Source organism: Chiroxiphia lanceolata, chromosome 4, assembly GCF_009829145.1.
Source record: "Chiroxiphia lanceolata isolate bChiLan1 chromosome 4, bChiLan1.pri, whole genome shotgun sequence".
Lineage (NCBI taxonomy): Eukaryota > Metazoa > Chordata > Aves > Passeriformes > Pipridae > Chiroxiphia > Chiroxiphia lanceolata.
In genome coordinates, this window is record NC_045640.1 from 32,856,319 (window position 1) to 33,000,497 (window position 144,179).

Below are 144,179 nucleotides of genomic sequence, written 5' to 3' on the forward strand. Positions count from 1 at the left end.
GTTAACCAGGAGAGCTAAAAATAGCGGCGAGCGCTGCAAACCACCCAACCGCAGACAGCAACCCCCGTCGGTCCCTCTCGCGCCTCCGCCGCTGAATGGAGCGGCCGGCGCTGAATGGAGCGGCCGGGAGCATGAATGGGGAGCGGCGCGCGGCGGTGGCGGGGCGGGGCCGGGCGGGGGCGCTGCGGGGCCGCGGGCGCAGCCGGAGCCCCGGCGGCGCACGTGCCGGCGCGGGGGCGGTCGGTGTCACCTGGCGGCAGCGGTGGCGGCGGGCGGGGCGGGGCGGCGGGCGGGGGAGCCTATAAAAGTGTCCCGCCGCGGCACATGTACACTTTGGGGAAACTTCCCAGCTCGAGTGGCGGCGGTGGCCATGGGAGGCGCTCCCGCCAGCCCCGCTCCGCCTTAGGGCGGGCAGCCCCCGCGGCGGAGGGCGGCTGCGGCCGGGCCCCCCGCCTCGACTTGCCCTATCGGGAAGCAGCGCCAGCGAGCGACCCCGCTTCACCCGTACTCGGCTTTGCCCTGGGGGGCAGCGGCAGGATGAGACTGAACGGGAGCGAGCTGAACAGCTCCGTCCTCCCGCGGGACCCGCCGGCCGAGGGTGCCCCGCGCCGCCAGCCCTGGGTGACCTCCACTTTGGCCGCCATCCTCATCTTCACCATCGTGGTAGACCTGCTGGGCAACCTCCTGGTCGTTCTTTCCGTCTACCGCAACAAGAAGCTGCGAAACGCGGGTAAGGGGCGATGGGAATGCCCGGGGGCGCCGCCCGGGCTGGGGTGGGGGAGGTCCGCGGCCCCGGGTCGCGGAGGTGTGGCCGCTTCGTCTGTCCGTAAAACTTTCCCCGGGCGCGCAACTCCGGGGCTGGGCTCTGCTCGCATCCTCAGCTGGCGGTTATAGGCTGTGACAGATGCTAAGGGCTTCGTCTTCCTTGCCGAGTCGGTAATCGAGCGGGAAAGGGTATTTTTAGCTCCCGCCACCGAGTCGTGGTGCTATTTTTAGCTCTCGGCAGTTCCCACCTAGCAAAAGAGAACGGCAAGTAAGCCGTACTTAAGAATGAAATGTAGTCACCATACCGGGGATGCTGCTGTGGCATACAGTGTGTGTCTGTGCATGCTGGATGCTATTCTTCTGATTGATTTTCTTTGAGTTACAGAAATTTCTCCAGTAACAAATGCTATGGTTGGAGCTTCAAATCAAGCAAATACGAAATTATAAACATTGCAGGATTCAGGCAATTCCCTCACCCTGCTTTGTTCACCTCCTACTTGCTATCTAGGTCTTTGGGGAATGGGAAACATCTAACAGAAAACAGCTTTAGGCACGTTTTTTAAAAAAGTAAAACTCTAATTTTGACAGGATAGAATCCGTGCTGGCCTATTGAGTAAATCCCTCTTAGTTCATGGATTATTGGTCAGACAGGCAGGAACTTCTTCAGATTCATTCTGCTTTATCATGTCAGACCAGCTGCTGCGCACGTGTACCAAATCTGTGCACTCTAAATCCTGTGCATCTTTCATTGAAAAAATACAGGAGCATGGGAAGAGAGCCACACTGTTAATGAAAGCAGAATTTCACTCCCTGACAACTGGGAAGCTGCTTTTATTTTTTTCACAACTCAGCTCTCAGGGTCTTCATTATTACTCCACTAAGTTCATTACCTAGTGGTTTAAAATTCATCTGAGGTGGAACTTGAGCCCAGGTTTTGCTGTGAGCTAGCCTAAGATAGCTATAGCTATTGGACTCTGGCAGACAGTGGCATGCTAAACTTTCTAAGGTTAATTCAGGTAATTCAAATGTATTGTACATTTCAGTTTTATTCAGCCACAGTGGAATGCCACACACAAGATCAAAACGAAGAGTAACAAATTTTATTTTTTTTCTCTCTGTGGTTGCCACTGATGTAAATTCTAAAAGCTATATTTGCTTCCTGCTTTCATTGACAGAAATCTCATTCACTGGAGCTGGCAGGGTTACACACTGCAATAGTGTGTAATTGAGAGGAGACTCAAACTCCGGAAGTCCAAGTCAGCACTTGACTACTCTTGTTCCCTGGGATATTTTCAGATAGGGGGAAGAGAGGGTTGAGACAGGCATATTACTGGGGCTACACCAGGGGAAAGGGTGATATTCTTCTCCTCCTCAATTAGTAAATTGATTTACTATCTATTCAGCACTTCTGTGGGGAGTTGCAATACAAACGTGTCTGGTAGTAAGTCTGAAATAAACGTGATGCCTGTTTTATGGAAACAACTGAATCACTGGGCTCTATGTGTGTGCATACATGTAATGTGTGTACATCTCATGTAATCCCTCTTGAAATTCAAGACGTGCTCACTTGCTCACTCTTACTGCATTTCTTGTTCTTGCCTTTTCTGTCATAGTGGCTGTTAAGAACTGCAGCAAACTGGCAACAGTAATCTACAGCCAGGGGAATAGAGCATTCTTCTGAACATAAACTATTTGAGACTGGAACGTGAACTAGATAATGATTTACCCTCTGAAATTAAGGATTAATAAAAACAAGTAGATACTTTGTACTAGATGGTAAATAGTTTATAGTTCTTTTCTAGCAAAAAAATAGCAAGAATTTATTGTTAAATTTTTTGTGTTTTTTTTTTTCTTTAAAAAATGGGCATTTTAGTACATGGATAAAGGGAAACTTTTGAAATAACATAATTGATAAGACTCAAGAAGGTGTACTAAGTGTTTTTGATTAATCCTGCAAAGTCCCATGCCTGGACATAACTTTACTTATGTGAGCACCACTATTAAATTTGGCCTTCAGTTAAGAAGAGGTTACTCAGGCAAGTAAACTTAAGACAGGGCATAAGTATTTAGAAAACTCTGACCTAATATTTGTAAGTCTGAAGACTAAAGTCTCCTAAATCTTGTTTACACTAATTCAGATTATTCAGGAAGGGATTATGTTGAAAATAATCTGCTTTATACATACAACTAGCTTGTAACTTGGTGATGTCAAAGACAGTTACGACTTTCTAGAGAGATGTAATAAGAAAGGAAATTCTGGTTTTGCAACAACTTATATTAATAAGTATGGCTGGCATATTTATTGAGGAAAAAGAACACAGGATGAAAATTCCAGCGGAAAAAGGTCAGGGAGGAACAGAAGATGCCTCCTGAAGAAAATGTATCTCACTGAAGATTTTCTTCCCTCTTTGCAAGAGAGGACTAACAGAAAGAAAGAGTATTTTAACACTTTACCAAAAAGGTGGATTTGGTGGGGGAAAACATCTTGCATCTCTGTCCTACTCTCTATTATATAAATATTTTTTGGAAGATAACTGCAAATTGAACCTGTGGACTTATGATTTTAAAAGTGCATTGGGGAATAGTAGGAAGGCCTAGAAAAACCTTCTCAACAAGTGATGTAACCTTCCTGACAGTCAGAAGGTTAGTAAAAGACACTGATCAAAGCAGAGAAGTCAGTAACTCGAAGTTTGTCTCAGAAGCGAGGAGTGTCTGATACTACAGACTCCTTCATAGGCACAAGCATGGCTTCAGTAGATGCTCTTCTAGACACAGAAGCTGATGATGCAACTGGTAGGATCCTCTTTTATTTAATGTACTTGACTTGTAATAAGTTGCATAGTTCTGGTCTGTTTTTAATTTTATGGTGGCTTTGTAATCTAAGAGGTGCCTGACACCAATTCAGTCCTGATGGGAACAGCTGCAATTTAATGCTGACCTACACAAAGACTGAATTTGGTTTATGATGTCTGTGATCTTTTAACTTTGACACAAAGTTCAAGGGAAACATTCAAGGCATAAGGATTTTAATGACTATATCTTGATAGCACATTCATACATCTTGAACTTTAAACTGATGTGCTTTCTTTAATAATTAATTTTTTAAAAGAATGAGAATAGCTCACTTTAAAAAAGTTTTGTGTAAATCATCCTAAGTTGTCTTGTTTTCCATTTCATACATCAGAAATAAGGTCATTCAACATTTTCACCCTGAAATGATGCAATAACTAGCATTAGGGAAGGTGGATTGAAGAACTACTGGTACTTTTAGCAATAAGTGTAGTTTTTACTTGAAACTATCTACATTTAATTAGAGCACCTCAGAAAACTGAAGGGATCATATAAAGTGATTTATGTGATATTACACACAAATTTGGTGATTGCTGGTATCCTTATGCCTTTTTTGTTACCCACACCAAGAAAAACAATGCATCAAGAACAAGGTGAGGGAGCAGTTCTGTCTTTGACTACGGAGATTAGTTTATGAGTTGTGACATTAAAATGTCAGTTAGAATGCACCTGTCATTTTGGTGATGGTGGATTTGGGTAATGATTGCAGAACTGGACCATTCTTAAGGTCAATGAAAAAAGCTTTCTTGAGTGCTATCACACCTCTTGCTCTTCTTTCTCTTCCTTTTTAAACTGTTATCTTGGCCTGGTGGGTTGCTTTTTTCTGAGCACTTTATGTGTTGAGGTCTAGAGGTTCCCTGACTACCCCTCCAACAGAACCCTGTGTGAGAAGGGAGCCTCCACCAGGCAAGAAGAGTCCCAGCAGTCTCACCCTCACTCTTCTTTGCCTGTTCTATCTGCTAACATCTGACAGGGGTTGGGATAATACAGGGACTGGTGCCAAGCAGGTAACTAGCACCTACCACATCAGGGCAGAAAGCTGCATTCACCCTTCCTCACCTATCTCTGTTCTGTGCTAGGTGTATTTGGGGTTCTATACTTTTTTCCAGTTTTCCATGTCCTTGGCCCAAATGTTTTGTTGCTAAAGCTCTTTGTTTTGTTAATAGTAAGGAAAGCAGAGAGGAAGCTTGATATTTCTGAGGCCTCAGGCCCCTGGAGCAGCAAGATGCAGTTAATTTCACTAGGACTGCACACATGCTTAAACCTATGTATGTGTGGTAACTACTTTTCTGAATGAGATGGCAATGAAAAAGGGAAAAACCCCAATGTTTGTATGCTCAATCTGCCTCACCTCTTTTAGGTCCAAGAGTTCTTTGAAGACAACTCTGTGAGTGCAAACAAGAATAATTAACTCAAGAGTAATCTCCAAGATCAGTGAAGTTACTTTTGAAAGAACTAAGGAACACAGCTACTTTACGATTTTTTTTTTTTTAATTCAGTCTTTGCTAAATAAAACAGCCATTGCAGAATTGAGGATGGGAATCTATCAGTAAGAATTCCATTTTGGAGGCTTTTCAAACAGGTCCTGGGTTTCAGTTTGAGCAGTGTAAGAATCTAGTTGAAGAGTGTTCCTCTCTTAGTGCAGTTTCTAGAATGTAAATTGGAACTATCTTTTGATAGTCAGATTGGAGATATCGTAAACCTTTTCAGAAAAGTATTGTTCTTGATGACGTTTTGTTTTTTAATTTTAAAATTATAATGTTAAATACTATAGTAAAGATTGTTTTATCTAATAAATAAAACTCCTGTTGCGAATTCAGACTAATGGAGTCATTCTTTTTGTCACAGGTGATCCTTGGACTTCATTTTTGTGCCCTGAGAGACTGGGTAGCCCGACAAATACTTGACTCAAGGAGGAGAACTTGTAGAAGATCAAGCGGTAGCACAAATTCAGGGTTCTGATAAAAACTGAGATGTTGATGGCAATGAACATTATTTCAGAAATTAATAACTTCCAGTATTAAAAATGGTAAGCTGTTTGGGAGAAGGGAAAATGTCTAGTGGAGATGCTGAACTTTGCCCATTGTTGAAAAGAACTGAGCATAAAAGTACAGTTTCAATAAAGTCATTCCACAGATTGGTTTTGATTGAATACTTTACTGAATCAAAGGTTTACTTCAAAGACTTGTTTAAATGGTGCTGTGCTGGTGAGCAAACGTAGAGATGAGTATTTCAAATAATTAAAAATTTGTTCTTACTAATGTGTCTGTCAAAGTCAGATATTGATTCTTTCTGCATTTTGAAGTATTTAGAGGCATTGCTTTTTCTAGTTGTCTGCTGCCAGTGGGCAGTGGTACTGATATATTCTGCTATTTGCTGTCTCTTTTAGGTTACATTTTTGAGGGGTTCTCCCTTTTCTCATTAAGTTTTTTTTGCATCTTTAATCTTTTCATTAGCAATTTCTGATCTGCTTCCACTCTTACCTCCTTTTTCTATTTCTTTTTACACTATCCATTTTTCTGTCATGTTATAATATAGATACTTCATGTCTTTCTGGGGTAAGACATCATCAGCAAGTCTAGGTTAGTGCCAGAAAATACTACCAAGAATAGGCATCCAGTGCTGATGTGACAATGTCTGTTCTCTTTCTACAGTGAGGTTTGCTTTCCTAGGGCAATAAAAACATTGCAGTGTCAATTCAATGCTGTGCATCACAGTTTAGTTTTGCAACCTCAATAATAACTTGTCACCCTTGCTGTTGGCAGTTTTTCTTCTAGTCACATCTGTGTGCTGCCTGAAATCCCACATTTTCCACTCCTGAGAAACAATTACCAACCTCTGTTTCAGAAGGACAAGGATAACTCAAATTCTTCAGGACAAGAGAACACAATTTTTTAACAAAGCTTACTTAATGAACAAATAAACATGTATTTAACATGTGTAGTTAAGTAATTCTTGGGACTGTAATCCAAATGCTACTACTAAACAAGTGTTCTTTAAAATCTAGCCCTCCTGAAGTCACACAGATGGACAATATTACAGTTCAGTGGGATAATCAAGGTTCATACCTAAATGACAGAATAAAGGTCTGATTATCTTTTTAAGATTGGATCAAACATACAAAGAAAACCTTACCAGTGCCCTTAAATTCAGGTGGCAAACATGCTGCAACCTTCTTACTCTCTTCTTTTCTCAAGTAGAGCAGAAACTGAGGGTAATCAATAAATCTATTTACAACATTTAGATAGTGACTTTTGTAGCTTCTGAATAGCTTTGTGGTGATAACTGATGTCATGGTTTGAGATAGCCCCAAAATCTAATTCCCTAGTCTAAGCCCCCTTCCACATCTCAACTCAATGTGAGATGGATTTTTCCAGACAAAACACACCAGACTCCAAATGGGGAAAGGGAATATATTACAATGATTGTACAAATAAATATTATAACACATTATACACACGATCACAACTATCTCTGCCATGACATATAGTATTTACAATGGATCAGATCTCTTCTCCCCTCCAAATAAAAGTCCAGGAGGGAAAGAAGGACAGATCCCTTCCAGTCTCAAAGCAGGAGAATCTTCTACAGCAGCAGTCATCTGTCCTTTCCACATGCAGCAGCTGATAGCTGGATTTCTGCCAGCACTCACGAGGGAGGTATCCAAGCTCCCTTGGCCCTGTCGCCACCAAGGGAGGGGTCTTCCTCCATGGACTACATCACCCCAGCCAAAGGTCGTTCCACCACGTCATATCACGAGCACAGGGGGCTTTGTGACAGTCTGGTAACTCCAGGAGATTCAAGCTCCTTGCAGGGCCTCTGTGCCCTGCTTCAAGATGGTTGCCACCTTGGCAGCAGTGCAAGGGGGGGAAAAAGCCAAGGTCGGCCCTCTCTGCATTCCTCTCCGTCCCAGTCCAACTTCCCAGGATGCTCTGAGCTTCTCAGCTCCTCTCTGCAGTGCATGTTGCACTTCAAGGCTCTTTCAAGTAAGAGTCTATCATCTTCCTCCTTTCCAGGAGGTCTCAAAGGAGTTTGGGGGGGGGTCTGGTACAGTTCTTACCCCCCAAAACTCTGTCTCTCAGCTGCTGGCTCTCTTTTTCCCGGCTCTCCTTCCAGGAGTCCTCTCTGCGGTGCTGCACGTTGTTTCTGCTGCTTCTCCGGTTCAGGTCTTATCAGTTGGCTTTTAACCATAACCTCTGGATGCTGCCGCCGCTTCTGCTCTGTCTCTGCTCACTCACGATGGAAAACATCCCCCAGCTCACAGCTACAGACACATAGTCCAGCTTAACACTCTTCCAAGTCTCTGTAGCCCCCAACTGGGGCTGAGGGGGGGCAGAGGCCCCCCAGAGGGCTCCTACCCTCTCCTCGTGGCTCCTACAACATGGCTACCTCTCCTACTACCAAAACTACAACTCTTCTCTTCCGTTTGCTTGTGGTATGTTTACATCTCGCAGGAGCGCCCATTGGACAAAACTTCCAGGGGTTTCCATCCCTTGGGGGCTACCACTTTTTTAGCCTCTGGGGGAAAACCTGGTTCAAACCATTACAACTGACCACTATGTGTAAAAAGTTTCATATTCTGCAGTTCTTTTTTTAATGACATTTATCTGTAAAGAGGAGGCAAACTTATACCCCTTCCTTGCACTCATTCTTTTCATTTTACAAATGATCTAGTATAGTAGCAGGTCATATAGTTATATATGGTTTTTGGAGAAGAGATATTAGATTACTGATGATCATAAAACTGCAGCTCTAGATTATCTCAGAGTCTGTCCTTGAGTTTGGGACTTGAACTCAGTTGCCTGAGTTTTGGGCAGGGTGGTGGGTTGGGTTTTTTTGATTGTGGAGGACTCCCCATTTTTTCCAATGCTAGAGTTCCAAGAATGTCCTTCACTTCTCTACCTGAACTCTTAAGGATCCCTATTCTCTAAAATAAGAGAGAAAACAAGCAGCTGATTTCAAACCCTTCTGTGTGACCAGGCACTGAAATTCTCTAATCAAATATGTACTAAGCAACTGGAATCGTTTGTGGATGGTATCAGATTAATCATATTTTATGTGTCCACACCTTAAACTGCCTGTTTAGTACCTTTGTTGTGGAAGTTGAGCAGAATGTGTACTTTTTTTTTTTTTTTTTTTTTTTTTTTTTTTTTGGGATGCAGGTGCAAGGTTAGCAAAATGGAGACGTTACCAAGCAGAGGTACTTTGAGAGGTCAGCTCCATGCTTGGTATTGTTTGAGGTGAATCAGTAACACTACTTTTTTAGTCAGCCATTTCAGCTGCACTCAAGTATGAACCTACTGCGGTTATAGTACAACTGTCAGAACTATGCTATGTTATTTAGCCAGACAAGATTGCCAACTCCATAGCATTGGACCAAAGTGATGGAACGGGCACGAGTACAGGGATCAGCTTTGAAAATTGGTACCCAGTCACAGCATGCAGAACTTACAACCAGGTACCTATCTTTGTGTTCTGGAGAAAAATCATGAGTGTCCTTTTCCCTCAGTAGTGGCTGTAGGGCTTATTTTATGTTTCTGTTTTTCAGACTGTTTTCTACTCCTCAGTCTTACTTGATTTTTAAGGATGCACTCATCTCCTGCTCTGTGTTTGGGAGAAAAGAAGTGTTTTCATTTTTGTAGGCGAAAGAGTATTCTTAGACCGATACAGTTAGGGTGTGACATTTTTGTGTTAGGGTCACTGAAGGGAATTTTACAGGAATTTTCCTCGTTAACAGCCACTATTTGCCACTTCAATTAAACATCACAAAATCACTTATAAAATGAAGAATTGCAATACCTTTTTATTCTCCTTCAGCACTCTTCGGGTATTTTTTAGGTAACATCTTCCACGGGCTTATTTTGAGACTGGATGTTGTTGAAAATATGGGATTTGGATATCGCGAAGAATCAATTTCCATAAAGGCAAATGAATCATTTACTTCCAATTGCATTTTTGTTTCATTTTGGATGAAGAATTAATGGTCTCTAAATAAAAAAAAAAGTTTGTGGATTTTACATTAATATGCTCTGTCTTAATTATAGTAATTATTTACATTAAAGATATGTCTCCAGATTATCTCTTGACTGTGTAATGCTGAGGTCTACATTCTGTAATTTGAGTATTGCAATGTGCTGTAATGCCTGTGACTAACATGCAGGTTCACATAATTTTAACTTACTTTTCAAAACTTAGATTCTTCCCCAAATTCCCATTATTCCATATTACATCTCTGAACCTTCCCTAAATCTCTGTCACTGAATTAATTCTAACATAGAACACAGGATTGAAAGGGACATTTTCAGTCGTTAAATTGAATATCTAGGTGTTGTAGGTGTTGTAGAAATCCTTTCAGAATCGCCTTTCTCTTTATTCCAACTGAATAAGATTGTTGAGACACTGGGACAGGCTACTTAGCAAGGTTGTGGATGGCCCATCCCTGGAAGTGTTCAAGGTCGAGTTAGATGGGGCTTTGAACAACCTGGTGTAGTGGAAGGTGTCCCTGCCCATGGGAGGGGGTTGGAACTAGGTAAGCTTTAAGGTCCCTTCCAACTCAAACTATTCTGTGGTTCTCATTGCCTAAATGTATTTTCTCTCAGTTTTATGTGCTTTTGCTGTTGTACCAATATTACATAGCATTACTTAACAGCTCTCTGTTCTTGTAATGAGAATAAAAACATCACCTCTTGGTTGTCATTTTCCTAGTCAAAGAAAGGTTGATAGCAAAGGTTGTTAGTCTTTTTATGCAATAACCTTTCCCCTTTTGCAAAAGAACAACCACGTCCAGAAGTATGCTTGATCTCTGGAAACATCTTCCCTAAAAGCAAAATTGTGGTTTTACTGAAATCAATAGCAAATCTCTTACCAAGTCAGTACCTGTCTCCCTTCACTTTTTCTACCTTCAGTGCTTGCCACTGAGTAAGAAGGCTGCTCTACTGCTAACAGCCTTAAACCCAAAGTGCGGTAAGTAGAGAAATCTACCATAACTATGGAGACAGAACAGGATTTTTGTTGGATCACTGATATCCTTGCAATAAAGCTGATTACAGATCAGGATCATAAATGCCTGACCTGTATATCGTGAGGTGGATGCACCATGAGAAACCACTTAGAATTTCATGTGTAGGAGGTATGCAAGCTATTACTTCTGAAAATTGCTTCAAGGACACACCTGGGAATAAAGAAAACACAGGAGACCATCGATGATTGTTACTGCAATGCTGTCCTTTCCGGAGTTACAAATGAAAATTATGTTACTTAGGTCAAGGACAATTTGCTTGTACTAGAGTTGTTTGGTCAGATCACATAAATATATCTTTGATAATTTTGTCCTATTCTTCTTTCTAGGAACTCGCAGTTCTTTAATATGTCCATTAAGCAAAAAAAAAATATCAGAATTGGGGTTTTGCTGCTGTAGCCTCATTGTACAGATTGTCTGGTGGTTCTATTGCAAATTACATCATCATATGAATTTCCTTTGGAAATTTCTCTTATCAATCCAACTATCTGTTGGATTTTTCTAATTTTTTGACTCTCCTTTTGTTGTTTGTTTTTTCTTTTTTTCTTGTCTAAAGAACTGTACTGTTGAGAATCATTGCAGTGCTTATAAATCCATCTTATTCTCCATTCCTGATGATGTACCACATTCCAACACCTGTCGCTAAGGATTTTCTTAGCACTGGCTGTGTCTTGTTTTGGATATGTGCAGAAACAGTTTATATTAAAGCATGTGTTAATCCTACTGGTTTTTACCATGTTGCAGAAATTATTCAAGCCAAAGGTTGTTTCATTTTGTATATAGTTTGGGTTCATGGATTTACAGATACAGATACATCCAGAAACATTTCCTCTGTGTGTTTTTGCGGATTACACCTTTTCATTTAACTTTTTTTCTTCTAATACAGCATCCACTGGCACTTGTAACTCATACTTTTGTATATTGTTTGTGAATATACACATTCTCTTGACATTAGGATCTCTCATCTGGAGGAGAACAATATTCAGCATACCTGATGGGAAGGAAGTACAGTAGGCTTTCCCTACCTTTCCTCCACCTACGCAGAGGTGGTGGCTTTAGTTCTTAGGCTAAATTAGAACAGTTTCAGTGGTTTTGTAACCCGTACTTATGAGACAGCTTCCAGAGGGATCTTTGTATCGATGTCATGTAAACATAATTTTCATTGGCCAAACTCATTCTAACTATTTAGGATGCAGGTGTTCAGGACTACAGAGATAGTAATCTTCATCAAACTGGGTAAAAGAGCTTTTCATGTCCTCTATATATTGGTAAGTATGGAGAAGACAGCATTTGTGTCACAGCATATATTAAATACCTAATGTAGAGCTCAAAATGCAGCCAGATTTTCTTGCTCTTGCAGCAAAGGTTTTTGAGCAATTTTTTTGGCAAATAATTGGACATTTCTTTTGCATCTTCTCTTACGAATTTGTCTACATACTACTCCTGGTTTTTGCAGCTCTTCTGATTCATTTTTCTCTTGTCCATTTGGTGCATGCCACTACTGGGAATGTCTGCAGTGCCTGGTAATACTGTCAGCTATGAACATTTTGTTGATTGGTGGAAAACTGCCTTGATTTTCCTGTTTTTTATGGCATAATACTTGTCTTGTTCATAGACACTCTTATTTACATAACATACCCACTTTTCTTCAAATACTTTTTTGGATGTTTCTAGGAATTCGTTGGGCTTCTGCTCATCCTATAATTTTTCTTTTTCTTTGGACAATCCATACCCATTGGGCATGATGACATGAAGATGACCACTCCTGTATTGAACAGTAACTTTGCACTATCCTTGCTAAATTGTTTGTTGCTGAATTTTTTGTTTTGGTTTGTTTTGGTTTTTTCCTTAAATTTTTCCACTGAGGGTGGAAATGTAGATGTTCCATCTACATCTGTCAGGTTTTGTCTAGAAGGCTCTTGTTTAAGAGTTGTTATTAACTTGGGTCTCTCCCTTATGGGATCCATTGCACATTCTGTGAAGACTTTTTTTATTCGCTCGCTAATGCTGAGATGCTGCAGTGTTCTTAGGGCCATTATGAACACTAGCATTTTAAAAGGAGATTGATTGCTGCTTTTGTAATTATTCCTGGTAAGAATTTCTAATGTGTACTTGGTAACAATCTAGGTGAAATTATACAATTGTGCAAAGCTTGCACTTACACCTTGTTAATACTACTTGCAGCAAACATTATCTGCAACGTGACCTAAAGATGTGACTGAATGTGACAAGCATGTACATGCAGAAATACAAATGGAAAAAAAAAATGAAGCAAACAAGATAAGTTTAAGCAACCTAGTGAGCGTAGAATTTGCAATCTGCTTGTTATTGGTGCTTGTTTTGTACTGGGTTATCCCGTTTGTCACAATAGTGATGCATTCCTTCATTGCAAGCTTTTCAAATGGGTTTTCTCTTTTACTTTTCTCAAGCTATTGCAGTGATAGGGCTTTGCTGCCAGAATTCTTCCTGGAGTATACGTGCCTGAGCACATCTTTCTAGTGCAGATGTAGCTTCATAGACTAGCACCAAAGCAGTAAATTGATTTCTAAGATCTTTTGCTTATATTCAGGTATTCGTATTATCTCCTGTCCCCATATTTACTCACAAAACTTTCTTGATCAGATTCAATTTTCACAGAGATTTCATCTGTTTCTGTCTTTGGTATTGCCGACCATTCTTTGTGATGACTAGACAGAACGTTTGCTTATTTTACTCAAAAACATGAAACTTGCTTGCTATGGGCCAGCTCCAGTATATGTTTCATTTAAGCCAAAAACCATTCTGAAGACATATTTACTAACATTATTTTAAGACTTTATTTTGTAAGAACACTTCTGTGTATTCATGTGATAAGTAAAAATGTATGTGACTAAATGCTTTTTCTAGAAACACAAAAAATTGACATTTTTAGTACACTGGACATAAAGGATTGTGTAATGTTCATCTGTAAATTAAAATTATGTTGTGTCTTCTATATTAAGAAAATCTCAACCTCTACCAAAGTGAGAAAAGGGTCAGATGAGCTGACAAATTAGGAATGCAGCGTAACTGGAAAAATTAAGTTGATATTTCATGTACAGTAGGTCACTAATTGGTCTGTAATCCTAAAACCAACCTTCATCTCACAGGTGTAAGTATGGAGTTAGTTATTACAAGTAAGCTACTGCTTTCTTTGCATGTGTACTTGCATAACTATTTAGGATTAGAGTCTGTCCTACCAGAGACCACTCTCAGGATTAAAAGCTCCACCCTTCACCCAGTGATTACAGCTGCAGCAGTCACTGTACTCATGGTGGACAGAAAGAGCCTCGCTGCAAACTTTCATTCATTCAAGGTGATTTTAGTGTCATTCAGTTAGCAGCCTCAAAACAGTGCTGTTCTTTGTCACACTTTCTTGCTTCCTTTAATTTCTCTTGCTTCTGGAAAAGAAATTGGACCCTTCAGAGCCCAGAATATTTCAGGTAGAGTTTTCCTTTGGAGTTAGTGTCATTTGATAAGTATATGATTTTGCTAAGTACTCTGTCTTATTTGCCCTGAAATTAATTATTCAATTTAGTTTTTAGCTCCGACTTGGAAGGCTCCTCAGCTGCCATGCAGAATGGTACATCTGCTTCAAGAATACCTCTGCACCATCCATGAGATGGATATACATGGTACTAGACCACATCATAAGCCTTGTTACAAAGAGGCTTTCTGGAAGGGCCTTCTCTTTTGTTCAGGACATCTTGTTTCCACCAGGTTTCTGATCATTTTAGATTACTCTATTAAGGGAATGCATTTGCTTCAGTTCTTGTACCTGTTCATTATCTGACAAGGATAATGAAACATTTTGTTGCTCATAACTAAAAAGAGCGTGTTATCCAGCATGCTCTAAAGTACTGAATAATAAATGCAAGTGGGCATAGTTAATTTTGTCACTTTCTCTTGCCCTTTATTTCTCTGGAGTTTCAAGCAGCTTTAGGTTGTTTTTCCAGCTCTTCAAAAACAAATGGCAGCAATCTCTCCAATGCTGCTATTTTTGCTTCTTCAGAAGAGCAGACTTAAAAATCTTCTATTGAAGTTCTAATGAAAGGGCATCAGTTGCCCTTTTCCTTATTGTCTTCCAGAACCATCTTCCCAGCCCTCTGTAGACTTCATTGACTCCATATCCATACTCAGAGTTCCGATGTGACCTTTTTTGTCAATCTGTGTCTGTATACATAATACTGAATTTTTGAGCACTTGCATAAATGTGACCTCTGTTTCTTGTTCTCTCTGCGACTTTTGCTTTTAGGACTGTCCTTTTCTATTTTTGTCCTATCTGTCATGAATTTCCTTCCATATTTGTTCCCAGACAAAGCTTATAATTCATTACATTTCATTTGATCCTCTCACAGATCTTGCTTTATGTCATGACTTTAAAGCTATCAGTGTAGACAATAGCTAAATCCTTTGGCTTCTACCGCTTTTTGCAGTCCCTAGGCAATTTTTTCTACACATGTGTTCTAAGTGAAACCCTGCTTCATTTTAAACTGTGACTATGCTTAGGAAACAATGACTTGAAAAATTACTCTTCAGCACTTTATTCTGCCTCTACATCAGATCCCTTCAGTTTACAAATCATTGAGAAATACCAGGAATATTCAGCTATGAAGTCTTTTCTACATAAATAGGTAGTCTCGATAGCATTCTAGTTACTAACTACTTCTAGTAGTATGTGGAAGAAAGTGCAGCAAGAACGTAACTTCAGGTAAAGCAATTTCAAAAGATAAGAATTTTATAGTAAGTAGAGAAAAAAAATGTAGCATTACTCTGCAAATGTCTTAGAAAGCGTTACTAGCAAGTGTTTTTGGCTTCTTGCTGTTCAAGTCCTTGTTTGGATTATGGCCACTGGACAAAACAGTCTGCTTGGAGTTAAGCTGTTTAAAGCAGTACCCAATGCTTTATTAATTGTCCAGACAGATGGCGTATTTTAATGAATCATCAATGCCTTCAAAATTTCATAGTGTACTAGTTTCAGTGAAGTGGAGCAACTGGTAGAATAATTTTGAACCTCATATTCACAAGAACTTGAAATTCCCATTTGCTGGTTGCGTGGGGAAAAAAAAATCGCTGGATGATTTTTCTGTCAGTAATGACTAATGACTTTTAGTGATACAACTAACTATTGCTTGGGTCTTAACTGTTTTCTCTGATACGCTGTAAAGCCCTTTGAGCAGTAATAGCATATACGTTATGCAAACTGACACAAAAAATGCTGACAGAAGTACATAATGAAATAATAAGAGTAGGACCTTTCTAAGTATGGAACAAAAAATTCAACTATATGACATTTTTCAAAATTCCAGTATTAGAAAAATCTGAACTCAGATCGCTACAAATTGTAGTTGGGAGGGTGCCTTAGCACTGTCATTTTAAAGGATTTTAAAGGATTTACATGAATCATGACAAATGTACAATGCTCAGGAATGCCTGTAGCCCCTCAAAGAATTTCAGATGCTGCACAATTAGATTTATTTCAGTGATGGATGCATTTGTTCAGACGATACCTAGTTTGGCATATTTAGGCTTAGTAAAAAGTAAGCTTTTCAGCTTCAGTGGCACTGTAAAAGTTTCCAAGAGAAAGTATTAAGAAATACCCTTATTCTGAACTGTTGCTACCAGTATAGTCACTTCATCTTGGGCTTTTTGGATCCTTTTACATCTTAAAGCATGATGTTGGACTACCTTGTCTGAGTGAGACCTATTATCTCTATAGAGGGGGTATCTATGATAATGCAATATGTTGACTTCAATCCCTCTATTGAGAGATTCTCTAAATACAGTGCTTACTAAATTTCTCTGAATTCCAAGCTTTATATGTTATTTATTCTGTAGTATTTCAGAGCTGAGGCAGAAATTTTTGAATTTATATTTTGGGTAAGTATTTTGAATATGACAAACTTATATTAATTTTTGACTTTCACATGTTGTACTCTCCCTGGTCTTTTGTGAGTGGTCTATGAGTCTGTCAGTCTTGATCTTCCCAAACATTTTTAAAACCATTTCTATGCAGCATGTAAAATCTGAAAATGTACCCTGCATGATGCATGAATCACTTTAAAACACTTTTCTCCAAATATCCTATATTATAAATTCCTTTTGTTCACAAAAGTGTTTTACCCAAAGAATATGTACAATACACCTTCAACAAATTACCTTGAAATGAACTGTGTAATTAGATGTTCTTGTACTGACGCAATTTCCTACTCAAGTTGCACAGCTGTTTTATGTTGAGGTGACACAATGAAGATAAACATTAGAGGATCTTTGCATTATTTTTTTCTGGGAATATTGCAAAACTTACCATTTTGAAAGGCATCAGTTGGATGGCAAAGCTAGTGGATTTCATGAGACTGTGATTCAGCTGATCGGCTTGGTTCAACTACAGGATGGTATTTTCAGTACAACTGTTAACTAAACATTTGTTACTGGATTACAGGTATTGGATACTATGGGGTAGATTGAGTGGCCTCCCTTTAAAAAGTCTTTATTTCCTGCGTCTTCCTATAATGCTGTTTAAAACTCTTATCTAAATTTACCTCTCTTTTGATCTAGGTACATCATGAAGATAATTCCCTCGTGATACAAAGTTCAAAAACTTGTGTGAATTCTTTTAGCTTTCTATCAGCCCCTTTAGTCATGCTGTTTAATTGACTTTTCTGCTTCATATTGCCTAGCCTCAGTGAAAATAGAGCTTTTGGATACTTTCACTCAAATGACAGTTCAAATAAGATCTAATATGTCCTAGAATGCATTTTTTTCTCAGTTTTTGCATCAGTACCTAAATTCTGTGATGTTTTTCACAGAATCTTCATTTTACCAGGTGAAGTAAAATGGTGAAGTTAAGCGTTGTCATCTCTTCCACCACACTTTTATAACTTTCCATACTGTTGAAATCAGAAACTTCGCAGAAGATACTGGACTCTGCTGAAAGTAGGAGATGGCCTTGAGTTGCATTTTTCTCCTTATTAGATTGCTAACATTGTTTAGTAGTGTTTGTCCAAAACACACTCTACTGTACTTGCTGGGAAAGCTTATAGTGCTGGTTATTTACAGGCAGCTTTGCCTGTTTTCTCCTTAGACCAGCATGTCTAATGACCATGTTGAGAAGACTGCAGGTTATCTGTGAACAGATTTACTGTAAGTTTTACAGGTCTCCTTTAGCTTGTGAATTTTTAAACTTCTAATAAAATTGTATATGTCCTTGTAAACAAACTGAAATAACAGTCAACAGTACTATGCGTGTGTGAAAGCTCTACAGACAGACACAGAGTAGTCAGAAATACAGGCATGGCATAGCTTTAAAATCACTACAAGAACAGGTAATATTTGCTACTACAGCTATGGTCTTTGCTACTTAAACTGTCAGAACTTTCTAGAAAGTTTCTTTTTTGCTGACACTGATGTTTATCACATTAATGTTAATCTTAAGAGATAATGAGTCACTTTGCTTAGAAGTATTATCATAATAGAATTAACAAGCTTTTTCCATTAAAACATTAGTCTGGGATTAGCAGCCAAATACTCTCTCTCATAAAAGCTACAGTAAATCAGAAAGACTCCTGAAAAATTGCATCCCTGAAGAAAATAAGTAGCAAAGCTGAGGTCACAGAGTAAACCACAAATCAAGCTGCTAGCATAACTCAGAGATTTGTTAACACAGCTGTAAATTGTAAACAAAGATTTTCTGAAAAGCATTGGAGTGGTTCCTCTGTTGATAATGCAGTGATTAAATATTGACCAGTGAAAGGGGAAAGCACAAACTTGGAAACAGTCTTGTTTTCATTTCCACAAGCCTTATCTACAGTTTTGAAAAAGTATTTTTTAAACCATAGGAAAAAGTATGAAAGAGACTTATGTTTATGGAAACAGAAATTAAATTACATATCAATAGGAATAATATTACCAATTTCGGACTTTTCTATATTGCCTATCATGGATTGAACTTCTATGTAGTAAAAATTGCAAACGCACCAAAAAAGAGGTCCTTATTAAAGGGATGGCAATCAAGTAATTGGGAATTGGGTTTGTGTAATTGTTGTTTGAAGTCTGATTAAATCAGTATGCTGGAGTTCTCTGCTGATCATTCATTCCAGATGTGTGCCGGAGCTATAATTTTTATTACAGCTGGGCAAGACATGACAGACTGAAAGACTGTTTGGTGTTTATTTGCTATGCATATATATTATGGGAAATATAATCCCTTGTACGTGACATCTCTTTTATTGCCCAGGGCAGCACCCCTTACAGTAATAATTTAATTTTTAAATAACACCTGAATACCTTTGGCTGCAGATTTTCTGCCCTCTCAGTATGTGAGAATACATCTACCGATAGATTTGACTTCAAACCTGATTTCAAACGGACTATCTCAAACTGTTCTTTTCACTTCAGTGTCATATTTCATCTATTGAATGAAAATCAAGCCATCTGCCCCATTGAATTCAGTTATGTAGATTTTTTTACATTGAATCGAGATTTTCACAATGGATTTTAACAACAGCGATATTGTCCACATTTTGTTGTATGAAAGTGGGGTCTCTGTGCCACTAAGAGTCTGGTAGTTTTCCCCTTAATCTGCTTTAAATCCAGCAAACACATCCTTGACTGCTGTTAATGTTCTTAACTTCTACATCTGTGGCAGTCAGTGCAGCTGATATTACACACCTCCTGTAATGATTTTTGCCCAATTAAATTCAATTTCAAGTCAAGAATCATTTCATCAAAGAATAATTTGGGTTGAAAGGGATCTTAAAGATCCAACACTCCGGCTGTAGGCAGGGATATCTTCTACTAGACCAGGTTGCTCAAAGCCCCATCCAACCTGCCCTTGAACATGTCCAGGGATGGGGCATCCACAGCTTCCCTGGGTAGCTTGTTCCATTGTTTCACCACTCTCATAGTAAAGAATTGCTTCCTAATAGGTAATCTAAACCTACTCTCAGTTTAAAGCCATTCCGCCTTGTCCTATCACTACATACCCTTGTAAAAAGTCCCTCTCCAGCGTTCTTGTTGGCCCCCTTTGGGCACTGGAACGCTGCTATAAGGTCTCCCCAGAGCATTCTCCATGCTGAACAACCCCAACTCTCTCAGCCTGTCTGCATAGGAGAGGGACTCTAGACCCCTGACCAGCTTTGTGACCCTGCTCTGGCCCTGTTCCAACAGGTCCTCATTTTTCTTATGTTGGGGACCCCAGATCTGGATGCAGCACTGTAGGTGGGGTCTCACCAGAGCAGAGTAGAGGGGCAGAATCACCTCCCTAGACCTGCTGGCTGCGATTCATTTGATGCAGCCCAAGCTGCAATTGGCTTTCTGGGCTGTGAGCGCACATTGCTGACTCATGTTGAACTTGTTATCAGCCAACACCCCCAAGTGCTTCTCCCCAGGTCAAAGTTCTTGACAGACCAAGACTCTGCAGTTCAGAAGAGCTGAGAGGTGGAAAGTGAGTACCAGCTTCTCTACCTGTGGACTAGAGAGAGCAGGAGAAAAGTTGAGCACACAAGAACATTCTTTAGATAAGCTTCCCAGCTGAAGAGTGAACAGTGTACATATCTCCTGTACTGTTATGGGCATGCATAGAGTTCTGAAGATCTGTAATTATTAGTGTCTTCTTTTTCTCTCCTTGAGATGGAGGGGTTTGTTGTGTTTTGGGAATTACTGGCTGAGGAACAACCCGTTCTGTCCACTTTAGGAAAACCTGGATGGGTAGGCAAGGCTTTACATTTTGTTAAGGACCCTTTTTAGAAATTTACTTCCCACTGTCTTTCAAATACAGTCACCTCACAAAGGACTCAGATGAAGTTCCTTATTCTTTTTTACATGACTGTTTTTGTACAAGTGAAAAAGGGGGAAGGTGGTCACTGATGGTTTTTTTTGGTTGTTTGGTTTTTTTTTTTTCAGACTGTTCTTTTTCAGTGCAGTTCCATTTCAATGCAAACATTTTAAGGATATGAATGCCCCAGTCAAACACTGCTTATCCCTGAAGCTGACTAATGTTGAAATGCTTTGCAGATCTGGGGCCCACTATTGGAACGTCTGGAAGTGAAAGCCATTATAAACATGTTTTTGTCTTCCTTTTTATATTTCATGTCTAAACTGAATTTAAGATTGAAATGTAAATACACAGAGTGCTGCCACTAAATTTGTAACAAGTCCCAAGAATGGTTACGTGAGATAGTTCTTCATCTTATTGCAAAACGTCCACAAAAGCAGAGCATGATTGATGTACTAAACATCTTGGGGGGGGGAAAATAGGTTCAGTGCCAGTTATACTTGAGAGGAAGAGGCAAATGTATTTTATTTTCTATCCAGATACTCAAGGCATTTTCTACTCAAATGACTCGACTCTTCTTCTGGTAAACAAAGTATTCAAAATGAAGTTCCCAAGACATGTTTTTTAGCAATAGTGACTGGAAGATGTCTTATGTCACTGTGTCTACATGCCTAGTATGCCAGTGTTCCAGTCACTCAAATACATGGATTTATCTAAAATCAAAATCAGTTCCAACACACTGCATTCCCCTTTGGCTTATCTGTAGCTGCTTGAATTGTCACAAAACTCATATTAATAAAGGTAGCTGCTTTTCATCAAAATAAATTTTCTGGTCATGTTTTTTGAGTACTGACAGGCCAAAGCTCTGCACATGAATCGCAATCCAAAGTTCAGAAGGAACTTTCAGCTGTCGACTAAATTTTATGGGGTTTATTTGTCTGTTGTTTTAAAGTTGATTTCTAAGTGGTTTTATTCCACATCTTTAGTACCTGTTTTATTCCATCTTTCAATGTTTTTCATGAGAACTCTTACAAGTGTTGTTAAGCAGCCAGAGGTTTTTCTGGTTTCTGAAGGCAAATGGATGGTTTGCAAATGACAAATTTGACCATTTCCAGCAAGCAAATGACTTGACTGTTTTGTGTCAGTGATTCCTTTCCCTAATTACATCTTTTAAGCTAAACGACAGTTTTTGCAGACTTTTTTCTCCCAAAATTTCTAAGAGTGTGACTGTTATAAGGGAACATCATTTCTCTTCAGAAATGAGATGAGGTTATTACCTCATGGACTGTCAAGCCAAATCTGCCTGATGTATATGCTTTGTGAACAATATCATTAACACCTGCACAAAGCAGAAAGTCTCTTTAGACTCCATCTATATTGTAGTTATCCAGAATGGAAAAATGTCTCACAGCGGTATTTCCAACAGTTTGGAAACTATATAGCCACAGTGATTGCTGTCTGATTTCTGCCTGGCAGATAGCACTGGCTGAAAAATGATCCATGACATTATAATGGCTCTTGAATAGTGAATGGAATGCATAAACATGACCTTAAAAAGATAATTTAAGGTGGTTGGGAACTTACGATATATATCTCAACACTTCTTTTTGTAGTTGGAAATTTTGGTCTGTTCCACTCTATCTCACTTCAACCACTTAAATCTTTGGGGAACTCAGAATGAAGCATTAGTATCTCTGAAAATACTGGATATGTCAAATTCCATAGGGATGAGAGCAAATAGCTGTTGTAAAAATTTCAAGGAGTCATCCAGTGTGCCTCATCCTGCCTAGCACAGGATCAGCTCTGCCAACATGACCCTGAAAAAGCATCTCCTAGGCTAATTCATTACTGGATTTCAGAACCTACCATCTTATTTCTGTGCTTTAAGGTTATGGAGGGAAAACTGACTTTACACCTATGCATATAGTAACTACTTTCTCATTCTCTTTTTGTTCCTCTTCCTGCTTCTAATGACATGTGGAATTGATGAAGGAAGCTCAAAAGTATCAGCAGCCATCTCTGAGGAGCCCATCTTTGTCACATGTCTGTGTCATGTAGAAAAATTAAAAATACTTCATCATTTTTCCAATAACATAATATGAGAAATAATCATTTGCCCTTTATCATTTACCCAAGACTTTACAAAGAAAATTCTCAAAAGTGTTTGACCAATTAGAGAGCTACTGTGGGTTCTATGAATCATCTTATTGAGTTTTATGACAAAAAATACCTGCATATATTGGAATGTTTACAGATTTTAAACGTAAAATGTTTAATTTTATTTTATATTTTTGTGCTTCAAAATAGATTCACATTTTACAAAAAAAAAAAAGAAAAATACTTTAATATTATTACTTTTTTTTTTTTTTTAAAGTGGGTTTTCTTTTCTGCAGTCTGAGAGCAGCAAAATATGGCTTAACCTGGAGTTTCCATACTTGTCCATTGAAAAAAGTCTTGCTGAAGTTTTGGGGGGTTTGTCCCTTGAAAGTTGTTTCCAGCACCCTACTGATATTAATGATCCATTACTCTATCGGAATTTTCATAGCCTAATTATGAAAACTCAGTAAGTTTGATATCTTACCAAATTCACTTTCAGATTCAGATTCTGTTTCCTTTTTCCTGGTTTAGGTTTGTAGAATTTTTTTTAGTCTATGTAACGATGTCCAAGAAAAGTACCTTGGTCTGTTGATACTTGAGTAATGATAAGAGGATCCAGCCTTGGATGATTACACAAGTCACTGTTTGGAACAGCTCAGTGTACTTTTTGCAGACAACATCTGAAAAAATAACAGAAATAAAGGGAAAGAAAATACTTTAATTGTTTTTCATTCTGCTGATGATACAAAATGTTGTTTCTTCTGTTGCTGATTTCTCAGAGATTTAATTAATCTGTTTTATGCCCAAGTTAAACAAATTAATATCTCTAGAAGCAAAACTTTCTTTTTTACCAAACAAGTTCTACATATTTCTTTTCTGATTCTAGACTTGACAAAAGTCATCCAATTTTTCACATATGTCTTGTCACCTTTCTTATATAAAGTCCTCACTTCATCAGTCATGATTTTAAAGACAGTTCTTCTGGAAGAAAAACTGTCTAACACTTCTTTGGTAGCTATCTCTTACTATTATTTAATCTTGTTTTCATATTCTGAAATCTGATTGCAAGTATTCTGTTTTGAAAAAGTTTTCCGACAAATTATAAAATAATAACTCTTTATGTCTAATTGAATATGAATTTATTTCAAAGGCAATATTAAGATGATGGAGTAAATGTTGGTTGACCCTTCATATCTGGAAAAGAAAGTGAATGACATTATAAGAAAAATCATGAATTATGCAGCAAGTCATGATACCAGTGTAAAACTTCAGATGCTTGAATTGGACTAACACATCAATCATTATTAAAGAAACTCAACCTCTGCAGTTCAACCCCTAAATCAAATAAATTGCTCCTTTTGGTCCAGTTTTTTAGGGGTGTTTTCCTGAAGTCTTAACCTTAATCAGCTTCTGCTTTACAGTCAGTGGACAGCTCAGCCCATTATCTTTGCACCATTCAACCTGTCAGAATTCATTAGCTTGTCATCTACAGAGAACTCCCTCTGCAACAAATGGCTTGTTAATTCATCTACAGAAAACTCTGAAGAATTTTGTTAAAGAGCCATTTTAGGCAAAGTATTTGATTTATACTTCCTTTGGCACTATTTAGCCAAAGGTTCAACAAATGTTGGATTTTTACAGCTCACCCAAGCTTGGTAAGACCTTTTTCTTCTTGAGATTTTGCAAGTAAAGCAATTTGTTAGCAATGATTTTGGCACTGTGTAGATACTACAATAAAAATCTTGCGTGTTACTGCATCAAGTTTTTTAGATTTTTTTTTCCCTGATGGGAGATTATCTTCAATAAAGTATGCTAAAAGTAATAAGTTGCAGCATCTTTCTGTTTGCAAGTTCCATAAGGGACATTAATTACTTGATGCACATAAACAGTATTTTTCTGAGATTGCTACAGAGCATTGAAACTTTTTTCTCTTGGAATATAGTTTCTTCATTTTTGTTAAGCCTAATGTACTTTTGTAAGAATGTCTCCATGAAGATTACCAGCATCTTCCTTAACTGAAAATGAGCTATTTGATTTCATTCTTATACTTGAATGCTAACCACTTTAAAAGATAATGGACCTCAGTATTGTGTTTAAGCTTATGAATAAAATTCCTCTAAAATTTGTTCACCTTTTCTTGTTGCCTTCATAGTAGTGTCATAATAAAGCAATTTGTCATATGCGGGAGTTCTTTCTCCTGAGAGAACCTACCTCAACGAATATTTTCCAGGCCAAAAATACTTCAGAAATTGCCTGAACAGGGAAAATACAGTGTAGTATCAGGGAAAATACAGTGTTGTATCAAAGGACTAGACACCAAAAAGTCTACAGATTTGCATCAGCTGTAAACTTTTGAAATTTGAATAATAAGTTTGGGTGATTAAACAGCAGTGTAGAAATCTTATCTTAGACTCTATTTACTGGTTTTGTTTGTTTGTTTGCTTATTATGAATTTAAAACTCATGTCTCTGCTTCTTAAAAAAATGAGGTAGTATTAGGCATTCTTATATTCTCATATTTATGTTTTAAATCATAGTTTCTCTCTTTTTTTTAAGTGTCATTCAAGTCTTCTGCTGTAAAATACCAACCTAAGTACCTCAGTTAGGAGTACAGTATGAGAGGCATCTATAAAATCGCAGGAAACGCCTCAAGAAAGCTGGTCAGCTGAGACAGAATGCCCCATCATGTTTTTGCACTGTTTCAAAGGTTCATAAGAGTGCCATACAGATGGCTGATAAGAATGAGCACTATTATGAGTTTCTGAGAGCCATAATTTTCTCATTAAATGAACATCTGGCTGCTATTTGCTCCATTCCCCTAGTAACTATTTCTGATTTTCAGTTTTGTTACTGGGATTACTACTCATTACAAACATGCAGCGTGCCTAAGTCACCAAGAGGAGGACAAAGGCCTATTAATTGTAACAGAGAAGGAACAAGGTGAGAGGTTTCATTGAAAGGTATGAAGTTTCATTTTTCTCAATAAATATATGGCAATATGGAACATCATTATGAAGATACCAGAAGCCAAGACAACAAATGTATGTCTAACAATGAATGTACATCTGTACAAATTGAAGCAGACGTACAGAGGGACAATGGAGAGAGAGATACAACTTCTTTTTTCTCTTTACCTCTTTTTTTTTTCCTTTAATTGATTAGAAAATAAAATAATTGAAGCTGTCATTCTTATTTTTCATGCCTGGAATTTTGGGTGCAAACTTTAGAGTCCAGGATAAAGAATTTTCGAAGGCTTTTCATTATAAAGAAATGTTTCTGACGGCAGAATGTATATTTTTAAATAAAACTTTAGTTCTGGTAATGTTCCTCTCAAATAACATGAAATAAATATTACTTCTTCTGAAATGATATGGTTGCATTTTTTTTTTTTTTGCTCCTTACTGACGATCAGTTATATTTTATAGTGATTTTTTCCTCTACTTAAAAGCAGAAGAGTAAAATGAGAGAAGCAGTAAGAGAAAATCATGTTTCTTGATAATCTAGCTAGAGAAGCAGATTGGCAGAACCTCAGAAGTTCATCAAGAAAAAGTGTAAACTCCTGCACATCATTTTAGCTCACTACTGCATAGACAAAAAAGATGCTCTTTGCCAGCCTGAGAATGGGAAGAGGAAAGAAATGGGGTATATGTACTCAGGTTCTGCGAACAAATGAACATTAAAGTTTCTTCTTTTGCCTTTCTTGAGAAAGGTCAGTTGGAGAGTAGTCTGGGTATGCAAAAGTGAGCTTGCTCTCTCTGACAGTCAGCAAATCTTTAAGAAAAAAAATTGAAACCAACCAACAAACCGACAAACCCCAAACCAAACTCCAAAAAACTCAATAAAAGAAACAATATTCAAAATATGCCATCAAAAACAATTTGGAGAAGTTACAGAAATTTAGATATCTGAGTTCAAATTTGTGCAAAGAGATAATAAATTTGACTAAAATAATGTCTGGAGAAAACAGACTTCCAATTGTAGACTCCTCTAGTGAGAGCTGACACAAAGCAGCAAATTCCAGCTAAGGCACTTTTACACTCAAAGGCTTTCATTTTAATATAACTAAACAATAGATTGTAAACTCTAGGAATGTGTGCTCCATGCAGAAGATAAGAAACATTCCATCATTTAGTCTGATTTAATATTTACCACTTACTGGGTGTGTTCAGAGAACAGACTCAGGGCTATGAGAAAATCTGGTCACTATAGTGACATTCAAAGCAACAATTAATAGTTCTGAGTGTCTGTTCTCCAAAGCACCCCACACAGACAGGAAAAGGCCACATGCAAAACATCTACTATAAATTCCTAGACTACATGCCTGCTTTTCTCTATTGACTCTATAGGACTCACATATGATGGTACAGGTAGCAGTCACCTTGAATTGCTCTTCTGATCTCTTGAATTTAGCTGCTCTAGTAAGTGCCAGGATCATTCTTTGGTCCCACAATATTAAATATATAAAGCCTATAGAGGGAAACTTGGGTGGGTTAGATGAGGCTCTGATTGCAAGTTAACAGATGTTTGCTATTCCCAGAAACCTTTGCTTTGTAGCGAAGATTATATTGATACATCTGAAGATGTAGAGCTTTTCCAAAAGTTAAAGATCCACATTACCAGTAAAGTTCAATCTATGTTTGCTATAATTGCTTTTAACTGAGTACTATGATGTGACTTTAACTGATCTGAAATTTCTAAAGATATATCTTTTCCCCACTTTCTCATTTCAATAAGGAATTTAAAGCCCATTGACATCAACAGGAAAACTTCCTTTGATTTTGTTATGAGTTGGGTCTGATACTTATTCTTCATTAGAAAATAATTTCAAAATAACCCATTATGACTAACTTAGACTTTAACATGTTCATAATTAAAAAAAAAAAAGAAAAAATATATAAATTAAATAAAATATTGTAATTATTAAAAAAATTGCCTTCAACTTACTGTCATTTCGACTACCAGACACTAGAGGGGAAAAACGTTCCACATCTTTAGACCGTTAAGATGCAAACCAAACTGTACTGTATTCTATTTTATGCATCACTTCTCAGAATATGAACACACTATCTTATAATACATATGTTATAGATTTTCTAGTTGTAGCAAGAAGTGATTAATTATACTGTATTCATATTGCTATTGATTCATTGAATTAGCACTCAGATCTGAGAGAACATGGAATTCATAACAGTACTCTTTACTAAACAGCCAGCTGGTGTCAAGATATGATACAGTCTGATTATTTAATCCTTAGAGAATCTGAAAATCTATTAAAAACAGCTTTGTCCAGGTGATGGTACCTGGTTCATTTAATTCCTATCTACAGATAAGTTCTCACGGACATTTTATAGGTGCATGTTTGTTCACAGAAAATGCAGATTTCTTTGCTATGAAATATATCCTAATTTTCACAAGCACAAAGAATTCTTTTATATTTGTGGTCATCTTTCTCAAAGCAAATCCGACAGCTTTTTTCTTGAACTCCATACTCTCTATGGTCTACTTTTCCACACACCAAAAAAGAAAAAGAAATGGAAATTTGGCATACTTAGACCTTTTCAAAATCCAAATACTTTGAGAATAAATATCTAAATATATATGAAAATTCATTTTACTTAAAATTATCGGCAGATTTTAGAAAATTCAGTGGTGTTTTCTCCCAGAGAGGCACTCAAAGCAGAAGTGTGTAACAAGGGTGGGTAATAGGTAGCACAGCAGCTACATGCAAGTGCATTCCTCAATCTAAGCCAAAAAACATTCTAACCTAGATACTGGAATGTCTGTAATACTATAAGGCATATGGCATTATAGGACAGTGTTAAAAGCAGAGGGTTGTTTATCTGCTTTCTTTTTCTAAGGTTGTTTCTGTTACAACTCTTTAATACAGCCTGCTGTTTGTACTGCTGACAAATGTGATTGAGATTCTCAAAGAAGCCCAAAAAAACTAGATTTCTGGTTCCCACTGAATTTGAGTGACGTCTGGGCATCCAAGTCCCTGAGGCTCATTTTAGAACCTCAGCTGAGTGTTCTCCAATGAAGACATCTCTGACCTTATTTCTTTGCTTAGTTTGCTGAATCCCAGTGGGTTAGTTTCAGGAGAAACTGCAGGAATACTCTATCTAGGGCAGAGATGCATGTTGATCTGTTTTCATATTGATAGATGGAGGAAACAGAGTAAAAGGGAGGAAAGATAAATAGAAATGTCGGCCAGGAGAATTGCTCAACATAATTGCTTACCCCTTGTCTGAGTGCTACAGTACAGTGAGAAATGATGCTGTGCTAGTTCTACTAGGTGATAAAAGATGAATTGACAAGTAAAGAATAATATGAACTTCTATTTGATACTCATTTGGTAGGTGAGAAGACAAGGCTGCAAGTACATTTGGGGGCCAAGGAGGTAGAAGAAGATGATCATAATAAGTGAAAGACTGACACCTTTCTCCAAAAGTATTTGATTTGTTTATTGTTTTTTGGAAGTCCCCAAATTTTTTATGAGGTTATATTCTAAGGTTTAAATATATCCGAACATGATGGAAAAGAGCTTTACAAACAGATCAGTTGGTTTAGTCATCTGGAAGTAGATCTTTCTGTATAGAGACAACCAAATACAGAGCTTAGACAGGATTCTCTACAGGTAATTTAAATAATTGGGAAGATTTAATACTTTTATTTATCCTTTTACAAATATAACTTTATAGAGATTTTTATGAAAGTGCTCTTAGCAATAGAATTCCAGTGCCTCTTGCAAAGGGCTTGATTATTAATCAAAATGTGCAATTAATTTGATAAACCAAAGCAACACATATGTAAAAGTAATACATCTATAATGGACTGATGTACAGAAGGGAGCACTTCATATGTTTTGTACAGCTTCATATGTAATGTGTAGCAAATGTGACTGCTTAGCAAGGCTGAAACAATTTCCAGACAATGATTTCCAAAAATTAGTAGTTGGATTATCTGAACACATGTCCATGCAATTGGTGATGCAGTTATTAATGTCATCTTCAGTTTTAAAAAAGTTTAAATTACTCCTTCTAATATTAATGAGACTGGTGTATGTTCAACAAGGGGAAAATATATCCCTAATGAATGAGACTTGTTACTGAAATTTCTGATTATGTTAAATAGTTTAATTTTGTACTATTCTATCAAATTGTTTTCTAATATTATTATTCAACAGCTTTGGCTGTACTATGAGTTATGATCAAATAAATGCACCTAAAAAATTATCAGAGTTCAACCTGGTTTGTAATAGAGTCAGGCTTCTGCCATCAACTTGATATGAATTTAAACTTCTCTGATATTCCCAGACATATCTATCTCAGCTACCTGCATTTTATCTGTTGTTCTATATTTATACTAGAGACAATTTGGCATCATGTACCTGTATATAATACAATATATGTGTATATAAACATAATTTTGTATATGTATATAATTACAGACAAGATTTTTCTCCTGCAATTGCATAACTGTACATAGAAGTTGTAAAATCGTTAGCCTAGAAGGGAACAAAGAGAGGTCTCTATGGAAAAAGACTGTATATATTCAGAAAAAACCTTCATTTTGCTTTGTGATTTTTATTTTTTTGTCTCTACCTATTTCCTAGAGATTTTGTCAATTGAAAATGCAGTATTTTTCCAGTGTTGAAATCATAACCGATAAAGCTGTTGTTATTGAGCTCTGAACTGTGTCAGTTCCTAATCTCTACAGACAATTATGTGTAATCTAGAAGAAACGGGAAAATATATTTTGCTAATCTACTAATAAAGATTAAGTGCAATTCAGGCTGAATTAGCCTGCTATACTCAGTATTAAGCCTCCTGTTTCATAGTACTGCAGATAATCCTTAATGGCACAAAACGTTACAGAGTAAATTAGCAGTACAGTATCTGAGAATTAGTACAAAAGCAGAAATGAAAGATCTGGTATAGTCTTAGTTTCTTCAGGTCTCCTCTACAGAGTTCTTTTCTTTTCTGATGCAACAATATAACATATAGAAATGTCAATTTCTTCTCTCTCAATTTTTCAATTTCTTGATATTTTGGGAAAGTTTATTTTGAGCCTAGTCCATCTCATTTTTCCAAGAAAGTTTCAGCTTTGAGTAGACATGGCACAAATCTACTTGCTTGCCAAGATCCTAGAAGTTCTTGCTTATTTTTCAGTATTTTTTAGAAATAATTCTTTAAGCCATCTCAGACAAGGAATGACATTATTTTTTTGACAATTAAGAACATAACAAAGAAAGATTTCTTTCCCTTCCATATATTATTATTTTTTCTTCTCCTTATCTTTTTTTTGGATGTTCATCTTACTTAAGACACTTACAAATAAGGTACTTAAACCTGGGTGCTACCTGAAGTATACCAGCAGGCCCATGTTTTTTCTGGCCTTCCTTTTACTGTTTATATACTTCTAGGATACTTTGTAGTTGCCTTTCACATTCCTAGTTGCCATTCATATCCAGATTCAACTTCAGTTGGCTTTTCTAATCCTATCCCTGCATGACCAGACAGCAACTTTACAGTCATTTGGGATGACTTACCCCTGCTCCCACTTCTTGTTTACTTCTTTTTTATTTCTGGGTTGAGATAGTTGTTCATTGCTTATCTGTGCAGGTCTCTGTCACCATTGCTTGATTTCCTAATTCTCAGGACATAACTTTCTTGAGCTCGGAAGACATGGTCCTCAAATATCAGCCAACTCTCCTGGGCCACTCTGCTCTCAAGGGCCATATCCTCTTAAAAGGCTGAAATGTAGGGCTGTGATCCTGCTTTTTGCTTAACTACTTCTCTTAGGATCCTGAACTCCACCATGTCAGTTCCCTGCAGCCAAGGCTGCCTCCGACTTTCAAGTTCTTCCTTGTTCCTAAGTACCAGGTCCAGTATAGCATCTTTCTTGTTGGCTCCTCAACTACCTATACCAGGAAGTTGCTCTCAAGAAACCTAGGTTGTTCAAGCCTTTCCATATTGTCCATCTGGTGGATATCAGGGTGGTTGAAGATTTCCATGAGAACTAGGTCCTATGAATGTGAGGCTTCTTCCAATTCTCTGAAGACCTCACCTAATTTGAACAAAACCTCACCTACTGCTTCCTGACAAGTAGGTCTGTGGCATGCTGACTACAACAGCAGACCACGTTGGTCTGCCCACTAGTCTTAACCATAAGCTCTCAACTGACACATGACCCATCTCAAGGCAGAGCTCTGTGCATTCCAGCTGCTTGCTGTCACGTAAAGGTCAACTTTCTCACCTTGCCTTCCAAGCCTGCCTTTCCTAAAGAGTCTGTGTGCCTCCACTGCAGCACTCCAACCATGTGATCCTGTCATGTCACAATACCTCAACAAGGTCACTCCCCCTGTTTGTTCTTCATGATATGTGCATCAGCACAGAGGCATTTCAGAGAGGCACCCAAGTGTGCTAATTTCCCAGTACATGCTTGAGACCTTTCCTCACCAGGCTATAATAAAAATGTTTACCCTTAACTCTGTTGCTTTGTTGGTTGCTGTGTCCCTTCTGTTCCCATCACCTCGGACCCCATTCCTTTAACCAGCTACAATTTTTCACACAACTTGTAGAAAATTTGCAGCAGTGTCCTAGAGAACATCTTTCAAATTTGGTTGAAAAGTTTCAAACATTGGAAAAGGGTACATCCAGTCAGAAGTGACTTTAAAGCATTTTTCTTGAACTCAAGATTGATCCTTCTGCTGGGAAATGTATTTGTCAATGAATTTTACCTCGTTTTGTCATCAGAGTATGTGTGTCAAAAGATTATCAGTAGGTATAAAATACGAAAAAAAAATCCAGGAATGTTCTATCTCCCATTCTTCATGCAAATGGGAAAATATTTTGTCCTCTATTCTTTATTGTACTGTCATTTTAGTTCTAACCCGGCAAATACAGGATAGTGTCTAATATAACAACTGGGACATTTTGACACAAGCCACTGGCAGAGTAAAGTAGTAATTGGTGGGTAATATTTGTAAAGCCACTTCAAGCTGCTACATGACCAATGTACTAATTCCAGTTAAAATTGACAAACAATGTGAGTCAAAACGTTATATGCAGCTTTCACCTAAACTAAAGGTATTAAAAAAGGCTATGACTGAATCTACTGCAACTTCTTATCTCTGTTGTCTCTGCTGTGAAAGCATTATTAAACCCACTCTGCAAATGGCATGCACTGGCTGGGTAGCCAGCTTACACAACTGGTTCTGTATGAACAAAATTAAAGCCTATACATTATGCATATTCCTAGCACAGTTGGATGGTCCTTTCTGAAGTCTATGTTGTATGTTAGGGTCATTTCAAATGCAGCTAAATTGACTGCAGACTCTGGTCTGCTGGTTCCCCACGGAGCAGTAAGAATCATAGTGGTGTCTGTGTCCTGACTAGAAAATAGGTTGGGAAGTACTTCTTTTGTATGTGTACAGCCATCTTTCCACTGCAGCTCATAGGGTAGGAGGCATATTTGCTTTCTCCTTAGAACAGACCTCTATCAAATATTACAGGCAGTTTTCATAATACCTTAGTTTAAAAAAGTTACAATAAAGATTCAGTGCTACCATACACTGGGTTGCTGATTTGTATAACCTATTTGGTCAGTTTTGGAATATTACTAAAAAGTTTTCCATAGTAATTGATTTTTTTTCTTTTAAAAAGCGCTGTGTACATAAGTTTTTGGATTTTTTTGAAAGGGAAGACTAGTGTCTACTTGATCAACTGCTATCCAGGATATAATTCCTCTTCTAAGAAATCAAAACCATCCATTTACTTACTTCTGCATATTCACAAGTCATCTCAACTGCAATCTTTCCATAGAATAATAGTTACCAGGTTGGAAGGGACCTCAGGGATCATCTGGACCAACCTTTTTGGCAGGAGCATATAAAACTAGGCAAGATGTCTCAGTACTCTGTCCAGCTGAATCTTAAAAAGTGTCCAATGTTGGTGAATCCCAATTATTCCAGTGGCAGATTGTTCTCATTGTCAAAAGTTTTCCTCTTGTGCCCAATTGGAATCTCCTCAGGAATAGCTCGTACCCATCACCCCTTATCTTTTCCATGTGATTCCTTGTAAAAAGGGAGTTTCCATCTTTGTCTTAGCCATCCTTTAAATACTGGAACATGGTGATAAGGTCTCTCCTAAGCCGCCTTCTCTGAAGGCTAAACAAACCCAATCCTCAGCCTTTCCTCACATGGCAGGCTTTCCAGTGCTTTGGTCATCTTTGTGACACTTCCCTGGACCCTCTCCGACCTGTCCACATCTTTTTTTGCACAGTGGGGACAAAACTGAACTCACTATCCCAGGTGTGGCCTGACAAGCACTGAGTAGAGTGGGATAATGACTTCTGTATCCCTCGCTGATGCGACCCATCATCCTGTTGGCTTTCTCTACTGCAGCAGCAAACTGTTTGCTCATATTGAGCTTGTTGTCCACCAGACTTTAAAATAACAGAAGCTAAGCAACAATTATAATCATCCATCTAGTACTTAGTAACTTCTGAAGATGAAATGCATTTAAACTAAAGATGCAAGCATTACGAGAGAGCTGCACTGTTCAAGTCATTAAGTTATACTTTACTAAACTATTTTTTGTGGACTAATTCATGGATGCATATGAAATGCTAAATTTACAGATTATTGGCTGAGAAAGGATTCTTGACTTCAACTTGGACACCCATCTGTTTTTCGAAAGGAATTTTTTTTAGACATGTCATCACTACTTTATAATTGAATTTGCTTTGAACGTTGAATAATTAATAGTCTCATTTGAAATTAGTGGAGCTTGACAGACACGTAAATACTATGTGTAAGTTATTGCATGAAAAAAGAAGTGCCTAGAATAATGTTTTTCCATTATATTTTAATCCACACTTGAAAGCTATATAAAATATTTTTTAAAACATATTTCAAATGTAAATTTAAACTCCATGAAGCAAGAGAAATCTTCTCTATGGTAACATTATTCACTGGAATAATGGCATCCTTGAATTAAACAAATGTTTCTAATGATGTCTCTGGCTGGCTCTTTGCAGGGTTTCTCACAAGTAGGATGATTGTAGCTCTCAAAAAATCAGTGGGCAGAATTCTGCTGTCAAATATGCAAATTCAGATTGATTTGATAATTTTGTCTTAGAAAAACTAACTGAGGATCCTGAAGAGTTAGTCTCCCTTGGATATGACTAATTCCAGAGTCATATTTTACAGACAGATATAATCTGGACCTAAATCAAAGCTTTTATCTGTACACTTTCTATCTTAATGGAGAAGGAAAGCGTTTAGGAGCTTAAGTAAATTTCCTCCAGCCTTTATCCCTGTCTATATCAAATATTGGGCATGCTTTGAGGACTCTAAATGACTTACCTCTTCCTTCCATGCAGAACTCCTTACACTGAGTGCTTCTGATTTAACTGACTACAAGGACTGTTATTTTCAGTGTTTAACTCTGTTCGAGTTCACAGTCATATACCAAGAAAAGTATTGAGGATTAACAATAATAGCTAAGAAAAAAAAAATTTCCTACATTATAAGCTATCTCTGTCTTTTGAAAAATTATTTTAACTTAAATATACAGAGTAAGATCTGAGCCAAAATAAAATGTTGCTAATGAACATGTTTCCAAATGGTGACAATTACAATATCCTCTGGAATACTGTAGTATTTTTATATATGTAGGAAATAATTAAAAATTATTATTTCACAGACCTGTAGCTCAAACAACCAGCCAGAAATCTCATGTATGTTGAATGCTGTAGCTCCCAATAGCCTGGGATTTGTGAGTACCAGAAATAAATAGACCTCTAAAAACTCAATTTTTCATAAAATTAACATCTGTTCAGATTATAGAATAGAAAGTTGTTCCTGTGGTGAAACACTGTAACTTCTGAGGTTATACTTATTATGGTAGGTAGCCTTGTCATTATGACTTGAGAATTACACATACTTCATTTTTTAGTTCTTTTTTGTTTGTCCATATTGTTCCTTAATGGCCAAGATGCCAGAAATGTGGACATCTTGTATCATGATGCATGAAGTGATTTAAAGAACGTTTTCACCCAGTGTATGCACATACAAAGAACAAAACAGGACATAGAACCAGTGGATTATTTATATTCTCTTGGCTTTCTTAATATCTGACATGCACAGATCTAAAAATACTCCTGCTGTTTGATATTAAAACTCATTTTGTTCATTAAATAAAAAAACATAAACTTGTCAAGAATATGAACATCATTTTTAGTAAGAGTTTTTATTTTTACCAAGGCATTATGCTGAAATAATTGGATAGATTTCAATATAATAAAATGGTAGCACATCTATTCTCAATGCCTATAACCCCCTATGGTTTCCTCAAAGTTATGTTGATTAACTCAAGCAAACATATTTGGACCTGAAAGTTTTCCTCCAATACAATTGCAAGAAAATACACAGAAATGGCATGTAACATTCCCTTTGTCTTCCATGTACAGAAGGTGAATACATATCCAACAGCAGTACTTTTCCTCCAATGATCATCACAGTTACAATTCCTCTCTAACATGGAGCCCTTTTTAGAAATGGTAAGATGAATGCATATTAGTACAAGCACTGGCTATTTCACTTTTTATGTTGTTTTATAGCTACCCTGTGCCAAAGGAATACAGGGCTATAACTGGAAGATTCACTTAGGCTACTAAATCTCCTGTGTAACTTGTATTCATTCTTAAACACAACTGAGGGAAAATAAAACAATTATATTCCCAGAACAGTTAACTTTCCAAGTGAAAATGTCAGACTTGACAGATTTGTTAACTTCAGTGACTGCACCAACATTTAGTGACATAAAAAATATTTGCCAGTTAGAATAAAAGATTACCTGAAAGATTGAAAGTAGGTTTAATAGTAAAGTTTTGCTAGAGGGCACATGGATTTTTTTTCACTCTTTCAAATAGTTAATTATTATAATAAGTATAAAGAATTTTTATAGAAATTCTAGTATAACCTTGAGACATTGCCATGTGTTTATAATGTCAATGTCACCAGGATAGGGTATTTATATTATAGTTTCTGAAGATTTCCAGCAGCTATATGAGAAATACATTCAAATTCACTTCAGTTTGACACATACCATTGGCAAAGGCACCAATTTTTTATTAACTTCATGGCATGAAAACTTCAGGACAAAAAACTGTCCATTTCTTAGTGATGGACACTGGGATATCCTTTCATGTATCTACTAGACAATCCTGACATATATCTACTATTTTTCTTCAGATGCTGTCTTTCCTCATATGCCATCCAACATCAATTTATCTTTATTAATAAGAAAAGAAGCAAAAGGGTAGGTCCTAATGTGATTAAAGTATCTCCAAATGCCTCATTCCTTTTGGTTTTGGAGCATCCATGCTCTGGAAGCAGAGCTTATTATTTAGTGCTAGCATATCCTCCACTACTTGGACCTTAAACTGCCTGAGGAAGGGGAGGAAAAAAAATCAAAGAACAGAGAATGAAACAGAATAATAATAAAAAAAGCCAGTATCATTTTGGATGCAATCCATCAATTTATTGTCTGTAGAAGTGACGTATCTTCAATATCTTCTGCTGGCTCAGGTCAGGCTAGACATGACCACACTGAAGCTCTTAAAATTACTGTAAGCCCAGAAGTTGTTACAGCCTTTTCCTAATGAATGCAGCCATTCTTTTTAAAATAGAAGTTTTGCTTTTCTGATCTTTTAGCAAAATCCGTAATACACAGAGTTGACTGTGCTAAATGTTAAGGTTTTTTTAAATTAAACTTTTGATCCAGCCTCATAATAATGAGATTTTTTAAAAAAAAAAACCCTTTCCTCAGAAAATGAACTGTGACAACTAGGTGAAGTTCTACAGTACAGTATAGCAAGACAAAGCATCATCCATCAGCAAACAGTATATAGTGTCTAAAGGACACTTAAAATAAGCACTTAATTAGCAATTTTTTTTATGAAACATGTCTTCCAGAGTGAGGGACAGGTCTCCATCATTAATGTCTCTGGTGTTCTTTACAAGTGTTTTCTACACGGAATTTCAATGTATTTCTGCACACAAAGCTCAGCTCAAAAAGGGAAATATTTCTGCTTTCTGTAAAAAATGTTATTTTCTTTTCTTTTATCTTTGTCATGAAAAACAAAACTTTGAGGTACCTGGTTTCTACCCTTGAATTACTTTAAAAGTTTGTTCAGAAGGTTACATGGGTGAATCAATTTGGGCACTTTTATTTATTCTTAAACACACTTGAATGCAAATAAATTAATTCAATTTTCAGAATATTTAACTTTACAAGGAAATAGGATATGCCTGATGTTTTTGTTTTGGAAACTGCATCATAATGAATTAATATATTGAAATGTAAGAAAATACTATGTTGAAATAGAAAAAAAGGAGCTATTCAAGTCAATACTTTTTCTGAATTTGATTTAAAAAAAAAATTCTGAAGCTGTTGACTATAATGACATTTTAAATATCCAACAGCAGGTATTTTAATTCTATTGCTTCTCAGAATTTCCTTCTAGAAAAGTATTGCTTTGGAATCACTACACTCTAGTTATGTTTTCTTGGACTTAAGTGACTAAAATAATAAAATCACAGGATACGCTGAGGTGGAAGGGGCCCACAAGGATCATCAAGTCCAACTCTTAGCTCTTCACAGGACCATCCCCATGAGTCACACCATGTGCCTGAGAGTATCATCCAGATACCTCTTGAAATCTACCAGGCTTGGTGCTGTAACCACTTCCCTGCGGTGCCCAACCACCCTCTGGGTGAAGAATCTTTTTCTAATATCAAGCCTAAATCTTCCCAGACACAACTTCAGGCCATTCCCTTGGGTCCTGTCACTTCTCACCACAGAGAAGAGATCCTGTTTCTTCCCCTCACGAGGAAGTTGTAGACTGCAAGTCTCCTCCAGGCTGAACAGACCAAGTGACCTCAGCCACTCCTCACACAGCTTCCCCTCAAAGCCCTTCACCATCTTTGTTGCTCTCCTTTGGTCACTCTATAATAGCTTAATATCTTTCCTATATTGTGGTGCCCAAAACTGCACACAATATTCAAGGTGAGGCCGCCCCAGTGGAGAGCAGAGAGGGACAATCCCCTCCCTGGACCAGCTGGCGATGCTTTGCCTGATGCCCCCCAGGACATGGTTGGGCCTCCTGGCTGCCAAGACACTGCTGACTCCTATTCAGCTTGCCATCAACAAGGTCCCTTTCCATGGCACTTCTTTCCAGCATCTCATTCCCCAGTCTGTACATACATCCAGGGTTGCCCCATCACAGGGGCAGAATCCGGCACTTCCCCTTTTTGATCTTCATATGGTTGGTGATTGCCCAGTTCTCTAATTTGTCGAGGTCTCTCTGCAGGGCCTCCCTGCCCTTGAAGGAGTCAACAGCTTCTCCCAGTTTTGTATAATCTACATATTTGCTTATATAAAATGCAGTAATTACTGCTAATGGAAATTTCCAGATGTGTTCCTTGAAGGGCTTGGTTGTGTGCAATAATAATGAGTGTGAGAAATGTAAAATACAGGATGTATTCATGATGGTTTGAGAATTTCACTAGGCTTCTGTCATTGGCTCTTTTGGGGATTGGGACTCCTTGTTTCTGTGAAGATTAATAATCTTAATAAGCAAGGTTCTGTTGGGAACACTAAAAAATCACCATAATAATAACAACTTGTTTCACTGAATTGTTTTATCTATGAACAATAGGCTTATAAATTAAAAAATACTAATGCAGTCATTTAATGCTACAAACCATAGTCCCAATACTCTATATTTGTACAATAAACTGAAGTAGATGTGAGGTTGGTTTGTAATTTGAACTCATGTATAGCATGATTTTTAAATCTTAAATCTTGTATGGACTGTAATCAAATTTACATCAACATTTAAATTTTCATTATGAACTAGAGGCAGCAGGGATTTCCAATAATCTTCCCTATTTATAGGGACACAAATGCATATCAGTCCCTACTTTTTTCTCACCTATAGTTAACATTATTTCTAGCCTTATATGGCCCATATTTGTTCAGTAGTCATCATTACATGTCTACATATGAATATAACTGTTCAGCTATATCAATTATTGTTTGTCAATTCATTAGGAAGCCCACTGATACAAGCTAGACATATAGATCTAAATCTGTGTGTGCAGGTTCACAGAAAACAATCATACTAACATGTTAAACACTTTAAACCATGCTGAGCTTTATCTCCTGGATCCATTTGTAGTAGGAGGATGGGGAGCGACCTGCTCCACTTCCCTTCTGCCCCAGGAAACTTCATTTTCAAAGGTCCCTCCACAGGTGAAACATGAGAGCAGCCAGGTTCACTGTGAAATGCAGCTTCTAATGCTTGGATTGTAGCATTTCTCAACAGTGAACCAGTCGGTGAACAAATGTTCATTCAACTAAATAGTATTGCAATCCTGATTTTTACCATAAACAGAGAAATATAATTTTTTTGTCTGTTAAGGAGGACAGAATTTTATCATTCTTGGGTGATTAGCAAGTTCCTATTCTGAGCAGTGCTTGCTTGTCAGTGATATTGACTCTAGGTCGTCCTGATATTCAGGCAATTCATCATCAGAGAAAACCTTTTGTGACCAAACTGAGGTAGATATTTTCACAGAATCACAGATTGTGTAAAGTTGGAAGGGACCACTGTGCGGTCATCTGCTCCAACCTCCCTGCTCAATAAGGATCATCCTAGGGCACATGGCACAGATTGGGTCCAGATGGTTCTTGAATATCTCCAATGAGGGAGACTCCACGACTTCTCTGGACAACCTGTTCCAGTGCTCAATCACCTGCACAGTAAAGAAGTTCTTCCTCAAATTCAGATGGAACTTCCTGGGGCTTAGTTTCTGCCTGTTGCCTCTTGTCCTATTGCTTGGCACCACTGAGAAGAGCCTGGATCCATCCTCTTGAAACCCTGTCTTCAGATGCTTACAGACATTGATAAGGTCCCCTCTGAGTTGTCTCTTCTCAAGGCTGAACAAGCCCAGATCCCTCAGCCTTTCCTCATGAGATGTCCAGTCCCTTAATCAACTTTGTTGCCCTTTACTGGACCTGCTCCAGGAGCTCCATGTCTCGCTTGTATTTAAGAGCCCAGAACTGGACACAGCACTCCAGATGCAGCCTCATGAGGGCTGAGTAGAGGGGCAGGATCAACTCCCTTGACCTGCTTGCAAAGCTCTTCCTAGGGCACCCCAGGATACCATTGGACTTCTTGGCCACAAGGCCATATGGACAGCTTGTTGTTCACCAGGACCCTTAGGTCATTCTCCAAAGAGGTGACACATCAGGTCAGCCCCCAGCATGGGGTTATTCTTCCCCAGGTTCAGGACCCTGCATTTGGCTTTGTTAAACTTCAGACAGTTCTTCTCTGCTCATCCCTCCAGCCTGTTGATCTCCTTCTGAAGGGATGCACAGTACTCTGGGGTATTGGCCACTCATCTCAGCTATGTGTTCAGAAAACTTGCTGAGGAGGTACCCTTTGTCCAAATCACTGATGGAAAAGCTAAACAATACTTGTTTTGATCCTTTGATACTGCTTCTGCTTTGTGCCTCTTCTGACTTTATACCTCTACTGAGAATCTCTAAGTACTGTCTAAGTAAGTATAACTAAGTAATTTCTTATTCTAGAAGAAAAAGGCTGGATGTGTTTGTTCATTTGTTGTACTTAGTAGTTTGGCATAGGTTTTAATTCCTTGCAGACTTAAAAGAAAGATTTTCAGGAACTGTCTTGAAGATGAAAAGTTTAAGTACTATTCTTTTCTCCTTTAAGTCTGACTAAAGGTATTTGTTACCTTTCTCCTCACTCTGCATGCCACACTTTGTTAGTAAAGGCATATGTGGGTGAGATTAATCTCCCAGAAGAAAGGGGAAATGACTCTCTCCCAGGGTCAATAAAAGCAAGTACCAGCCAACTGGAAGACAAGGCAGAGGAAGGCATCAAGAAGAAGAAAGCTTGCAGCTACAGCAGGAGCTGAGATGGCCAAGAAGAGTGGAAAACAGATCAGGCCTAAGAAATGAGAAGAGGAGCACAGGAGACCATCATAGTCCTTGAACTGACTGAAATCAATCCTGGAAGAAAGGATATGCCTTGAAGTACAAGGCAGGGAGAAACTGGTTTATTTTTATTCTCTGTCTTACATGATTTTCTTCATTGATTGAGCTCACTGTAAGAAGGTTGACTGATCTATTTTAAAGCTCTGACCAGGTCAACATCTTCCACACAAAATTTACAGGAAGCAAGCTTGTTAATAAAATATACCTAGAAATCTTGTAAAGAACTGGCACTGTACTATTCCAGATATTGGAATTTATAAACAAAAAATCCCCGTGGACTTCCCTATAATATGAATTCAAGTCTATCAGGAAATTACTGTAATGCCAACAAATTCTGCCATTGCCCATCGATGATTGCAACTGACACACACAACTTCAATAAAAGAGTTAGAAGGAGGGTTTTTATCTATTACCAAAATAGTTAACTTCTGCATTGTGAACTGACCAGTTTTACTCCACACAAATGAAGGCTGTTAGTCTTGAGTGAAGAATTTTCAGATCTTAGGGGAAACTCTTCTGTTACTTTAAAAAATACATTAATGTGCTAAAGCGGACATTTTTGTGCTCATACATGGAAAGAACTAAAGGCTCTCTGAGGAACTGAAGCTGTCTTTCAAAAATGTTGAAGAAATCTTTTCACATACAAAGCTAAATACAGATCTTTATGAAACTAAAGTAAGAAAATCTAGGAGGTTTTAGCTGAGATGTGAAAGACACTTTTCCCGCACTCCCTACACTTTTTTTTCAGGAGTTACCTGTAGAATATTTTACAAGGATATTGTTTAAAAAATGAGAGGATTACTCCCTAATAGAACAAAGTAAAGAAATGCAAAATTACTGTTCAGTCTGAAGCTAAGGCTTCCTTACCGCTCATTCCTCTTCACAATAAGCTTCAAGTCAGGTTTTGTAACACAGTATAAATACACAACATCTTTGACATACACTGATTGTACAGAACCTCTTCTTTTTGGCATCCTTTCAACATAGAAATACATTTTTTTTAATATTCATTGAGATAATTATACCACCTTTCTTTGGGTGCCTTCTTTATTTTTAGTTTCATAAGTAGTAGTGTTGACTTCTGGTTTGTTAAGTTTTGTTAAATAATGAAATATGTTGGCACACTAAAAACCTGTTCCTAAAAAAAGATGAAGAACTGAGCAGGAAGGTTCAGAGGGAGAACTGGAAAAGTTTTTACTAAATATTTAAAAGGATACTATCTTTAGCTATCTATATATAACTTTTCAGCTTTCTTAAAAGCTTTTTTTTTTGTAAGATTTTCCCTAGCATTAAAACAAAGATAGAAAGGAGTATAAGAGAAAAAAATTGGCACTAAAAAAGCAAAGGAGCTCCAACAGCCAAGGTATTATATATATAACATTGTGAGACTCAGATTATAATGATATAGTTTTGCAAATCTGTTTTGTTTTCACACAGTTACAAGGTCCATATTTTTTACACTGGAGGTATTGAACTTAATTTTACAAATTATGTTTGGTTTCTCAAAGTAAGCAGTTACGATATTTCTGAGTCATAACAAAAATCAATGGGTACAAATCCTGCAGATGAGATATCATAACAAAGCTTTTAAATGTTACCACACTGAAATTACTGTAATACAAAATCCAATACTTTTGACAGCAAGTGTAGGTTTCAGCAATTTCTTTCATTGTACTGGACAGTCTAGTGCTACAGGTTAGGTAAGAACACTGAGTGATAAGATCTGAAGACCTATGTAGGTACTGAAATCAACATCATTTATATATATGTTTCTTTCCTATTAGCTAGTGCCATAGTCTCATGTCCTTTGACTACACTCAGTAATAAACAAACAGTTCAGTCTTAAGCAATAGAAAAATAAATGCTTTCTGAAAAATTCCACACCACTCTTTATGAAAGTAAAACCCCGAGAACAGGCAAGTAACTAAAACAAGATGGGGATGAGTAACAATTCAATAGTATAATCATGAGTTATATTCAATATGCAGAGCTACTTATTTGCTTACTTACACTGCTTCAACTTGTCAGTGGAGTTAGCTAAGTCATTATTTTAGCCAACTTTTTCTAGTCAAAAGCCCACTTCTAAGGATACAATTGCATGGCAAATTCATGTGTATGCTAAATTACATCTCCATGTAAGGTAACTCTTAGTAAAATCTTCATTTAGTACTGCTAAGATAAAAGGCACAAATCCAAACCCCATTTTATTTCTAATAAGCATTAAATTTAAAAGTAATGAATTTTCTAATTAACTAATCAAGAGGATATTGAAAATATTTGGAGCTGTATGTCAGTAGTTGCTAAAGAGAAGAAAAATCCTTCAAGAGGTTGACCCCACTTGTGTGAGGTACAGTGTGGAAATACCTGAAATCTTCTGTGATGTCAAAGGGCAGTCATACCTGACTGTTTCTTTTTCTAGTTCCTCTGAAATAATTACTGCTGGAAAATTTTATTCTGTGCTCTATGAAAAATCCCATTATGCAGGGTTAAAAAAAAGAAAGAAACAACAAGCAATAAATGAATTCTCCTTCTCATTATAACTTCTAGAGCCTGGTCAAACCAGAGCCAACATCTGTGCAAGTTTTATCATTCAGATAGCAAAAAAATTGATAATTCAGTTAAAATTTTAGAGGAGGTATGTTAATTATCTACAAGTATAGTAGTATAGCCTGTTGCAGATTAACTAGAGGATATACATGTGCATCAGTACTTCTCATATCATTGTATACTGTAAAGGTATTGGCAAAAATTTAGGATACCTTAATTTTTTGCCTACAGTGAAGTCACAGTGTTTATTTTAGGCTGTTCAGAAGAAATATTGGGAAAAAAAAAACCTCATGTCTTTATTTGTCTGAAGAATTAAAGGAATAATGACTTAAGAATATTTTTTAAAGTTCTATGAATTCTTTATAGTCTATTTGTCCTTGTTGTTTTATTTATATTGACAATTGCTTTTGTAATGAAGAAACTAAATTGTACAAAGATAAGAATCCTAGGAAGCCTTAAAATAAATGAAAATATTTTTGTGGTCATTCAAATGCCACAAATATTAAATTTTGTCTTAAGTTCTCCATAATAATATCCATATTGCTACTAGCAATGAGGATAACATTAGAAAACTGAGAATTTTATTTGTCAACATTCATTTCAGGATCTTTAGGGGAAAAAAAAAGAGTTTAGGTGCAAATAAAGTACATATTTCTTGCAACTTTTTTGATACAAATTAAAATACGGATTTTACTTAAGGTAGAGCAATGTCTTCATTCTTTCTTGTCTAATATAACATTTCAATTGTAGGTTTTATCAACAAGCTATTTTAAAATACACATCTATTATAAACAAACAAACATTGTTTCTGAGTCAATTATACTATACAGGTGCTAAAAAATCATAGTTTATTACCTGTATGAATCAGGGCAATAAAGAATAAACTACCTACTTCCTTAATTTCTTATAAAAGTATCCTATAACTAAATCAGTTTTGTTTTCAATAATACAAGGGGAGAAAATATACTAATGCCTCTAAGCTTTTGACACACTTAAATTTTCAGGGCTATATCATTTTAATTGCTTGCTGCAACAATCCAGATAATCTGCTCTAAGAAAATTGTCTGAAACCTCAACTGTTGTTTTGTCATATTTTGAATTTGCTTGACGCTCAGTGTAACCAGTTTAGGTTTAATTTGTATTTCTTACCGTATTTTTGCCACAGCGTGGAAGGTGTAGAACCCTGCAGATGATGTGGGTGCCCATCAAATTACAAAAGTATATGCTAAGAAAGGGATTCTCCTGGCAGGCTGTGGATATACACAGACACAGGCAGATAGTGTAGGTGTTCTGCTGTTGGACTGGAACAGTCTATTTTGGTCCAAAAGCAAATTTCACAAGGTTTTTAAACCTTTTTATGGAGGAAAGGATCTACACATCATGGGGTCTTTACTTTCTTTTAATCCAGATGTTTTTCCCATACCCTGTTTCCTGGATTTGATTATCTGTTCCTCATAACGAGGAAAAGACAGATAGTAGAGAAGATGAGTATTAAGATCCTTCACCCTGCTGCCATGCATATAGAAGTTCCACCTATTTGCCCTGCTTTTAGTTTCCAGTGCAAAATACATTTCTGATGCTATAGAAGAGCAAGAATTCTCCATACCATCAGTTACTTTTATGAACTAACCCCACTAATATTGGAATTAAAATAGCATGTATTCTAGTGAATTCCCCATGATACTTAATCCCATTTATTTTTTCTCCCCTCTGGTCTGGGAACATTCAACTTGATTTTTGCTGTAGCACAATAAAGAAAATGAAGGGGAGGGAGGAAGAACTGTAGGCACCTGGGTCTTTGATAATGACACAATGGAATACACTCCAAAAATCATCAAACTGATAAGGTGGGAGTGTAGTATGATATTCATCTGTGTCTTCTCACCTTTTTTAAGGAACTTGGGGCAACAAAGAAGAGAGGAAAGGAGGGGAAAGAAAAAAGGCTTCTGTCGGAAACGTAAAAGATTTTGTGTTGTAAAGCACTACAGAGAGAAAAGACGTGATGATGGAATAAACAAAAAAGGAAGAAAAGGAATAACAAAATAGAGAATGGATAGAGGAAGGGAGAGTAAACACATTTAACTATATATAAGTGATATTTTTTGTAGTGCTATTTTCCATTGTTTTGGCAGATATCCTACCATTGCTGATTTTAGGAGAAAGAACTGGGAAAACTGTTTTATGAACTCATGTCATTATCTTCACTGTCTACTGTGGACTCTGTAGTTAAATACATTGGCTGAATGACCACCTATACTGTTATTAGTCATAACAGAAAGAAAATGGATTATTTTGTCCTCTCGAGAATTTTTTTAACTTCTTTTTCATCCCATGAATAATTCTATGGACAAATCAGGCACAAAATCCTGTTACATAAAAGTGTGAATTTCAAAGACATTCAGGAATGCAATTTTGTGTTTGCAATGTTTTATACAGTATAGAAATCTCCTGTCAGTTATGTGGTTGTACCTCCACTCTCCTGTTTTCTCCTAGTTGTTTTCTCAAACTATATATTAGAACTTGAAAGGCAATATACTGTATCCTCACATTTTCTAGCACCAGTCCTGACAGATCTGTGAGATTTTGTACAGATACAAAACATAATTATATTTCACAAGCATCCCTCTCTGCCTTTTTATGCTTTTTCCCTTTCATTTGTTTTAGTCTCTGAACTGTATTATTAGTTTTATTTATCTGAGCTCTTATATTACTGCGATAGTATCATTTTTGTCTTTCCATTTATTTCCAGTCTCTAATGCAAGAGAAGGGGGAAAAGTACTCTTGCACTGATTCTGCTGTGATGCAGTTTAGTAGCATGATCCTCTGACATCAGCAGTATTGTTATTCTAATCGGTTTCATACAGCTTGCTGAACCTCAGTGTTCTGTAACATCTAGGCAATACCTTGTTAGAGAACAGGTTGTCCACAGACTTTTTTTTTTCCTCCCAAATGAATCATAGAAATTAGAGATAGAAAAGATCAAATCACAAGTGGTAATATAATTCCCTTCTGTAAAAATGGATAAGTTATTCAGGCAAATCTATTTGATCTCTGAAATATTGTCATTATGGCAGAAGAGGCTGATGTTCAAAGGGGATAGATGTCCTGACCTTGAAAACACACCCGCCCAGTGAACTGTAGAAAGAACAGTCCAGGCAGATACCAGAGCCAAAAACAGGGTCACAGAACTTGAGACATCCACCACTATGTCTGCCTGCCCTGGTTTCTAACTTTCACCTGCAAGATAGCAGGGTTTGTTGATTCACATCAATGTCATTATAAGCCTTCATGATATTTTATGTTATGTCTTAGTTCACTCTTGGCTGGCTGACAAGAGTCCCTTTCTTCTTTTATTTCTATGTTTTAAAGCTATAAAACTGTATGACAGTGCCAGTTTAATACAATCTTGCTTCCAAGGTAAGTGTGTATTAGCTAGATATTACTGTGATAAAATTTTAGACATTTCTGTTGAAGAACAGAAGTTTTGTTCAGTTTGCTGCTGATTCTAAAGCAAAATATCTTGGACATGAACCTACTATGTAGAATCTCCTAGCAAAATATTTCCTGCCACTGTATAATGTAACAGAAAGATGAGTGTATCCTGAGATGCACTGTAGCTCTGAGAGCTATTTAAAGTACTTTTTAAAATGACATTTTTTAGAAGTCATTAAAAAAGACCTAGACCTTGACTACCTCTAGATTTTTTAAGTTCAGGTTCACAAAAGATCTTCAGTCAACTCCAGTCTGCTCCTACATTGGGTACCTAAGTGGGCAATGGTACACCAGGCCTTTTCTTTAGTGCTGCTGTCCTTGGGTGCTTTGTATTTCATGCCATATAAATTCATCCAGCAGATAGGGCTATCCTTATTGGCATACCGAGGAACACCTCAGTCTTGCCAGTATTGAGATATTCAATATCCCATGCACCCACTAAATCCACTGCCTAGTACAAACTAAGTACTCCTATCAAGTGAGAGGTCCAATATAAGAGACATTTTCAAAGCAGCCCTGGCATGTCATACAAAACTGCCACAGGCAAGGTACATCCCCAAGTCTGTAGCACTCATCCAGCGTATGGATTCAGTTCCCTTCTCTGCCTGACAGTAAACTTGCATCACTTTCCTCTCATGACTGAACCACCAAGAATAGCACCGACAACTATTTTTAGACTGTAAGAAGGAGAGCAATAGCTGTCTCACTCACACGTGTGTCATGGGACTGCAGGAAAAAATGGTGGGTGATAAAGTCACCACATACAGAAAATTGTATGTTGTTTGGCATACCTGCAAAACTACTTAATCACATCTGCATACTGTTTGGTTACAGTCAACTCAGACCTGATACCCAACCATTCCTTTATTCTGAATACTATGTAATTTGTGACTGCCATTTTCTGCCAGTTACTCATTCATGCATCTGATTTTCTTGGCCAGAAGGTGGCATAGGCATTTCAAGTTTAATTGTTGCTGCAGCTTCACTGGAAGATTCTGTGTGATAATTATTCTAAATACAGTATAATATTTTGTTTTCTGAGTGCATCAGTAATCTTTCATTTATGCTGTGCTGATTATGTAAAATTTTCTTCAACTTTCAGCACAGTGAAATAAAGCATTACAATATGGATTATTCTGATATTATGCCCTTTAACAAATCTCTTCTTCACTATCTCTCAAATATACTGTTATGCAGTTCTCCAGCTGTCCAGCCTTATAAGATCCATCTCCCTGAATTTCTATTAACTGCAGTTAAAAGTTGAGGTTACTCAGGTTCATTTCAGTACCTTAACTTGTCTATGACATTAAGAATTTCTACCTTAGTAAGATTGTAAATGAGTTTAAACCACAAATATTTAATACTCTCCTCAGTGCTAACAAGTTGTCTGCCTGACATCATTAAAGCTGTAGGCAGTTGGCATGTCTGTAATTACACTGCTGGTTTCATTAGTGACCCAATGAGGTGATAGAAGGTCTGAAAATCCTTGTATAATATGACAGAAGTGTACACTTGAATGAGGTTGTATGAAAACAACAAAGTAATACAAGGTCTTTTATCATCTTAAAAGGAAAGAGAGAGGTTTTCCTACATATGCTTAAAGCTAAAAGGTTGAATGTGGGCATTAATCCCTTCCCATTTCTTTGCATCATCATCTGCAACATAAGGTTAAACTTGCTAATGAGAAGCAAAACCCACAGGCCCATCACGCTATTCAAATTTAATGCACACGTGGACTTCTTGATTCAGGACAGGTTTATAAATAGTGCCTTTAGTTTAAAAATAGACTTTTTCAGATCTAGGGGAGTTGATATTATTATCTGTAAAGTGAATGAAGCTCCCAGGAGTAACTGGAGCTTATGTAATATTTATTCCCATATTTTTGCTCAGCTGTTTTGTGCCATTTTGATGCTGAGCTGCAAGGACTGTTAGCTTCTTAGACATTTCAAATCTTTCTCCAGTGAAACTGGGACTGTCTACACACTTGCTTGTCTAAGTAACCTTACTTGACTTTGGAATTTTACCTAAGAAACAGTGGTTGATGACCCCACTTATAGGTGCTTTAATTTAACAGTTTTTGTTGAACATGATCTCTGTGGAATCCCAAACTGTACTGCCGGGTACAGCAACTTTCCAATATTAATTTAATGCTAGAAAAATTATGGAGTGGTCTTCTTTTTCTTGAAACATTATGTCTGGTTAATGTCCCAGGGAGAAGGAACACTGAGTAGTGTTAAACTCTGTCTCAGGTTATATGAACAAGGAGATTTTATTGAATTTGTATTAGATACTCACAAAAACACCCTTCACTCTTGATTTTGTAGTTGTTTATGGTGTTTTACAAGTGAAATATTGGTGCTAAGGGAAAAACATTCGGGATAAAAATGTTCATGGTATATGAAACAAATCTAGCTTTAGTATTTGTAATTAAGATATTATTTTATGCATGGAAACAATAATGAGACAAGCAGAGGCCCAACAAAATACCTTTCTAAGGAAGAAGTTCTTAGTGGGAAAATGAAATATATTGTATTGAATATTATGCTTAGGCTTCTCATTTTGCTGTCTTCATTAAATAGCCCATTGCCTTATTTCATGTGATGTCATATTCTAGAATCACTCATTTCACTCCTACCATTCAGTTGTGAAGGGAAGGTACTAGTTTACTAAACCAGGTATTTTGCCAGCTATGCTGCCACTTTTGCTGTATGGAAGTGTGTCAGTATGATGTTGTACTCAGTTATAATTGTGAGGTACCACATTTAAAGTTTCTAGTGTTAAAGGCTGTCAGTGGTGAGCATCTAATCATAGTCTTGTTTTCAGCTAGCAGCATAAACTCTCAAATTAACATTCTGAGCAAGGACTGGATTAGTGAGAAAGATTTCATAATGCCAATAAAATCTGTAAACTATCCTTGAAGCAAATCAATAGAAGTATTAGAGTGATCAGAAGCCAGTGCTTTAAAATGTAAATAAACATTTTTGTGCCATTAAATATATAAAAACTGTGGATATAACAACCTTGGCAAGTATGATATTTAAATATAGCACAGTGTCTGGAAAACATGATCTAAATTTATAAGGAAGTATCCTGTTAATTAAGGTTTGTTATGAAGCAATTGGAAGTGGCTGTTAGCATATCTGGAAATATCTTACAAATGATAAAAAGAGAGTAGGTAAGAATGACACGGACCTGGTAGTTAGAAATTAAGTTTGATCCTGTAATTGGTCCAACACTGCTACTTTTTACACTATCCTCTTTACTTAAAGATATACTACACAAGTAAGCATTACATGTCTTAGTCAATGGCCACTCAAACAAAATCCTTGTATGTGACTTCAATGACCGCTACATGTACTGTTTAGTCTTACCTAAAAGCTAAAGCAACTTCAGTTAGCATAAAGACTGTAAACCCATCTTACCTAAAATTGCTGCAACCTGAAGCACTCCTGCATAAACAGGAAACGTGAAGGTATGTTCTTCAAAATGTAGCAAAATGATAAAAACATGATGGTTCATGGAAAGCATTTGTTGTAAGAAGGCAACGCATTATTTATACAGGAAAGAATTTGAAATAGGTGAACAGAAGTAGTGACATAGCAATCAATATTAAAAGATGTGGAAATATCTGGGGGAAAAAAAGAGGAGAAATAGTAGCCTTACCAATATTTCCAGCAATATGAGTTCTTCTCTAAAATTCCCTCAGATTTCCTGAGTACAAAAAAATTCTAACTGGAATCTCTAGTGCTTTAAAACATTGCTATTTTATTCCATTGATAAGCTGTTTCCCTTTTTACAATATTTTTTTCCCCAGCCTAAAAGTTTTGGAAGAATTAAAGTACTTCACAGTCTCAACACTTGAAGAAAGAGTTCCATAGACCACATCTCCCTCAGTTTTCCTAAAATTGCCAAAAGAATTAGTCATTTTTGATCTGCTGGCAAACTGTTCAGCCCTTCAGTTTAAGCCTATGGGAGTCACTCAGTACCACCTAGACTATTTTTTCCATTACTATTCTGCACTTATTTAAGTTGCTAGAAATTTCTGGAAACTCTCTAATTCCCATTCAGGGCACACTTAGCACTAAATCTAGGGAGAAACAACCCACATATTAATTTGTATGTTCTGCAAATACAAGTTGCTACTGATACTACTACATCATGTAGTTCTTATTTGAGGCTCTTATATTTATTCTGACATCTTGACAATTCCATTAGCATTTTTTCTTATAATCTCTCAGGGCCACAGCTTTTACACTCAGTTTATGTTGTATTGTGCTCTTGGAAAAGTCAAATTATCTGGGAAAACGCTTTTTGTTTTCTGTTGCTTTAGTGCAACTTTATATTCACCAGGTAGGTCTGATGTTGCTATGTGTTTGCTGAGCAGAAGGGCATCTTTTTCAGTAAAATATTTAATGGAACATTGCTTTAGATAGCATCTAAAAGCATGACTTGCTAAACCTGGTTAGCGGTAGATTATCTTTCTTCCCACATACATCCACAGCACAACATTTGCTTAAATTTATTAAAGCTTATTTGGCCTATGTTGAAGTCAAGAAATTCAACCTCTGCCTTCTCAGTTCAGCTGACTAGCATTACTGCATAATAATATATTCTTTAGTTACACAAATCACATTTTTTCACAGTAATGTGATCTCTCTAAGGAGAATGAATACTTTTTCTTCAAGGAAGAGTTATTCAAGATTTTCGTTATGTAGCCTTTTAAAAGGGTTTAATATCGAGCTTCAGGCTTCATTTATAGCATTCTGTACAAACCTAAATCTGAAGACGAAAATTAATTTTTTCCTATATATATATTTTTGTGGTACTCACCTCTATATGTTAGAGAGTCTCTTGACTCTGTAGAACTTGAAGTCAGTAACAATGAAACAATTCTGTGGATCAGAATGAAGGAGAAGGCCAACAAGGCTGATATCCTGGTGGGAGTCTGTTACAGGCCACTCAACCAGGATGATGAGGGTGATGAATTATTCTATGAGCAGCTGGCAGATGTCTCAAAATCGCCAACCATTGTTCCTGTGGGCAACTTTAACCTGCCGGATGTCTGCTGGGAACTAAACACAGCAGAGAAGAGGATGCCTAGGAGATTCCTAGAGTGCATAGAGGATAATTTCCTGCTCCAGCTGGTAAATGAGCCTGCCAGGGATGGGGACCCACTAGACTTGCTGTTCACAAACAAAGAGGGGCTGGTGGGAGATATGGTGGTTGGAGGCCATCTGGGGCACAGCGACCATGAAATAACAGAGTTTTCAATACTCAGGGACACAAAGGGGGCCATCAATAAAACTTCTACCCTGGACTTCCACAGAGCAGATTTTGGCCTACTCAGAAGACTGGTTCAGAGTGTACCCTGGGAAACAACCCTTGAAAACAAAGGGGTCCAGGAGGGATGGACATGTTTAAAGAAGGAAGTCTTGAATGCACAGGAGCAGGCTGTCCCAGTCTGCCGAAAGGCAAGCCGGTGGGGAAGATGGCCAGCCTGGCTGAACAGGGAGATTTTAAAGGAAATTAAGGGAAAAAAGAGAGCTTACTGACTATGGAAAAAAGGGCTGGCTACTCATGCAGAGTTTAGGAATATAGTTAGGTCATGTAGAAAGAAAATTAGAGAGACAGAGGCACAATTTGAACTCCATCTAGCCACTTCTGTTAGGGATAACCAGAAGTGCTTCTACAAATACATCAATAGAAAAGTAGGAGCAAGGAAAACCTCCATTCCTTGTTGGAATTTGGGGGGAACATAGTTGCCAAAGATGAGGAAAAGGCTGAGATACTTAACACCTTCTTTGCCTCAGTTTTCAGCAGTAAGACAGGTTGTCCTCAAGATAACTGGCTTCCAGAACTGGTAGACAGAGACAGGAAGCTGAATATCCCCCCTGTAATCCAGGAGGAAACAGTTAGTGATCTGCTGAACCACTTGGATCCTCACAAGCCTATGGGACCAGATGGGATCCATCCTAGGGTGATGAGGGATCTGGCGGAAGAGCTCACCAAGCGGCTCTCCATCTTCTACCAACAGTCCTGGCTCACTGGGGAGGTCCCACATGATTGGAAGTTAGTGAATGTTACACGGATCCGCAAAAAGAGCTGCAAGGAGGACCCGGGAAACTACAGGCCTGTCAGCCTGACCTCAGTGCCTGGTAAGGTTATGGAGCAGATTATCCTAAGTGCAATCACACAGCACCTACAGGATGGACAAGGGATCAGACCCAGCCAGCACAGGTTTAGGAAAGGCAGGTCCTGTCTGACCAACCTGATCTCCTTTTATGATCAGGTGACCTGCCTGGTGAATGAGGAGAAGGCTATGAATATTGTCTATCCGGACGTAAGCAAGGCCTTTGACACCCAGCATACTCCTGAAAAAGCTGGCAGCCCACAGCTTGGACAGGGGCACTCTGTGCTGGGTTAGGAACTGGCTGGAGGGCCGGGCCCAGAGAGTGCTGGTGAACGGTGCTGCATCCAGTTGGCGGCCGGTCACTAGTGGTGTCCCCCAAGGATCAGTGCTGGGCCCAGTTCTGTTTAATATCTTTATTGATGATCTGGATGAGGGGATTGAGTGCACAATTAGCAAATTTGCATATGGCACCAAGCTGGGGGGAAGTGTTGATCTGCTGGAAGGCAGGAGGGCTCTGTAGAGGGACCTGGACAGGCTGGAAAGATGGTCTGATTCCAATGGGATGAGGTTCAACAAGGCCAAGTGCTGGGTCCTGCACTTTGGCCACAACAACCCCATGCGGTGCTACAGGCTGGGGACAGAGTGGCTGGAGAGCAGCCAGGCAGAAAGGGACCTGGGAATTTGGATTGACAGGAAGCTGAACATGAGCCAACAGTGTGCCCAGGTGGCCAAGAAGGCCAATGGCATCCTGGCCTGGATCAGAAATAGTGTGGCCAGCAGGACCAGGGAAGTGATTCTTCCCCTGCACTCAGCGCTGGTGAGGCCACATGTGGAGTACTGTGTCCAGTTCTGGGCCTCTCAGTTCAGGAATGATATTGAGGTGCTGGAGCAGGTCCAGAGAAGAGCAACGAGGCTGGTGAAGGGACTTGAGCACAAGTCCTACGAGGAGAGGCTGAGGGAGCTGGGGTTGTTCAGTCTGGAGAAGAGGACGCTCAGGGGAGACCTCATCACTCTCTACAACTCCCTGAAAGGAGGTTGTAGCCAATTGGGTATTGGTCTCTTCTCCCAGGCAGCCAGCAGTAGGACAAGAGGGCATGATCTCAAGCTGTGCCAGGGAAGGTTTAGGTTGGATATTAGGAAGAAATTTTTTACAGAGAGAATAATCAGACATTGGAATGGGCTACCCAGGGAGGTGGTGGATTCACCATCCCTGGAGGTTTTTAAAATGAGACTGGATGTGACACTTAGTGCAGTGGTCTAGTAACTATGGCGGTGTTGGATCAAGGGTTGGACTTGATGATCTCAGAGGTCCTTTCCAACCCAGCTGATTCTATGATTCTACAATACCAAGTATTCTCCAAACATAAGGGTTTAATTTCACAGTATGCCATTAAAATATAGGAATTGAATAAATTATCAATATTTTCCACTGATTTTGGGTACCTAACGCTAGGATCATATTTTTAAATAGCATATTATATAACATATGAAAGCTCAACATCATTTCAGATCCAGCCTCAGAGTCTGAAACAATGAACCTCAAAACAAACAAAAAACATACAACGAAAATGTATCTGAACTCAAGTTGAAGATAAAAGTCCAGTCTGCAAGCAGGTATCTGTTTTCCAAGCAGTTTCCAGGCCCATGCCTTGTTCATTCAGCTGACATGCTAACCATGAACTGGCAGCTTGGGACTTGGTTTCTAAACTCGTGATTTTTTTATTTTTTTTTCTTTTTAAAAGACAGACTCCCAAGATATCCTGCTAGCCTCCAATTTTCATGTGACACAGCTTGTGTTTCCAAGACTTTCAGTGTGTCACTCTACAGCAGCCAACTGAGAAAACCTGGAACAACTATGGTGCATGAGTTTATAGAACCTTGAGATTTGGCTGATTCAAAGACAGAGTGTCTACTCTTCCTGGACTCAGTTTCCAAAGTTAAACTATTCAGAGAAAAGTATACCATGTATTGCCTTTCAAAGAAGGGAAAAAATCTCCCACTTTTAACTTTTTCCTTATCATTTGGCTCCAGTGGGTAAAAAATGAGAATATTAACACTATTAATAGTGAGCACCAGCAGAAGTTTCAGTGGATGGCAGAGAAGGAAGCTTGGGATGGGCAGTCTCCAGCTAAGCAGAAATTTAACAGCAAATATATATATATGTATATATATATATAAAATTCTTTCAAGCAAAACCACAACTCTTGACATGAGGAGAGCAGACTTCAGGCTGCTCAGAGAATTAGTAAGTAAGGTCCCCTGTGAAAGTGTTTTTGCAGATGCTGGGGTCCATCAGTGATGGTAATTTTTCAAACGTCACCTCCTAAGGGCACAGGAATCATCAGTTCCCAAATGCTGGAAGTCAAGCAGGCAAGGCAGAAGGCCAGCTTGGCTGAACAGGGATCTTCTCTTGGAAATATGGCAAAAAAGGAAGGTGCATGCCCAGTGGAAACAAGGTCAAGTGACATGGGAAGAATTCAGAGATTCGGCTTTCTGCTGTAGGGAGAAAATTTGTGCGGCCAAAGCCCAGCTGGAGTTGAAGCTACCAGAACTGTGGGGAACAATAAAAAAGGTTTTTCAAGTACATTAATGGCAATAGGCAGTGTAGAAATATCATCAGCCTGTTACAGGATGAAGATGATCACCTCACAAACAGGGACAGAGGCAAGGTATAGGGGTTTAATGCTTTCTTTGCCTCTGTCTTCAACTCAGATGATGGACAAAGGGGGTCTCAGTACCCTGAGCTTGAGGACCATGACTGTGAGAATGATCAACTCCCAGTCAACCTTGAAATTGTGCAGGATCTGCTGCTCCAGCTGGATCCCTACAAATCTGTGGGACCTGATGGGATTCATCCCAGAATCCTCAAAGAGCTGACTGATGTCATCACACAACCTCTCGGTGGTTTTAGAGTGGTCTTGGGAATCTTGAGAGGTCCCAGCTGACTGGAAGCTGGTGAACATTGTCCCAGTTTTCAAGAAGGGCAGGATGGAGGACCCCAGCATCTACATACTCATCAGTCTCACTTCAGTGCCTTATAAAGTTATGGAGAAGATTATTGTGGGAGGTGTTGAAAAACATCTGAAAGACAACGCAGTCATTGATCACAGCCAGCACAACTTCATGAGACGAGAGTCCTGCTTATCCAACGTGATTTCCTTTTATGACAAGGTAACCCACCTAGTTGTTCAAGGGAAGCCAGTTGATGTAATCCTTTTGGATTTCAGGAAAGCTTTTGGTACTGTCTCTCACAGGATCCTTCTGGATAAAATGTCCAGAATGGACAATGGATAAACACATCATGCAGTGGGTGAGCAATTGGCTCATGGGTGGAGCACGGAGGGTCACAGTGAATGGGGCAACATCAGACTGGTGACCTGTCCCTAGTGGGGTTCCACAGGGCTCCATCTTGGGCCCTGTGCTCTTCCACATCTTCAGAAATCATTTGGATGCATGACTGGAAGGGATACTAAGCAAGTTTGTAGATTATACAAAACTGGGAGAAGTTGTTGACTCCTTGGAAGGCAGGGAGACCCTGCAGAGAGACCTTGACAAATCAGAGGACTGGGCAATCACCAACCATATGAAGTTCATAAAGGAGAAGTGCCCCCCTGATATGGGGCAACCCTGGATATATATACAGACTGGGGAATGAGATGCTGGAAAGCAGTGCCATGGAAAGGGACCTGGGAATCCTGTTTGACAGCAAGTTGAATAGGAGTCAGCAGTGCCCTGGCAGCCAGGAGGGCCAACCGTGTCCTGGGGGGCGTCAGGCAAAGCATCGCCAGCCGGTTCGGAGAGGGGATTGTCCTGCTCTGCTCTGCACTGGGGCGGCCTCACCTTGAATATTGTGTGCAGTTTTGGGCACCACAATATAGGAAAGATATTAGGCTTTCAGACAGCATCCAAAGGAGGAGAACAAAGATGGTGAAGGGCCTTGAGGGGAAGCTGTGTGAGGATTGGCTGAGGTCACTTAATCTGTTCAGTTTGGAGAACAGGAGACTGAGGAGAGACCTCATTGCAGTCTACAACTTCCTTGTGAGGGGAAGAGGAGGGGCAGGCACTGATCTCTTCTTTATGATGACCAGTGACAGGACCCAAGGCCTGAAGTTGTGTCCAGGGAGATTGAGGTTGGATATTAGAAAAAGATTCTTCACCCAGAGGGTAGTTGGGCACTGGAACAGGCTCTGCAGGGAAGTGGTCACAGCACCAAACCTGGCAGAATTGAAGAGGTGTCTGGATGGTACTCTCAGGCACATGGTGTGACTCATGGGGATGGTCCTGTGCAGGGCTAAGAGTTGGACTCGATGATCCTAATGAGTCCTTTCCAACTCAGCGTATTCTGTGATTTAAATAAGTATTGTGATTTTATATGTCACCGTTTTATCAATTTTGCAATATTCTTGTTAGTGGGAAAAAACCCACTAACAGCAAATTTTCATTTACTTTCCAATCCTTGATTCATAAGAAGAACCAGAGCTCTAAGTTCCATGTAGTGTCTTATTCTTGTATCACTTGCCACTACATCAAGGGTAAATTCTGAAAGCAATGTTTTTTTCCCCATATCATCTTCTGCTGAGAGGAACTCTGATGTTTTTGCTGAAGTGATCTGGAATTCTGTCAAAGGCTTCAGGAGAAGCATATTGCAGTCTGGCATTGAATTCCCAGACAAAGAAGAAACAACTATAGTCACTATCATTAGAAAGTTGTTTATAAATCCAGAAACAAAATTGATGACAGCTAGTGTAGCAGTCTTTAAATTAAGGCCATTAGTATATATATCAAATGTGGTACTTTTGCATGTATCAAAATTTAAACAGGACAGTGTAAGTAGCATCCTGTGACAGATATTTTCTGTTTTTCTCTGTCAGCGTTTGCAAACGTAATATTTCTAGCTGGCCATTTAAAGGCTAAGATTAGTGAGAGAAGATGCATTTTAAGTTGTTTGAGATAGAATGCCCTATTGTTCCATAGGTACTTTTATCTTTTCTTATAAACTCTTTTTATTTGTTTGTGTTTTGTCTACTCAAGCGCAAAACAGTTTACCAACACCACTTTGGACTAATAATGAAATCTACATCATCTAAAGCTAACAATGTATTTTATTACAGGTTGCAACAGAAGCTCATATTTCATCTTCCTTGAATAATCTCAGAATTGCAAAATAGAATCTCAAACACACAAATGCCTATTTAGAATATGCATTTATATACCTACATACATGCATGTATATACACATATTTATAACTTTCTGTAGAAATGGACATGAACAACTAGACCAATACATGTAATAGTTACTTTTAAAAAATGAATAAAAGTGACTTCAATGTATCTTGTGAGTTTCTTCTTAGAAACTAGAATGGTTGGGAGGTGTTCAGTTTAAGCAACTAAAAAAAGAAAATATAATCTATACTCAAAAGATTAATTCAAAACCTGATGGATTCCATTGTTTTTGAAGAACAGAGAGTGGTTCTATCGTCTGTCTTTGTTAAAAAATGAACCAAGAGAATATTTCATTGCTTAATTTTTCTGTTTGGAGGCAGAGAAGAGTGGGACATCAGTAGTATCTAGGAACTGTCTAGGTCACTGCCCAGCATCACTTTTTTACTGAAGAGCATGTCTCTCAGTTTAGAAAAGACAACTAAGTCTATGTTCAGCTAGACTCTTAGAAGTTAAGTCCTAGCCAGCAGATTCAAAGACAGTTACTATAAAAGTCATGTAAAAGTCGTGGAAGCTTGAAATATAAATGGGGGAAAAGAGATTTTCATTTCAGGACTGGAAAAGTTAAGGGGTAATGTACTGAAAGGGAATTAAATTAAATAAGGAAGGTAAATGTGAGTTTTGAAATTTATTAGTAATATTATTTCTGCTGATTTTTCAAGAGATACTATTTAAAACCAAGGCAAGGCTTAAAGTTATGGATATCTACATTTGATATTAGTTCTAAGTCTGTGTGATTGGAAGAATCCAAATAAATGACATGATAAATATACTAGGTCATGGTAATTAAGCTTAAAGACAGTTTTCTTGTAAAAGGTGCATCTTTAATTTAAGCTACCTTTTTAGACTCAGAATGAGTGTCTTATTTCTGATATAATGAATTTTGATCTAGAAAGTAGAAACTAATTACATTTAAAGTGTTCCACTTAAGGCTTCTCATAAATATAATGAGAGTAGAAATGACAGAAAAAGATCAAAAGAAAAACTAATACTTGCCTTTTTATATTTATTTTACAGGAAATGTGTTTGTTGTAAGCCTGGCAGTTGCAGACTTGATTGTAGCTATCTACCCATATCCACTGGTCCTCACATCTGTGTTTCACAACGGATGGAAACTGGGATACCTACACTGCCAGATTAGTGGCTTCTTGATGGGCCTAAGTGTCATTGGATCAATCTTCAATATTACAGGCATCGCTATCAATCGCTACTGCTATATCTGCCACAGTCTCAAATATGACAAGCTATACAGCAACAAGAATTCATTGTGCTATGTTGTTCTTATATGGGTCCTAACATTTGTTGCTATTGTGCCCAACCTGTTTGTGGGATCGCTACAGTATGACCCCAGGATTTACTCGTGTACATTTGCACAATCTGTGAGCTCAGCATATACAATAGCAGTTGTGTTTTTCCATTTCCTACTTCCCATAGCCGTAGTTACTTTCTGTTACTTGAGAATATGGATCCTCGTTATTCAGGTAAGGCGAAGGGTTAAACCAGATAACAACCCTAGGCTGAAGCCACACGACTTCAGAAACTTTGTAACCATGTTTGTAGTATTTGTACTGTTTGCAGTCTGCTGGGCCCCTTTGAACTTTATAGGCCTTGCTGTGGCTGTCAACCCAAAAACTGTAATCCCTAGGATTCCAGAGTGGTTGTTTGTATCTAGTTATTATATGGCATATTTCAACAGCTGCCTTAATGCTATAGTATATGGACTCCTGAACCAGAACTTCAGAAGAGAATACAAGAGAATTATTGTCACTTTTTGTACAGCAAATGTTTTTTTCCAGGATAGTTCTAATGATGCAGGAGACAGAATGAGAAGTAAACCTTCTCCGTTGATTACAAACAACAATCAAGTAAAGGTGGACTCTGTCTGAAAATGGGAACCTTACTGTCATTCAACAGCATCCAAATAAAGTCTCTGTTTTATTAGTTCTACTGTTAGATATTATAGTGAAATATATCTTCTACACTGAGAGCACTTTGATCAAATTCCTTTCATAGTATTTGGGAGCTTGATATAGAGCCATGGTATACAGGTCCTATTATACAATGGTATATCTCTTGTATAATGACATAATGATATCCTTGAGTGAATAACAAGTTATGCATGGGTACTTGTTTTTTCCCTTAGATGAAGACAAACACCTAGAAAGAGATTGAAACAGAAGTATTCACACTGCCTAGTGCAGTAAAACAAATCATAAAACTCTTCCTGCCACTTTCCACCTGCTTTTTCTGGCCAGGTTGTGGTCCTGATTCTAAAATCTCTGAAAACTTCTTTTAAAAGAAGGAATCAGGCCTTTATGAAATATATTAGGAGATGTGAAGTGAAAAATCAAGGTAATTGAAAATTCATCAGGATTTTTGATAAGTACCTCTATCTATATTGCTTTGCTACTAACATGGACACAGTTATAATTTTCTTTGGATATTAAACCTCAGCAGCCCTCCTAAGAATGACATTCTCAATTGACTTCTCAACTTTAAAATAGCTTTTAAGGGGAGAAACATGCCTGACTGATTATCTTCAAAGCTCCAAGGGCAGGAGGATAAACAGCAAGGAAAGAAAAGAGCTGTGATTCATCAGGTCAAGCCATTCCAGCATGAAAAAAATGTGTAGGAGGGTTGGGAAGAGAAATTTAAATTACCATTATTTCTGAAGAGATGGTAACTCATGAAATGGGGAACTGCCCCAGAGGAGCTTCTGAGGAAACACCTTCTAGAAACATAGGTGAGGAAGACTGTTATATCTCACCTGTGTAAAGGATAGAAGTTCTAAACCTCTGTGAAAGAAGATTAATGTATTTAATACGAGTGGCAAGTTTTGCCTAGTTAGTGGAATCTTAACCCCATGCAACCCTGGGAAATAAGATACAGAATGAGCATTTAACATCTTTTGGAAATTGTTCTCCTGAGAATAGCCTGAGACCAGAGGTTATTTTGTAATCTGACACAGATGAGCTTTTCAAATTAATAATTAGGTGTTTAACACAATTATGAACATAGTAGAATAACCTAGAACAATTAGACACCTTTAAATAATAGAACAGAGAAAATATTACTTATGACAGTGGCACAAAGAGGAACATGTGACTCTCAGGACAGGATGTGTTATGTGGACTTTCCACAGATAGCAGGCACCTCTTCAGTGAGGGGAAGTACACTGTGAAGTGAGGAAGAATAGCTAGGCTGTCTCCTGCAACAAAGAATGTCTGTTTATAATGAAGTCCTCTGGCAGAGAAAAGCAATTCACAATAGGATTCACCTTCAAATTGACCTTAAAAAGAAGGAGCATTTAGTTCTGGAAAGAAGATCCGTCATAGCTTTTAATGCTCAAACATTTATACCTACAGCGATGTTCGAGTACACTTGAGCTTTTCCAAGCCGATTCCAACAATGTCAATGGCACTAAGAGTTTCTAAATAGCCATCAGACCTCTGTTAATCTATCTTTAAATGTGAATTTTACCTAAAGAATTTTTTTAAAATATTATTTACTGTAATGGAGATTTTCTTGAGCTTATATGTCTTAGAAAACAACAGTTACTCTATGTCATAAAACTCCTTAAACTGCATATGAATCTAACAACATTTCATCTTTCTTGGATCATAGATTAGCACACCCTTGACTTAATAATGAACTAAAAGGAAACATACTCATATTTACTTGAAAGCACTACTGACATTTCATCATCTGACCAGTTTCTTACCTTAAAAACAGGTGCCTCATGTCATGTTAACAACAGAACTAATGAACAACATTGTAAAACCCTGGTTATGAACTAGGAAGTCAATGCATTGCCAAGGTGCTTGACTCATCTTTGTTTACATTTTTCAGTCAGAACCACTGTGTAAATAACCAGCTCTCTTCTATTGTGGTATCATCATGTGATGCGATATGATACAACATGATTAACAGCATAAAGTATATCACAGCTTTCTTCACTGTGATTTCATCCTTGGAGGATGCTTAGCTCTGTAATTTTATTGCTTTGTGCGTAGTGATTTTAGAATAGCAAGGGAGGCATGACTACCTTACAAGAAAATGAGTTTTTCATGCAAGAAAAAACAATATTTGAATTCTTACAAAAGTTGCCTTATTTAAAGCATATTTTCAATGAAAATGATGTCTTATGATATATTTATGAAAGTAGCATAAAGACAGCTTAAGTAGCTTAATCATTAGTAAATTTAGGATTCTCAAATATCTGTCACTTGCCATTTCCAATAGAAAATGTACATGTGTATCATGTCTACATACTTATGAGCAGGTTGAAGACACTGTATCCAATATTGTGGGTTATCTGAGGAATTAAAGTCCCCTGTAATTCGCAAGTGCTAAAATATATTTTTGGTGACAATGAAAATGCTTTGCTATATACAACAGAACAAATTATACCAAAGGTATATATTTTATTGAATAGGTCTGTAATAAAAATGGAGAACATTTTTCAGATCTGTATTTTGAAATATTTGTATTAAAACTAAATCACAGAATTTGCATGTTGGTGCAAATTTTTAAGCTGCTAAATATAGCAATAATTTTAATAAACTAATCCCTGGTTCTTCTTTGGGGGGCAAGTCTTTAGAATTTAGTTTAAAATTACTGTGGATGAAAAATTTGAGCAACATCTGCTGCTCTCATGAGATTACTTTTGCATTTACTGCCATTCTGAAGTACTTTGCAGTAATGGTTACTTTTAATCCAAGTCTATTGCTTCAAAGGAGTTGAAGTGATTTATCTAAGACAATCAGCAGCCTTGTCAGCTACTCATTGACAATGGGCATGACAATGTAAGTCAGCACCTCACAACATCTGACTCTTTATGGTCAACATATAGACTGATGAAAATGATAATGATTTCTGTCCATTCTAAGGAAATGGAGTTAGAAACTTATCCAAAATTAGTTGCTTCTGTGAAAGTAGATGAGCCCTGATGTGTTTTTTTACATTCCAAAACATTAAATTTTCCCCTATACTAAAGGCTAGAGTAGAGCAACTGCATTATTTAGAGTTCTGTCTGGACGGTTTAGATAGTGTACTTGTCCTACAGCAGTCATCAGCCCTGGACAGATTAATTTCTAAATTGCAAGTCTTAGGTGTCTGCCACATCTGCAGGGGCCCGTCCCTTTTATATTTCCTATCCATTTCTGGTCTGAGCTCCCATGAAGCCAAAGAACCTCTGTGAAGGAGCAGTGCATGCCTCTGTAGGCAATGCACCGAAGACTTATAGCATAATTGACCCCTACCTTATCCTACAAGAATTTCTTTCTTATATTCCAGTCTTGATTACATTGACAATCTGAATATGATCTTATATCAACACATCTTGTACTCTTACAGACAGGTGGTCATCTGCATTGCAAACTTCATATAAAGAAGCTTGGCAGTATTACATATTTACCAGCAAAGAGAATCTTAATGAATATATTAATATCAAACAGGGTATTTATTGTAGTTGAACTGTAACTGTATGCAACAATGTAGTTTCATTTGGAATAGCTTGCTTAAGAGTGCTTTGCACATTTTCTTCTACCACTGGGCTAGTGCAAGTGCATAGATATGAAGCAAACATATGTTATTTCAATAGGCATAATATATAGCAATGATTTTACTGTTTTTCTTTTGCTTATTATTTGTTTTAGAAGGTAGGTATAGGAATCATCCATAATAAACATACTATCAATCTGTATTAGTGTATAGTGCATCCTTCTATAATGATCACATCTTTTTCTTCTTTTTGACCACTTTTGAAATGGTATTGTGTGAGATCTGATTAATTATGACATACTGAAGGGAACTGCTATTTCCCTTAAACTGCACTGAAAAAAACAGTCATAAAAAAGTCTCCTTAAAATATAATACACAAGTACATAAGTATATGTGGTCATCCAGTTTAAAATACAATTTCAAAATCTTCTTCTATTTTAAAAACTTCTTCACAAACTGTAGTAATATAGATGGACTGTTATTCTTTAATTCTTTTCTAATAACTGCACTTTCTAAGTATTATTAACAAGGTTTATGAATAATTAAGAACTACAAATGTCTGTCATCTTGTCACTGAGGTTTGGGAAATCACACATGCTAAAGCTGAATTTTTTAGAAGAAAAAATATTCAAGTAGTGGCCTGGCTTATAGCCCCTGTACTGTATCTCAAATTTTTGCCTGTGTTAAGAATTCCATTATGTGGTTTTATGAATTTACTTATTAAAAATTTTATTCCTACCTCAAAGATGTGTCTGAGAGATTGTAATATGAATAGGGTGGAAAAAGACTTACAGTACAAGTCAATAGCTTTTATAATTTTAAATAGAAACAGAATTAAATTCATCAAAGAAGTACATATATTAATAATGGTCACAGAAAATATTTTCCCAATTTAATATTATACTCATCACTCAAACCATCCCTACTACCACACACTGACCAAAGTATGCACATTTTGAAAAGCATGTTATTCATAAATGTATATACAGATTATTCCAAAAGTTATAACCAAACAGCATTTGAGACATAGTGTCTCATTTTCATCTCACATAAACCAGCACAGCTTCAGTGTGTCATGTCAGCTGAGGATTTTGACATATTAGATTTCATAAATCTAAAAATTAGCTATTTTACGCTATTTACACAAGAAATATATATATTATTTTTAAGGAAGTCCACAATTGTCAGCTGTCCAGGTTGTGGGATAATGCGAATTTGCCTGTTAACTATCTGCAAATTTAACTTCATCCAGTGGAACTCTCTCTGTGATTTGTCATTTTTATAGGTAAATATGTAAAGTCAGCAGTCTTTTATGTGGCTTCATTTTTAATTGTATAAGTAGTATCTATTTAGCAGAAAATTTTGCCAACATAAGAGATTTAGAGACAGGAAGTCTACTTCCTGTTATTCTTTCTGCTTATATTGCATGTACGCTCAGGGCTTTGATTTAATCACAAGAATTTTACTTTGCATGTTTGTTTCCAAATTCTAAAAGTGCTTATACTCAAATAAGTACCCTTCACTCTTCTTAAATATGTATAGATATTCAGCTTTTCATAATGTATATAAAATTCAGGGCAATACAAGTGTATGTCTCAGACCAAAATACTTTTACATACAACTTAAGCTGTGAAATTTTCTGCCACAGAGCACTGTCTACAGAAACCCTAAACAGATACACAAAAAACAATTGCAATGATTCACAGAAAGAAGATTCTGTTTATTCTGTTTCCTTTTTAACAGTACAATATTAGATGCTTAAAAAATAACATGGAAAAACTTCATTGAGCCTTTTTTGATAATTTTTTAAGTTACATAAAAATGTTATGTATTATGTAGATCTATGGATTATATATGCATGCTTTACAAACCTCAAGTCATGTAAAAAGATGTGTTCACCAAATGCTATATTCAAGAGATTGTTTACATCCAGTATAAAGAAACATAGCTATTACAGGTGCATTAAACCAACTATAAAGCCCTTAGATAGCCAAACTTCTGTTTCAGACTAGCTGAAAGGCTAATATGCCAATAACTTGTTCACTATGTTCTAGTCTTTCCTTATAGTTTATTATCATTCAGTCTCTCTCACCATAAATTTTACCTAGCTTGAAAGCAGAAATATTAACTGTTTCATTAATATTTATGTTCACAGTGGTCATCTCTCCAAACCAATTTTGATGCGAATGCAATTTTCCAAGACAACTCCTAGAAATGTATCTCCTTCCAAAAATAATACTTTTTCCTTCCCAATCCCATGTGATGTTTTCCTTCATGAGTTCTGACCATGCTATCAGCTCGCCTGTTCCTTTTCCATCTGTTCATACCAGTGAACATTATGCCATAATGTTCCTGACTCTGAAATGTCTCTGTCCTATTGTGATCTATTATGACCACTTGTACTTTTTAATATCAATATTTTGATATCAATTAAATACCATCTTACAGACAAATTAAATACCATAATTTCAGTACTAGTCACCCTCAAGAATCTCTGATTTAATATAAGCATAAAAATGTATAACATGAACAAACCCACAAGGGTTTATATTCTTCAAATATAAATTCTGATTTATAATTTTAAAAGTAACTATTTTTCTTTTAAATGCTCATCAATCTCTTTTAACCTCCTTCTTTTTTTCTACATGTCAAGACCCCAGCTTCTGTACCGAGGGAGGAATTAAAAAGTCACTAAAAAAGGGTTGCAATTTAAACCTCTTATGAGATGTATCAGGGTAGGAAAACAAATTCAGAGTAGGTAAGACCAAGAATTGAAGCATTTGACAAAAAAGAAAATGACTGTTAACCAAGGTTTTAAAGAAAGAAAATAGACATAGTTTCAGGAAGAGCTCAGCAATAAGGAATAGTTAGTAAGAAATCATCCCTGATGTTACCATCGAAAGGCTGGTAGAGGAAACAGGGAACCCATCTAACAAATGAAACAAGATTTTACTACTAGTCTAAATAATGTTTTAATGATCTATTAAAAAAGTGCATGTTATTCTTAGTTCAGTTACAATTAAATAAATACTTGAAGTCCAAACCATCTAATTATAATAGAAAATATTTGTTGATTACATGATCAACTAACAGGTCTGGAAACTACAGACCTGTTAGTCTCGCTTCAGTGCCTGGTGAAGTTATGGAAAAGATTATTCGGGGAAGTATTGAAAAACGTCTGAAAGACAACGCAGTCATTGATCACAGCCAGCACAACTTCATGAGACGAGAGTCCTGCTTATCCAACGTGATTTCCTCTTATGACAAGGTAACCCACCTAGTTATTCAAGCCAGTTGATGTAATCCTTTTGGATTTCAGGAAAGCTTTTGATACTGTCTCTCACAGGATCCTTCTGGATAAAATGTCCAGAATGGACAATGGATAAACACATAATGCAGTGGGTGAGCAATTGGCTCATGGGTGGAGCACGGAGGGTCACAGTGAATGGGGCAACATCAGATTGGTGACCTGTCCCTAGTGGGGTTCCACAGGGCTCCATCTTGGGCCCTGTGCTCTTCCACATCTTCAGAAATCATTTGGATGCATGACTGGAAGGGATACTAAGCAAGTTTGTAGATTATACAAAACTGGGAGAAGTTGTTGACTCCTTGGAAGGCAGGGAGACCCTGCAGAGAGACCTTGACAAATCAGAGGACTGGGCAATCACCAACCATATGAAGTTCATAAAGGAGAAGTGCCCCCCTGATATGGGGCAACCCTGGATATATATACAGACTGGGGAATGAGATGCTGGAAAGCAGTGCCATGGAAAGGGACCTGGGAATCCTGTTTGACAGCAAGTTGAATAGGAGTCAGCAGTGCCCTTTCAACCAGGAGGGCCAACCGTGTCCTGGGGGGCGTCAGGCAAAGCATCGCCAGCCGGTCCGGAGAGGGGATTGTCCCGCTCTTCTCTGCACTGGGGCGGCCTCACCTTGAATATTGTGTGCAGTTTTGGGCACCACAATATAGGAAAGATATTAGGCTTTCAGACAGCATCCAAAGGAGGAGAACAAAGATGGTGAAGGGCCTTGAGGGGAAGCTGTGTGAGGATTGGTTGAGGTCACTTAATCTGTTCAGCTTGGAGAACAGGAGACTGAGGAGAGACCTCATTGCAGTCTACAACTTCCTTGTGAGGGGAAGAGGAGGGGCAGGCACTCTTCTTTATGATGACCAGTGACAGGACCCAAGGCCTGAAGTTGTGTCCAGGGAGATTGAGGTTGGATATTAGAAAAAGATTCTTCACCCAGAGGGTAGTTGGGCACTGGAACAGGCTCTGCAGGGAAGTGGTCACAGCACCAAACCTGGCAGTGTTGAAGAGGTGTCTGGATGATACTCTCAGGCACATGGTGTGACTCATGGGGATATTCCTGTGCAGGGCTAAGAGTTGGACCTGATGATCCCTGTGGGTCCCTTCCAATTCAGCTTATTCTATGATTCAGGTCATATATATGAGTACATGCGATGTATGGTTTTATACATAAAACCTCCTAGTATCTACCCTTTCTTTAATGTTTTAACACTTGCCCTTTCTCAGTACCTCTGAATTATTGTTGTGCTCATATCTGTTAAGATGGAGAAGCTATAAAGAAGCTGTAAATCTATAAAACCACTGAAACCTCTAAATCTGAAGGAAGGGACCAACATGAGTGCAGTTTCTATTTGTGTAAATTTATAACACTCTTCTCTTTTGATTTTTAACAGCATATCTGATAAAAATAGTCAAATAGTCATTCCCTCATCATACAGGAAACATTATGTTAAACACAACAGTGACAACTCATAGTGAAAAGTCCTATGTTCATTGGGATATTATTTTGTCATGGGAGGTCCACAAAACATGAAGAGAGAGGGTAGGTGTTTTGTCATCCCAAACAGATTTAAAGGTCTATTACACAGATGTCTGCTGCCAGCTGGGCCAGGCAGTCAGTCTGGTCCTAAATAGGACTCTCCTTTTCTGAAATAGTTTCTGGTTTAGTCCTTCAAGATAGACCTTCCATTTGATTCACATATTACTAGAAAACTGCTGTCTAGCAAAGCAGCAATCAAAGTAGAGAATCCATCTTACATAATTACTTCACTGATATTAGGGAATAAATATTTTCAAAACAATTAGAACAGTATCCCAAAAGAATTATCTAATCAGTACATTTCCTTATTAATACGAAAAAGCAACAATTCTTTCTATTTTTTTCAGTTAATTCATCTTCTCAGAATACTTCCTTGATGTTTAAGATGTGTTTTCATAATACAGATAACACTACCTAATGAATAACTGCAAGCAGAAGAATTCAAAATAAGAATCCAACTGGTTGTTAAAGAAACAATTGAGTAACATTTTTTTGAAATTTGAAAAAAATATGATCAAATCTCCAGTATAACTTTCAAAAAATAATTTTTCATACTCTTATGTAGGACATGGCTTACATCTAAACACCAATACCCTGATAAAAAAGCAAACGCTGTTGTTTTCCACCCTCATCTGTTTTTCACAGATGACGATGTATATTCAGGAAGCCAAGAGACTCTTGAACATTCTCATAAATAACTCAGCAGTGTGTCATTGGGTCACATCTAAAGGTGAATATTAAGTATTACAAACTAACCATCTAATCATAGTTAAAAGCAGGATGATGACAGCATGGGCAGATGGAATGAAAAATGTTCCCTTAAAATACACGAATAAGGAAATTCAGAGTAGTATCTGTAGCCACAGGAAAGCATTCAGTTCTTCCTTCTATTTTGGAAGAAAAAAATGTTCAAGGAGAATCCTGATAAATGCATTCCAAGTATGTTTGGATGCAGCTGCATATACATTATTGTAGGCAGCTATGAAAATTAGATTTGCATTCAGTAAAGAGTAAGTAGCAGTCATGGAGAATGACTAAAGTTTTGAAAATCATATGTATTACATTTGTTTTGTCAACACCAAATAGCAAACTGAGCTATACTGAACCACTGCATTTGCATTTCCTTTTTTACCCTACCTTTCATTTCATTCAACTGTCATGCTTTCTCTAGGTGGGGGAGATGCCAACAAAAAATTTTGGAGTACACTTTGTACATGTGTCTATGTGTTTCAATGGCTGCTATCTCATAAATCACCCTGTTGTGGGTATTCTTTTTCTCTTAGCCTGATTTTCTGCATGCTTGTCTCTGCCAGCTTGAGACGAGACAGTGACCACCACAGTAGCTACTCTGCAGGCACATCAGACTTCCCACTCCAGGGTATACCTCCTGATCTGATGTGTTGGTACTGGGAGAAGCTTAGTGCAAGGGGTAAATATCTCTGAAAGGTTTCTCTGATGTTTATGAAGTTCTGATGGGCATGGGCCACACTAGTAAAAGGCATTCCTGTTTCATTTTACTGCCTAGTAGTCCTTAATTTTAACTTCTTAGGCAAGAGAGAACATAACAGTTAATACTAGGGATCAAAGTATTAACGGATTTCAACTGAATGGTGATGGTAGATTCTGTGAAGATTTTCTTATTTTCAAGATTTGCAGCAATAGAGAATGAATATAATTGCTAGACTTTAAAATTTTTTTTTTAGTTTTTGGACAGGGAAATTTAGAATTTTCTGAGTTTGCTGCTTCTAAAAAGCAAGTATTTTAACTGTGGTGATAAGTTGAAATAGAATGTATGTAATTCATACTAAAACAACACCATTCCTTTTGCTGAAATTTTCTCTCTGTCATTTATGTCAGCATATCTTGCAGATAAAGACAGTTTCAATTGGTTGGTGTTTGAACAGGACATTTGAACTTTTCAAGTGTTACCAATGAATTTTATGCAGTCATGATAGTCAATACTAGTTCAGTTTTATTATGGAAGATTGGAGGACATCATGATCTCATTTAGATGAAATGTATCACCAGGACACCACTATTTGTCTATTTTTAAAGGACACACTTTGAAAGAATAGGTAAATTGTGTCCAAATTCAAGACTGACTTATTATATTCTCCTTGCCTATAGGTCCCTACTCTGTTTTAGAGCTGACCTAGTATACTTTTCATACACTGAAATTTGTCTGAAATTGATATGCATTGCTACTCCATGGCAACAGGATTTACACTATACTTCAGTAATAAATGACAGAGGTAGCACAAACTGTTCCTTTAACCAGCCGTCAAATACATACATATATGCTTTTATTTGCAAATAACGTAGGATAAATTCTTGCTACTCAAGTCCACACCATGAATTTGATTTTTTTCTGGAATAAGGGTGAGACTTATTCAGAATTAGAATAGACTACAGTTGGTTCCCTAGATCACTTTGAAAGTTGGGCTTGCTAGCCCTAATCCTGCACAAACCATGAACCAAGCACACAAAAAGCCGAGAATGGCATTAAACAAAGATATGATTTCAAATAGTAATAAAGTAATTTGCCTTCCATTTTGGGGTCTTAAAGATGCAACCATATTCATATTTCCAATCCTTCTTTAAAAACACTTTTCCAGTGAAGAGTGAGATTCTCCTGTAACTGTAGGTGAAAACCACCAAATATCATAATTATTATGAAATTAGGAGACGTATACTAAGATACATATTTGAAAACCAGGAAAAGCAGTCTCTGCTACTTCTCCCACGCTCAATGGCACAAGAAGCCTCAATAAGCTCCAGCATTCCTTTATCATTCCTTTATCATCCAAATGCAAAATAACTTGTGAATAGTGGGGTGGATAAATCATCCCAGTATTATTTAACACCTCCACTCTGTCAGTCTTTTTGTCTATTCTTTGCAAATAATACTAGGTAGGATCAGGTAGTGTGAAGAAACCAGAGTAAATGAACTGCATGTATAACATCCTTACTAAGAATTTTATTGCTATTCAGTACTGAGGAAAATTTAATGTTAAAATACACTAAAATAAAATAAAATTACTACTACTGAAATGGTCACCTAGGAAGCGAGTACATTACACATATTACAAAAATATTTTCTCATAAAAAACCAAACACAGGTGCTAATTATTCCAAATATTTAGGGCTTCTTTTCATTAGATAATTTTCGAATCCTATTTTTTCCATTCTAAATGTTTTTAATACTAAAATAGAGACAACTGTACAACAAAATTCAGTCATTTTGATTACAGATCCTATAGATCATATAAGGCCTGCAGGGCATACTCAGTACATGGCAATTAGAAGACCTGGAGGAAAGGCTTCAGTTAAGCTAGGTTATGCATCACTTCCCATACATATGCACATCCTCATGACCAAAGTACTGATAAAACTCTCCTTTTGTACTGGTGTGTGCAACCTTTTGTACAAATCTAGAGCAGAAGCTAGTATCAAGTAGTTAAATTCTCTTTCAGGAAGTATTTATTGTAAGTCAAACCTAGAGATCTGACTGTGGAAGTGTGAGGGTACTTCAGGACTCCATATGGGGACAGCCCTTAGTGGCAACCACCAGAGAAGACATATGTGCCAGTACAATAAGAGAATCTTGTGACTTTAGTTAAATAACATCATTTAGGATTTTACAGCAGCATACAGCTCTTGACAAATTTTATCTGTACTCTCTTTACATAAACATTCCAGGATTAGGATTTCTAAAAGTTTCAGTACTTTGATTTGGATCAACTTATCACTGCCTTTAAATTGTCTCCAAATTATTGCTTTGAAAACTAAAACCAAACTAACCTAATCATGTATAGTAGTTTCAAATATTAATAAAAATCATCCTAAAAATACGCACTTTAAGGAAATAACTTAAAAAATATAGGAGCGTATTAGAATTGAAGCAAGAATTCAAAACAAAATAAAACAAAGTCCGGATGTCTTCATGAATTAAAAAAAAAAAATTTTACTCAGTCTGTTCTTGGCAAAGCTTAATTCTGCTATGGGGGCAGTCTAATGTTTAAGATATGCAATTTTTGGTTAATTCTTGAGAACTAAGATGCAGCTACTTGTATTCATGAAGCAGTAAGATTTTTTTCTAACCTTAAGCAAACTATCAGATAATTTCCTTAGCCATTCTTTTTTTCGTCTATGGGAAGCACTACCCACTACTTTTATCCCCTCAAATTCCCATGGATAATTGTGTCCTGTTCATCTTGTAGATGAGAAGCCTCCAAGCTCTTGCATAGGACTTTTTCAGAAATAACAAGAGAGTAAGCCATGCACTCAGTAAATTGTTCTGGCATATGGTCTACATTTGCAGCCTCTCCAATATGAAACTGCACATGAAATTCTTATGTGACTCATGTGCAGTCATTCTTTCACCTGGGAAATGCGTATCTACTCACAAAATGCACTGAACTCAGTAAGATTCTTGCACTGAAAATTAACTTAATCAAGGCAAGAGACAACTAGGTTACAAAGAATAATTAATCCAGTGCTTATTTTGCAGTCTAAATTTTTCTAAATCAGCCCAACAACTAGAAATGGTTTTTAGACCTATTAGTATTAAACTATAGGTTTATTCTTTTGTTTTCCTTTTTTGCTACCATTCCCATGAATTCAGCAACATACTTAAACAAAGATGCTTACACATCATTCTACTAATTTTTACTAAAACATCAATCTGAAAATGTCCATTTAACTGTAGTTATCCAAAAGATGTTATCATATTAGCTATCCAACATTAGCTCAAAACTTTATAAAAGTAACAAAAATTTAAAACTTCTTTATTATTACCCTAAAATTCTAATGTTTGCAACCTCAGGTTTTCCTTGCATATTATTAACAATCTCTCTTCATGTCACAGTGTAACAGGTCATAAGATCAGCTATAATTTTTATTTATTTTCTGAATTCTTTAGAAACTTCAATAGTATTCAGGATTTTAAGCTAATTTATATGAAGACTGAGGTATAGCTCTGTCAAGTGTTTGAGTAGTGTTATTGAAAATTTTGGCTTACTGAAACACCACTGTGGTACATGAAAGCACATGATTTTTTAAAAACATCTTTGCTTTTATAGAGCCTGTGTAAGTATTCCAAATGTAGAAAAGGGTCGAGAAATCTCGCTGAGAAAAATTTTACTTACTGGAGCTGAGAAAATTTTTGTAAATATACATTTGAGACTCAACTTTAATAAAATTGTCGTGTAAATTTCGTTATCTTCCTAGTTTTAATTCAAGTGATTTTTGTTAATTTTCAATTATGTTCAAATTCAAATTTCAATGTGTTTGGCCAGCATGCAATTATAAAACTTGTAGCCCATATTTCCAGCACAGAATGACATACAGACTAGAATGCAGTGGATAATACCCTGTGTATGCAGTTTGCATTGGTGTTTAATTATTTTTTTTTTAATGTAACAAACGAAATGATGTCATGTAAGATTATTTAAGTTGCAGTAAAAAAGCTTTGAGATAAATTTCTTGATAAATTTTAAGCACAACATTAAAAATTTGCTGGCTTATGGTCCCTAAGAAAACTAGCTGCATTCAAATAATGAACATATAAATGACTTTTTTTCTTAAATATATATTGAACAAAAAATAAAATTCTTCAAAAAGTGTCAGTATGTCAGTTTTTGTTTTCTACAAATTATAGAATCATAGAATATTCTGAGTTGGAAGAAACCCACATATAGGTAGTGTAAAAATGAAAAGTGCTCCTCAGAATTAATGACACACCTCTATATTACAGTCCATGCAGAATGAGTTATTTTGATTCCAGAATGCAGTTTTTTCTAATGGATAACAATTATATCATTATTTTTTAATTCCAGCCAGCAGATTTCAAAAGAGCACTGAAAAGATCCCAACCATCTAAATCGTTAAAGAGGCCACAGAAAATGTTGCCGCTTTCAGTCTGCCTGTAACCACATGCATTTGCTTCTAGATTTGAGATATGCATTACAACAGTAAGATTTGATGAACTTGCCCCTCAGAGGGAACCAAACATGGATAAGATCTCGTGGAACCTTATTTATAGTTGTACTTTAGGCATAATGTGAAACACATGTAGAAACTTCAGGAAGCACCGTAATAAAACACAGTAGGAAGGAATGCTCTGCAGTTGTCATATCTTGTAATGTCCCCTGCTTTTACATCAAAGTGATGCTGAGGTAGCAGAATGACTAATCAGACCCAAGGGCCAAACACACTCTCTGTGTAGGTGATAACAGCACTTTCTACCCCAGCAGAGAATAAATTTTGGTGATTATCTAATTAAGCTTTCCTACCGCTGGCTGAGACTCTCTTTCACAGTGAATGAAGAGATAAATATAATTACATACACTGCTATATATAGACCCTGCCAATATAAGCAAGTATACAATGCAATTGAAGTGCATGGGAGTTCACAAGTGTATTTAGGATTTGAAAGGCTGTGCTGGAGCTCCTGCAAATGCCCGGGCAGTGGCTGGCCCAGAAGATCTGCTAATCCTAGGCACCCCTAGACTGCAGACCTCCCCTGCTAGAAGCCTGTCATCATGTGTCCAGACAGCAGTTGGTGCCTTGGCTGCGTAGCTCCAATTCCCACACAGCCCAAACCAAGAGCATCTGGTTAGTGCTGGCCCTGTGAGCAGCTGCACTCACCTCTGTTTGCACTCTCTCGGATCAGCCCTTGAAAGCTTGAGAGTATTGAGGACCAACAGATCAACCTGAGCTGGATGTGGAGGCTCACAACTGCTGCCAGGTGAGACCTCACACCCATCAGGATCCCCTGTCACTGTGGTAATCAGGAGAACAAAATGTCTCTCCTCAGGGGACTTGGGCCCAAGGCTTCCTTGGCACCCAGATGCCAGGTAGATCTCCTTAAACAGCACCTCACCGCTGCATATCCAGGTTCCTGGTTTCCCAATCCACCCAAACACTTTGGCTTCAGCTACTAATGTGATACTGTACCAGGACCTTGCCTTTTTCCTTGATCAAGATGGCTGCAAAATATTCCTGTGTGATGCCTGGTACATCTGCTGCCTTCATGCAGCAGAAGACTATCAGGATGTTAAAATCAAAGCCCAAGGTTGTTTTGCAGGGTGCTGAGACAGGTGCATACTACCAAAAAGCAAAGTATAGTGTCCATCAACATGCACTTGCTGAAGGCCAGGCAACTAATTATAGATATTTTCTGTGGGGTGCTGGGTGTATGACAGTGCTTAACAAGAATGTAGATCACAGAAAAATGAGTAAGGTCAGTCTGTTATGGGAAAACATACAAGAAGGCAATTTTCGATTAAAATTCAGCATATCCTTTCAGGCAAAACATGGCAGACCGAGCAGAGCACCGGCTACTGCAGCGCAGAGGCACTCTGATGAGCCAACTGTGACTGATGTCACCTCAGCTAAAGCAGGAGTTGAGGCTGATTAGAAACAGAAATGTTACCACTGGGAACCAAGCACAGATCTCTCAGTACTGGGAAGTGATACCACAGAGCATATCCTTCGTGTATGTCTGCTAATGTCAGGACCAAGACGGGGTGTCAGTATTTTGTGTAGCTAGGACAGCTTCCTTACCAGATCAGAAGCTCTGCTTCCAGATTAACAGCTGAAATTTAGCCAGAAAGTGATGACATGCAAAAGGTAACTGAACATGGACTGGAGAATTGTGTTGGCACGGTCCTCAACCTGTGTGAGACAGATAGTTTAGATGGCAAGGGATCTTTAAGCCTTTAAATTTGTTCCCTTTAATGTAGCCATTGGTTAGCATGAAGGAAAAATGGGTGAATTTATAGGAACTTCAGTGTGGGAAATATTTGCTCAAACGAAAAGGAGATGGTCAGTTTACCTGTCATTAACCTGCATTATTTCTACAGAAAAAGTATGCACTCAGCATATTTATATTATTAGCCTTATTCCAACACTCAGAAATCTGTGGTGAAGAAATTTTGATGAAAACAACCCCCAAATTTATAAACAGACTGCATATTTTAAATATAATTTATAAACTGGGAAGAGAGATTGAGATGCTAGCTAACACCTAGGAGAGCGTACCATGTCACAGAATTTGAACTAATGCTTTGCAGTGGGAATGCAAGAGAATATCCTTAGTTGATTCCACAAAACTTAGTCCTTACTTCCTTGTGTATCTTATCACCATTACTATTTACATAAAGCTGCTGTATTTTTCGCAACCTCAGAACTATCATGATAAAATGGAGCATCAATAAAAAACACATACAGATGTATCTCTGCACTTTAGATGATGACTAGGAAGTTCATGTTCACAGGTGTTTGCAAAAATTCATGCATTCTATTTTCCTTTAAAAAAAGTAATTCCCATTATATCAGGAAAGACTATTACTATTCAAAATGCATTATTGTGACAAGTGTGTTTATAATATGCTGTGTAATGCAATATATCTGGGGGACAAATGATTCAAAACAAATATCACAATTAATTTAAAGCAAGTAGGTTTATTCTACAACAGGTATCTCCAGTTTTGAGGCTACCTGTCAACTAAAATATAGTTTTAGATTTTTTAGTTTTTCTACCTGGCACACTTATCAAGGGGACATCTGGAAATAAGTACCACAGTGCAATTACTGATACTCTAATCTACAAAAATACTTTTTGGAGGCCATAGAGTCCCTTACTGCATTTGATAAAATTACATTGTCATGCATTCTGATTTGAACGAGTTGAATGAGAGGATGTCTTCAATACCTCACAGATATATCTGTAATTTCTGTAACACTTTCCATATCATGTTGCTCTTGATATTTATTTTATTTGGATTTCTGAAATAGCCTGAGTATTACTACAATGAAGCCACAGCTGCATTTAAATAAGGCATGACTGATGTATCGGCAAATAAGCTTAACGGAGAATTTCATTTTTCTTTTGGAACTCTCACAGAGAGAACGTGATTTCCTTTTGTTTTGTTTTGTTTTGTTCGTTTAATATTCTACTGATTTTTCTACTGCTTAAGGAAATATAGTCTTGCATCCTAAATCAAATAATTGAAATAGAAGGTGTTGTCAAACAGTCACTTCTGGTTGACGCATGAAATTAATCTGATTAGTCACAGCCTGGATTGTGAATGCAGGCAATCCTAACAAAAATATTCCCTGTGTATAATAAAAAAAAATAAATGTTATTTTCAGAAGCTTAAGCTGTGCATTTTTGTATGAGCTTCTTGTAAACATTCCCACTAATAGAGACTGGTCAGAAGGTAGGTACTTGAAGAAAATAAACACAAATAGAATATGACCACAGCTGAACAGAATTCACTTAAATATTCAGGAAACCGTTGATAGAAAATGCTGGTAAAATCTGTCCACTCTAACATCTGGATGGCTTGGATAAAAAAAATAAAATTAAATCCTGCTTTGAAATAAATTTATTAAAGTTACCATAGTATTCTGGAATCTTGTGTCAGTTATTCCAGAAATCCAATTTGTTGCAGATATATTTGAGGTTCACAGAAGAGGTAAACAGTTGCTGTGGTAAAAAATGCTACAGGAGTAAGTAGGTAAAGGATAGAAAAGCTATTTGTTCATGTTATTTGCTTTAGGATATTAATTTCATGCCCAAATTAAAACTGAGTAATGGTATTTGCATTAGCTATGCTTTAGTGCAAAACCAAATCACTTTGTTATTATGAGTTAGCAGTTTTTCTTCTTAGAGGAAATAATGAAAAGCCCTATTTCTTGGACATATAAGCAGATGAGTGATCACCATAGCAACCGAGGGACGTATCCATCGCGTCATTCTGTCAAACGGCCCCTGCATGTGACTGGAAGCTCACATTCCTTACTTCCATCTGAAAGTAGGTTTTAGTCCTGCCATCCAATAAAATCAATACCCAGTAGGATCTTTTCTGTCTGCCATAGCTGAGAAATAAGAAGCTACTTATAGTAGCCTTTTTTGTCTTAAAGGAAAAGCAAAGGTTGTTTATGTATCCATATGCTGAGAGTTAATAAAAAAAAGAATTAATAGAAAACAGATCATTTGTTTCCAGGAATGCTAAGTTTTCTCTTGCTCTTTATTATGTTTAGTGATTCAGTCATGTCTTTGTTACAGAGTATTATGACAGGTTCTTTGGACAGCTTCCAGCGGTGAGTCTAGCTTAAGAGAAACACTGTGTTTCTCTCTTAGAGTTATAAAAGAGGCTTTGGTTTCTCCACCAAAAGGAGGAGAATCACACTGCAAACATGATTTATAAGTCAGACAGCAGAAACCAAATATAAATTGGATAATGTTAAGTGATAGTCCATTTCCCTTGCAAACTCTAAAGCAGGATTTTATTTTCGTGTTCTTGCCCTCTTCAAAAGTGTTATCTAGCTTCCCTCTCAGACGCTTACAAGGTTGTTTTCACCTTGCCTCATCTTTCCTCTTCATCACCCTTAGATCTGAATCTTCTCTACAACTGCAGTATAATAAGAACCGACACTTCTGGCTGCTGTTTTCCTGGTCTAATTCCCGAAAGCCTTCCCAAATGTTACAAAATAATGGCAACTTATGCTTGTGTGGGTTCTGCATTTTACCTTGACAAAGTCAGCTAAGGTTCAGTTTCCATAATTCAAATGACTACTTCAACAACACCCTCTGGGAGAAAGAAAAAACTGTTCCCTCATCAGGTAGGTCTGGAGGCAGCCACGTTGCTTCCATTTTGAGCAAATACGCTTTGTTTGCTGAGCGGTTTTTGATGTGTACCAGTGGTACTTAAGAACAACAGGTTCGCTGGAATTCAAAGTCTCAGTTTAACCACAAAGTGATCATACTTCAGGATCCATGCACCAGCATGACATTTATGAAAGATATGGAGAATAAGAGATGGAAAAATTATGATGGAGAGAAGGCACCATCTCTGTGTATCACTACATTAAAGTCGTAGAATGGTATAACCTCCACTAGAACATATGATTCCAGAACCAGAACTTTTTTTCCCTAATAATACTTTCTTCGGTCTTTCCTAAGTAAGACTGAAAAAGGTATAAAAAAACTGTGCTCTCTCTGTCTATATATCTTTCTCTGAAATATACAGTACATTTTAGATGCATAAAAATGTAAAATGTATGAAAATATACATGAGGCAAGATTCTATATTCAAGTGAATTAACAGATATATGGAAAAGTGATTTGCAAAATGTCAGTTTTCCATATCAGAATAATGATCTCGAAACCCTATCTAAACAACTTCTGTCAGTTTCAATTAAGCTAGAGGGACTGACACTTTCCAAAACAGATTGTCAGAATCGCACCAGTGAAGCTGTTTCCTAGAGACGTGGGAAGTGAGTTTGGCAGCCTCCTTGTGGTGGTTTTGTCCAGGATTAATTTTCTTCATAGTAGCTGGTATGAGCAATGTTTTGAATTTATGCTGGAAACAGTGTAGATAACACAGGGATGTTTTTGTTGTCAATGAGCAGTGCTTACACAAAGTCAAGACTTTTTCTGTTCTTCACCTCACCCTATCAGTGAGGAGGCTAGGGGTACACAGGGAGCTGGGAGGGGACACAGAAGGATCAGCTGACCCCAACTGACCATATGACATCACTCTCAGCATACAAAGCTGGAAGAAGAAGTAGGAAAGGGGGAACATTCACAGTGATGACATTTGACTTCCCAAGTCACTATTACATGTGATGAAGTCCTGCTCTCCTGGGGATGGCCGAACACTTGCCAGTTCACGGGAGGTGGTGAATGAATTCCTTGTTTTGCTTTGCTTGTGTGTGCAGGTTTTGCTTTTCCTATTAAACTGTGTTTATCTCAACCCATGAGTATTTTCACTTTTACCCTTTAGGTTCTCTCCTCAATCCCAATTTGGGCGAATGAGCGAATGGTTATGTGGCACTTAGTTGCCGACTTGGCTTAAATCACAACACTCCTGTCAAAAGAAATCAAGCAAACCATAATGTATACCCTTTCTTTGTTATGTATCATTTACAAAACCAAGAACCAGTTCAAATACTGTGTCTAGCAGTTCTTTTTTTTTTTTTTTTTATCAAACTAAACAAAATATTTGAGGTTTAATCCTGACACAGAAACACTCAGGTACTTGGAATTTCAACTATAAATCCAAAGATCAAATGTTTTCCTCTCACTTTCAATCTGGTTAGTAGTTCCTGGGAAGATGAACACCACATTGAAGAGTGGGAGGTAAATAACTGTTCTCATAAAAAGAAATCAACAAGGATAAAAAAAGTAGATGACAGCCTGAGCAGTTTGTTCTGGCTCTGTTACTTCACATATCGTGTTCACTCACACAGGTTTCTCTTATGAATTTAGTTAGACTGCTTCTGCCACCAAATCTGCTTCTCTTTAGCTGCCATCAGGACAGGTCTGCCCAGTTCAAGGTTTGTGCCAACAGATATGCTGTATTTCTTCCCAGTCTTGAAAAGTTGTTACCTGACACCAAGGGGACTTCTTCATCTGAGATATTAGTTTTGTCAGTTCTCCCATTTTACAAATGCTGCCATTATGTGCTGACCTAAAGTTTGTTCCACCTGACTTCTCTGCTGACAAGTCTGATTCAACAGAGCCATCTTGCCTCATGAGTTCCTGGTTTGTTTGCACTGACTAAATGTCCAAATAAAAGTGGGAGTCAGGGCTATAACTAGGTCTTGATTGTGACAGTTCGAATGACTAGGCCCTTCTCATTTTGAGTTTATGCACATGAACAGATTACCAGTTTTCCAAGGCTCCTGTTAATCACCTTATCTATAATTTCAAAAGTGTAACCTTTACTAAAATAAAAAAATAAGTTGTATATAACCACCATCCCTGGAAGAAAGGACTGCTAAGTCATCTTTTTAATCCAAACACTTTATGTTTAGGGAAAAAAACCCAACAAAGATCACTGAAAAATATTATGATTTTGAAGACCACACAGTATTTTTTTCTGAAATGTTTTCTGTAAGATGTGTTCTATTAACTTTAAATACAAGTGCAGTGTCTTTAGCTGATGTAATACCAAGAAAATAGATCTGTGTCTGTGTTCAGAAAAATCAATATTACAATTTGATTCAGATATGCCATTGTTTCCTTTTTTTTTGTCATAGATTTGTGGATATTAAATCATGTCAGTTTCCATTTGTGAGAAGCTTGCTGATATGTATACCTAGATTTAGTCTGTAATCTATTATTGTTTTGTATTTAAAATCTGGTAGCTTTCAATACCCCTGCTTAAAGCTGTGGCTTTGCAGTAGCAAGTGCAAAATCTCCACAGTTTTGCGGTCCATGTGCCAATCATTTCCAAAGGGTGTGCTTGTGGTGTAGGGTGTGCTGTAAGAACAGTAGAAATTTGGCAGGACCCTGTGTACTCTGCCATTTGCTTTTAGCACCAAATCTTAAGAACGTGTTAAAAGTGAGCAATGTTAGGGATGCCATGTGAGCACCCCGTGCTGGCCAGGATTTGGGAAGTTTTGGAAGATCTCCTCTGTACTACTGATTTTAGCCTCAGTTAAAGTACACTCCAAGTTTGTAATATATCACCATGTGCCAACAAATCTGCGTAGGAATTGACAATCCCATTTTCAGAGACAAGTTAATTCTTTTAGTAATATTTCACCTCCCTGCAATTTTCAGGCAGCAAACAATGGATTTCTGACCTCCCAGCAACCAAGGTAAGGAGAGACTTGGAAAAAGCGAACAAATGGCTTGTATACTTATGTACATAAATAGCTTATACATAAAAATTTGGCTTTACTCGAAATGCTGATATGAGTAGATCTGATCCCTAAAGACAGTGCACGTGTGTAAATAGATCCTGTTTGCATTTCACCAAGGGTTTTTTCTTTTCACTTTTCTTGTGTTTTTTTCTTTTCTTATGCTGAAAACATCTACCATGAAGAAGAATTAAAACAATGAATGAATTAGCTGTCCAATAGAAACAATATGAGTTAGTGTTCAGTCTGTTAAGATGTCACTGATTTTTTAGACACATGATTTATAAAGAAGAAGAATGATTCAAAAAATAATTTAAAAATCCTAACTCATATGGCTGGATCTTTAAAGACTTACCAGAAATTAAAAATTCAGTGTTTGTTATGACTATCTGGCCAGTTCCACTGGGTTAACGTGCCTTGATGAGCCTGCCCGCATATCACTCTATTGGCTTCATTCCAAATGTTACCAGCTAGAAAACACCTGGAAAATAGTTCATGTATATTTAAACTAAAAGTAAATATACCCAGGAATTGTTATTGTATAAGATGATTTGTGTTTAGAATTTGACTGCTGGATTCACTTGAAACAGCTAGCATGCTTCCCAGACATCACCACTGTGAGAAATGCTTTTCCTTATAACCTGTTTTCTAGATTTGCTTTCTAGAGTTAACACCCTTTCATTCTAGACTCTGTTTTCAAGAGTGTGTAAAGTTGGCCATTAATTTTATTTATTTATATCCATACATTCAGAATGAAAATGTTTTCCTCAAACTTGCCTATCTATTGTTGAGATGGAGGTTGAACTAGAATCCTGAAGATGGGCTTGTGCAGGAATTCCACAATGAGATTATCTTAGATGTGTTTAAGTATTTGAGTGTAAACTAATAAAAAGTAGTTGATAGCGTAAAGTTCATGTATATCAGTGGTATATATAATGAAATTTTTTAAAGGAAAACTCCAACATTTACTACTTCCAGAGAAGTTGAATTTTGCATTAAACCTTCTTATACTGTTGACCATTGAGAAGAAATCAAAAGGTCCCCAGGGTTCATACCTTACAGTATGACTCTGGAATAAAGCAACAGGTAGATTGTCTGAGTTAAGATGTTTATCTGTCATGAGCAGTTAAAAAACTTGCCTTTATGGCTGAGGATCTCAGAGCTGCCAATACAGTCCCTCTGTTCTCCTAAGCTTTGGCTCTGTTGACACTGACAGGGGGACTGAGTGTGTGTATCCATCTGATGGAGAATTATCAGGTATGCTGTCTGTGTGACTTAATTAAATTGCACACTCAAAGAGAGTACAAGATGTTCTGAAACCTTACAGATGTTGTGCTGGAATCACGATACTTAAAGTGACTTACTGCTGTCCAGTATTGCCTTGCCACATCATCCCAAGTCTCCATCCTATCCTTCAAAGCCAGTAAGAGCAACAGCCTGCAAACTGACATGATTTAATTTTGTTTGTCAGCTTTCATCTTTACCTGTCATTATTCATACTGGGAGATGGAAAAGCTTGCAATGTAGTGCAGATGGAAACAGTTTAAGTGCAGTGAATAAACCCTACAGAAGTATTTTGTAGTAATACAATATTTTCTCTTTTACTTTAAAAATGTAAAATGCAGCTCAAATGAACAAGTACTAGTTAGTCATAGTGCCAGATTTCAGAAAGCAAGGAGTCCCCAAAGCTGCCACTAATAGCAAAATATTATATAGCCTTTATATTACAAAAAATGTCATCCAGAACAGTTCATCGTAACAAATACTCAGATGCATAACCAGACATGGAACATAGGTAAACTAATTCCTCACATTCAATTCCTCCAACTAAATTACTCTTTCTAAATACAGTTCCTTCATATATTTAGAGGAAGAGGAAAATTAAACAGCTCCATAAGAAACCAGAAAAGCCAAGTAGATCTGGAAATTTTAGCGTTAAATCTTTAATTATAATCAAATAATGTTTTTTCAGCATTTGAAAAAAAAAAAGAACTCAAACACCAGAACTAAACAGCAAAAACTAGGTATATTGCTGGTACTACATGAGTAGCATCTGGTTTCATTAGGATGGTATTTTTTCGTTCTTCATAGTATTCACTTTAATGGACCCAACAGGGAAATAGTAACAAAAACTAAGCAACTAGAATGACATTGTCATCTCTGTGGAAACATCAGCACTTATTCGTCATCATCTTCAGTGCAATAAAAGGTCACCTAGAGAATTTATTCTGAGATTTTTCTTTTTCTGCCAAAGGTTTAGCCTAATTAATAATCCTTACATGTAAAATGGAGCTTTATTGTTTTAAATTACATGACTTCTGTATCTCTCTGCATAAAAGCCCTTTTTAGGAGAAACAAAGCATTCTTTTGCCTTGATCATAGGTCTTTGTCCTAAAAGAAAATAAAAAAATAAAGATTTCTTTGTAGTTTCTTCAACTTGTCTCACATGTCAGAAAATAATTGTATTATTAGTGCTTTTTTTTCATTCCCCTGGGTTCCTGTAGTTCCTCTCTTTATACGGAAAGCTTCAATACTTCATTTAAGCAGATTTTGCATTAAATGCTCTATAAACTCATAGAGCACATTGGCATTGCCAGTGCCTTCATGTGATATATTTCATGTAGTTTTCACCTATCTTTGAGGGGGTTTTTTTAACTGATCTGATAACTTTTTTCAGATTCTTATGCAGTCTGATTAACAAAAGAAATCATTGCCTAATAACAGCAGACCATGGACTGGTAGTAATGCCCACAGGATGAGGACGGCTCAAAGACCACCATCTAAAATTTACAGGATTTCAGGAGTTTTGGCAGCGACTACCAAAACTAAATTGCTGCTTCACTGGATCATAGAAAAGCAAAGATTTGCTGTGGTATAAAGACAGTTATGCCATTTTGTTTCTTTATAATTAGCCATCATATTATATTAATGAAGAGCAAAACTTCTCAACCTTCTGCATATACAGTGCCGAATATGGTATCAGTCATACTTTCAGTTTCTTCCTTTCCTGTAGCATCATAAGTTGTGAATGCTGGCAGCTGCATTATAGGCAGACTCAAAAAACCAGTGATAAATGAGTTGGCACAGTGAATAGAAATGTCTTGCAAAAAAGTCTTCTGTTTTAAACTGTGTATGTGTATTTAGCACTGCTATAAAGTGCTAAATATTAGGCATACATTCAACCAAAAATTTACCTGCTAAAATAATATAAATAGTTTTAGAAAAGCTTATCTCTCTATACAACTATATGAAATGATGTGGTCTTCCTCTTGGGCTTTTATAGCTATAGCAGCAGGTGCCAGTAAAATGATCTTAGCAACAATTTGTGGGATACAAGTTTCATATGCCCACTAGAAATGCGGTGTGTTAGATGGTCATGGAGAAATGAGTGAAATAATTTATTTTTATTTCACATCTTTAAGTTGAATAAGGAACAATTTTTAATTTTTTTTTTTTAAATTAAGTTTCTTTCTTTCTTTCATTTAAATATGTTGTGTGATTCATTGAAAGAAATGGGTATTTTACCAGGCAGGGAACTCAATGGCATTTCTGGTTCAATTGCTTTGTCTATGGACTCCTTAAATCCTGATGGTCTTGATTTTCCCCACTCTGATATTACGTCACCTGCCTTCCACCCCCACCTCCAACCTCATCAAGTTGCACCACATGTACTTTAGAAATGTGCAATATACTACAGCAAAAGTAGGCAGAAACTCAATGGAAGAGAGAATAGAGCCAATTAAAGCACAAGATTAAGAAAGAATGTTGTTCTTCCAGTCTGTATATTATTTACAAGGTAAGGCATGTAGGTTGCAATGCCTTTGTTATGACTCAAGGTAGTTTCCTATATTGAATCATTTTTGTATATGATACAACAAAATGGGTGGCTACAATAAGTTCTGCACTGGAAGGAGTGCTGTAGGGGTTTCCCAGAGGCAGGAAAGCCTGAGCAACAGTTGAGAAGGAACCTTCCAGTACCTGGCAACCCTTGCCAGCAGGACTGATCCAGCGATAGGCATTGCGAGGGGCAAGCACGGCAGATTTAAATGTACTGAGACTGAAAGCCTCTGTCAGCCAGTGAGACAAACTGACAGCAGAGACAGCAGTGGCAGCTATGGTAAACTCTGGGGTGATGAGCACTAGAACAATCACGGCAGTTTGCACAGTAGTTTGCAAGGAAGGTGCACAAGGAGAGTGGAGAAAGGGCTCCTCTCCATCAGAGGACCAACAGCGTAGCAGAAGCAGAGAGCACCAGAGAGGAACAGAAGTTAACACCGAGGAAAAAGAGCAGACCTCTCCAGTTTTAGTCTGAGCTTCCAATCTTATGGTTATTATGCACCGTAGAGATCATTATCCAGTGTGTTTTGAAGTTTCTGCACCAATGATGTCAGAGGCTTCCACCTTCTGGCAGTAGATGTATCTGTGCAGGCCTCTGATTGTAAAGAGTGCCTGGTGCCTGTCCAGGAAGCTGAGGTGGTTATGTCCTCTGTAGAAGGTGTGTCTATGTCAAGGAGTTATGTCACCAGGTCAAGGAGTTACACAAGGGAGTAAGTGGGTTGCATAGCATTTGTGAGTAGGAGAAAGAAATAGATCAGATATTCACAGAGACCTTACAGACACAGGAGTCTTGACCCTCTACACAGGAGATGCAGGTAACCTCTGCACTTCAACTCAAAAAAAGTCAGGTGTTAATAAAAGAGGAAGGCTGGAAATTGGTCTCTTTCCATGCAAGAAGGAATACTCCTGTTCCTCCTGAAGAATTGACATTAGCAAACAGATTTATTACCCTCCAAGCCAAGGATGAGGTGGTTAAGTCTTCAAGTGAAGTGACTGAGTCACCAGACCCTGAGCCACACAGGATCACCTGGAAGAAGTAGCAAGCGATTGTAGTGGGTAACTACCTACTGTAGGGGATAGAGGCACCCATCTGCCGATCTCAGAAATTACGCAGAGAAGTTTGTTGCCTGCCAGGGGCTTGAATCAGAGACGTCATGGAAACACTGCTAAGGCTCACCAGCACATCTGACTATTACCCATTGCTGGTCTTTCTCATGAGCACTAATGATATCAAAGGTAAATTGGAAACAATCAAACTGATTTCAGAGCTCTGGGGACCTTGATCAAGGGTCTGGGTGCCCAGGGAATTTTCTCCTTGATACTGCCAGTTAGGGTAAATGACGAGAGAAGAATTGAATGTACTTATCAAGTAAGTGACTGGGTACATCGTTGGTGTTGGCAACAGGGGTTTGATTTCTATAACCACAGGACCCTGTTTGCTGATATTGACAGTTGCTTGGGAAAGACGGCATCCAACTCATGAAGTGGAGCACACATGTTTTTACCAATAGAATGGCCAACCTGGTAAAGCAAGCTCTAAACTAGGAAAGGTGAGCGAGACCTATAGTGACCACTCAAGTAGCAAAAGGAGGCTTAAGACAAGATACCTCTAGCAAATACAAGCAGCCGAAGATATAGCTACAAGACAGGACTATGGGGCATCCCTTTGCACACTTACTGGGATATTGACACAACCAAATGCATCTATTAAGTGCCTGTATGTCAATACATCCAATATGGGAAACAAACAGGAGGAACTAGAGATTTGTGTGCAGTCACAGGGCTTTGACCTCATTTTGATTACAAAAATGCAGTGAGATGGCTCACATGAGCAGAATGCTGTCATGAAGGGCCACACACTGTTTAGGAAAGACAGACAAGGAAGGCAAGGTGGTGGAGTTGCTCTCTGTGTGAGGCAACACTTGGACTGTATTGAGCTCTGTTTTGGAGTGAATGATGAGTGTGCTGAGAGCTTATGGGTTAGGATAAAAGAGCAGAGTAGTGTGTGACACTGTTGTGGGTGTTTGCTACAGACCACCTGATCAGAAGGAGGAAGTGGAGGAGAATTTTCACAGGCAGTTAGAAGCAGCCACACAGTCACAAACCCTGGTTCTTGTGGAGGATTTTAACTACCCTGAAATCCATTGGAGAAGCAAACAGCAAACTGCAAACAGTCCAGAGGTTCCTGGAAAATGCTGAGGACAACTTCCTGACACAGGTAGGGGAGGATCCCACAAGGAATTGTGTGCTCTTCATACTAACACACAAGGAAGGCCTTGTTGGAGGTCACAGAATCACAGAATCAACCAGACTGGAAAACATGTCTGAGATCATCGAGTCCAACCTATGACCGAACACCACCTTGTCAACTAGACCATGGCACTAAGTGCCACACCAGTCTTTTCTTAAACACTTCCAGGGACGGTGATGCCACCACCTCCTTGGGGAGCCCATTCCAATGCCCAATCACTCTTTCTGTACAGAACTTCTTCCTAAAATGTGATAAGATGTGAAGGTTGATGGCAGCCTTGACTGTAGTGACCATGAGATTATGGAGTTAAGTATTGAATGAGGAGGAAGCAGGTCAGCAAGTAAGATTGCAACCATGGACTTCAGGAGAGCTAACTTTAGCCTCTTCACGAATCTTCTTGGAAGAATCGTGTTGGAATGGGCCCTGTAGGGAAGAGTGATCCAAGAGAGCTTGTTGTTATTCAAAGATCACTTCCCTCAGGCTCAAGAACAATGCATACCAATAAGCAAATAATCACACAAAGGGGACAAGATGGATGCACAGATGAACAAGGAACTCCTGTCATTACTCAAGTGTAAGCAGAAAATACGCAGGGGGTGGAAGCAGGGTCAGGCCACTTGGAAAGAATATAGACAGGTTGACAGAGTAAGTAGAAACGAGATGAGGAAGGCCAACATCCATCTGGAAATAAATCTGGCCAAGGATGTCAAGAACGACAAGAAGGATTTCTTTGAATATGTCAGTAACAAAAGGAAAACTAAGGGTAATATGGGCTTATTATTAAATCAAGAGAGGACCCTGGAAACAGAGATGCAGAGTCACTGAATGCTTTTTTTACAACACCCATTTTGTTTCAGAAATTTTAATGTTTATTTGTTGTAATTTAAGATTCAGGTTAAATTTCAGATTCCCACTTTTTTAAAAGAATCAAAGACTTTGCAGTGCTACCTACACTTCTGCCTAACTTTAGGACTTCCTCTCATAGGACTGAGTATGCAACTTTACAAACATTGTAATTTCAAATATATTTTTCCATTATACATGTTTTATATTGCAGCTGTAAAGGTTTTATGTCATTTGCTTATGTCATTGTAACGATACCTAATTTTTGTTTGATTTATATCAGTATTTTCAACATTAGTGCTTAGGGGATTTACTAATGTGCTTTTGAACCTTCTAGTGACAAGCATTTCAGACATGATTTCCCCATGATTATGGTGCAAGACCATGAACTGCAGTTCCTTCCTCACTCTTTTTTTTTCTCATCACAACTCGAAATTATATTTTGAGATTCCATTCCAGTTTCTGAAGAGATCTGGAGATGTAAAATAGAGGGAAATGTCAAATTACATTTGACAGTAATAAAAAAATTAAGAATTACAGTCTTGTGGACTTTGGAAGAAGACCATCTGGTGCAAATACCTCTGCCTTGAAGATCAAAACAGTAGACACCTAAATGCATATATATCTCCATACATATCCTCTAAAATGAGCTTGTCCTGCAGCAAGGCATGGTATTTGAATGGAATTATACAATGCCCAGAGTTTGTCAAAGGACTTGCTTCAGTATATCCTGCAATCACATTTTCATAGCTCCACACTTTCTGAGAAAGAATTAATTTTATTTACAACACAAAACATCCCTTTCTGCTAGCAATGGTACCAGCTTCCAGAGGTTTTCTGTTTCCAGGCATCATGCTCCATTGATATTTCAGAACACATCTACATTACAAGGCTAATGCTAGCACAGCCACGCTGGCACAGCTCCTGCTAGAGACGCAGCATAGGCTGACAGGAGAACCTTTTCAGCTGTCATAGCAACACTACCTACCCTGCATAACATAACCCAAAATGGTAAAAGCACTTTTGTATCAGCATGGCTTTGACGGACACCAGGGGGAAATTAATACACTGTGTTTGCTAAATACCCTAATATAATGCAAAATATCTTATTTCTCTGCGTTGTCATGCTTTAAAATTTTCATTCGGAATATTCTTAATTAGCACTGCAAAATCTAGTCCATATCAGAGAATCACTGAATGAATGAGACTGAAAGGGACCTCTGGAATTTATCTGATCACTTATGACAGGGATCAGCCTCAATCAGAAAGGGACAGGTTCCTATCTGAGTAACAGGCCTGCAATTAGACCTTTGAAGCTAAGAGAATGAATAGTACTAAGATGGAAATGTCAGCTAAAGGAGTGAATTAAGCAGATTTTGACCATATGTAAGATCCCCTGTACAGAAAGCAGATATAAACAGAGCTTGTCATGATGCTCTTCACACACAGATTCTTTGACCATGCCCATATGTCTGATGAGTGTGTCATGCTTAGTCACCTTCCATGCTTTGAGCCCAGCCAGTTTCCCCAAGTCACATCTCCTCTCTAACTGTCCCCAAAGAATATGACTGACACACAGGCACTCAGGTCATCTGTGGGGCCTGCCTCTGAACAGTTATCTATCCATTCCAAGCAAACAATGTTTAAAAGGGCAGAAACTATAATGATCAAAATCAGGTGGTCAGCCCTTCTTTGGGAAGTAACTGTGATCAAAGCAACTTTCTTTTCTTCTTCTTTCTTTTCTTTTTCTTCCCACTTTTTGTGAATGGAGAAGAAGGGAAGGAAGAAAGTAGAAAAGGAACTGTGAATGTTTGAAAGATGTGAAACTTATTAGGGTCATAAAACTGAATTTTTGAAACCAGTAAAATATTAAATTTCTTTATAGAAAGGAAACACAAGATATATTTTAGTTCGAACTTCTGAAAATTTAGATAAATAGAACAGTCATGGCTTAACGTGCAAAGCAAACTCATGCACAATATGTTCCAGTCTCATATTGCAAGATTTATCTGGAGTTAATATGTCCAGTAAACAGATAAAAATTTGGTGTGGAAGGTTGGGAAAGGTTTCAGAAGTAGGATAGTATACGGACAGAAATAAGATATAATGTTAAATAAAATATTATTTACATTCCTCTTTTTAAAAGTCTCATATTTGAGGGCCTGTTCTGAGACATATAGGTCTTGAGCAGAAACTGCTAAAAGGCATGATCTTTATGAAAAATATTTTGAGTGGATATTTTTCATCTCTTTTTATTGTTGTTGCAGATGTTATGAAATGCACATGGACTGGAGACAGATATAACTGTTTATTATTATTCTCTGAATTAACAATTAAAGTGTTTTGATGAATGTTTTTCATTGTTGGGTGATCATAACTGTATTTTTACCACGAAACACTGATGTTAAATATTACGCTAAAATGACTGCAGAAGCTGTAATGTTTATTCAGTATTATGTGTGTTATGTTACAATGGTTTTTTATGGAAACAGGTAGTTGTTCTCATAGGATGGTTTTTTAATGAGAAGAGGTAATTTGGGTGTAACGCGTGGTAGTAGAATGTAAATTATCTGAATACTGAGCACAAAACATAATTTGTGGCTGCAAGTAAGTCTGGTAAAAGTATATTAATAGATTGTAATTGGACTATTACAATACATTGCAAATGGAAGGTGATAAAATATCTAACTAAGGGCCAGGGAATTCCAACTCTCCATCAGTTCTAGCTAACTGCACTTTGGCTAGGATTACTGCTTTCTCCTAAACAATATAAAAATTCTAGACCTCATCTCACATATACTGGAAATTATGAAAATCTATAAATAAATGGGGTAACCCATTTATTTTAGTAAAGTACATTGATTGCTAGCAGTAAAGAGGAAGGCTTTGTGTTTTTCTTTTTAACATAAGTGAGCGGTAACATTTTCTAGCAAGAGGATCTGTATTTATTACAGACATCTTTTCTCTGAAGGGTTTTTCTTGCAGTTCATTACTGAAGGTCTAGCAATCTATCTGAGATCAATGCAGCTGAAAATCAAACAGTAGAATACTGCAATAAATTATCATGTGTCTGACAGCTGCTAATTTGTGTGTTTCTTTCTCATGGTTTGTATTTAAATTCAGCTGCAACCATTACTCAAATGTGTCACAAAATGCTAGGATCCATTGCGCAACAATATCTTGCTTCACTTGAAAAAACAAGATGGAAGGTCTACTCTGAGTGTTCAGCAGTCTGGTATTCTTTTTCTTGTATTAACAGAAGATTTTGCACTTTAATTTTATTAGTGTGTAATATTGCTTTTTGTGGGTCAGATTATCTCCTAAGAATTCAGGGGCAAATGACAGGCCTATTAATATGACTTTTGAAGCATAACTGATTATAACATTATTGCACTGCTAATAAATTAGTAAATAATATATTGGCTTTCTGACTTGGTAACAGTGATTGTGATATGAAAGAAACCTACCCATTTCCCTCCTTCAGGCTCCATATTCTGATGCTATTGCCTTAAGTCTTACTCCATACTAATTTTTTCGGTAGCAATAGGAATGAATCCTTAAAGATCAATTACATTAGTAGAGTCACTGTTTCAAAATAAATCATAAGATCTTAAGTTTCTAAAGTCTCACAGATTTGTTCCTGTACTTTGCACTTTAAACAACTAAGGAACTATTTTTTGAAAAAATCTGGAGATTTTTTCCTCTTTTTTTGTGTGTGTCATTTTTGCAGTCTCAGTTTGGAATTTTGCAGTTAACTGTGAGCTTTCCTTTTGTGAGCTTTCCAGTGTCGCCACTGCAGGTCCAACAGGTCAGTATCTGTCTTCAAGATTCATAATCCAGAGCACCTGAACTGTTGTTAAATTCTCTCTTCAGTTACTGCTTTCATAATTTAATTGACTCTAAATTTCAGTAGGAGTAAAAAAACAAGAAAAACTTATTTTAGTTAGCAAGTTCAGAAGATATTACTACAAAAACATCTGAAGAAGTGATATTTTTCATTTTTTCGTCTAGAGTTTATCTGATCTCCTAAGTTTTCTTGAGATATTGGAAAGCAGATTGCTCATGCAAATCTCTTGACTTAACTCTGACATCAAGATTCATTAGAGGGATACATATTATTTAAGTTCTTTACAGAAATAGTTGGTGCAGATATTAAGAAGCTATATGCAACAGATTAAAGCTAAACTTCCTCAGCAGTTCATTACACAATTTCCATTAAAAAAAAATTGCATTAAGAAAATGTATACTGGATTTATATAATATATTTTTATCTAGTGTTATATTTAAAACTTTGCCTAAAGATCTGAGTTCTTTCACAGAAACATAACAGGGATATTTGCCTTTGGCGTATTAAAGAAAGAACCATAAAAAGCACAAAAATGAAAGCAATTGTCTTATGTTTTTACATTCTTATTATAAAAATAACACTTTAAGTCATGCATTTTTCTGATTAATGCAGATATAATAATAACAAAAGTACTTGTCAAAAAAGCTGTAATTCCAAGGGTGGAGCTCATGTGTTTTGAAATGACAGAACTAATGCTTCCCTTGCTTATTGCAAAAAGTTTTATGAATGCCTGTTTTAAGCACTTTTCTTATTTTGACCATAATCTGTGCATAAGTGTTTCACTATTTCCTGTGAAGAGCCATGCCCAGGCTACCTAAATGCTTGCTCTCTTTCACGTACTGTTTTTGTGAGTTTAGTGAACAAGTATTGATACGAATTTCTGTGGTATTTACTTTGTACCTTTTTGTGGCTTGTATGAACTTTCTTTAATACAAGATATTAAAAGTTCCCATAGACTACAGCAGAGTAATATAATCCCCAAAGTTTTTAGTTGGCTGAGCATCTGTACAGGTATCATCTACTCTTGCTGGGGGACAACTAGGAACAGAATTTAAATTAATTTATTTCTTCCCCTTTTTCTTGAAGTTCAAGTGTAAGTAGAGCACCTACTTATTTGTAACAAGCTCTATATGGGTATGCAACTTTGTGCAAGACTACTCATTCAAACAAGTAATTTAGGATGTGCAGTGGTATGAAAAAATTCTCAGGAATCAGAAAATCAGAAAGTCTATTAATAATAAAATAATTGTCTTTGCCATTGCTTAAAAGCAATTTCTAGTGTTAAGAGAGATGCAGAAAGATACATTTTTGTCTACGTGCTTACAAGCACTTCAAAATTTACTGCCTAAAGTTAGGAATTAGACACAGATAACAGCCTGAAATGAAATGCAAATTAAATTTATGAGAGTTCTAGTATAACTTACACATTAATTATTCAAAAAGTGGGCAAGGGCAGAAGAAATTGTTTAATAAAATACAAAGCCCTTCAGTTCAGTACCTGAAAACTATATCTATCTCATTTTAGGTGTCTGTCACAAGGTTAATTTTTTATTTGATAAAAATAATAGGACCTATTATTTTCTTTTGTTTCTAAGAGCCATTTATACAAAAGTCAATTCAAAGTTTACATAAAACTAAATTGGACATTTAAAATGCATTTGAAAGCAGGAATGTCTTGTCTCTGCAAAAATCTGGTTTTTTTCTTGAGTGTTTTTACTTCATTAATTGAGGTACCATTTTATTATCTTATTTGGTTTTTTGTTTATTCTGTTTTCTGTTATTGTTAATAACTATTTTGGGGAAAAATATTCACCAAAAGTATGTTCTCCTACTAGAAATTCCAGTTGAAAATCATGAATTCGTATGGGAGGTGCTTATAAATCTATTTCAAATTTATTAATATATTACATTTGCACTTAATACATCAAATCCTTATACCTTTCCAGAATTTAAATTAATTTGTTTCTTTCCCTCTATCTTGAAGTTCAAGTGTAAGTAAAGCACCTACTCTGAAATAAACACACCTCTTGGACACAGTGTGTATCTCTCTCTCTCTCTCTCTCTCTCTCTCTCTAATATATATATATGGATGGATAGATAGATAGATGATAGATAGATAGATAATCTCACAGTGAGCACAGATCAGTATGAACACAGTGCTCTCCTAAAGAATTTACAGTCTGAACAGAGGAGACAGGATGGGAGAATAAAAGAACACTTATTATCTCATATTTGTAGTTACCAAAGTGACACAGAGAAAATTGCAGCAAGAAACTGCCATTAGGAATCCTGGAGGAAAACTTGATCTCCTGGATACCGTTGTGCTTACCTACTTTCTTTTCAACTGGTACATTAATTCAGTCAGTGAACCAATGCAGCATAGAACTGTTTCAAAATATGCACTAATATCTGCTGATCTGCATGAGTATGTAAATTCATCCCTATTACCAGATTATTATGCTTGAAAGGCAGTGCCCAATTAGGAGTGATTTCTTACAAATGAAAGTGTCACGTATGGATTTTTGTTATTTTAAATGAATAAACAAAAATACCATTTTTATTGCTGAATTGTACCCAAGAAGTCTACATTTGTTGGACAAAAATAGCACTTCTCCACAAGAGTTAGGAAGTCTTCTAACAGGAACATGGGAGTGGTAATCTAATGTATCATAAAGTTGATCATGTACATGGGGAAAACACCCAGTAAATTCACAAATCAGCCTCGCGTGATTTTTTGTGTATTCATCATCATGTACTGCAGTACTGCTCTTCTATTAACAGATTAGATGTGAACACTTTGACCTAATAAATTGCATCAAATCTTTGATTTGATACAGCTTGTTTTGAAAGACAGTGTTTTTGGCACTGAGGGAAAAAAATGAAATAGGTCGCAGCTCATCTAAATTCCAAAATGTAGTTAACTACTATTTCAAAGCCTGTAGCAACAACTTCAGAGATGAAACATTAAAAAGACAGCAAGTTTAATATTATGTAAGTTTAAAAAGACAGGCATAAACAATTATATTGAAAATGTATTTAATGCTGGTAGTAGTTAAAAATTATTCCCTCAATTAAATTTCACTTTTCCTTTAAAATTTTACTGCAGACAAATATGAAAAAAGACAGTCAAGAACTCAATTGGAAGAGAGAAAAATTCAATTTTTTTTCCAGTTTGAAATGGGAAATACTAATTTAAAATTCTGTCGGATGCACCACCATGGATTCAGCTGAAACATCTTCCTTGCCCTTTTGCCAGAGATCACCACCATCTCAGTAGCTAAGCAGAATTGGTTGCTTGTCAGCTGCTGCACTTTGAGATATTAATGATAGTTCCTTTTATTAGGAGTTTGAGTCTCACAGTCAGACTGTGAACCAAAGCAACTGTAAGAACATTCAGTCTGTTCTCTGCTGTCTCTACAGGGCAACCTTTGGCAGAGAGATAGGTTCAGATAGGTTAGGACAGTACTGTATTAAAACATTTTCAAAAGATAAACCTATCACAGATTGTCAAGTTATCAATTTTCCTTTCTCTCTTATGCATTCAACTGTAGTTTTCCCAGACTTAGATTTATCTAAATTGCTGTCTTATCCTTGCTTGTATCAAAAATATTCATGCTTTGTTGTATAAAAAAAGTCACTTGATCTTTCCAAATCCTATGATGTGATTCAGTAACTTGTGATCAAACTTAATTTGATCACAGTACATAGCACCTTTTTTCCCCATTATAATTTCAAAATATGTAACCAACACAATTAACTTGGAGTTACAGACATTAGTCTTTGATTACGCTGATCCAACTTTGGTTCTACCTGCACTGTCAGCTCCCCAAATGTTCTTCATATGATGAAAATTAGTCTTAGTCCAAATTTTAACAATGCTTTGTGACATTTAGAGTAAAGATTTGAGGGGCACATTTGAAGATTATATAAATTTATTGGATATATAAAAAATTTCATCTGCCTTTCACATCCTTGCCATTTTTATGTCCAGTGCTGCAAATGGAGGTGAAGCTTCTGCATTTCACATTGGTAGCCTGTCCCCTTTTCTACCTTCCATATAGGATATTTTTATTTTTTAGTTCAGTCAGCAATTCCTTATTTAACCAGTTTGGCCACCTGCCATGCCTATTCAGCTTCTTGGCCATTGCAATAGACTGTTAAAGAGTGCTTTGTGAAGGTTGTCCTAGAAATCAACTGGCTGTTTCTGGACCCCTTCCTCCTGCCCATTAGCATCCCATGGCTTCCTGCCTATCAGTTCCCTGATAATGCCAAAGTCTGCTGTCCTTTAGTCTCTTGTTTCACTTTCCCAAGGATATTAAATCTCTGCTGTCTCATGGTCCCTTCAGCAAAGGCTTTCATCAACTATTATGCATCTGGCAAGTTCATCCTTGATTCTAAGTAGCAAAGAACCGTCCAGATTGTTTTGTCCAACCTGCATAAAAAATTGTCCCTAGCAATTTGCTGGATATGACACACTCATTAGGTGATATGTAAAAGAGATATTAGACTAGTTAAACTCAGCAGGCAAATTCTTGCACTTCCTGGTTCCTAGATGCAGTTGTCTCACACTGTTTACTCTCAGCACCAGGTCCACTGCCCTTTCTCTCTTCCTGTCCTGTCCCCTCCACATACTCTAACTTTGCTGATGATTCTTCTAAAAACATGCAGATAGTTCCTTGAAAGTTACTTAGCACCTATCTGCTTCATCTTTGATCCAATAGTAGAGAAGCATTAATCTGAGAGTCAAGACAAAAGAATTATTACTAGCAAAAATCCAAGGAGTTATTTTTTATGGATAACAATTTTAAAAATCCCTTCTTAATGTATTGAGTTACAGTTTCACTTACAGAGAACAACTTGTTGATAGCCTCAGTTTCTGTTACTCTCTTTGGATGTGCATTCCACTGTCTTGGTTAATTTTTTAGTTACTCGAACCCACCAAACATGAGTCTCACTTCAAAGAAAGAGTGTGATGGTCTATAAGAAGGGATTTTCCTTAATTCATCACTGGTTTATAGTCTACTGGAAAAAACCTGTATTTTTTCCAGGGTTCACAAGTATAAGTCTTTCTCTGCAAAAACTTTTAAACATTCAGGTTTTATTTTTTGGAAGATGTTTACTAAGCTCTTATTAGAAATACCTGGGCATTTTTATATAGATTTTTAAGTGGTATACAGATAAACCCATTATGATAAACATTGTTTATGTTACAGATAGGAAATCTGAGGCACCGAAAGGGGTTCTGCTTTTGAGTATAGATCGTGCTATTTTAGCTTTTCAAAGCATAGTGCTTATTCTCATTTTGAAATTTTTCTAGGTGTGATTTAATTTTTTTAGAAGCCAGTTCTGAAACATTTTGTGCTTTATAAGCACCGAGTTGCAGAATCTATAGTTTAAATTCCAACCTAATAACTCTTTTCTACTCACCAGGACAGTATATCTGTAAACAGAACTTTCTGTCCTCTCTTAACCTTTTCTGATTCATCACCAACAAGGCTGTTTTCATTTTCTTGCATTTTTTCACCTCTTTATTCCCTTTATTTATTCTTATTCAATGTATGTTTTAGATTTCTTTTCAATTCTAGTTCAGTAGTTAAAAAATCTCCGAGGTTACACTTTGTTTATTGTGTGGGGACTGTTTATGTTGGTTAGGCTTGTCTTGAAGCTGCTTTTCACTTCATCTTCTCAACACACAAATTAAATGATTGAAGAGAGATTGAAAACTGTAGGGATCTTTGAGACATTTGTTCATTGTATCTTAAGCATGTTCATTAATTAGAACCCTTTTTATATAAAAAAATCTCAAACTGGAGAACACAAGAAAAATATTCTGTAGTCAGAATCTCCTAACGACCTGTTTAAATCTTGATATTTTGATGAGCCTAGATCTAGAATATTTTAAATATCTTTAATTGACTTTGCAGTATCTAAAAGTTAAAACTTTTGCAATCTTCAGTTTCTCATACTTAACCTCAATACTGAACATGGACAACGGAAGTCATTATTCAGTATATTAAGGTCAGCAAAACCATGTAAACAAAAGCAAATTTTCTTTTTTGAGAATGCAAGTGATCTCTGACTTGTAAAATTGCAGACTGTTATAAAATTTAATGGTGGTAAATATTGAATGCTATATTACAAATTATTCTGTATTACCATTGATTATACTGTTTATTAAGATTCACCAATCCACTGTGTTATAGTCTCTTTTGACCCATATAGTATAGTTGCATGTGGCTTAAAGCAGCTGACAATGAAATAATGTTAGTGATTTAAGGAAAGTAACTAACAGAGATAGCATATGCTTACCTGATATAAATAGAGTTTCTGGCAAGAGTTTAAGGTATTTGGTTTATGTTAAAAAGACCTAAAACATCTATGATATTATGTCTAGTTGCAATCATTAAAATCAGATGCTAAGGGATTACTAGTAAGATAATTTCTAGGGTAAAGGACTTTCTGTGGTTCTGTGAATCAAAAAGAGCCTGGAGGTTTTATTGTCCTCCTAAATAGAATATAAAGATTTTTGGATTTGTTTTCTTTAAGCTTTGAAAGAGACTAGGGGCTTTCTACGTTGTATAAACTAGGGACTGAAGAACAGTTTACATAACTCTTCTTTGACAGAACAAATTCATTTAGATTTGCTTTTACCTCTTTTGCACTTCAAAAAATATTTAATTAAGGTATTCTACTGAAAAATCAAGAGATGTTTTGTTATTTCTAAATTTCTAAGACACCTAAGAACCTGGAGAGAGGCCAGAGACTGCAGCATACACTGTATAAAAAAAACCAAAACGACAACTTACAAAAAATTAGTTCACAGAGACTTTGCTATATTTGCTTCTTTTTTAAGGGATTTTCAGATAAAAGCTGTTCTGGAAAAATGAATAAAACCAGTGACTTAAATTGGTTCATGTATCAATTAGTTGCCTTCACCTCAACCTACTAATGAAGGAGAGAGTACCATGATTTTTTGGTAACTGACTTTGCTAATGTGATTATTTCATCAGCTTTAAGCACTGGTACATTACGAAACACTTGAATAATAAGTGATACTTTGTGTTTATAATTTCATTGCTGAAAAGTGACTAGACAATGTGAGGTCTGCCAAGCTTGCATTTGTCACAAAGCTCCATACATAATGCAATTAGATGGAGAATCAGGGAAATCTATAAATTGCTACTTGGTTGGTTTTTTGAGTTTGCAGAATAATTCTACCTTAGTCTCTCAAGTTTAGGGCTTTTATTGAAACACCTCTAAGAAAGGGTTTTCAAAGAAAAATTATGAAAGACTGAACCAGAGGTAAATCAAAAAGTGGTATATTCCCTTTTGTGAAAGCCACAGTGAAAAAAGATATTAACTGTATGAATTTGCTCTTTAGTTGTTGTCATAGGATTTCTCTGAAATCACCTTAATTGCTATCAGGTCAGTTGGTCAAGGCATGGTCCTAATAACACCAAGGTTGTGGGTTTGATCCCCATATGAGCCATTCACTTAAGAGTTGGACTTGATATTCCTTATCAGTCCCTTCCAACTCAGAATATTCTGTGGCTCTCTGACTCACTACTAACATCTAACATCTCCATGTCCGGTAAACACCATTACCAGGGAAGGTATCAGGCTTTACACTGACCTGGCAGTGCAAAATCTCAGTACTTGCCTTTGGTTGCCTTGGCCTGAGCTGATTGTCAGTTGGTTTTCATTGTGCAGTGGTCAGCAACTGCTGCTTGGCCTGTTGTAGTTTGAGCCCTGGGAATATCTAGATTATGACATGTGTCTCATTCTAAAGATGAGAAAGGGGAATTCCCTCTCTCTACTAAGAGATTAGCTGTCTTCTGGCAGCTTCTGACATAAACATTTCCATACATTTTGATTTATCCTGGTTAGTTATTTTAAGTACATTAAGTGTTATTTCTAAATCTGTCTCTGGAAGGATTGCATAAAAGGGCATCAGTATTTACATTCATGTAGGTCTAATCTATATTCTAATTTGCTAATGCTTAATCAAATACTTATCTCTGAATTCTGAATAAGTTGCAATTCTTCTAAAAATGAAAAAGTAATATTTAAAATCTAGAGATAAAAACTGAGAAGATTTAGAGGTTTTTAACAAATTAATGTTGGTCTTATTTGAATATCTACTGCAGTTTTTATAGCATTCCAGTTGGGAAGATAATTATGTTCACTGACTGTGTCTAGATTATTTTTGCATTTACAACAAGCAAGTGCTTAGATGGGCTATGGATTCAGATCTTTTTACATCAAGTTTTATATGACTTTACTCTCGAACCATATGAGTCATCCTACCTCTACAGATTACAGGGTTTAGATTATGATGTATGCATATGCCTTACTTTGTTTGTAATGTAATGATATATGTTTCATGATACTAATACATCATCATTGTGTAGGAATGCCTGAGAATTTCAAATGGAATAAGTGCTTCATCCTGTTACCGAGACCATATCCTAGTACTGCATCACATATTGTCCTTTGTGATTGCATATTTCAATTGCTTCCCTGAAAATTTGGCCGGAGATCTACCATGAAAGAACAATGTTTTTGGGAAATGTAGTCTTATGTCACCAGAACTTCTGCAATATCTCTTGGATAAAATGATTGAACAATGAGATTTTGTCACAATTGTTTTATTAAAGCAGTTGACTGGAAAGATTGGTGCGATCTTGTTATCTGAGAATCAATGGAAGAGAAAGACACTTCTGAAAAACAATCCAAAGCTCTACCATAGGATCTCGTTGGTGAGAAATAGAGATTACAAAGCTCTTCGGACTTCTCTGTTGGGAGTATTTGGTGTTCAAACATACACAATCACTCCCTCAGTGAAGAAAATATACAAGTACCAATAGCCCAGCCTCTCGTTTCAAATCATTGCAATTTGTTCAGTATGATTCTTGCTGAGTGAGGTCCCAAAATATCAACTGATATTTTGAATAATTATTCTGACTTTCATATGAGGTTTTGTAACTAATTTATGTCTTTATTTCTCTTTTTACTCTTGTCTGAGGTGCTTCTTTGAACAAAAAGAGAGAGTTTATGGCTTTGATGATTGTTATTTGGTGTAATTCACAAGAGAGAGCCACAGGAAGTCTGTGACACAAAATAAGGAAATTAGCAAAGCACAGTAGTGGAGAGTAACAGACCAGTGAGGTTAAGTAGGTTTAGAATGGGGGGACAAGTACAGGTAGGGAAAAAAAATCAATTCATCTAAAGTAAAAAAAAAAAAAGTTAAAAAAAGAAAAAAATCAAAACTTAAATTAACCTCTAGATCAATGGATCTAAACAAGCTCTGAAGTATGAGGGTGGATGAGGGGACAAAGTATGAGCCCTGGTGGATGAGGGGAAGGCTATGGATATTGTCTATCTGGACTTCAACAAAGCCTTTGACACCGTCTCCCACAGTATACTCCTGAAAAAGCTGGCAGCCCATGGCTTGCAAAGGGACACTTTGCTGGGTTAGGAACTGGCTGGAGAGCGGGGCCAAAAAATGATGGTGAACGGTGCTGGATCCAGTTGGCGGCCGGTCACTAGTGGTGTCCCCCAGGGATCAGTGTTGGGCCCAGTTCTGTTTAATATCTTTACTGATAATCTGGATGAGAGGATTGAGTCTTACATTAGCGAATTTGCAGATGACACCAAGTTGAGGGGGAGTGTTGATCTGCTGGAAGGCAGGAGAGCTCTTCAGAGGGACCTGGACAAGCTGGAGAGATGGTCTGATTCCAACGGGATGAGGTTCAACAAGGCCAAGTGCTGGGTCCTGCACTTTCGCCACAACAACCCCATGCGGTGCTACAGGTTGGGGACAGAGTGGCTGGAGAGTAGCCAGGCAGAAAGGGACCTAGGAATTTGGATTGACAGGAAGCTGAACATGAGCCAACAGTGTGCCCAGGTGACCAAGAGGGCCAAAGGCATCCTGGCCTGGATCAGGAACAGTGTGGCCAGCAGGACCAAGGAAGAGATTCTTCCCCTGGACTCAGCACTGGTGAGGCCACACTTTGAGTACTGTGTCCAGTTCTGGGCCCCTCAGTTCAGGAAGGATATTGAGGTGCTGGAGCAGGTCCAGAGAAGAGCAATGAGTCTGGTGAAGGAACTCAAGCACAAGTCCTATGAGGAGCAGCTGAGGGAGCTGGGGTTGTTCAGCCTGGAGAAGGGGAGGCTCAGGGGAGACCTCATCACTCTCTACAACTACCTGAAAGAAGGCTGTAGCCAGGTGGATATTGGTCTCTTCTCCCAGGTAACCAGCTGTAGGACAAGGGGGCATGATCTCAAGATGTGCCAGGGGAGGTTTAGGTTGGATACTAGCAAGAAATTTTTTACAGAGAGAATAATCAGCCATTGGAATGGGCTGCCCGGGGATTTGGTGAATTCACCATCCCTGGAAGTTTTTAAGATGAGACTGGATGTGGCACTTAGTGCCACGGTCTAGTAACTATGGTGGTGTTGGATCAAGGGTTGGACTTGATGATCTCAGATGTCTTTTCCAGCTCAGTTGATTTTATGATTCCATGATTCTATTCTGTAATAAGTGACAGGAAACCTGTGTATTAAGAGAAAAATTTAACAAAAGTCATAGAGTAAGTTTTTCAAATGCAGGTACACACACAACAGATTAACAGAAAAATGCCTCTTCTTTCAAAGTCTGTGTGTGTTTTTATGTTAGACTTGGTTTTCTGCTAGTCAGCTTTTGTGGCATGCTCAATTCATATACATCCCTATTCTTATCACCATGCAGTATACTTTTTGAATTAGATTTATACCTTGTAATTTAATAATGTTCTAGACAGTCTGGCCACCAACATCTATCCATTGTTCTGCCTTAAATGAGGATGTCTTTTAATCAGCAATAGATGTCTTTTAATTTTTACAAATATTCTTATGAAGCAGTCTTTGTGCTACTGCCCTGTGAAAGGCCACTTTACATCCTATTCCTTGTATCTTTTGAAATAATTCTACTAACAAAAACTACTATCAAATAGCACTCTGGAATATTTAAGCGACTGGCTTTTCTTGACACTCCTCAGTTTCTTATGTGTTTTATGTTTTTTGAGTGATTGTTTGAAAAACAACTTTTTTATAGTACTGTATAATTTATTAACATGCTCATAAAAACACCATTTCTCTTGGTCCTGCTGTCCCATACATACTATCTTAGTTCTGTATTTTGCTCTGTCTTTGAAAGAAAAATATGAGATTTTTCTTCTATTTTCATTTCATGGATTCAACCAAATTCTTTTTTCATAAAATCTTTATTTCATTTCTATTCCATTTACTTTAACACAATTTCTTCTAGATTACTATACACATTGAAAAATACAACTCATATTCTACCAACCCTATCTTTACTTATCACTGTGTCCAGAACTGTAGAGTTTATTTTCCCGCTTCATTTTATCACTTCACCATTTGATGCTATAACGCCTCTGGCTGCTTGCTTTATCTGACTTAAGATTTCTCTTCCACCACTTATTCTATGTCTCAGTTAATCAGTATTTAAAGACCTACTTTCAGAAGTGATAGATCTTTTAAAAAAATACCATATTTTTTGCAGGAATGATGAATACGTGATTGGTTTTGTATCTTCAGGTTTTGGCATTGAAATCTCTTTAGACTTACTGAATTTCCTTGGATAACTTTAAACTAACCTATGTACTTCCTTGAGTGACCAGTCAGGAAATGTTGTCTTAACTCAGACATACCTTTATGACCTCCAAATCTTTACTTCAATTGTAATTTATCTAACTATGCAACCTGCTGACACAAAATGCCACGATCTGTTTTCTTAATAAAAAAACAAGTTGTCAAAAAGTTGCCAGAATGCTTTTTTTCTTTCTGTTGATCAATCTCCTGATCATTTCCTGATCAATCCACATCCTAATATTTATAGCCATCTGAGGAACTAGTTCAGGCTTTCTGTCCTGAGATAATTAGATTTTCTATGACTTTTTTTCCGTCTTAATACCTAAGATGTTAGTAAGAGAAACATCTTCATAAGAGTTGAAAGATGTGTGAGAGAGTTGTTATTTTTCAACTCTGATATGCACACTTATCAATAGACTACATAGCAACATAAGAATAGGAACCCATCAGCCTTTGAAAATAATTATTTGGTCCTTAGAAGAAAGAAGAAAAAAAGCTTGCAACCTTCTTAGTATTATTTTCCAAAGAGGTATTCATAAGACAAGTTCTTAAAAACTACTTATGTTTATGGATGATTACATCAACAGTGTAGCAAACCAAATGATAATCAGTTAGTTCATCTACTCCAAGATCATGAAGTAAACTTCCTTTGCCCCGTGATTTTTGGGAAAATGGTGATTTAGATTTTTAAGGGGTTTCTATATGTGTTTATGTATTTTTTGTATGTGTTTTCACTGACTAGAAACAGTGAAAATGAGTAGAGCTATCCTACATAAAGGACATAACTTTAGTAGATAATTCTGTGGAATAACATTAAGTTCTTAACAAATACAGGAAAATTACTTTAGATTTTAAAAGAAATAATTCAGAAAAGGATTAAACATTATTGGTTGACAATAATCTGTGGCACTGTGTAGACTATTCTCAATATGCTTGGCAGCATTTTAGTTTTTAACACTGGTGGCATTGGAAAGGGGTTAAACTATTAAAAGTAGAAGTGTACACTTTTCCTGGATACTGGGTTTGAAACTTGCCTATTAAGAACAGGATCTATGTAGCGACAGAAAGAGATTCTTTGAACTCCCTCGTGTGAGTCCTGTTTCCAAGTTCCCTTTGAAACAACCCTGGAAGCTGTTGGTCTGAATGTCGAGGGGACTTTATAGAGATTTTTGTTGTTAATGCTCTTGCTGTTTACCAGCTCCTCTAGTGTAAGTTTGCACAGTGTAATCATGTAACATCTTCTATCATCAGATTAGAGCAGTTGCTTTCTGTTGTTCTTGTTTCTACCCCATAGCATGAGATTATAAAAATTTGCCACACATCTTCATATTGATAACTAATGACTTAAAGTGGTTTTCATACTTGTCAGCACCTGTTTCCAAAAGCTTTTCAATCTTATAATCAGGATTCATTGCTAAAGATTTTAAAAATTGTGATAAGGTAATCTCAGATGTAAAAACATATAGGAATGTGTACTAAAAAGTGCCTAAGAAAAAATGAATCTTTCAGAGATGAATAGCATTAGTCATTAATAAGCTTAAGTCAAACTTTTTTATATGTGCATGATAAATTAGCATTCTAGATATTATATATTGTCACTGTATATTGCAGTTATATATATATTTAAGCTCTATATGTGACTAAGCTATACAGTCTCAAATTTTATTAGAATCACTAAGGCAACTATTGTGAGAAATGACACCTTTTTATTCAGCAGACACCTTTTTATTCTGAGTAAGTGAATTCTGTGATGGACAAATTCGCTCAGTTTGAGGCGAAGTATCTCTCTCAGGCTCTTAATAAGAAAAGAACACCACAGAAGTTGTTTCCGTATGTCAGCGACATGACCCCTGCTGTCCTTATCCATACTGAATAACTGGTAAGGAAAATCTATAGAGAGCAGAAAGATTGACACCTAATTTTTTTTCCTCCTCCTATGATAATGTCATGACAGCCCTATCTACTTGAAAGGGTAGAAACCAAAAGGTATGCATGTCCTCTCTCCCGGTCTGCCAAGCTTGTGAACCATTGTACGTAATAAATTAACAAATTGCTTCAACAGAAACTAGTATATTTCTAAATCACAAGAAATGGTTGGCAGAGTTTTTAACACATTATCTTCTCTGGTCCAGTTTGGTTTGGTTTTGTTTTTTTTTTTTAACACACAAAACTAGATCCACCTTTTTCATAGTCTGTCAAAGATCAATGGACTTATATGTTTGTTTTGAAATCAGTTTAAATCAGTGATCAGTTTGCTCTCATAGGATCAAAGTTTGGCCCATAATATCATGTATTTTCTGTCTGAAAAGATAAACATTCTGAGCATGTATTTGACACATCTTTTTTCTTAATTTTAATAAGGTACTTCTTCTATAAAAATAACTAAGGATTCTGGGCAATAATTTTAAACATTGCCATGATTAGTCCAACTGAAACAGAAACTGTTTACTGAGTGGGAAAAGGTACTATGTTCTTAAAAAATTTTGCACCCATGTTTTCCCATAGCACTTCAGACAAAAAAATAGTCCAGCTTTTCAAGTGCATAACTATTACAGAGAAAATGCTGACTTTGTCTTCAGTCAATTCTTTTTTCCATATTCTTACACCACTACATGCAAAAAGGGGCTATTATAAATTATTAAAATTTTCACTAATATTATTATCAGAGGAATAATAAAGATGCTAATTTTTTCAGATGCTAAAGGGGACTAAGTATCCGAACTAGATGAACTATAAGAGCTTCCTGTAACATTATTCCAACAACGTGAGTGTGATTCCACTGCTGTGTCATCTTCAAAAAAATCAGTTCTAAGTGAAGCTTCTGGAGTCAGTTTATCCTCGGGATCTCATCAGTGATGAGGGCACTGCATTGCTGTGGTGGTGAGTGTATAAAACATCACTGTGTGGGTGGTATGTTGGTATGCTACTTTTTACAACTCTTACAAGACCTTTTGATTAAACAAAACATAAAGAAAATGTAAATCAGAAGTAATTTTCTGTTTACAAGTTCAGATTTCACTTTTTAAAAAATCATATATTTAAAATCAATATAAACTGTATTAACCTACTCTCATATATTTTTTAATGCATTTTCTTTGATAATTAATCCGCAATTGATTTAAAGATTGTTTGTTGACCAGAACAAAGTCAGGATCTGAGATGCTGCAGCAAAACTGAGCAGTTCAATTCTCATTTTATATCTTTGAGTGAATAGACTCCAAGTACTGCTGAGGGAAAAGCTCCTAACAGGTTGTAAAATGACTATAAGGCTCTTGAAAAGCATGTTTGAAATGCTTATATCTATATCTCTCTGTGTGCCTGTGTTTGTTTAAGTACAAACCTATTTCAAGCACAGTATTGCTCCCTCTCCCCTCCAAATGGAATGATCTGTTGCTATGACCACTGTTGCGATGAGTCAACATCTATTTAAATCTAGTAGGGTAGCAACATGTAGTCAATCACTGGATTTCATTGGCTGAATGTTCCCAAGGGCTTTCTAATTAGTAGAGTATTCCTATCCATATAATTTTTTTAAGGCACATACTTAGAGCATTCTGTCTGTATCATTCTTTCTCTCTCTAAAAAGGATAATTTCCTCCACTAATGTCAGGGATGTTGTTAAATAAAGAACCCACATGAATATATGAGTACATAGAATACAGGTACAACATTATATTTTAAAGACAAACACACCACCAATTAAACAAAGTGCAGATCAGCTTTGAAATCTGTATTCCACGCTCAGAGAAATGAGTTTGGAAGAGACATGATGAAGTTAAAACAACCAAACTCACTTCCAAGCAGCTTCATCAATTAGCATTTAAGGACACTTAAGATTCTTTAACTGACACTCTATCAGTATATTAGAGGAAATTTCATGTTCTTTTCATTAAATAAGTAATATAGACAAGGAAGCAGTGTTCTTAAAGAGGTCAATGGATCTTTTTTCTCAGTCACCATGGATCTCTTATCAACTTGTTGCACACTTAAACTCTAGCCTTGCATAGATAGATGAAGAAAGTAATGCCTGCCAACATTTTATCAGACTCAATGGGGAGAGAGAAAGTCCTCAGAAAATTTCTTCTGAATTAAAATGTAGAATGAGGCACCATCAAACAGATGGAAGTGTAGATTGGTGAAGTTGGTCCTTTTAGGACAGATGAGCTATATTTAGAGTACACAATCCATAAGAACATCTAAGTACCTATGCCCATGTAAGTGATCCAGGCATATTTTAATTCCATATCGGAAAGAGATCAGATGCATACATTCTTTTCCCTGGCAAGAAAAGAACTCAATGCTGACTCCAAGAGACCCACAGCATGTTGCAGTCAAATCTTAAAGACTAAAACCTGTGTAGTGCTATGCATCTCTTGCATGGCCAGACAATATTTTGAAGATTTCTAACGTCTTTGTTTTCAGTACAGAAGCCTTAATTTACAGAAGCAATTATAGATTTTACATTGATCAATTATGTGCAACATTGAAAATGCACTAATCTACTTCCCAAAAAAGCAAAATCTTTTAATGTGTCCTAAATTGCTACTGAGACATGACTAAAATGAGAGTATGGTCTCATTTAAAAATACCGACCACAGCCCTTGCCTCTCTATGTTTTAAATAATTCTTGAATCTTTCATTGTACTTATGTTTTCTATTTTGCTAATTTATGTTTTATGTTTAAGTGTTCCAAAATAATTGCAAAAGAATTAAACAAGACAGAGTACTGAAATTTTTGTAATATCGTAATTTGTACATCATAAGCCTGAGCTGTCACTTGCAGACCAAGCAGAAAGACATCTGCCCAAAGACATTACTTTTTACAACCAAATCACCAAATTCCAGTTAGTTTTTATGAAATGTGATCTGTGAAAATCATGTTATGAATCTCTCTTGTAAGGAACCATAATCAACTCAGGAAATATGTGTTTCACATTCATGTGTTATTAATAGGACCTCCACATAATGATCCAAATTTATACATCCAAAAGGCAAGAATTCAACCAAACTACATTCCATGAGACATAAAATAATTCTGATGACACTAACAGCATGAACAATTAAAAGTAAAAGGGCAATAACCATAGAATCATAGAATCAGTCAGGGAATCATAGAACGTTTTGGTTTGGAAGGGACCTTAAAGATCACATAGTTCCATCCCCCCTACAATGGACAGGGACACCTTCCACCAGACCAGGTTGCTCAAAGCCTCATCCAACCTAGCCTTGAACACTTCCAGAAATGGAACATCTACCACCTCTCTGGGCAACATGTTCCAGATTTTTACAGCACTTACTGTAAAAAAATTCTTACTTGAATCTAAATCAACCCTCTTTCAGTTTAAAACCATTACCCTTTGTCCTATTGCAACAGGCCCTTCTGAAAAGTCTGTCCCCACCTTTCTTATAAACTCCCTTTAAGTACTGAAAAGTTGCTATAAGGTCTCCCCTAAGCCTTCTCTTTTCCAGGCTGAACAACCCCAACTCTCTGTTTTGTCCTGTAGTAGGTTTGTATAGTTAAATAATACTTCCCTTTCCCAGGAGGAACAGACATATTCTATGCCATGTTATGTCAGCCCAGATATATAAACAGAGGGAAGGAAGAGAGCTCTTTCTTCTCTTCTCGGCACTGAGCGAGGTAGTTTCGGGTCAGTTCCTTTGAGGGGAAGAAGAAACGTCGGTTGTGTGGGAAGTATCTTTATTTTAAGTTCTTCTTTGTGTGCATATTGGTTATAGTGTTTATCTATCTTTGTGTAAATATAGATAATTTTCCTTAGCAGCCACAGAGTAGTTCTTTTTTCCTTTCCGTTTTCCCCTCCGCCCCCTCTCTGGCTGCACTGACCTTGGTGACTGCTCGTTCTCCCAGACTGGAATTTCTTCTACGAAACAACCTTCTCTTCCCCTGTTCTTAAATATGTTATCACAGAAGCTCATGTCATTGACTCAGCCTTGGCCAGCAGCAGGAAATCTCTCCTGGAGCTTTTTATTATTGGCTTTTCATAGGATAGTGAAAGCTTCTAGCAGATTCTAACAGAAGTAACCCTATAGCCCCCCATCCCCCTACTAAAACCTAGCCACAGGTTAAACCCATGACAGTCCTAATAGGAAAGGTGTTTCATTCCTCTGATCATCCCTGGACAAGCTCGAGAAGTAGGCCCATGGGAACCTCATGAGTTTTAACAAAGCCAAGTGTCAGGTGCTACCCTGGTATCAACACAGGCTGAGGGATGAAGAGATGGAGACGAGGCTGGGGAGAAGGACTTGAAGGTACTGATGGATGAGAGGCTGGTCATGAGCCAGCAGTGTGTGCTCAAAGCCCAGAAAGCCAACTGTGTCCTGGGCTGCATCAAAAGCAGTGTGGTCAGGAGGTTGAGGGAGGTGATTCTGTCCCTCTACTCCGTGCTGGCAACATTCCACTTGAAGTACTGCATCCAGCACTGAAAGGACATAGACCTGTTGGAGCAAGTCCAGAGGAGGGTCACCAAGACGGAGCACCTCTCCTATGAGGAAAAGCTGAGAGCTAGGATTGTTCAACCTGGAGAAGAGAAGGCTCTAAGATGACACAAAATAATTTTGATGACACTAACAGCATGAACATTACCTTTCATTACCTGAAGGGAGACTACAAGAAGGATGGAGAGGGACTTTTTACAATGGTATGTAGTGATAAGACAAGGGGTAATGGTTTTAAGTTGAGAGTAGATTTAGATTGGATAATAGGAGGAAATTCATGACTGTAAGGTTTGTGAGGCCCTGGAACAGATTGCCCAGGGAAGTTGTGGATGCCCCATCCCTGGAAATGTTTAAGGGCACATTGGGTGGAGCTCTGAGCAATTTGGTTTAGTGGAAGATGTCCCTGCCCATGTCAGGGGGATTGGCAATAGATGATCTTTAAGGTCCCTTCCAACTCAAACAATTCTGTGATAATCTTCATGGTCCTCCTCTGGACACTCTCCAACAGGTCCACACCTATGCTGAGGTCACCAGAGCTGGATGCAGTACTTCAGGTAGGGTTTCACCTCTATTACCCTGCTGCTCATGTTTATATTGATGTAGCCCAGTACACAGAAAATTTGTGATACTGCTTTTAACTTCTTGTAAGGCACTGGCCGACCTGGACAAAAAATGAGGACTTCAAGGGAGTGACAAAGCATCTCAGCTTCCATCTGAGAAAAAGGTAGTCTTTGGAGTAGGAGAAAGTAAATGAGAAAACACTTCAGTGGAAGGGTGATTCCCCAGGTCGAGCAAAGTGATCGAGTCATTTAAATGTGGCTGCTACATTGAGGGTGGAAAAGAGCAAACTGCCCAAATACTGTATCCTACAGTAATAATATATAAGCTCATGTCTTTTTCTGTCTAAAGTGAAGCTGACTGATGCTTCACTATTTTTTTTGTTTCATCTACTTGATTGCTCAGGTGCACTGACATATCAAGTCTCCACACTCCCTCTTTTTCTGTTTCCCCTTTGCATTTCTCCTGAATTCCACACTGGGTGCATGGTTCTTCTGTTCTAAGGTTTCACAATTATCTAACTGCTTTGATAGTATGTATTTTAACATCTGGGTTAGAGAAAAGCTTTATAGTCTTCTAGAACTGTGAAACATTATAGAACTTAAACATTTTTGGTTTTAGTATCAATTGCATACTTTAACTTAGGGTTTTTAAAAGTATTTGAAAGAATTATGTATTATTCGCTTTCTTTAGCAAGTAAGCTTTGAGAATATAAACTGGAAAACCTCTAAACTTTATCACAATCTGAATTTCCAAAAGTATTTGCAGATTTATGTGGTTTTATTTGTCTTATGGACAGGATTATGTATGCCACAATTTGAAACAAGGTAACTCCTTAACCAAGAAAGATGAAAATTAAAGGCTTTTCCAAAAGCATCTTATGTTCAAGAATGTGTGAGCACTCAAATAACACAGTATGTAACTGCTAATCAGAAACTTTCTCTCAGGTCTGCTTATTTCTTCTGTAGATGAGATATCCCTGGGCTAACTATTTACACATAAAAAATGGATAAATGGTGATTGGGCTAGTAATTTACATCTGACTGCAAACCGGACCCTAGGCTATCATACCTACTTAATTACTATAACAAAAACTGAATTAACATTAAAAGAATCAAAAAAATCACAACTTCCTAAAGAGATAACAAATATTGAAGATAACATTTTCTTCTGAAACTAGCAGTTGAAAAATGCTGGTTTGTTTCTCAACTCTGCTGTAAGCTAAGCAGGACATTTACCCACATAGTGCCCGAGATTCTCTGACTGTAAAAATCTAAATAATCTTATTTATACACTCTCATAAATTAATTTCAGATCTCAAACAGAAAACAAACATCAGATAAATGCAAAGAATATTTTTAGGAGAAAATAATAATTGCCCAAACAAACAGAATCTTAATTTTCAGTCCATTATGATGGTTCCTAAATGCTAAAGTCATCACCCCCATCAACTGTTAATACCCACCCTAGTATGCTGTTTCTAAAAATTAATTAGTACCAAATGTTTCCAAAAATAGATTTGAAGACCCCTAGGTATTACCAGGGGAAAAAAGACTATGAGTAAATTTTCTTGCTAATTATTAGCCTGTCTTGTTCTTTTTTTAGAGATTTTTTTTTTCCTGAAAAAAGGGAGTCTGAGTTCTGTTCTGTTCAAATCTGTTTATATAATCTCGTGGTCATTTTCATGTTAATACATGTGCATTTCACAGAAGAGAAATAGAAACAAAGCGTTTTATCTATGTCTTTGTCTGTTTCCCTTCAAGTTATGCTTCCTATATTAGATTTAAAAAAACCCATATTTGAAACACCTTCCTCAATATTTTGTGAGACTTTAAGTCTTAAAAAAATCAGTCACCAATAGCCCTCTAAGAAACACAGAGGTTTCCCATGGTGCAATAATTTTCAGATTGCATCTGGAAATCTGAGGTGCAAACCATCCCTTTCTAGTCTTCTTGACTTTATATCCACATAATTACCAATGACAGAACTTGACGCTCTCTTAACCACACATGTGATTCTGTATTGAGGTATTCGACCATATTTGATGATGATAGTCTTTTGTCAAGGCTTGATAACAGTAAAGGGGGTAAAACGTGGATCATCTTTCTTTCACAGCTGTTTTTAATTACTCACAGTGTGAAGAGTTAATGGAAAATCCTTGCAGTCGAATAAGCATAAGCTGAAATGAAAAATTAATTAGATTCTCTTAGATTTTCAGAGATCTTTTATTTTGTATTTTTCGTTTGAAAACAACCAAGTGTTTTAAATTCTTTCAGTTGATACACTGAATCTCACAGGTCTTTAGCATTTCCACTTCAAAGTGCTCAGAAATCATGAAGCAACTTTTCAAAATGAAGGAAATTTGCTGCAATGTCATGAACTATTGATGAAATAATAAATTGCCGCTGTTTTTCTTTTATTTATTTTTTTTTATTTTGGAGCACTTAGAATGCTTCAGATAATGTTTCCTACCTACTTTTCCCAATAATGGATTAATTTTCCATTTTTTCCCTCATTCATGAGGCTAGAAGTACTTTTAACATGAAAATATTTTTCCATATACAATTCTAGAAAGAAAGTAAAAAGGAGTACAAACCCACAAAGTACAGTAAGATCTTCATTACACATTATTTTTCCAGAACTCCAACACTCTATGATATGACAGGAGAAGAGCATAGATTGTTCTATGACAAAAAAAGAGTCAGTAAGAATTATTTGTGTAAGTCATCACAACTCAGAAGTATATTATGTCCTCAAGGTCACTCAGAATCCTTGTTGCTATTCTTTAAGTGATTACAATGTCCTTTCAGAGTATTTTCAAAAGAATTATTATGGAAGGTGTCAGTAGCTTCTAAGATCTATATTTTTGTTTTACCTTGAAGTGACAGCCATCTGAAAAAGTGTTGTGGGCACCTGCCCTAGTGTCAGTGATTAGTATAAACATTAAAATACGTGTGAGAAGGGTGTGAGGGATTAACTTTCCTATCCTGAAGGGTTTATGTATGAAATATTTTATCTAATCTTAAACCAGGATAATATTAAATCTTAAAGATTTCAAATTTGTAATTATGTTTTCATTGGAAATACCAAAATATAAAAAATAGACAATATTCACTGTAAAAATCTTCTCTTCCAGAGCACATCACCCCTAAACCTGCTTGTGTATGAAAGAAGAGCTCCTTTTAAAAAAAAAAGCAAACTGAAAACGAAACCAAACCGCCCCCAACTCCCCCCCAACCAAACTAATACAAAATTGACTCTCTGTGCCTCTTCAGCACATGATATGCTGCAATGTATAAATTGTTACATGAAGCTTTCATATTCCCCTATTAATTTTCCTGGGTTACAAGACATTTAGAATAAGTTCCTAATATGTATGTCTTTATGCATGGCATCAGGATTTTCAGTTATTTGTAGAAACTTAGACTAACATATAACTTATGCACTAAATTGTCTTGTCATAGCTAATTAAGAACCTTCACTATACATATGGCTTTAATAACCCTTGGAAAAGTGTTGGGAGCTTTTTTCTCACTGTCTTGCTATAGTGCTAGATGTTTTAGCTAATACTGCAATTACAACTTCTTAAACCTGCAGCTGGAATTTGAGAAATTCCAAACTATGACATATAATTTACATTTTTCTTTGTACAGTCCTCTTTATAAAAAAATGAATTGACTAATACCTCAGGCTAGAACATTCTCTACATAATAAAATATCGAAGGGCTCTAGTCTGAAAAAAAGTATGTGTACCACCATGCTGAGACTTTAAACACATAATTTTGAAGTTCCTGCTTCTTCAGGTAGAATCCAGACTAGCATGTTGAGGCCAGAGACCCTTAGCATGACGTCTGAAGACAGTTAAATACTGGACAAGCCAGGTATTGAGTGCCTACAGACAGAAAAGCTGAAATAAGTTCATATGCCTCTTCTCTTTAGAACTCGGGTGCATTCACCTTTGTGAATACTTGCAGGAATATCTGCAGAAACTTCTCTGTAAGACAAAGATCTACAAGTTTTCTTTGAAAAATACAATGTGCTGTTTTTTGCTTTTAGGACATGAGTGAGAGAAAGAAAAGAACCACAGAAAAACTTGTAACTCATGCTAGAGCTGGTGTGGTTTGAGCTCCCTAGTTCGGTTTATCACAGTCCTGGAGACTGCCATAGGTATTAAAAAAAGCATAACAGTTCTCCCTCTGGTCCAACTGACTTTTCTTCACAATTGCATGGCCTCAACAGGAGGAGCTTACTTTCAAATCATGGAGACAGGTGATTTGAATTCACAATGCCAGGGAAAGAGGAAAACTCAACCTTGATTTTGTGGTCCTGAGTGAGAGCTGTAGTCATTGAGATGCCAGTAGCTTAAAATAAATTCTTTAAATTTCATGGGAACTTTCCATCCTACAGCTACTACAACTACTAGTTCTACTCTCCTTTGGTAGATAAGCATTAGCCCATTCAGTTTGTGGCTGTGTATTAGATTTAGGCACCATGTAGGCGATGAGCTGCCCCCTGAAATATTAGGGTCACTGACACCAATGGAACACAGATGCCGAGGGAAACTGAGGCATTATTTGAGTTTATGGACCTCAAGGATTAGTCAGGAGGTAAGCAGAGAATCAAGAATCACAGTGCAGACTTTAAATATCAGCCTAAGTCCAAGGCTGTCTTTGATGATATAGCAGGCCTTGTATTTTCACTACCTGTCCTAAAATCTGTGAGGCATTGAGACAGAATATCCAGTTGAGCAAATATCCAGTTTTCTCTCCTCTGGTCTGTGTGGCAAGCTGTTTTAGCAGTTTGTGTATGCTATCAGGAATACATGTTCAGCCTTGCCACTGGCTGGACCTGGAGCCATCACAACCTCGCATGAGGCTGGAACTGGAAGAGTCCTGAAGTCCAACAGATGTTATCATCTGACCACATAAGTCACAGAAAAACAGAAGAAACCAGAAAAAATAAAAATGTTTTCATTTTTACATGAAAACATACATTCGTACACTGTTAATGCTAGTACAGAGTTTTCTAAGAAAGAGAAAACAGAGTGCACTCGTGGTTGCAGGGAACTATCCACATTTCTCAGTGTTTCAGGGAAACCAACTTGTTTCGCAGATTACAGACTACAGATATTTCAGCTGAAATCTAAAGGCACTTCATCTTGTCCTGGCCATGCTTTGCATTCTTTCCTAGAGCAAAAGCCCTGTGAAATTGTCTTAGATGTTTAGTGGAGAATTCACTATGTGCATGGTTTTACCACCTGTGTTGTACCCTGGAAAAATGCATAAATCAAGCTGAAACCTGTATTACTTAAAACAAAACTTGGTAGGATAGATTATCAGAACTATATTTTGGTGATATTAAATGGCTGTAGCCAGGAAAGGAGAATGGTTTCCTTGAAGTCTCTCCCATTAAAGAAAATGTCTGCCCACAGACACATCATCTTGCATATGCAACAATATCCTCCCTGAGGAAACAATTAGTATAATTTATAGAACAAGCCATTCTTAATTCATAGATGCATCTTGGAAAGTACATTTACGTGTGACTGGAGTTTTACTTAGGATCTTCGGATTATGCCCAAGGCATGGACCCAACATATTTAATTTGATTTTGTTTCCTCCGTGTTATTATCTCCTAGTTTGTTGCTATTACTCTTGGCCTTCTCTGCCTTCAGTTTCTCAAGCACCAAATAATCTAGAAGCAGTAACCCCAAGTTTCTGAAAGCTTCTCTAAATTAAGCAGACTAATAGGATTTCACAAATTTACAGATTAATACGAATTTTTTTAAAAAAAACAGGTTATGAATAAGAGTACTTCAGAAATAGAAAAAAAAAGACAATTTGAAAAATTGTGCTAGAGGCCAGAGAGTCTCCAAGACCCTTCTAAAAACATGGAAAAGCAAGATAGCTAATGCACACACATAATATAGTGGTAATGGCAGGGAAACATTAAACCAAAGTACATAACATACAACTGATATCCCCCAGAGCAATCTGGAAATGTTGCCTTAAATGATTTCCTAATAGGAAATATTTTTTCTGTACAAAAAAATTCCAGTACTTTTTCTCTAAACCACTTCCTTGTGTCTGAAATAGATGGGTACGACGTATTTCCATTTATTGAACTGATTATAAATTTTCAGTTTTAAACCATTTAGTAATAAATAGTACTCTCTTTTATGGCAAAAAGTCTCTTGAAAATTGTAACTTGAACCAATTTTCTCATGAGCTTTTTGGGATGACATTTTCTTCTAAATTACCGTGTATGTGTTGGGTTTTTTTCTTATAAAGCAGCATAGTGAGTCTTGAAAAGTATAATTCAGCCAAGGACTGAAGACATCAGAGAATAGAAGACCCATTCTCTAAATGATGATTCTTAGGGCAGTATAGAAAACTGTAGTTTAATCCTGAATTGACCCAAAGTGAAAGATTTTGACCTTTTTTTTGGCATATATTCATTTATTGTTGTTCATTTCTGAATTTCTCGGTTCATTTCAGTCATGCAATTATTTCTATATTTAATTTTGGACCATTTAGAACAACAAGTGATAGTAAAATGTTTACCAACAGGATGGACATTTGAGTATTTGTTAAATTTATAAGTAACTTTTGTAGGGTTAAAAATAATGTGTTTTAATTATAGTCTTGAAGGTACAAGCATCGACATATTTGAAAAAAACACCCAGGTTTAAGATGAAGGACCAGCAACTAGTGGTGCCACTACCATTTAGTGGGGATTTTTTTTTGCCACACTGTGGCTGCAATGGTGCTCTGGAATAACAAAGGTAGGTAAGTGCCTTCTGGTAGATACCTGAATGACTTCAAGCCTATTTGGCTGCAGAGGAGCAAATACATGAACATTCATATTAGTTTCTCTTTTAGAAAGTTTTGCAACATCTTTCTTTTATTTTATTGTCTATCATATCATGTGTTTTTTGTTGCCTGAAAGATTATTGATACATTAGTGAATGTCTCCCTCTCCGTAATTTCCTTTTTTCTCTTCTATATTCATTCTGATTCAACTTGTTGAAGTCAATAGATACTTTGGGTTTGTTTTCTTTCAGAGACTTGTTTTGCACGCTCTTTCTGAACGTGAGAAAAAGAAAAATCTGTAAAAGGTATGGCCTATGGTCATACAGCCTAAATGCAACTTGGTGGCATTAAAAATATCCCAAACAGTGTCTTTTAAAAAGAGTTCAAAATTTTTTCTTGATATATGGAATAAAAGATATAGCAAAAGTACTTCGACAATCCTTTTGAACACAGCGTATAACCTTCCTTATACTTTTCAATAGGACTTTGGTGTAGCACAGAAAAGCAACCTTTACCAGTCAACTGTCCCAAAGTATGAATAAAAATGTGCGTATCTTTCAGCTCCACTACTGAACTAGCTGGCTTTGTTTGCTCCTGACATAAAAAATCCATCAAAAATAGCCTCAGATGAGAATCAGACTCAGCATAGGAATAGCATGACCTCATGAAGTTCAGTTACTGTACAGCACAGTCAATTTTCACCTTTAGAAAAGTAATGCACCCACAGATTGCAGCAGATCTTTTAAAAGGACCCCGGAGGGATCAGCTACTCTTTACTGATATCCTGTATAATTCCTCTGAATTTATTTTACGGGTAGTCAACCACTAAACTCAGTGTAAAAGCAGTTATTGAACCTCTGGGCTTCAATAAAGTAGAATAAATTGGAACAAAATAAGGAAAAAGTCAATGTTTTCATCCTAATTTGGTGTTCAGGAAAATATATATATAACTGACATCTTCAAGGACAAAAAGTAAACCTTCTAAACATGGAATACCTGTATATAATCTGGACAGAATTTAGAAAAATTAAAAATGTTTGAATATATTTCAGTAGTTTTCCTTTTAAAATGGAAAATTTTCCCATAATTTACCATAAACTACACTTTCACCTTTCACTGGTATTTATTTCTGCCTTCTAAATATATTCCTTTCTGTCTTCCTTTCTTAAAGAATAAATGGATAGCAAATCATTAACTTAACTGAGTAAATACAAAATTTTACTGTGAAGTAACAATCTTGTTTATGTAGTTGATATCATTCCTGGCATAAGAATTTAATTCATCTAAAAAGTCCCATATCACTTATATTATACATGTACTTTTTGGATTGCATTTTTTGCTTGCAAATCTTTCCAGTTATCGGTATGATGTGAGTAGATGCAGATCAGGATAAAATTCAAGATCCTATTCTATAGGCTGAAAATTCCCCATTTATTTTAAATGTTGAGATTAAGAGTTCTATTCAAATTTCCGTCACAGTAATGTCTTGGATTCCTACACTGGACTTCTAGCAGTGACAGTAAGGATGTTAACACTAGTGAGACTGCCATTTCTAACAATTGTCAGGTAGGATGATGAACATCCATGAAAAAATGACAAAACCTTCCACATGAAATAAAGTACTTCTCTTCAGAGGCTTCAGAGACTAGAAAGGGAAAATATCTGAGACAAAGGAGAAACAGACTACTGAAAACCTCTAAAAGCAGAAGTTAATTCAAGGAAGGAATAAAGCATTTTTTTTCCTAGCTGAGAGGAAATCTTTAGTTGCCACATCAGCTGATACTGAAAGGAACTTGCTGTATAGGTCAGAGAGGAGACTCTATTATCTGTGAGAGTTACCTAAAAAAGGAAATAAAATAAACTTCAGGAGAGAAGACTGTAAAAGGATGGTGTTCCATTTCTAGAATACACAAGAGCACTGAGGACATCAAGGCAAGCAGTTGTGCAGTTAGGTTTTCAGAAATTCAGTAGTGTCCCCTGTTATGGGCGTCTCAAGAGAATGGACCTTATGTAGTTAAAGGATGCCACATCTGATGGACTTCAGGTGGCCCTCTATGGGTCCCAGCCCCATAGACATGACACTGCTGCGGCTCCATGTCCCCAGGTCCAGCCAGTGTCAAGGCTGAGCATGTGTTCCTGATAGTGCACACACACTGCTAACACAGCTCGCTGCATGGATCAACACAGAGAGAAAACAGTGCCTTTGAGGGCACCCACACTGCCAGACACCACACTCACACAAACTTGAGCATCAAGGACAATTTGACCCAGTTCCTCTGGCTGCTTAGTATTGAAGGTTGCTGGTAGATAAGAAAAAGAGAAAACCTTAAAACTGTGCAAGCACTGCTCAGCAGTAGCCAAAACTTCAGTGTGTTAGCGATACTCTTTTAGACACAAATCCAAAACATAGCATCATATGGGTTGCTATGGAGGAAACTAACCACAGACCAGCCAGCCCCAGTTCAGCATCCCATGATGAATCTTGCTTATTTCCATAACCCCTTTAAGCCATATCAGAAGCTTTACACAATCCCAAAATACTCTTCCTCCTGCATCAATAGCAAGTCTCATACCCACTCAGGCAATCACTCCAATAGGCTAGACAGCATTATGAAGAGAGGGAGACTGACTGGCTAATCCTGGTGGGGTTTCCATTGGGGTCAATTGTCTAGTTAGTTTTCTCTGATGGCCTTTTGAGAAGCTGGTTCTACAATGTCATTTTACCTATCAGGTCATTTGTGCTCCTCTACCTGTGCTATTCCCATGACCATTGCTGGGCAGCTGTGTTTCCTGTGATTAGCTTTTAGTGACATAACCTATCACACTTAAAATCAAATATTCTAAATACAGTTAAAACATATAATTTCAATTAATAATCATGATGATTTCTGGTTGGATTAGTTAAATAATTTTCATTTTGTTATAACTAGCATTTTGACAAGTTGATGATATATAATAGGATATATCAATTATTTGAAAGTAACATCATGAAATTATATAAAATTAAATGTTTCAAGACCTCTGAATCAAAATGTGTTTATATTTTTTACTGGGAAAATTTGAAAATTTATTTTTCTTTTTCCAATTCAAAACATCAGAATGGTCTTAGTAGCTTTCAGAGGGCTTTTATTTAAGTTAATTCAGAGTTTATTTAAGTTTTTCAAAGGCTAGGAAACATTAGCAATTAAAAAGTTCTGTCTCATTGTAGAATATATACTGCTATTTGAAGGAAAATAAAAATTGCAAATCCCACGTTTCAGCTTTTAAAAAATATTTTCAAAGGTTAATTTCACTGCAAATTATGAACATCAGGAATTTTGCAAAACTGGTTCAGATAAAAAATTAAAATTAAATCTGATTAAGAATTATACTGTATTTTGTGACATAATTGCAAAGTAACCTGGATGAATTTCTTCCTTGAATCTTTGAAGTCAGAAAACCATAATATCATTTGCACATGATTACTGAGGTCCTTTACTTTCATACACAAGTCTCCTAAAATTATGGTTCATGTTTTTCTACATGACTTGTGTCATTGCCTTGTCCTCCTACAATATCACACTGCTTTCGGAAGAGTTTGAGTATTTGTCATACACAAAATTAATATGGCACAAAGTCAAATTTTATTAAAGCTTTAGATTTGGCTCTTTTTCTACCACCAAAGAAGCTTTAAAAGCATTTCTGAATTGACGATGCAGCTTTTCTGTTTCTCCTTAGACTTCCCCGACCTACCTCATACTGCAATGTACAATGTTCAGGGCCAATTTTAGCACTTTGCTAAACTTTGTTTTTACTTGCTACTTTCAGATCAATTAAATAAGGTTAACGCTTATCTATGTTTATGTTAGCATAGGTGCTGTGTCTACAAGTCTAGGGACACATTTCGTTGTAGTGATGTAGTATTTTATCACTCAATTTATTTGTTTGGTTTTTTAGTCATCAAACAGGTCAATGAAATTAAGCTATGCATAGGGTCTGATATTTAGTATTTAACTCTCTGTTAGTGGACAGATCGCATCTTTTTCAATCACTGTCTCCAAAATCTAATTAATAGCAAAATAAGTGTAAATATAAGGTAATTAGTAGATCATAATATAACTGTTTTTCTTGAAGACTTTTCTCATTATGTGTTTTCTATTTACTATATCAAATATATCATCTAACATTGCATTGTTTCCACTCCCTAAATAAATGAAGAGATGGTAAATACATAATTTAAAATTATGCAATATGATCTCTATCTTAACCACATGCAAAATTTCTACATGAGCTGAACTTTACTAATTCATCAGGAAGATGTAGAGAACACCAAAGGAATGGAACCTCCAATACCTTCCAGTTGCCAGTCTCTTCTCTCAGGTAAAAAGTGACAGGATGACAGAAAACAGCCTCAGGTTATACCAGAGGAGGTTTAGATTAGATATTAGGGAAAAAATCTTCACTGAAAGAGTGATCAGACATCGCAATAGGCTGTCCAGGGAAATGGCGGAATCACCATCTCTGGAAGTGTTCAAAAGGCATGTGGATGTGACACTTGGAGAGATGCTTTAGTGGTAAACGTGATGGTGCTGGGTTAACAGTTGGACTTGATGATCTTAAAGGTCTTTTCCAACCTTAACAATACTATGATCTAATATCTATTTTAACATCTTTCAGTTGCTTTCAAAGCTGTTATTAGGTTTTTTAATTTTTTCAGAAGTTTTATCGATCTATGGTCATTTCTCTGGAAGCAGTTTTACTTCTTCTACCCTATCTATATTCAATATCTTTTCTTTACCAGACTTGTTTTCCAGTCTTCCCCCCCTCCATCATAGTTTGGCCCTCCAGGCTAAACATAAACTGTTCTGTCTGATGTACATTTTTACTTCTTGCCTAATAATTTCCCCTGTCTACTCTTTCTTTGTTATGCAAGTGTTCATTCCTTGATCTATTAGTGTCTTTGTAGATTTGCCTGTTTGACAGGGCATCAGCCATGTCTCTTCAATTATATTATTATTTTCTACAAGCATACACAGACAGATAGATAGATTCATCTAAAGATATTGGATATATCAGTACAGATTCATTAAGTTGTGTATCTTGTATCAAGTAGTGCCTGAAATTTGAGTTTCTTTATGTAAAAAATAGACATGATTTGTGTGTGCTTTCACAAAATTGATTTTAATTTTGATTAAAATATCCCATATTAATTTGCTTTAACTTTGACAGTAGTTATGCCTGCAGGTACCTAATCAGTTAAACTGCTCATTTTTTACTTCTGGTGGATTTATAGTGCTTGAGGGAATCAGACATTTATCCTTGATTAAAGCATTTGTACATGACCATAATAGAGATAATAGAAACAGGCATACTGCTGATTTAGTAATAGGAGAATATTTTCCAGATCTCATTTATGCTTAACATTATATATATTTGCATAAAAATTATGCAAATAGCTTTTTCTGTTCTTTATTCCCTGGGTAGTTATATACATTAATGCTGAAAGTACTGCTTCACTGGTGTGACTAGCAGCAGGAAACACCTAAAAAGCTTCTGTTGTATTAACTTTTGCCTTTTTTCTGTTCCTTTCAGGCAGAATATGTCTTTCAAGTTTCTCAGAAAGTCACAGAAATACTAGTTTGGTACATATTCTTTGTGTTAATTTTCAATTATTTAAAATGCTGAAATCCATGTCACTCTTTCAATATTCTGGGCTTGCTTCAAAAGACCAGCTTCATGACATACTGTGCATGAATTCTGTGGTTTTTCCTTGGAAAATCTAGTCTGTGGTACAGACACTATGTATTCAAATGACATGCTGTTTGACCCACCATCACAGAACTCCACTCTGTGTTGCTGAACTAGAGATGTTTTACTCCTTCCTCTGCTATTTTTATTTATGTGTGCTTTTTCACAGATCATGGCAGTCCTACTTTCAATGATATGTAGGTTCCACTGACATAAAACTTAGGTATCTGGATATTAATAGGTCATATGTTAGCAATAGATTTTGGGCAATGTACAGAAGACTGTCAACTATCATTCCCTACATTTCTAACTATATTTTGAGAAGATTTTCTTCAATAAAAACTTTTACTTTGTTTTAATTTGGAGAAGACCTAGTTTGAGTGGAAGACACAGGAGTAATCCTGTGACAGGCTAAGTCCAAGAAATGGTTAGACCATTTGGTAGTAGAAGGAGACATGTCATTAAGAACAAAGAATGAGCACGTAAGGGTCCTGAGTTTAACTGGAAATGGGAATGGGGAATTTTATTACTACAGGAGGGAATGAAGAAATAATAATGGTGAAAGGGTAAAGGACGAAAGAGTGGGGTCATAATATATTCCCAGCAAAATTTGATAGGATGAGACATCTCTGGGAAGGTTAGTATCATTCAATGGAAGAAACATAAGACAGAAATATAGGAGAAAGAAGACTGTCATTCTCAAGAAAAGCAAGTTGGTATCAACAAATAGACTCAGAAGTGGTAGTCACTAATTGTTGTGCTATTAAAATGGATACAGTTTTGCCTCTGGGAACATGGTCTCTTTGTCATATAGTCAAGGTGATGACATCTATCCCTTTCCCTTATCACTGTTTCTTACATACTGCATAGACTGTAGGCAGCCACCTCACACGTAATAAGTGATTAAGTTCCTTCGGATACAGATCCCATCTCAGTTACAAATTTAGATAAGTTATAGCTCTGAAACTCCTTCACTGACTAAGGAAGGATTCTTCACATACTGCTTTCCTTATTTAGGAGTCTAAGTGGAAATTGGAAACACACACACTAGTCCGTAGTCTTTCCTCAGGGTTTTTCAAGTGACGGTTATGACAAAACGACCAAACTGATGCTGTGACTTACTTGTGGATAAAAAGCAAACAGTTCATATTTTTATTGTTAAGTATTCTCATGTGTTACAGACTGTGATATTTATTTTGAGGAGAACTCTAGGATTCCATAGCTGATATCAAGTTGCTCTATTCAATTTTTTGTTTTACTGCATACAGTCTTAGAGTTAGTGTCTTATCTACTATCGCTTTACTAGTTTTATGCTACATGGAAAAAATATAGTGCCATTCTGGAATTATGCTTGTGAGAGGAAGCAAGTTAAGATCATCTTTGATCAGGGTAAGAAATAAGTTCTTATACTTTTTTAAATTGAAACATACAGATTCAGTCTGTTGAAAAGATCTGTGGAGTTAGAGGCAGAAATGTAATTTGATTGTTGGCAAATTTATGTCTAAAAAGATGACCATATATAGGAGAAAATTGCACCTTGCATGTACCATTGGTATTTCCCTTTCAAGTTTTATTCTAATGACAGACTGTGCCTAAAATAGAATTAATTTAAACTCAGTCCTTAATAAGTAGTCAGATGCAACAGTAGAAATTATGGAATGTGGCTTGACACTATCATCATTGTTTATTCAGAGTACAATCAGCAAATAGACTCAGTGTGGAGTGAGACATACAAGCCATTATCTAGTCTGTAAATAATTTCTCACCCATAATTGAGATACTGTGGGGGTGGAAATAGTATAACTGTAAGGAAAACATATTTCATATGCTAATGCAGTAAGAAGGTGCCAGTTTTTAAAAGTTAATCCTTCTGCAAGACATTAAAGATGATTCCCCTTTGTACTACTGCTGTAAAAATCAAATGACATGTTGTGACAAAAAGACTTTCACCTTTTCGTTTATTTTAGCAAGTAGCATTTTTATAAACTATTTGTAAAACATAATATCATTTGTTGGTCTCATTCAAAACCAAATTGTATCTATCACAGTGGTAGGGTGTAAGATAAATTTAAATTTAGGTTTTTAATATTCATATAGCAACCATATTGGTAGACTTTGATGTAAATAGAAATGTGCGTATATAATATAGAAAAAATATGATATATTATACATATATATATAAAATATAAAATTAATATATATATAAATACACACAAATTATATATTATAAGATAGATAATATAATATTTAGATAATTAATTATATGAACTATACCTATTTGATATTAATATAATAATGTCTACAATTATTAGATAAGATAGATTATAGCTATAATATAATTAGAAAAACCATTTATTCTCTCTTTGCATGCAACTCTTGTACAATTTCAAAGTAAATACTTTAAAAATATTAATGATATGACACAATATAATAATATATAATAGTATAATTGATATAATATAATACAATAGTGTCCTCGAAGAAAACTTATCATAGAGAATAATTCTGCTACTGAGAATATAAACAATTTCTGTTATAAAAACTAACCTCTCTTAATTGGAAATTACTCTGTGTCCTTGTTCTTTCTCACTGACCCTCTCTGAACCTCTAATCCAAATTCAAGTTCTCGTGTGAGGGAAGGAGAGCAGACCCCTGTGGGAGCCCAAACCCAGCTTTCAGCAAAGGAAAACAAGGGCTGACAAAAACCTCGTGGTCTGAAGGAGCTGGACCCTTCTCACAAGACCTGTTAAAATTCTACCTCATGGATCAAGCCTGGCTCCAGCAGAAATCAGAAAGGACTTTTGAGATGATTGTATCAAACCATGTCTAAACCCCTGTAATTCCTCTATCCCCCATGTAATCCTACTAGAAGAAAAATTAACTATTTAGAAATTGTAGTAAAAACTTGTGTAATTCCATAATTAACATAGCTCGTCCCCTTCATTAACATGTCCAGCCTCAGATACCTTTAAAATAGTGTTCTCTTGTTCAATAAACTATTCCAGTTCCCCCATACTGGGATCGTGTTTAGCTTTTATTTTTCAGACCGCCACTGACCCCCATCGTCTCCAATGTTCTAAAGACATAATAGCATTCTACATCCTGCATTCATGTAACCTAATTATTACTTTCACTGAAACTGCTCACTGAACTGTAGTTTTCACTGAGCTGCCTGCAGTCATACCCAAGCCCTTTACTAAATACCGTAAGATTATAACACTGTAAAGTGAAAGAATATATCCATTTGCTATCTCTTCAGTATGTGTTTATCAATATATTCTGTCTTCATCCCTATTCTCCTTCCTCAAGGGGTCCCTTTGAAGTTTCTCAGAAGCTTTTCTGCACTTGGCTAATCAAAATGACTCAAACATTCTACTGGACTGTTTTCATCTCTTTTCTTGGTACTGTAAAGAGTTTATTACTTTGATCACTAAGAATGTAAGCACATTGATATTATTATTTTACTATTAACCTTTGATTAGTTTCCATAAAAAATTTTGTAACCTCATTGTCTGCAACTTTTTGGGCATAAAGATAATCTAATTCTTTACTTGATAATGGTGGAATGAGTCTCAATGAATCTAACTCAGAGATGGCCAACTTTAGTGGTTACTACTATTGAAGGACTTGTTTAGAAAATCTGTCAACCTCATTATTCTTTTTCATATTTGAACCATGTACAAATAATTTTTCATCATTGGAAAACTATTGATATTTAGAAGAACATTGTTCTCAATTGCGATAAAAAGTCAAAATTTCAAGATTTTCAACAGCTAATCTTCCTCTTCTCCAGTAAAAAGTGTATGTTGACTTAAAAAATATGCTTCAATGACTTAAAAACACTTTTTACATACTGAACCTTTCCATTTGTATAGGAGTTACTGCAGATAACATTTTGAAAAGTCAAAGTAGGTAAGAAGCATTCAGCCAGATCTTTTACATTTTTTTCCTGAATTGAGAAATTTTACTACAAGACAAGTGCTCTTTAAAAAATTGCCTGTTGTCTATTTCCTGCAACTGTATCCACTGTCTGATAGTGAAATGTGGTTTAGAGTTGTAACCCTGAATATATCTGTGTCAGAGCAGCTGCAATCTGGAAATACCAGTGCTAATTTTGTCTCATGAAGAATAAGCACAAGCTCAGTGACAGTCTCACTCAGGTTTGTAGCCTGAAAAGCTATAACAAACTCCCTTTGATGGATCATTAAGTCATGTTGCTGTTATGACATGGCACCATATTCCCTAGCACAGCACAAAATCTATATGGTTTCTCTACAGTATGGTTTTTCACTACACTATATAAAGTTAATGTCTATTAATTTCCAGGTGTCCTCATCAGGATGTTCAAATTTCATTTCCACAATAAGTTCTTCCATTAGATATAATGTACTTACTAAATTTCCCTCCCTTCTTCTCTTTTGGCAACACAACACCTGTTGTACCATTCTCCTGGCACTGTTAGCCCCTTCTTGTGCAGAGAGACTTTCTTAGTTGACTTAAAGCTTTGCAATGGCTATCAACACTAGCCTCCAGCTAGACTTGCCTTCACTCCTAACAGATGGGACACTTTCACTTTGGGTGTAAGAGTTAAAAGACAAAGTTTGTAAAATAATCTTGATCCTATTGTAAATGAAATTTAACCCATAGAGATAAAGAACACTTTCTTTGAGGAAGTCAAAAATAAGTTTGCATTTGCCTACTTGTAATACACATTTTATGTAACAAGTTGTCAAAACAAAGAGATGTTTTAAATATCAGACAGACTTTAGAGGGTCCAAAGGAGAACCATGAAGATGATCAAAGGACTGAAGAACCTGCTCTGAGAGGAAAGACTGAAGGAATTAGGTCTTTTCACCCTGGAGATGAGAAGGCTCAGCGAGAGGCACCTCATCACAGTTTTTCAGTACTTAAAGGGTACATGGAGAGAACAAGGGACAACAGGTGAAGCTTGCATTGTGAGAGTTTTCATCTAAATATAAAAAAGGAGTTTTTCACAGTGAGAAGAACTGATCAGTGGAACAGGCTCCCCAGCGATGTGTTGGAGTCCCCATCACCGAAGATGAAGACATGACTGGACAGGGTGCTAAACAAACTTGTCTAGGCTCCCTTTTCCATTAAGATTTGACCAGATGACCTTTTGAGGTCCCTGAGAACCTGGGTTGTTCTATGGTATCAATTATAACTGAGTGTCTCTGTGATCTGTCATTTCTTTACAATACTTATTAGTATTCAATTCAGCTAAAGGAGGTTCTTTAGGTGTTTATTGAGCTGGTAACTCCATGAGCAGCTTCTTAGGGTGCATTTCTGAAGGGCATGGCATGCAAGCAGAAATCCAGAAATCATTATTTCTGAGCACATTGTGTCAATAGTTAGGAGAGGTTCTGCTGTCTTCTGACCTTTAATCTCAACTAGCTGAACTATGTACATATAAAGGTTAACCTTTCATAAAGGTTTTGAAATTGTATGTTATTTGAGTGAGAATACTATATTCTATAAAGGATACTTTGTGTCATAGGACATATGTAACTTTCTAAAGCCTGTTCTACATAAAATAGGACAATACATAAGCCCACCTGTTTTCCCATTTCTGATTCTAGGAGAGATAACTTCAACTGCAGCTTTATGGAAAGATGGAAGGGGTCTTTACTTTTTCTTGTGTTTCCCTCTTCCCATTATTAAACCTCTTTCCTGCATACCCACCACCAGTGAAAAATCAGACAATTTCAGTGTCTGTATAGCACTATGGCCTTTGACTTCTTCAAAGCTACTTCATAATGTGTGAAAGTGTCCATGTATTTCTGTGTGGTGCATCCTATTCCTTACTCTATCCCTATGTTTTGTGGTCTTGCTATATGAATTTACAAATTCTAATAATATGGTTCCACTTAGGAAATAGAATCTTCTATATGATGGGAAGTGAGTGTAGTACCTGACTTGTGGGAACAAACCCCAAAACTCACAAAGAGTAATGAAGCAGATATGTTTATTTACAGTGCCGGGTGCATGGGGAGTAATCACACCAAACATGCATACCCATTGCCTTTGTTCAGCATTTTTATGTGATACAATGCTACATCTTCATTAGTTGTATTACATATACATTAGTTGTGTTACATATGCATTAGCTGTGTCAGCAACTTCCTGAAAACTGGGAGGGGAAATCATTAACATACACCACACCTATAACTCTGCCTTGGAATGCCCCTTCGGGGTCTTCACTGAGGATGAAGTAAGACATCTTCCTCAGCTCTGACCTTTTCAACTTTGCAAGGAATGCTGAGCTCAAAATTGGCTTCATCTTGTCTCCTTCTCTCAGAGCTCCCCTTTATCAATCTTCAAGGTCTCCCTCAGAGCTCTTTATCACAACTCCAAGGCCTCCGTTTCTGCTAGAATCCTCATTATAAAGTTAACCATATCTTGTCTGTAAATTAGCATAGGCAAGCAAGGCCCTATTCTAATTTAACAGTATTCCATCTAAAAATTAACTCTAGCAAGCAGCTAAGGCTACAATCTTTTATCACCACTTTATATTTTGATCACCCCTTATCAACCTGACTCATGTAAAAGCTACCCCATCTTCCTGCATTCCTAGGGGAATCCCATTCCTATTCCTAGAGAAGCTCTGTAGCTGTGAGCTTGTTGAATATTAGAATAGTTGAAGGAAAATTAAAAATAGAAAGAGTCAAGGTTCCAAACACTGAAGTTTTCATAGCAACTAACTCTTTAAATAAGTATTTTGTAGTTTCCTTTGGAAATAACTTCAGGTGGAAATAACTTCTTTAGTACTTACAATGAAGTATCAGCAGAACACTTAGTACTTCGCTCAGAGAACAAACTCAGTCTATTGATACTAATTACTATCTACTTCAATCTGTATTTATTATATTTCTTCAAGCAGAACTGAAAAACTGTGTCTCAGGTTAGCAATCAGAACAGATTTAAATTTTAGGAGTATAGCTTTGGTGATCTCACATGTATTAACTTACCTCAGCAGCAAACAATGTGTAAACATCTGCTCTGATATGAAAAACTTTTGTATCTGCCCTTGTGCAATCTACTTCTGCCTCTAATCAGAGATGAAAGTTGCCTTAAAAATAACATTGGGAAACACCAATTAATATTTTATTACGATGAGTTTGTGCATATAGCCTTTCTAAAGACAATATAAACAATGACACAATGTTGCGTCTACTCCAAAAGTATGTCAGGAACCTATTGCCCAGCATGTTGTTTCTTCTCAGTTTAAAGTGAAGGAGTATAGAAAATACTTCTCCAATTTTTATAATATTTGGATTTCTACTTGCCTTCATCTTTTACTCCATAACTTGTCAGTCAAACTCAGATTAGTGATTTAGTGGGCTTTTTGTTTGGTTTCAAATATCACTGAACATTAGACATTCCTTCCTTGAATTTGCTTCTCTTTTTTTCAATCTGTGTTTTCTCCTGTACCTACCAGTTGAAAATTAAGATCTTAATTTAAATCCTCTGCATGATGATGTGTTGCAGTTGCACAGTCAGATTGACCCATATGGCAGCAAGTTTTTCCCTATGAAACCAAGTAACAGGATGCTTGATACCCATTTTGCCCATTATTTTTAAAGTTCCTAAATAGCAAAGAAAGCAGTTAATTGCTTTGTGTAATAGCTAGAGCAGCAGCTGTAAACTGTGTAAAAATGGTAAAAAATAATTAAACCTGCTTCAGTGGTGAATAAAGGTTGAACATAGAGAAGCTTTAATAGAAATCAAGTTCCTATTGAGGTGTGCTGATTACTGACTTCACATTCTTGCTTTACTTGAGGCATACTTCAGACTTAACTGAAGACATCCTATTAGACTGCCATTCTTAAGTCATGTTATTACTATTTCATATAGCTTAGTTTGCCTAGAGAAAATTAAGGAAGTGTTCCTTTTTATTAATGAGGTAGAAAAACTTAATTTCAACACTTCAAAGAAAGAAAGGAAGAAAGAAAGAAGAGCAAACATACCCAAATGGAAGTACTGCTACAGTCAGACTTTTGTAATGATCTCAATTGTTAAAAATAGGACTGTACTACTAAGGATTTGGTGCTTTTGAGTTGTAAATATAACCCATTTTCAACCAAATACTGTTAATCACAAATAATGATAAAAATCTAGGCTGATGTCTAGGGAGAAAACAAAATTAGATCGAAGATAATAAACCAAGATGTTGCGTCTTGTACTATCTCTTCCATCAAAACTATGCCCATTTTGTTGTTCGGGAAGCATTTTCTGAATGAAATTGCAGGATTTGACTCAAGGCAGTGTTTTCATAAGTGACAGTTGACTAATAGAGACATGAAATTAGATACTCTACCAGGAAATAGCTTGAAAAACTAATACAAGAACAAGGAAAAGCCTAGGAGGAAAATTTAGCAGATACTTACTACAAATTTTGATTTTTTTATATTCCCCCAATCTGTAGCTTCGTATCAATAGTCTTTGCCTCCTAAGGTAAACCTGCCTTCTGCAGAGCCCAGACTACAAGCTAGATGGTAATTGTGTTTATATGCTCAGGCTCACACCCTCATACCCTCTTTCAGAAACCATCCTTTTTTGCTTCTGCTTACACTTGATTACCGTTGTTCAGCTTTCCTCTGCTCCGTTCTTCAGAAGCACCTGACTAAGCTAATAAAGGCATCAATTGGTACTGGAAGCAAAAGAACAGCTAGTATGTCTCTGTTGCCTAAGCACTAACTCTCAACATAATGTCTTCCAGATAGTAAAAAATGCATCTTCATTCTACTGAAATTAGTATCAAAATTCCTAGTGGCTTCAGTACTTACTGGAAAAAAAATTTATCTCTGTTTAAGATTTTTGTAATGGTTTGGAAAACGTTGACTGAAACAGACCTGTCTAAAGCCAACTGAGGAGTTAGTATTATGCTAATAGTTCTCTAGGAGCCCTCTACAGGGGACAATTGCAACTTGCTATTCTAAAAGTAATCATAGTACAAGCAGGAGCAAGAGGACACACAGAAGAGTCATTTTACTGTCATTCCAGAAGGTGTCCCAGTTCTGAAACCCCCATAAGCTCTTTTGATACCTACTCTGATAAGGAGATGTAAATAAACACCAAATGCAAACCACATGTATATTCTATAGAGTATAGGTGGACTTAAATACCTATGCAAATGCATTGCAAAATTTAGGACTTGATATGTAATCTTCATTGTAAATTGTATTAGTTTATTAATTTAAGCCTTGTCTGCACTGTACCTTTGCCTCCACTAAGTTTACCTTTCAAGATTGCCCTTGGGGAGGGAGAAAACACCAAAAAGTAATCCACAAATATGATTTTAAAATTAAAGAAACCAGTTTTAATTGAAGTGATTCTCAAAGAGACAGCTTCTCACTTGTCACCCTTCTCATCAAAGATTCTCGATGCTTTCTTTGTTAGTACTTTGTGGCAACTTAGTCATCAGGATTAGAAGCACAGCTGCCTAAAAACAATTTTGCTTTACTGATGGTTTTTCTGTGCAAAACTGCAGCTGGCAGTGCAACCACAAGAACAGGAATGCCAGGACAAGCAGGTGGCAAGAATATCCACATAGAGGTAGTAAGGCTGGACTGTGCTTCTGGCAGTAGGAGAGGCTTAGGCTGACTGAAACCAGACATGAAACCAAATATAATTTTGAAATAAATCTCATGCTTTAATAACAATTGTGGTGCTTTATTTATTTCTCAGGTATTAAGGGCAATTAGAAAGATGTTCAAGTTGCATTAACAAATAAACAAGAAAAAGATTGAATTTCTTCAATCTTTGAAAATGAAGAGCTTCTTCATTTCGTCTAGAAAATGCAATAACTATCTTAGCTGGAATATATCAGTAGACTTGTCTGAAGTTCTGATTTTAGGTTGCTCAACAGTATGCCACAAAAAAATTCCCTTCCCCATCAAGACATCATGCATTTTAGCAGGATATTCTGAGCTGGAAGGAACTCACAACGATCATCAATTCCAGCTCTTAAGTGAATAGCCCAGACAGGAATCAAACCCACAACTTTGGTGTTATTAGCACCATGCTGTGACCAACTGAGCTATCTCAGGGTTACCAATCAAACAGTTTGCAGTTTGGCAACATGGTGTGAGGCTTAAGCTAATGATGACTGACATACTGTTGGGAATAAAACCCAATGGGAAGGTAACCTCCAGTAGGACAGGACTCCACAGGGGCCTTGGAAACTGTCTGTCCGGCTTCCGACATCACCTGGCTGCAGCCCCCACGGAGCCCACTGCTGGGTCCCAGCGCTGAGGGGGCTACCCCAGATACCAATTTTTTTTCCTTCAAAAGCAGCTATTATGATCTATTATACCAAAACTTATGGAACATTTAATCTACAAACTTAAATGTTCTAAACTTGTCTTCATTAAAAAGCCACATGACATTTTTGTCAGCAGTGATTATTGTGTATGAATGGATGAGACTCACTTTCCTAAATTACATCAACCAATTTAGCTCTTACATAAATTACTCATGAGGTTCCACTGTAGATTTGGAATACCTACCTACTCTCTTTACATGTACATCTATTTCACACTTTGGTAGAGTCACTGTCATATAATACTACTGCTGTGAAATGTTATAAGCTGTATGTAGCAAGTAGAGTGTATTCATGCCTGTTCTTTGTTTCTGTTTATGCTATTGGCTTCACCCAAGAACAAAAAAATCATATGACAATTTTAGAACTGCAAATGTTTTTCCCCTAAGCATAGCCCATGTGAGACCACTCAACAGCAAAAGACCTGAGCAACACCATTTGTTCAAAAATATCAAAGCCATTCTATGTCTCAAAAATATTGAAACATAACAAAGAAAAATAACATAAGGACTGCATTTTTGACCTTCATCACTTGCACAGTACTTTTCAAGTTGTTTAGTAGTTTTATTTTTTAAAAAGCTTTCTTGTTTCTTCAAGAAACCTGTTTCATAACTTTCAGCCCAAAACACTACTCGTTGATGTTATTACAGCCTGAGAAGCATTTACAAATTAAAATGATCTATTAGCATCTATACTGACTAATGTGGGTTCATAAGAACTGTTGCCAGTTTTTGCAAAATGAAAAAATAGGTGTTATAAAATTCCAACATGCATGTAATAAATTATAAGATACTATTCTATTTTTTTTTTAACAGAAAAAGACATGGAGAAAATACTCAAGCAGCATAGTGATTATGCAAGGAAATTTATTATTAATATGAAATCACAAAACAAAGTGTAATACCACTTTGGAAATTTCAGTCTAGCTCAGAAAGGAGATTCAATAGAATTAAATTAGAAATGATTGAAAGAAAAAAATGATTACACAATAAGTGAAAGAATTGTGTAGATCTGAATTTCAGGCCAAGGGGACATCTACTGAGATAACTGAGGAAGCTTAAATCAAAGTAAGATAACTCATGTGAAATAAAATAAAAGTGAATATAATGGTTCAGGAGCTCAAAAACAGTCTTAGCTGGGTTATAAAAATGTCCTGGTTGTTATATTTATTTAATATCTTCATAGAGGAGGTCTCTTATTCCACTAAACCTTTCATTCTTTTTTGTGGGATTGCTTTTTTTTTCCCAGAGTCCTAACATATCATGGATTAAAAATATAAAGCAATCAAGAGAGAAGTAAAGTCAGGGAGAAGTGGTGTTATTTTCTATGTGAACAGCTGGTACACCTCCACAAACCAAATAGCTGGAGATCTTGTGTGATTGGTAAAGATTTTCAAGATCAGAATCATTAATGTCAGATATAGAATACTTGCTTCATGAACACAAATTTAAGAAGAAAGATAAATTGCTTAAAATCAAAATTTAAATAATTTGTGCAGTCTTGAGACAAACAGATGAATTCAATCTCTGTGGATTCAATCCCTGGCAGAATTGTCAAGTAACTAATATAAATTGTAGACCCATGACAAAGGAATTTCAGTTCTTGCTAAGCTTTCAGACACAAATTTAATCAATTTAACTACCGCTGAAGTCTGTATTGTGCAATTACTTTTTGACTGACATAGGAGATTGAGAGCAACAGAGACAGTCAATAGGAAATTAAAAGGCATATTGAGTTACAAAGGCATGTTGTCCAAATCTAGTCTACAGTGCCCAGTACTGACTTTTCCAGAGCACAATCAAGAGGGGCAGCTCACACTTTAATTAGCTGAACATTTTTAATTTGCAGAAAATGACCATAATTTGTTAATTCAAGAGTTGTCTTATCAGGTATGGTTCTAGATGCAACGTTTCAACAGATTTGATCTTGTTTGTCTTGGACATAATAAAATATTCATCTTCACTTACTGATGCAAAAACATTATACCTCAACATTTCAGTAAATGTTGACTTAATAGAAGAGACTTAGAAAATTGGCTCATTTTGATTACATTAATTCAAATTATATTATGTTAAACTACAGTTAATCTAATGTAATATTGTTAGATATCAATGTATATATCCAAAGCTCTCAATATTTTCTATCAAATAATTTATTTAACATATATAAATTTGGCAAAAGAAATATTTACTTCAGAGATCTTTTTTAGTCACAGAATTCACTGTGTTCTCTGACAGCACTGAAACAGAAGAATTTCATTCATCTTTTCATCCAGGGTGCTCACCTTAGAGCTTAGACAGCTGTGATGACTGTTGCATGTAGCGTAGAGTAAACAGCATCTTCACCAGTAAGACAAGAATTGATATGAGGTCTACCCCAGATTTTTATTATTATTTCTTTCAACAAAGTCAGCAAAAAAATTGCATGAGGGGTCACTCCACTGCAAAATTAACCCCATTAACTTGAACTCTGAGGTGTAATTCTTACAGCTTAAATGTTTGTGTCCACCCCATCAGATTTTTGTAGAAGTGCATGAGAACCTATCACACAGTTTATTTGGATTGCCTGAGAGCTGATAAAAAAAAAAGTAATGACACAGAATGTCATGTAATGCAATTTACATGTCATTTAATTATCATGTGACCACAGTCTGCTTTTCAGGGCGTGTGGCTGAGTATTCTTCCTAAGCACTTAACCAGCAACATCAAATAGTTGAGTCATGTGAGAAGAGAGCATTTTGTACTTAGTAAATGCTATTTGAATATAATGATAATTAAAGGGTTTCCCTCCTCTCCAAAAGCCATGATGAATGAAGAAATTTTCTGAGAACTATTGAACTGCTGGTTGGAACTTTTTAATATAGTCATTTTTAGGTTATGTGGTAAAAAAAAAAAGAGCAGATAACTTTTAGATAAAAAGATAGAATTTATTCTAACCATCAAGGTGATTACTGGTAGGAGGGTTGTCATGGATGTGAGCGCTGAAGAGAAAAAATGAAGAAATGCCTTGCAGAAATAAAGCAGTAAATTCCCATAGAGAGTCTTTCAAACACTTTATAAAAATGACCATTGAGAAACTACTGTGCTACTTCACCATCATCTACGGGACAAGAAAATTATGTTTCCATCAAACACTTGCAGTACAATAATTTTAATGAAGAATTAAAACAGAATTAATGCCTCCAGCTTTAAAAGTAATTATTGAACTTTCTTTATATCTTATCCTTAAACTTATTATTTTGTGACAGCATCCTTTTTTTCTTTCATATTATTTCTGAAATATTGCAGTTTATAATGCAATCCAATTACCTACACAATGCATATTGAAAATACTGTCCTAATTTTCTAGTCAACTCAGTGATGATTGTGAAACAGATATTATGTAGTGTATTCATACTTTGTAACCAGGTTTCCATACTGAAAATATGAGTTATATCCATGCTTTGTGGTTGGTACAGTGACTTTATTTGACTTCAAACTGCACAAAAACCTGAGGTAGAAATGATTGTTCAGGATAGTGTGAGCTCTGATACTTTGGAGAAATAGACAGATGAAAAACTAGTCTTACAGAAGAGCTGCTATGTTTCTACGCTATGAAGACTTATGTGAATAACTGATTTTAAAATTAAAAAAGGAGATTTAGATTCAAATAAAACATAAGACACTTTCTTTTGAAACTGTCAACAATAGATATTTTTATTCTATTTTCCTAAATGGTATCCTTTCTGTTCCTTGGAATTATTTAGCAAATAACTTGACCAAACCTACAACTGCAAGCTTCAGTGAATAAGTTGTTTTTCTGGAGGACCAGCTTTGTCCCTGTCAATGCATATTTCATAGTTTAATATTTCCTCTATGAATGAGTTGAAACACTACTTTTAATCTGTTTTTTTTTCCGTGCATTTTTGAGTGCTGTCTTTCTGTTATTCTTTCACAATTCAATGCAGAACTTCCCACAAGCTTAAACACACTCTTTTTGGATCTTTACAGTTCATCTCTTCTAGAATACACATTTGAACTAAAAAGTTGAGTGTTTGTTTCTGAAGCACTCTGAAAGTCATTCAGAATTAGGCCCATTTCTCTTTAGATACCCTCAGAACAATACAGAGTCAGATAAAACAAAGGCCAAGGTACATACACATACATACATACATATCCCATATCAGCTCGCTTTTTGAGTAGTTTATTATAACCCCCTAAGGAATGCCCACTCCAACTTCTTCTCCCTTCTTCCTGGGTGTAGGAAATGTGGATAAACTGCCTTTTCAGAGTCCTGGTTCATCTTATTTTCTCTCTAAAATGACTGATGAACAACTCACAGCCCCTGTAAACACTTTTAGTTGCTTTGAGTTCTTTGCTAGGAAATCTTCTACTTTCTAAGAACTTACTCCCTCACCCAGACACAGATTTTTCTGGTTTCTGACCTTGCTGTTCAGAGAGTATTCTGGTGTTGCAATTTGTATCTCTACCAACCACCTCAAAACTGACGGTTTATTTCAGCATTGGCTATGTCTCTAGAATGCTGATGAAAATTTGGAACAAATATTTTTATTTTATTTGGGTTGGAGGAAGTCACTGTTGTGTTTTGCAAGATTTTCTCAGGTAGGGATTTCAACATCTTACATGAATGTTCATCTTTCTATATGTTAATTCTCCCTTTCAGTTCTTAATTTAATGTGCTTTCATTCCACTCTATTAGGCAATTGCATCTGTCTACTCATGTACCTTGAGATCAAGCTCAGTGAACCTAGCACCATCTACTCTACATTCACAAATACTTTCTCTGTTTAAAATTATTTATCTAGTGCATAGGCACTTTCCAAGGGAAGCAGTCATGGCACCAAGCCTACCAGAGTTCAAGAAGCATTTGGACAGTGCTCTCAGGCCCATGGTGTGATTCTTGTGGCTGTCCCTTGCAGGGCCAGGAGTTGGACTTTGATGATCTTTGTAGGTTCCTTGCAACTCAGGATATTTCATAATTCTATGATTCTATGCTTTTGTTAGTTGTTTCATTTCTTATTTCAGAAGAGACTCAACATTTTTGTTCTTTTGCTTATTAGGATTGAAGTAGTGACTCTCCACAGAGATTGGAAGACATCTTAAAATACGTGGGAGAAGAGTAGGAGGCTTGTTCCACAGCCCAAGATCAACCATTGAGAAATAATCAGATCTATGGATCAGAAACTTATTTACCAAGTGCCACTACTCATGCTGCAAGCAATTATTGCTCTGTGTTTACCATGGGTGTGCCATCTGCGAACCAACTTTTCTAACACAAGAATAAATGATCCATGGGACTCTAAATGAATCTCTTGCAGCCTGCAGATCTTTGAAAGCCTACCCTATAGGTATTATCTTTTCTATTTATTTTCTTTTTGCATTTATTTTGTAGATGGACTGAATGTACTTTATCCTTATTATTGCTGTGATTTACAGTCTTCCAGGGAATCGCAGAGAAGTATGTAATGTAGATGCAGCTGTCACTGGCCAACTATATAGTAACTAGAAAAAAGATATTTTGCCTACTGTCATTCAGGTACGTTTACCTCCATGTAGACAAAAGAATTCTTAGGTCACTGTCTTTCTGTGAACTCTTTTGACTATGCCCTTGAACTGTACTGTCTGAATAATTAAATCTGGGATAATGGCTTGCTCCTCCAGCTGTGAACTCTCAGTTCAGGACCACTTTCTTTTATTCTTTAATCCTTGGGGATCACATACATGTTATGGAGTCTATTCCTAGAGGCAATAAAGGAATTAAAACTGACAGCAGTGAAGGACTTCAATAATATTATCTGGTTTTATTAAAGAACAGGAAATTGTTGCAGAGATCTCAAGTGTGGCAGAGCAATTTTTTTCCAGATATTCTGGTCTCGAGCTTTCTGACTCTTCAATCTTTGGACTCTTCTGACTCTTTTGGTTATGGTGGTGAACTTATTAACATATGGGGCTTGGAAGTGAAATTCTAGCCTGCTTCCTTTTTTTCCCCATGTAATTAACCTACCTTTAAAGCTAGAATTCGTACTGCAGAAAAAAATCTAAAGATATGATGAAGAGTTTACAGAGAGAGATATAAAAAAGCTGATTTTGCTACTGCTTTAAGAAATTATTTCCATAAAGGTCTAAAGTTTTTCAAATTTTAGGATCAGTAAAACCTCTCATCCAAAACTTGTCTCTAAAGCTTTAAGTTCCTTGATTCTTTTCTTAAAAGATCTGTCTGAAGTCAAGTGCCCACACTACACTGGCACTCTGAAGTTCATTTTCAGCAGTTCATCCTTGACTTGACCAATAGTGAAGACCAGACTCCTCTTTAGCCTATGCATTTCTTTTATCTAGGCCAGAACGAACATGTCACATTATAAATATTTTAGAAACTTTGTTTTCTGACCCTGATAGCTTACAGTTATTCTTAGTTTTGAGGTAATCAGTTGAATGTAGCAAACAGACCCTTATCTTTCACAAGGCTGTTATTATTTGACCCATCACAAAAATAATTTGGCATATACAGAGAAACTTCAGAGAAACTTCAAGTCAAACATTAGAGGCAGGAAAAAACACTGAAACATAAAACGCTAGCTAAGATACACTGAAATACAAATCTCTAAACAAAACAAAACAAAAAACCTAGACATTTAGAAAAGCTGTGGTGTTCAAAAGTAGACAGTATATATACTGAAAACATCAGTAATTATTTATTCCTATGAAGTAGGAAGTGTTACTTTGTTTAACAATGAAAAGTAGAGATGAATGTATGGAACAGTTATGAAATGATTCCTCACCTTTTGAGACCTTGCTTAGATCTTTTTTATGGAGAACAGAGGAAAGCCAGATGTTTGTATAACTTTCCATAAAGTTCTATAATTTTTAGTTATTTAACTTCATGTAGGCATACTGACATAAATACTTCACTTGCGTAGTATTGTGTAGCTGCCAAAAGGGATGACACAGAGATCCTTTTGTGGATTGAAACACAAAGAACTTGTCATGCCTCAACTTTCTGGACCCAAACCATGCTATGGTTTTGAAATCAGTGGATTTCCTTTCAGTGGGGTAAACAAATATGCAGTCATACACTTTTACTTCTTACAAAAGGAAAACTCTGACTTTCTTAAGAGAAATATTACAACAGACCTCTAAATAGGGAAAATGTTATGATATTTTTCACTTCATGCACATTATACAGCACGTAGAACAGATGTTCTTGAACCTAAGGCCATAATTATGGCTGGAGACTGTTAGTATGTAACTGAGGTTGCAAATCCCATGCATTTTTCTGCCACAGTCAGTGCAGAGCATAGATAGAGTTAATGTACACTGAAATCCTAAATCCTATGCAACTACTTATTTGTTTGGTGTTGGATTGAGTTCAACAGAAACATTTCATATTATCCTCCATTCTGTCAATTTTACCACAGCCACAGAAAATCTAATTCCAAGAGATTTAATTAATGTGTTATGATATTAAAGAATAATCATTAATGAGTCTACTCTTCATTACATATTCCAGCTCATGAGCACATCTAGAAGACTAGATCAACAAATGCATAAATACGGATGATTTGCTAATGATACAAACTTCTCAGTTCCTTAAGAGCACAAAGCCTCAAATAATACAACTATTTGGTTTTTTTGGCTGAGTATCATTCACTTAACAGCCAGATGAATGAATTCACATCACTCAGATATGAATTCATGTCCCTCAGCTCTCTAGACCAACAGCCATCTGTTAGGATGACAGGACACATTCACCAGGTTGGACCATTGCTCAAGGACAGATATGTCAAGAAGTGGCTGTTTTAGATGTGTAGCCTGTAAAATACCTTAAATATCTTCTTTATAAGCAGAAGCTTTAGTTGAATGTCATCATTCACTAAATCATGCCCTTTAAACCTACATGCTACATGAAAAAAATACGTACTCAGAAGCAGATATAAGAAAAGTGAAGGAGCAGCTGTCACTATCAGTAACCTCAACTAATTTGAAGGTTAGGAAGCCAAGGAGTCCCAAGTACGTTATAAACACCAATTGGAAGGTCACATCTATAGCAGCCTACAGTGTCAGAGGAGCTAAGTGAATTGCAGAGAAATATCTCAGTTCAATTTCAACAGAAACAAATAACATTACCAGACACCACTGAGACACTTTTAGTTCCCTACAGTGTTGTCCACCTTGCCCAGAGGAAGGTGACTCCAGATAGACACAGCTGTAAAGAAGAGTAACTATAAGCATAGGTAGAGTCATCTAGAATCTGTTGGTTTGGTTCAGCAAAATTAAAGTAGCGTGGATTTTGACTCTGGTCTCTAAAAATACCATGGAAGTAAAAGAGTTATCTAAATTATGATAGAATATTAATGCAAGAAGAAACAGGACTGTGAATGCATCTGGGAGTTTGGAGAATGATTCATAAGCACTAGAACAATGAAGTTTTGAAAAGTTTTCCAATACTAGAAGGGCCAAAATTATCTGAGTCCTTTTAAAATGGTGTTTTATGTATCTATGGAAGGAATTACATTAAATGTATTGTCACAGGAGGAGATTTTTTTATTTTGTAGTCCTATGTATATGTTTATATTTAGTACGGTCATACTTAAAAGTGCTATAGTACAGACTTATAACAAAATTGCTTCAGGCAATAATTACCTTTCTGTGATCTTTAAAAAGAGTATAACTGAAATCCAGCATAATTCTATTTTCTGAACTATTAGGTCCAAGAAACCATAAAGCCACCACTTTATTATTATGGCACCAGTGATGCCAGTCTTTATATCCTACTATTTAAATTTTTGGTTTTAACCCATACCTTCATTTTTGCATGGCAATCCACAATAACAGTGTATTACTCTTCTTTGA

General features: G+C 36.7%; 1 protein-coding gene across 1 annotated transcript; it reads left to right on the plus strand.

Moving 5' to 3' along the window:
• The first annotated feature begins 369 nt into the window (after nucleotides 1-369).
• Nucleotides 370-60,893, plus strand: MTNR1A (melatonin receptor 1A). Its single transcript, XM_032686747.1, has 2 exons — nucleotides 370-730; nucleotides 60,017-60,893. The coding sequence occupies exons 1-2, from the start codon at nucleotides 538-540 to the stop codon at nucleotides 60,883-60,885; spliced, it is 1,062 nt and encodes a 353-aa protein (XP_032542638.1). The 5' UTR covers nucleotides 370-537; the 3' UTR covers nucleotides 60,886-60,893.
• The last annotated feature ends 83,286 nt before the right edge of the window (nucleotides 60,894-144,179 follow it).

What these genes read in the sequence shown, in the direction of transcription:
- MTNR1A (XM_032686747.1), top strand. Translation starts at nt 538, where the DNA reads ATGAGACTGAACGGGAGCGAGCTGAACAGCTCCGTCCTCCCGCGGGAC. An exon ending in CAAGAAGCTGCGAAACGCGG is followed by an intron (nt 731 to 60,016) that starts GTAAGGGGCGAT and finishes TTTATTTTACAG; the next exon opens with GAAATGTGTTTGTTGTAAGC.